The sequence below is a fragment of the Clytia hemisphaerica genome, unplaced genomic scaffold (assembly GCF_902728285.1).
Source record: "Clytia hemisphaerica strain Z4C2 unplaced genomic scaffold, Clytia hemisphaerica genome assembly, whole genome shotgun sequence".
In the NCBI taxonomy this organism is placed as follows: Eukaryota; Metazoa; Cnidaria; class Hydrozoa; order Leptothecata; family Clytiidae; genus Clytia; species Clytia hemisphaerica.
In genome coordinates this window covers 1,054,313-1,198,491 of record NW_027103473.1, presented here as the reverse complement: position 1 = coordinate 1,198,491, position 144,179 = coordinate 1,054,313, and the positions used below count along the sequence as shown (strand labels likewise).

Below are 144,179 nucleotides of genomic sequence, written 5' to 3'. Positions count from 1 at the left end.
TACAAAAAACGATAATTCATGTTAATTAGTCCAGCCTCCTTTGACGGAAGTATTTAAAAAGAAATTTTGATTTCCTGGGAACCCCAAATTCTGGTTTGCCAATTTCACAATGTCTTAGCTTTTTCTTCTTTTTAAGGGTTTTCATCATTAGCGATAATTAGTTGATGACGAACGAACAGTAACCATTTAGCGCCAATAATTCTGGTTTTAATAGCAATTAATTTCACTTAAAGTGTTTCTTGGTTAAATGAAATCAAATGCCTTTAAAGTTGTGATACGTTAAATTCGGATTTGTTAAAGTGACGGCAAAACCGTTTCCTAATTTAATTTCATCACCCCATCATTTGCTTCTTTTTTATAAAACCAGGTTAATTTCCTACCCATGTTCGAACTTTGTTGATTATTACATATCATCAAATCGTTTGGTTTTGCTGGTTTCTTTTAAATTTCCTGATCTTCTCGCAATTAATTGTATTGTATTTTTTCATTACCATTTCATGACCTAAAAAAAGAAATCTAGAATTCTTTAAATTCATTTAAATTTTCACCTCTTTCCCAAAGTGATTTTCAACGTCACCAAGTCAAAATTCATCGATACCATGATAATTGACTTTACATTTTTTTGAACAACTGTCTTTTCATTTACTTTGACCAAACGATTAATTAAGCTTGTCTGATTATCATCAACGATAACGGTTAGAGAATGCTCCTCTGCCTTTTATACTCATACAACGAATCTCTTATGAATGTTACTAAGACGTCTTTTAGACCTGTATACTGCAATCCATGAGTACATTTTCGCATACTATTTAATATTCATTAATTAAGGATGAGTCGGATTCTAAGTCAGATTCTAACCAATTAGGATGGCTTTTCTTTGCCTGCTTCTGAAGAAAAAAACGACCGTTTCAAATTTTGAGGATTTCATTTCAAAAAGCTCATGTTTGATGGAGAGGACTTTAGAAGCAGCCAGAATTTTTGGATTGAAAAATCGGTACAAACTATCCAGGATGCATGATTTTAGTGAAGGGTTAAACTTTGAAGGTATGACGGTTCATAACGTGGTAATGATTAACAATACTTTTTCGGATTTGAGTAATTTTTTTAATGAAGGCGCTTGGTAAATTTGCTTTTCTGTCATTCTGGTTACCTAGCTGTATAATTTTGTTGAACCAAAGTTTCCCCTTATGATTCACTTTTCCTTAGTTTTGAGTGACCCTCAAATAGGTGATCCAGTTGTACACGTGCTAAGAGAGGCTTTCAAACTCACTCAAGATGGCCTCCGTTAATCTCAAACTTTAACTTTAAACTTATTAAGGTTGCCTAAAGATATATCACCATACATTAACTTTTAGTTTATCACGGGTTTTTTCAAAATTGGATTGGATCAGCCAAAATCAGGCCAAAATTCGGCTTTGGAATCGAAGTAATCAACAGGTGCAAGATTTGTGTTTGTTTATCGAAAATTGTTTGTTTTGTCGTACGATGAACAATGAGTCAGAATTTCTTGCCAAAGGAACTGAACTGTATTATTTTTGCATCAAATTTAAAAGTTTCGTTTCGTTGAAACAAACATACAAACCGCTATTTGTAATCCGTTCAACAACTTCCCTGTGGGAAACCACAAAACTTGAAGGAGGTTTCCATGTTGATGTGATTAGAAACACCTGAATCTGTCATATCTCGTATGGGGGTGGATTGTTTTATTAACTGCATTCATCAAAATTCGCTCTATTTACCAATCTGCAACACAACAGTCTTGGCGGTCTTAATTTAACTTGTTTGTCGGAAGTGACATTACTACATTTTGATCCCGTTCGTGATAAAAAAGTTCAGATGTTAAGACGGGAGGCAAGCCTTTGAACCGTAATTTTTCAGCTAGATTTAGTGTAGAATGTAGCTTTAAAATGCTATAGCGGAACTATAGAGGACATTAATAATGCTCAAATTGCTTTCTAGTCTTAATAATTTGGCACTTATTGGGGTAGGATTACTTCGAGATTGTTTCCGTAACTTGTGAATATTCAAATCCTCGTTCCCACAAAAAGTAACAGTATGGTATTGTTTGGCATGTTGATAACTTCCATGTTTATTCAAGGTATGACGTACTATCTCTGTGGCTTTTAGAGGAAAAAACTCTACCACGGAGAGCTAAACTCCTACAAATGTTTCCTTTGCAAGTTAACTAAAGTTCTCCCTCGTTGCGCCTTTATCTTTTATCCGTGAGGTTAGTTTACATAAACATGAAAACTGTCAACGGTTTACAGTTGTTACTTTTTCCACTTTTCAAGAAAGTACGATAAAATTCAAGATGTGACGTCAATTATTATTTTTAACGTCCGGCTCACAAAAAATGATGAAGTACGTGCTCTTCTATGTAAATATATCTTACGCTTTTTCCGTAGATAGAGTCTTTCTCAAATATCACGTAGAAACACGTCTTAAATCTTTCCTCAATATATAGATAAACTTTTCCGTTGGAGCTAAGAATACTCACGATTGTTTAGACAAGGGAGCTGTCCAAATTTAATCCAAGTATTTTAGGTCGTTTACCTATACTATTCTATCTGTAGTTACCTTTTTTTGAACGCAAGAGCTGTGCAGCTTTGAAAGTACCTTTTTCAGAGAGAGCTTTTCGGTTACCCTCGCAGTAGCGAAGCTAAAAAGTGCTCAAAATTTGTGTAGGAGAGCAGAGTTTCACGCCATTATAATTATCTTTTAATACCATAGATAGATAGTCATGAAAATCTGCTCTCCTACACAAATCTTGCGCCCCTCTTGGCTACGCTACTGCTTCGCCAAGCAACCATTTTCCGGTCGCCCGCGCGCACGTTCGCGGAATAAAACAAAGGCACACTAAGATCCTTATTTCCAGGATATTAGAAGTCAAATGACGGATGAACAGATTTCATTGGATCGTCTCGTATGAAGAAATCGGGCTTTTATTTTAAGGTAAACCGGTTACTCCGGTCCAGCTTAGCTCATCCGTAAGGTTGCTTAAAAAACGTCGAAATGCGTAAAAGTGCTTTTGAAATTCTAATTTTCTTTTTCTAAGTTAAACTCTTATGTTACATTAGATTTTCCTTCCGGGATTATATTAGGTAATACGCCATATGGGTTTTGTTTTCAAGTTGACGTGAATACTTATTCAACTTGATTATAATTTAATTAGTTCCAATTACCGCTAATTATTGAAAGATCAAAACTTCTTTATTGAAAAGTAAAATCCTTAACGATGTGGTTCTTTATTTGTACCTCTCGGAGCTCATAAAATTATACAATGAAATAGTAAAACTTTTCGATTTTGTCCTAACTACCTCCCTTTTGGCCCTTTTTACGGCAATAGAGTCAGCAGTAAAGTGGAAGCTTATATGGTCGAGACAGCTAACTTCAAATATAGATACAAGGTGCGCCGAATGCAGACCTTACAGTAGCCCGTGCCGATCGATAGAGAAAAAAATGTTGATGTGACATTAGACTCGTTTACTTAGGATTGTCGCCAATGCACGACGCTGCAGAATGAGAAATTATATGACATGGGTGACAGTTAAGCATACACTGTAAGAGCTTGGACAAATAAAAATATGTCTGACCTTTCTGTAATGTAAATTGTAACATAGTATTTTACCTAGTGTCTTGTATCAAAACAATTTTTTTCTCAGGGTCACTACCCCGATTATATTTTGCTTCCTTAGCCAAGAAAAACGTGTTGTTTTGAAAATTTCTTTCTACTTTTGCTCAATCTTCAACATATGGTTCTGCTTAGAGCTAACAGTGTGCGTTCAAAATGAAGAAGTTTCTAGGTGTCTATAATCATAAAGACAAACGCAAAACAGTTAAAATAGGTAAGACCGTTCATCATTGAGTTTGTTTTTTAATATACCATCCATCTTGGATTTTTTTGGCTTGTATAGGAGGGCTATCAATGTACAACTGAAGAGAAGTTTAGAATATATGCTATTAGAATAAGCATCCTAGTTGCTACGTGCGCAGTAACAAATACTGATCTATAACCATCGCCAGTTTCTGCTGAGAAAACTCGCATTAATTGGTCAAGATTGACAAGATTGTTAGATAGTACTTGCTAATTCTTCAAAAGAAGTGGTCTCTTCACCTGTTTTGACGCTTTCACGAAGAAATGCTAATCTTTGGAAAGCATCAGGTGGTATTTGACTTGAAGTTGAAAAACTTTTCAAACGCAAAACTGTAGTTTTGAGATTCCATTGTGGTTTATAGTGCAGTACATGATTTTGTTTTTTTGAAATTCAAAATATCTTATTTGTAGTGACTATTTAAATACCGTTATTTTCGGATGTCTAATTAAAAGTATTTTCCAGACTGTCCGTGACTGGAGACAGAAGGCTTTGAGTTTCGATCCTGACAAAGGTTGGGAGAGACAAAGGGAAGATTATACTTTACAATAAAAGATCTTCCATCATCTTCATGTTAAACTTCCCCATCACTGATATTTAACAAAGTTGAATGAATCTGTTTTTTTCGCATGAGGATGTTGTAAAAAGAATCTGAAGAAATCTGTCCATTCTTTTTGTTGTAGATAAGGATGTTTACGGTTTGTCGGGAATCGTTGCCGTTGACGTTTGTCGGTCTTGCAAAAAACCTTTCGCTGACTTATTGTATTAAAAGTAGTATCAGCATAATTTGTCTACATTTGTCTCGTGTATCAATATCCTAACAACGAGCTCATCCAATCAAATCTAACACGTTTCTACCCAAAATAGCATAATTCTACTGACTGCATTTTGCTGTGTCAACAATTCTGGGTTCTAGCTTTTCCCATACCCATAGCCTTATACAGAAGACAGTTTTGACAGCTAAGATGAAAAATACAGAACTAATAGCACAACTACAGACAAGCTATCACTGTGGTTTACAAGTTCACCGTTAAAGTTAACGAGTTCTAAAACACATTTATGGTGAGACCTTTCAAATTTGACAATGCAGCCGCAGTCTAAAAAAGCCATTACCTAAGACAACTTAAAATAGAAAATGACCTATAGCAAGTCTTGACACATTTACAGTTAAATTTAGTTAAAGTGTTTCACTGTCGCCAATGTAAGGTCGATTTTATCTAGATTCTTTGCGAAAATTAGTTTCCAATTATCCATTTTCTGACACAGTTTATCAATTAAAACTTTGTTTTAAAAACCACTTTAACGTCATCTGAAAGTGTCACGTACATTTTTAAGCGGCTCTTGCGGATTTTTTCCCTCTCTCATTCGCTTCACTTGTATTTCTTCTTTTTGTGAAACGTTTAGGATATGATATGTTTCTTCCCAATGACTAATCAGTTTGATGGACCAGATTAAGTTTTGATTTCCTTGATATGTGTCCGTTTAAGCTTCGATCAAATCATTCTTGGCATTTACGCACGGGTTTTTTAGTTATAGTGTCTGTAGTAAGAAAATCCTCTCGCTTTAGCCTTCTTCTGGGCTGATGTAGATGCCCTTTCCTCGATATTTTATTGTTGAATGGCCTGAAGAAATTATATACTTTATTTTGTAACCTAACTTAGTTGGATGAAAGGTGTCAGACAATGGAATTAGTTTCAACTCTCATCTGAAAGAGAAACATATACTTCGTCCCCGTGTATCCCAGAATTTATTTACGTTAGTGATGGACGTCAGAATAAGCATCAAAAAACCGAAATGCTTCGAACGAGGTTTAGGTTTTGCATTATTGGTTTCAAAAAAATATTCTTTCTAACAACGCATGAAGTAAAGGAAATAGCGTATCCTGAAAACGCGCGTCCAAGTTTTCTGATATTTTTAGTTTCATGATTTGTTGTTTAAAGGAGGTAATATATTGTGATCATAGCATCATTCAATTACATGAGAAAGAGAAATATTTTTTTCATATGAAACGGAATCATACTATTTTTCCGGCTCTTTTATCCGGCCATTGGTTGGCAAACCAGAAATCATCATAACTTTAATGACTTACCAACATATACGGTATGTGAAGAAAGGTAGGAGAAGGATTGTTGGGTTTCTAAATTATAAGAACTTTCTTGTTTTAAAAAACTATGAGAATCAAAAAATATTATTTTTGTCCTATCACAATTATGACTTTAGTTTGGTAAACTCTTTTTAAAATTTATCTACCGTCCAATGATTCAAAATAATCAGTTGGTCCGAAATTGTACTGTAAAAGAACGTTTTTAGTCATAGCATTACATAGAGGACCCTAATTCCAAGATCATAGTTTTGCTACGAATAAATAACCACTCATTGCCTTAAAAATGTTTTACTTTGGTGTTTGCCAGGTAAAATTTTATATAAGAAATGTACTTTTTTTAAAAAGAAATCCATAAGTTTCTTATAACGAATGTTTGCAAAACGCGAACAAAAGAACCGGTAACGGCGATAATGAAACGAGAAGTTCACAAACAAAAGTCAGTTATTGTTTTCATTGTTCGACGAATGCCAAATATGGTATTTGTTTATATTGACGTCAACAAAAAAGTCTTTTTTAATTGGCTGACGAGTCTTTGTGTTGTTTTTTCGTTTCATTCGGTCATTTGATATACTTTGTACCTGAGTTGAGTGATTCTTAATCAGCGCTAGTTTGTGGGTTAATTTTGTTTTTCCAGCAAAGACAAAAGAACTCACTTATACTTTGTAAAAGCAGCAAACACTTATTTGAAACTCATGTAATAAAAGTTCAAACCAGTTGAATTTGGATGAACTGAAAAATTAGAGAAACTATTCGTAATTTGAAATTTAAAGACAAGTTGAAAAATGAAGATGCGAAATTTAGTTTTTCTTTGCACCCATGGAACGGGTGGTGGCGGTGGCGGAAATGGTCTGGATGATAAAAATTCAAGCTTAGGTAAATATGGTTGGTCAGTTTTTTCAAACCTGTCATTAGAATTAATGAAAATTTGTTACCGGGGATAATAGTGGCAGTCTAGGGTCCAAGTATTTTCGTTCTTTATGGGCAAAAGCAATGATAGTTTTGGAATAATGCTTTATAATATTATTCATAATATTAAAATTTACACTATATTTTTGTGCCGTTGCGGAGGTGTCGAAGCCTATAAATAGGGGTGACATTAACCACTTGTACCTTTTTATTTTGCTTCAAGTACTGTCTTTCTTACGTCTTCAACGATTATGTATATGCTTGTAGCAAAATATCAATGTCATAATTTCTACCTTCTCATAAACAACTTGCGGTCAAAAGTGTGGCGTCCCATTCGCAGAGGAGGGTCACCTTTCGTTTGTAGAACAATAATAAAACTGCAAAAAAAAAACGAAATCACAAAAAGCGCTAAGATAAACATGAGACTACCTTATGTAAAAACAGTCCTCGTTACATTCTGACAAAAAATTTGATTTTGTGTGTTTTTGTTTTGTTGTTAGTATTAGCGTCGAGACCAGTAAAGGGCTTCCCTGGTAGAAAATCTTGATAAGATCTTACCAAGATCTTTTAAAGAAACTTGGCAAGAACTTTGTAGGTTTCTTCTCAAGATCTGTGCAAAGAACTTTAAAGATCTTGACAAGATCTTGACACAATCGTTTAGGATCTTTAAAGATCTTTAAGGATTCTTGAAGGTTTAAGATCTTTCAAGAATCGTATTCAAAAATATACACACCCAAAAGATAAATCTGCTAAATTTTCTCCTTTCAACTAATAAAGAAATCATAAGATTCTTAGACCTGAATATTAATGGTTCCTAAATTTTAGAACATTTGCCTCGACTTTGACGATTACAAGATCTCAAAACAGATACACATGAGATTTTTTAACTTCAAATCAGTCTAACTGACGAGTTAGGCTCACTGTCTAGATCGCTATTTATCCGGGCATACAGGAAAACTGGGAGCCGGGAGGCGGGAGGCTGAACCGGGAGCCGGGAGTCGGGAGGCTGAAATCGAAAGTGGGAGGCGGGAGGCGGGAGGCTGAAAACGAAAGTGGGAGGCGGGAGGCTAAAATCGAAAGTGGGAGGCGGGAGGCTGAAAATGAAAGTGGGAGGCGGGAGGCTAAAATCGAAAGGGGGAAACGGGAGGCTGAAAACGAAAGTGGGAGGCGGGATGCTAAAATTGAAAGTGGGAGGCGGGAGGCTGAAAACAAAAGTGGGAGGCGGGAGGCTGAAAACAAAAGTGAGAGGCTCATTTATGAGGCCACGCACAAACGTTTTTGGTAACGTAACTATTATATACTATTGTAACTATTCAAGGGATAGGTAACAAAGAGCTAAGAAAAATCAGATCATTTATTTTTTATAAACACACACAATCCATCAAAAAAACTATTTCAAATAGTATGTTAATTGAAACCAATTGTTTTCCTAGGAAGCGTTTCTCTTTATAAAAATAATTTTACATAAAAATATAGCAAGCTTTGTTTCGAAACTGCTGATGCAAGATTTAATTACAAAAAAATATAACATGACAGTTTTCGAGTGTTATATATATTTAGTGCAATCGGCTCTTGCATGTTGGAAATAATCTAAAATCATTTCTTTAAAAAGTCAATAATTATACAAGTCATGGTGAAATAAAGGTTGAATTATAATCATTGTTCACTTCAATTGATATCACCTGAGTGGCCGAGTGGATAAGTCGATGAAACGGCAACTCATCTTTGGTGGTTTTAGAGAGTTCGAATCCTATACGGTGTGACGAAAATTGTGTTATTTTGTCTGTTTTGTCAACATTGATCAAACATTTCCTGGTTTTATGAGCTCTTGTTGATATTTTTGAAACTTTTTGTTAAAATTTTAAGAAACAAATTGGGGGGAGGGGGCAGTCAGGCAAATTGACCGACGCCGCGACGGGTTACCTGCGACGGTTAAGGGTATGTTTTCCAATTTATCAGAAATGCACTGTAAGGGTGGAAATTTCAGCAAATCTATGGGAATAATTATTGCTCAAAAAATCTTGATTGCTCGAAAATCTTGATTTTTTTTGCTCTAAAAGATTTGAAAAAATGCATTGAAAGGGTATGAATTTTTTTCTGCACTATAAGGGTGCGATTCTAAATGCCAATTTTTTTGCCGCACATACTGTCAATTGGTAAACCCCCACCCCCGGGAGTGTCACCTCAGCTTAATGCAGTTTGATTCAAGTATAGTATTTCAAAATGGATCAGGTTGGTTGGCGGGTGGAGAGTCAAGAGTCAAGAGTTATGACTTTCCCTTCTCTTGAAAATCCAATGTTCCAAAACTTTCAACTAAAAAAAATGCAAAAAAATCGGCTTTTATCTTTTTTTATTATCTTATAAACACTTTTTTCAGAACCACAAGTGAAAAGAAAAGCCAAACTGACTGAATATGCTGCCAAAAAAGTGATTGACAGGTCTAGAAAATGATTGACAGGCCCGGGTTAGATATTTCCGTGAGCAATCTCGTTATATTTATAAATAAACCAGCTGTGCTGGAAGGTCAGCCCGAAATTATAAGAAAGATTAGAAGATAAGAAGATTAAGATATTTAATTCAAGGAAAACTAGTTGAAAAAAAATTAGTTATCGCGTATTTTCCAAGGAAAATTAGTTATCGCGTATTATCCAAGGAAAATTAGTTATTGCGTATTATCCAAGGAAAATTAGTTATTGCGTATTATCCAAGGAAAATTAGTTGTTGCGTATTATCCAAGGAAAATTAGTTATCGCGTATTATCCAAGGAAAATTAGTTATTGCGTATTCTCCAAGGAAGATCACTAGACCGTATTTTCCAAGGAAAATCACTATGGTCCTTATTTTCTGAGGAAAATTAGTTCTTGCGTATTTTCCAAGGAAAATCCTTTGTTCCGTTCTTTCCAAGGAAAATCAATTTTCACGTATTTTTCAAGAAAAATTAATCATTACATACTTTCCAAGGAAAGTCAATTGCTATAGCTAATTTCCAAAGGAAATCATTTGTGTCGTATTGTCCAAGGAAAATCACAGCACTTCATTGATTTTCTTTTGAAAGAAAAGGTATTTCCCTTGCAAAAAATACAAAGTAACTGAAATTCCTTGAGCAATCATTAGTTGAATTTTTCTTTTTGAAAAAGAAGATTATTATTCCCTTGAGAAACACACAGAAATCAATTTCCTATGCAAAATTCATACCCTGTCTTATTTAATTGAAAATACAGATTTTATTTATTTTTCTCTTGGAAGACTGGTCAGAATGATGATTTCACAAACACGGGGGGGGGGGAGTCTTCAAAAAGTCATGCATCCGACATGTTCTAGTCCAACAGCTAAAAAGTCCGATAGGCAATAGAAGCTTGCTCCAGTTTTTCCGAAACCGATTTTGTCCGACAAAAAGTGTCAAAAGAATATTTGTTTCAGAAAAAACGTTATTAGCCTGTCTGACTAGCCAACCAATTTTTAACACTTCAAAGTAGGCGGAGGACCGTGTCCGTCTAGTACAGACTTTTAAACTAAATTTAGGAAAAAGTCTCTCAAAGGGTCCCAAAATCATCAAAATTTTATCTCTCAAAGGGGCGATTTTCGATTTTTGCTTTGGACATACCTGTCACCTCGCAAACCTAGTACTGTTTGACACTCTGTTTTTATCTTTTTGAAGGCGTTTTCAAGCTCAGAAAATTATGGTCGGTACCTCAAGACTTGAGGACCGTTATAAAGCCAGGGAGTGCTTGAAAAATCAATTTTTTTGATTAGGTCTGAAATATTTTTGATCCCTGTGGATAGATGCGTTTAGAAAAGAAAAAAAATACACATGGGGGAATGGAACCCTGGACTATCTGGCTTTGAAACTGTTGCTCTACCTACTGAGTTAATTGGACGAATGTGCAACGTTTTTGAACGGAAACGGATGATGGAAAGAGCCGATTTGAAAGCTCAGCGGGCTGACCAAAAAGTAATATACTTGTGGAAAGCCCAATTATTCTACTTTTTCGAATGCTGTGTCATGGAATTTTTTTAAACAATTAAATAGAACGGGGTCTCCTCTGATGTAAACAAACCTCGAGTCCTATCCTGAAAATTGACATTGAGCGTAGAAAAAAAGACAAATGAAAGTATTTTCCTTTTTAATTCATATTTCCAATAATTAAAGACTAACTTGAAAACACCAAGAGTGAAATGTAGCTAAATAATTGGAACGCCTTGCGACTTAGAATTTTTTTGCAAAACTGAAAATTTGACCCCGGCTCGAACTACTACCAAAGTCTCTTGACTCTGATTCTGAGTCCGACACGCTAGCAATGTACTATCGAGCCGATATAAAATTACGCAATTTAAAATTCCTTATAAAAAACACTACTGCATATACGGGTGAACTGACCTCATGGGCTAGGCTAACTGTTTAGATCAATTACATACTCCAGGCTCCGTAAGGTTCCTTATTATAATTGAAAAAGCGTATACTACCAAACGATACGGAACTCGTGAGAGTGCTTTTTAAACCGTTGTCTTTGTTTATCTTCACAAGATTTTCTTTATCTTTGCAACTTAGTTCTCGCTTTCGGGCTTTCGGCCTTTCGTCTATTCGTTTTCCGCCTCCCACTTTCAATTTCAGCCTCCCGCCTCCCACTTTCGTTTTCAGCCTCCCGCCTCCCACTTTCGTTTTCAGCCTCCCGCCTCCCACTTTTAATTTCAGCCTCCCGCCTCCCACTTTCAATTTCACCCTCCCGCCTCCCACTTTCGTTTTCAGCCTCCCGCCTCCCGCCTCCCGCCTCCCACTTTCGATTTCAGCCTCCCGACTCCCGGCTCCCGGTTCAGCCTCCCGCCTCCCGCCTCCCACTTTCGATTTCAGCCTCCCGACTCCCGGCTCCCGGTTCAGCCTCCCGCCTCCCGGCTCCCAGTTTTCCTGTATGCCTTTATCCGGTATTATACTCCACCCCATTGTATTCTTCGCCCTTACTTGTCAGCGCTAAATTACTCATTGTGGTGTATACAATATAGGCTCTGTTGTGTAGCAATCTACTAATTTGCCGTAATTCTACAGATGTCTGTAGAAATATGAAATCTACATATTTTGTAGAATAATAATTCGACCCTATATACCCTATTTGTATGGTTGTATGTAAATTTGATATTTAAATTCTTTAAAAAAAGTCAAAATCGAAGATTTTATCATAACCACAAATTTACGTGTTATTGTGTTTATTCAACAAGATTCTTAACCCGAACTTTATAAGAAACACTAAGAATCTTAAAGTTTCTTTGCATATTTGTCTATTAAGATTTGGAAAGTCTCTTTATAAGAACTTGATAAGAAACGCTAAGAATCTTAAAATATTTTATGGTTGCAAGATTTCATAAGATTTCATAAGATTCTTCTAAAGAACTTAATAAGAAACCTAAATTTTCTTACTATGAATGTGTGCGAAGAATCTTGACAATTCTTAACAATTTCTTGACACGATCTTTAAAGATCTTTTTGTAATAAGAAATTTTCAAGATTGCATAAGAATCTTTGTAAGATCTTACAAAGATCTCTTAAGATTCTTACTTGTTAAAGATCTTTAAAGATCTTTAACGATCTTTTCAGATCTTATCAAGAATTTTTACCAGGGTTTGAGGGTGAATTCTTTGTTCGTACGAGTTTTAACTTGGTAATTGTCCCTTGTCCGATTTTGCTGGCTTTAGTGTGTCTATGCTTGCTTTTTTTATTTTTGGACAATTTCAAAATTTCTCTTCAACAATTTATTCATTTTGCATTAAGCTTGTTAACATGCAATTTTCAAAATGCTGTTACTTTTATTGTTGATTAGCAGTGTTAAGAGAATTGACAGCAATTTATCATTGCCAAAGTTAATTAACTGAATGTACAACAACGAAAAATTAATGAAATGAGTTTGTTAGTATTGCGGTATTAAACCAATAGGTGGTTGATTTAATTAATTCCACTTTGATTTGATTGCGTTATCTTTATTCATTTGAATTGAGTCAATCTTGTATTTTCATTTTCTGATCTATATCGCAATTTGTTGAAATCTAATATATGCGGTCTGTTTAGCCGAGTATTTGATTTGTGTCTGCTTGGGATGTCGTAGATTTATTCATGCAGCATTTTTGTAACTTTATAAATTTACTTTTCTTTGTCAGGCCACGAACAATACTCCGAGTACACGACCACACATACTACGACAAAAAAGAAGAACAGTTTCAAGCTATCCATGCCAAATATACAATGCCCGCAGGATACAAGTGAAGCCATCCGACAAAGACCAGCATTAAATCGAACGAAATCGGAAGATAGTCAAACGAGTGGTATTGATATGCGAATCTCAGAACAAGATCTCGGCTCGGATGCCGAAAGTTTACCGTCTTGCGAAGAAAGCTTAACGAATTCCGAAAATAGTCCACCGAACAGCCCCGAACTTTTTAAACAGAAACAAGAAGTTAGCCGACGTGAATCTGCTCCTGCGAGTTTCAATATCAAGATTTTAGACGACATACAAGGTTTGAATGAAATTAATGAGGAAAGATCGAGAGAATTTCATCGACGATATAGTTCAGTCGAGGAACGAACAAGTCGTGTTCGATTTAATCTCGAGGAATCTTTTAAAGAAGAAGAAGACCATTATAGTAAACAATTTGATGAAAATGAAGAGCAGCCAAAATTTTCGGACATTGAAGGGTATAAGGTTGCTCCTTTAACTCAATATCCACGCAAAGTTTCAAGTCCTCCTTGTTTGTCATGTGATATCGAGGAAGTGCGACAAGAATATCAACAGAACCAGCAAGTACCGACAGCACAACGAAAAGACTCGTCGGACCGTTCTCGTAAATGTTCGGTATACTCTGATAATTCAGGATCTATTCAGATTCTTCCAGGACAATCTGTACGAAAAGTTTCGTCGCAAGAAAATTTAATTCGCGAAGAAGAAGAGTCGACGCCTATTGCACCTTTACGAAATAAATATGATCGTAAAATAAGTTTACAGGAACCTAAATTACGGAAAGACTCACGTGTTGATAATCGTAAGTTGAGTCTCCAAGAGAACTCTAGCCGACGAAAATCGGTATGTATTGACGAGAAATCTACAAACGAAAACTCACGAAAATTTAGTTTACAAATACCTCGAAGACGCCCCAGTTTTTCAGATCGTAAATTAAGCTTACAAGAACGTAAAAACTCAACACACGAGCGTAAAATGTCATCGCACGATCGTAAATATTCGGCTCACGAGCGTAAGATTTCGTCATCCGAACGAAAATACTCGGCACATGAACGAAAATTGAGTCAACAGGAAACTCGTAAAACGAGTCTTACCGATACTTTCCGATCAGTAGTCGGTACTAAGAAAAAATCTGAACGAAAAGCGAGCCAAGAAGTTTTGGCTGACGAAAACAATAATGTAGACCGAAAATCAGCTTGGGGTCTTATCAAAAACAAAATAAAAAAAGACCGTAAATCATCGGCTGAAGCCATACAGCAAGGAAGTCCTCGTATGTTACGACTCTTATCTCGCAACGATAGTTCAAGTTCTATTGACAGTGGTACACCAAGGCGTCATCGGCGCTCGGGATCAGCTGGCAAACGAGCGTCAACGAGATCTGAAGATTACGATCAAAAGTCAATCTCCTCATTCAACAGTGTGGATCTTGAAGATGAACCTGATATGTAAGTACTTTTGTCTTGTCTCTTAAGCTTTTGGTTTGTTTTTGTGGAATTTAATCTGTATTGATGGGGTATTAAGATTTTTGTAAGGGCCCAGTCATAGTTTTCGGATATTCCATGTTCTCTCCTCTTGGAAAATTCATGTTAAAATATTAGGTAAAATGGTAAAGAAAACGATGAAAACTTAACTTTTAAAGAAATACTGTTCAACTTCCTACCCCACGCAACTAAGCTACAAGAAGCAATTATTATGCATTCAAAATACTGACGTATTATAGAATCATTGTATATAAAAAAAACATTGATGGTTTTCGGAAAGTCAAAATAACTAGTTTCCTGCCTAATCTTTTTTTCTGTGCATTGGACATTTTTCTATTACCATTTAATGGGGGAAATGAGTCAGATATTCTTCTAATTGGAAATGATTGGCTGGCTGTTGTTTTGTTCATAGAAACTCGTGAGTACTTCTTGAAAAAGGAAAATGAAGATTTTAGAATTTCTTCTTCTGATGTTTTTTTTCTGACAATTTATTTCTAGTGAGTAAAATATCCTAAAAAGGTTTTACAAATCAATTTTCCATTCCAAAAAGATGGAAATGTTCAAGAACCTGGTCTTTGAACCTGAAGATTTGATTTGTAATTCGAAATTAATTATTCTTTTCTTTCTTTAGTGTTCCACCGAACGCTTTCGATTTATGGTCAGAAGGTAAAGTCGATATTGAAACTGAAAGTTCGACTCTCCCTTTACTACACGTTGCTGCCGGAGAAGGAAACGCCGAACTTTTAAAAACACTCCTCGATGTGGGTGTGGATATGAACGAATTAGATCAATGTGGGTGGCCAGCTTTACATTATGCTGTATGCGCAGGACATTTTGAATGTGCTCAACTCTTGCTGTCAAGAGGAGCTACATTGAAAAATTATTCAAATAGAGTCATGAACACTTATTGTACGGCTGTACGTGATTGCATACGTACGGGAAGTCCGTATTCATCTACGTAATGTTGACGTAATTTGACGTAATGTTTGATTGGCTTTGTAATCATTTAAAGTCACACTGAATTTCTTTTAATCGCATATTAAAACTTGTCAGATTTTATAAAAAGTCTTTCTTAATTTTGAATTTTTTTTTCTTCAAAATATCATTAATATATTTTAATTGAGTCAATTGACTAATTCTAATTTTATTTGTTTAATTTTTCACATCATCGTTTAATTAAAATGTTAATTTTTTTATGTAAAAAGTTTTGTTAATATTCTTGTTTTTTTTGACAGACAAAAGTATTTATTTTTAAGAAAATACACAAGAGTTTTTTTTTTTCAAAAAAATTTAAAAAATTTTGAATTCGGAATTTGAAATTTTTCTTCACTTTTAACAGTCCTGACTAAGCATTGGCTGGTTCAAGTTTGGTCTATTATTCTGTTAATTCGAATTTCTAAATTTATTTGAAAAAATTGAATTTAAATTTTATGAGGTAAATAGTTCCTCTGGAAATTTTATAATTATACTCATCACATTTTTAGGAGCGTCTGCAACGCCTAAAATTACAAAAATCATATCCTTTTCCATGTAAATACGGCATTATTTTTTATAAGATTTTTTTTCCAAGTTTATGTATAATTTCTAACATGTTATTTTTGACTCATATAAGATAAAAAGGATTTTTATAAACAAAATATCAATTTGAAAACTTCAACTTTTCTAATCGCTTTCGATTCATCCATAAGCCCCTATTCTCTCCAAATGTTGGTACAATCATGGTCGTAATATTTTAGAAAAAAGGGAAATTCCCACGAATTTTCAAAAGCATATAAACGATTTGGAAGTACTCTAAATTAGGTGGGAAGGGTAGAGTATTAAGACTTAGGAGCTTAAGATTTGAGGGTCCAAAAGTTCAAAAATAGTCCAATAAGGCTCAGAAAATAGCCTGGAAGTCTATAAACCCGTGCCAAATTGAAATATCCGATTAAATTTAAGAGATAGCCCAAAATCGACTTTCTCGCCCGAATTCCAAATTTCGAAAAACGAGGAAATAAGCTAAATTCTCATAATAGATTTTGACCAATGTTGGTAGAAAGAATCGTTGATATCGATTGTGTTCTTTACCTGAAATTTAAAAAAATGAATTGACTCTGAAACTTTCTTTAATTTTACAGTTAGTATTTATTATAGTCTGAGTCTTCGATTGCTCCTAATTTGTTTAACATGTCTTTGGCAAATTTCATCCTAGTATTCTTACGAAAAAAGCTTCTGTATTTTTTAGCCCACCCGGCCTTTATTTCGACTCAAACTGAGGATATCGACCTTCTATGCCCTTCAGCTTGTCAGTGCAATTGAAAACGAAAGCTTTTACACGAAATATGTTAACAAAGGTATGATTAAAGTAATAAAATTAAAAGAAGCACTTGTGATCCTGCCTAAAGTAAATAAAAATTTAAGTGGTTCCATCAAGGGCAAACGCTCATAAATTCATTCAACCTCGTCCCCGTGTATCCCAGGCTTTATTTACGTTACTGATTGACGCCAGAGAATACCCTGGTGTTGGCTGCACTGACCTTTATATAACCCTGGACCAAACAATATCTGCCATCTTTGATTGGAGTTTTTTTAGAATTGGTACCCAAGGAGAAGCCATTGCAATGTTAAAAATTAACGTCTAACGCCGCTACATCATCAAAAGAATTTGAGGAAAAGTAGACCTAGCGCTCTCGATGCATTTACACCGCTATCGAGTAGTAATTTTCAAAAAACTCCGATCAAAGATTTTGCTTGGCTGGGATTGAGAAGCTTTGTCCAGGGTATATAAAGGTCAGTGGTTGGCTGACGTGAGTTCCCCCTCTCAAAGGGGGAATTTCTCAAAACAATACGTCATAAAAAAATCTGACGTTACAAAGTTACACTGTAATGCAATGGTTTCAAACCCAGGAACAAATGAAATCTGACGTTTTATTGTCTTTGAATTACGTAATCTTACGCGTTCGAAAAGCAGACAATGCCAGGGTATTATCAGTAAGCATAAAAAAGCTGATAATACGCAGAGAACGAGGTTGAAATTCATTTATTTTATTCGAATTTCACTGTTATTCAAATAAATAATATTCCCCTTTCAAGTTCTAATTAGCGAGAGTAGTCAACTGTAATACAGTGGAATCTCCATAACTCGAACCTCTTTTATTCGAATGGCTCCTTAACTTGAACAAGAGCCACAAAGATGTGGTTAAATATTTCCTCCAATAGCTCAGAGCATAGATTGTAGTCGCAGTCGAACCCCACAGATTATCCTAAAGCCCCAACTTAGTAACTTAAATTTATTAAAGCCTTTATATTAAGCAATATCCGATGCAAAACAAAATTTAACCATATTCCTGCTAAAAATTGTCTTTATTTCATAGACATGTTCACAGATGATATAAGTCTAAAAACTTGTTAAAAAATTGCATGCATTTACACCATCTACGTATTCTTTAGAATTATGTGTGATAATGTGTTGGCAAATGATAACCATTTTGACACAAAGAAAAATGTATTTTATTCAACTAATATTGTTTTTTACCTTCATTAAGGAAATAAAATCTTAGACAAAATCTTTTGCAAGTTGATATTATTCTAAGACTCATCTGAGTAAGAAAGTGCCAAAATATCTTGAGACTGTCTACTAAGGGACTAATATGGAAATATGGCATGGAACAAATGATTGGGAGATATCGAAATATGTTGTACACATTAGTTTCATATGAAAAACTTCCTTGTCATCAATATTTTAAACCACCATATTATACCATCCACAAGTAAAAAGTTACTTAAAAATGGATCTCCTTCTTTACAAATTTTAGATTTCCAGTGCATAACATCTGTTACATTAGTATTTATGTGATAATATACCAAATTGTCAACCTTGAAATTGTCACATTTAGTTACAGTATTGCTGAATATTTACAACACTTTCCAGCAAACTTTTTTGTGAAATTTGTGTCTTGATAAACTAAACTCCATGACATTTTATCATTGACCATTAAATCACATCTTGGAACAATAGAGTTCCTTGGTTTAATTATTGCAAGAATTTGTTCATATTCTCATTGTGTGCAACATTATCATTACATCATTGCCAGCAAGTTACATTGTATTGTCAGCTTTAGAGGTCGTCAAACTTTGTTGAATTTGTAATCCTGGCACCTGAATGTGAAAGGAAAGAAAAATTCAAAATTTCATAATGGGAAATAATCTCTTTACAGTAATCAATGCCAAATGTGTGGTCATTCGCTGAAATCTCCCAAAAAAAAGGCTTTAAAAGGGTGGGACTCTGCTTGATGGTTTGACTTTGAGCTATGTTTGCCATGCATATAAACTGAGCCATTAAAGAAGTTTACGGGAACGTACAAAAAGGACCACAGGGTACGTACAATAAGGTACACTGGGAACATACGATAAGGTTCACGGGGAACATACAATAAGGTTCACGGGGAACATACAATAAGGTTCACGGGGAACATACAATAAGGTTCACGGGGAACATACAATAAGGTTCACGGGGAACATACAATAAGGTTCACAGGGAACGTACAATAAGGTACAAGGGGAACGTACAATAAGGTACAAGGGGAACGTACAATAAGGTACAAGGGGAACGTACAATAAGGTACAAGGGGAACGTACAATAAGGTACACGAGGAACGTACAATAAGGTACACGAGGAACGTACAATAAGGTACACTGGGAACGTACAATAAGTTCACGGGGAACATACAATAAGGTATACTGGGAACGTACAGTAAGGTTCACAGGGAACATACAATAAGCTTACTACTTACTTACTGCACGGTTTAACGTCCGTTGTTCCCAGCAGCTGGGGTTGGACGCAATAAGGTTCACGGGAAACATACAATAAGGTATACTGGGAACGTACAATAAGGTACGCTGGTAACATACAATAAGGTAGACGGGAACATAAAATAAGGTTCACGGGGAACGCACAATAAGGTACACAGGGAACCTACAGGGAACCTACAATAAGGTATATACACAGGGAACATACAATAAGGTACTGGGGAACGTACAATAAGGTACATGGGGTACGTACAATAATGTATACGGGGAACGGCACAATAAGGTACCCAGAAACACACAAAAAGGACAAACGGAGAGCGTACAAAAGGTACCTTGAAAGCATTCAAAAAGGACCATGGGAAGTGTACAAAAAGGGCCACACAAAACGTACCAGGACCATGCCGACGCACCGGACTTAACGAACACCGGACTTATTTTGTCCGGTGTAGCGAAAGGATACTTTTTGCCACCGGACAAATACACCAGTCAGTACGGTGCGTCGGCAGGGTCCTAACGTACAAAGATCCCAGAGAGCGCACACAAAAGATACAAGGGAGGGGAGCATACAAAAAGGTAAACAGGGAGTAAAAGCATCTATTATGATGATCTAGTTTTCTTTTTAGCATCTGGCATCAAGGCTAAAAATGGGGCACTGAGAAGAGTGCAAGCTTTTCCAAGTTTTGACCATTAATATCTAGACAATATATACATGATGGAAATCAGAAAGAAATTTATGCTCACCTTCTTCTCAAGTCAAGATAGGAATGGATTGGATTTCCATGTGTTTCAGCTTCTTTCTCCACCCTTCTTCTTCTCCTTATGGGAAAATAAATTCAGCACACACGAGAGAAACTCAGGCAGTCCTCTGAGCTTTACACACAATCATTTGTTTTATGAAAAGCCCAAAAAGCTGGTAAAAACCCCTGCCATATTTTGATAGAAGGATACTATTTTCTTCCCCGCTAAATCTTCGCGACTATTTTTAGGGGGAGGTGTTAGAAACTAAAAATCGACCTATCTTTATGAAACCCTGGGAAAAGTTGCCGTTCTGGGTGTTATTAACAATGAAAAAAAATTTTTTTTGCTGGGACCATTTTAAAGGCTTCCAAATTAGCCCTTTTTGACCCCGAAAGGCCCAAAACCGCCCTACAGGCAAAAAGATTTTTTTTTCCCTCAAAACATGTAAGTGTGGGTACTTGTTAGAATGAAAATTTGATGCTGATCACTTTTTTTATAACAAACATACCCTAAAAATAAACTGAGAAAGAGTTTTTCCATAAAAACGCTATTAACGACTTGTTAAGCACGCAATTTTCTTTGTTTTTGTTTAAAATGAAGTTTATTAACTGTTTACGAGCAATATTCCTAATTTCATTTGAAAGTTCTTCAGCAAGTGCTTTTTCAATAGAGCAACGAATTCTGACTGCTGATTGGGTGTATTTCACTTCAAACCCAGATGCCATTATTTGCTCAAAGAAAGTTTGTTGCACTTCAACCTCCTCTGGGAATACCCAATGAACACCAACTTTATCAGTTTGCTTTAAATATGATACGTTTGCGTGATCACCATAAACATCTTGGTAAGGCTGAGCACAATTTCGTTATTACCTTGTAGAGATCCCAATACATTGTTCAAAGTTATGGTCAAGGATGCCATGTTCTTTGAGTCATCAAGGTACTCCATCAAATTAGATGCATACTCTTCAGTCTCAAGTTTCTTGCCTCCTCTTTTCAATCGAAAAACCTTTGCTGTTTCCTTGAGTGACAAACTTGTGCATCTTGCGTACCTAACTTCAACATACAACCTTGAGTTTTTTTCTTTGTTGGAGAAATTTGTGTTCTTCAAGTAATCTGCAACATCTTCTTTCTTAGTGAACGATCCTCCCAAGGTCTTCAGAAAGTCGAAATCTTTGATCTTTGCTGAATCTTTCTTCGCATTTAAAACCTCTTTAGCATCGTATCCCTTTTTCTCAAGATCTTGCATCTTTTTGTTCCAGTTTAGTTTTAATTCATTGATGGCAATTGATTGTTTTCTATAGGAATTCAACTTTTTAGGGCCAGCAGCTTGCAAGAGGTCCTTCGCTCTAAATGTAAAGGAATGTTGAGTGTGGATTGTATTCTAAATTGGAATATTTAGCACATTTTGAACATTCATTCGAGTTTTCTAAAGATTACTTTCATGTAGGAATCAAAAAGGTAAATATATAATGAATTATATTGATCAATCGATGATGATAGATCTTACCTTTTGATGACAATCTTCCTTGAAGCAGACCCCAGATTTTGTTTCCCACGTATGTCCAATTCATAGTTGATCATGCCAACATTCCTCTCTTCACCAAGATTATGAACTGGTACATATTATTAGTCCATCTTTTCTAAGGTTTCCTCATCTGCATTGGCTATCTTCATGATACTTTTGGTTTCTTTATCAGCGGTGGGATCAAAATTAAAGATTGCTCCTTTTTGATAATCCAGTCCTTCAGCAAACATTTTCAGGGATAGAGTATATATTTGGAGGGATAGATATTATTTCGTTTTAAAGTCAAAGGTAAGACAAAACTTCTTTCCCTCTTGGTAAAATGCCATTTGGAAAACTCACATAAGCTTTACTGTAATTGACACATTTGGCACAGCCTGTATTGATAGATCTGTCCAACTTTTACTCTTTCCAGTATAATGTTCCTTGCATTTAAAGAAAGCACTATTCCTCGGAGAAGATTTCTCTTTAGTAGAAGTTGGTGTTGAACAAGAGGGAGTATCTTCTAAGGGGCATTCTTTGAAATATCTGCCAGCTCTAGTCACTAAAATTTGCATTTCTTCATTGTCTAAATCCTGATCTCCAGCGGCGGATCTGAGGGGGTTCAAATGGTTCAGCTGAACCACCCCAACCCTTTTAGTAAATAAAAAAAACAAAGACCCTTTCTTCAAGTGAAATCTAGTTTTCTGATCGGAACTGATTTTTCTTTTTGGTCATATCTCGATATTATTTTACCAGGGGTTGTATGCATGTGGCGTGCGTTTCCGTGGTGCGCGAGACAAACTTAGCTTTTTCCGCGCTAAAAAATCTTTAGGTTATGTGTGTACGGCGTAGCTAGCTTTCCCGCGCTGTAAAAAATCTTTGTTATGACTTTTTTTTTGCGGGATTAATATCTAACTGTGTTCTGTGCTAGGAAAATCTTTGATTTTGAACCTGGTTCAGAAAATGCATCCAGTGAAATGGCAAATTTGAGGTGGTTCAAGAAAATTTCTCGAAAATACGAGACCGACCGTTTTGAGCGTAAAAGATTTTCCTACAAAAATAACTTTCAGTCGCAAGTCGTCGCCGGCAAAATATTGACATGATTTGAAGGGTAGCCATTCGTACGGCAAACGACCTCACTTCTTTGCAAGCGTTCAATGCAGTGTTTTTAAAGAAAGGAATTGAAGTCCTGAAAAGTGGTAATAATCAGGCAATTACTTATCTTTTTGAGGACATTTTTGGTTCAATTTAATCAGTAAATTTTGAGAATCACACAACAATATCAATCAATGTATGATGATTTTGACAAAGACTCTGTGTGATGGAATTTTCATCTGCTTTTGTTTGATATGGTGAAGAGTGATAAAAGAAAAAGACTTTCATTCTGAGGAAACATTTTTGTTTTGGTTTATCTTTAGAGGAAAAGCATTCATACCAACAAAAAAAAAACTTAAATCAATTTTGCTTGATAAATGAAGTTTGGAATTTATTTATGGGAAAGGACTTATTTGTGAATATTTGGTGGAAGTTTATTGTGTCTTGAATATAATCCCATCATCGGGCATCGGGAATATCACGGGGAAAAATATACCTAGTTACATATGGAGCACAAGATTTGCGATTGGCTATGTTTAGAGTGGGGGGCGTACGATCTGGCGGTACTCGGGATAAGGCCTAAAATAGGGCCGGGAAGCGGTAAAAACGATAAAAATTATTCGGGAAACGGTATTTTGAAAGAGCCACGGTGACGGTAAAACACCTGATTTTTCGTCCGGGATGAGGTAATTCTTATAAAAAATAACGGTATTTCGGTAAAAGTCATACGTAGACAGTACATAAAATTTTCAGACTATAAAAAAAGCTTGTCACAGGAGTCAGCAAAAAGGTTAAAAAAAACGTGAAAAACTTCAAAAAAAAAAGAGGATCTTACACCAGGAATGGGTTTATTTTGAGGTATTTTGAGGCTTTTTAATACAGGGAGGAGAACGTTAGGTTTGTAAAGTTGAGCTAGAATGTCTGTCTGTCACCTCGAAACTTTGGGGCAGGCTGGAGTCTTCAAAAATGGTCGAATTCGGCTGAAACTTTGCACGCTTGTTCTAGTTCCTTGGGTGAATCCCTTGGGTGTTTTTTTTTCAATGATTTATCATTGCCGGAAGGGCTAGATTGCAGCTTTAACCTTTATCCAGCAAAAAAAATTAGGTTTGGTAGAGCAATCAAGATAAACTCGAAACTCCTTTCGTGAAACTTTGCTATTTTTTTGAACATTTTTTAACATTTTCAAAAGCGTGCTTTAACTTTAAAATGATATAACTCAATGAATAATGATTCAAATTGAAAAAAGGACCCACCAAAATTTTAGTACCACATTAATATAAAAAAGTCTTTCTATTCTAAACATTTCCACCTTGACATAATCAAACGTCCGGACTTTTTTCTGGGACACCCGGTACATTTTTTTCTTTAGAAGGGTAGTTTATCTCTGTAAATTTTTGCAATCGAAACAAAATACGAAAATAATGATCTACCTCATACACATTCTATTCCATTTTGCCGAATTTTTGACTTCGAGTCTTTAGAATTTTATGGGAAAAACAGCGGGACCGGTATTTTCGTAAATTTTGGACGGGATAACGGTAATTTTCAAAAAAATGGCCGGGATGGCGGTAATTCAAAACCTCGTACGCCCCCCACTTTAGAGAGGTTCTTCTCCCATCATTGGACATTGATGAATTTCACATTGCTACGTTTCGAGAGATTCTTCTCCCATCATTGGACATTGATGAATTTCACATGGAAAAAAAGCTAGCTAGCTTTATTCTTGAAAACTATTATAGAAAAACAAAACAAAATTTGTTTTATAACAGAGACTGGAAGAAAGGTTAGGGAACAACATTTTAATAGCAATTTGAGTGAATTTGGTTGAAGAATGAAATTTCTGGAAAGGTGAACCTTCATGCATGCTTCAAGATAATGTGATGCGAGGAAATATTTTTGGTTTCGTCATGTCATGAGAAGAGAGTTCATACCACTTTATACTTGCAAAACAAAACTAAGATTACTTTTACGTGATCATATGAAAATGTGGTGTACTTTTATACAAAAAGAGACATTGGTGACCTCTGAAAAAATTACCCTCTTGTGCTTAATTGTAGGTGGACATTTTGCAATTTTTTGGAAAAAATCACCCAATTAGCATTTTGTAATGACCTCCAATTTATGAAATTTTCCTGATAAAGTGCCAAACCTTCATTTTCCTTGGGTTTTTTGGGAAAATCACCCCAAAATCAGTTAATAATGACCCCCCATTTTATGAATTTTCTCTGAGAGTACTGCCCCTGCATCTTCCACCCCCTACAAGTAAGCATAAAAGAGTACGGTTGGATGCAGAATTTATGAAATGATATACAACAACAATCTCTACCAAAAGAATTATAAACAACACTCCATACAATTGTGAAAGTTGAAAAAGTGCTTTCCTACAGATTGTTGATGATTACTGTTAGTACCTTTAATAATGCTTAAAAACTTTGAATGTAAAAAGTACTTTTTTATGAGATTATTCATCTAATTTGAGAGCTAGAATTTCTTGAGTCTATTTGCACATAAAACACATTATATCAGTAGTGTCAGTACTCATGGTGTACTCCACTTTTTGGCAATTTTTTATTTTTCCATCTTAAGAATATTGTATTCCCTTGTATGTATTATATAAATAATCTCCTTTATTTTTTAACTTGATCACTGTTTTCAAAATATTATCCATTTCTGGTTTTATAATGTAAACATACTCAACATGAAAAGTTTTTGCTTGATTGTCAGCCAATTAATTCGCTACAAAGAAATTCCATAAAAAATGGTTATAAGAATAAATTATCGAACTTTTTACTATGTTTTAAATATTCACGAAATGAAACTTAAGTATGAGCATGCTCTGGGTGTCTGTTTTATCAAAATAAAAGGTCAAACCAAAGAAATATAAGAAATATAATACTAACTATATTTCCGTTTTATGAACGTTTTGTGTGATAAGATTGAAAAGAAGAAACTAGAGGTGCGCAATTGCAGTTAGGGAATTTCCAAATGTATATATGAATATCACCACAAACGATTATTACACGTTCAGCATCTGGCTGTTCAAGCCGGGACAAAAAGAATTGGCCTACCGCCCTCCTTTCAACGCATGGGACCATTCAAAAAGTACGTACGCTCGAGAGGGGGGGGTACTCCCAAAAGCGTACGAGGGGGAGGGGGTCCTTGAGGAGAAGTACGTACGCTCGTAATTTTTCCTAAACTGTCTTTCTTGAGAGAAAAACGCAATATTTTCACATCAAAGAATGGTTTTTGCGATTGTTATTTTCATATCTCCTTTGGTATTTTTGTTCATCTTAGATTCTTTTAATTTCTTGAGACTTTGTTATAAATACGATTGGATACCTACATATTCTACTGTTACAAGAGTTACAAGTTTCGACTTTGGTTAGGGGGGTGTACTAAAAAGCGTACGTAAGCTGAAGGGGGGGGGTACACATAAAGCGTACAAAAGCGTACAAGGGGGGAGGGGGAGTCAAAAATTTGCCTTTTTCGAGCGTACGTACTTTTTGAATGGTCCCCTGCTGAGGCCTATGTTTGGAGTTCATACGTAATGGGAACTGCAGACGCGCAGGCGCTCATCAACATCCCCCATGTTGAATGGAAAAAAGGTGACACCGCCCTAACAGGACGGGTGCAAAATTTACGCCCAAAACGTTTTTTCCGAAAAATTTTTTTTGAAAAGAGATTTTTGAACCCCCTCAGAAAAATCCCAGATCCGCCTCTGATCTCTTTCACAATCTATTTTAAAATATACTCATCGAAATTAAAAACAACATCAAAATGACCAATATTTTTCTCCACTACAACTTATAATCTAGTTTTTCCTTTAGTTTTTAACTTGCTTGTCTAAATGATAAACAATTCTAGTGAAAACTGCCCTAACAGTTCACTTTATGCATGAAAACTTATCTTAAAATGCTATTCAATGCTGAAGGATATCAAGTGTCATTTATTTAGCTTCTTTCTTTATCACATTAGAACTGGGATGAAAAAAGACAAAAAAGTGAGTCATAAGGTGGGGGTTAGAGTTTTGATCATATCTTTTATACAGTTCATTTTTAGGATATGGTTGTGATAGAAAAAGTGATCAGCATTAAATTATCTTTCCAACAAGTACCCACACTTATATGTTTTGAACAAAAAATTTTCTGTCTTGCCTAAAGGGCAATTTTGGGCCTTTCGGGGTCAAAAAAGGCTAATTTGGAAGCCTTTAAAATGTTTCCAACAAAAAAAAAATTTTTTCATTGTTAATAACACCCAGAATGGCAACTTTTCCCAGGGTTTCATGAAAATCTGTGTCTAACACCTCCCCCTACTATTTTTAGTCACGTGTATGGTGGCCCATAAGTGCCAAGTAATTTTTTATTGAAAAACTCAAAAAGGATTTTTTTTATAAATGAAAATAACTTTCATTTTATAATTTAAATTGACTTTCATTTCAAAATCAATTTAAAAGTAATTTCGTTTTCAAAATGACTTTAAAAACAACTTAAAATACGACCCAGCAAGGCCACACAAATGATTTACATTTTGTTTTAATTCTCATTTACTTTTCGATATCATTTTAAAAAGCATTTCGTTTTTTTATTTTTAAAATCACTTTTCTCACGTAGCCCATCAGTGCCAAAGACAGCTTTGTCTCCAGACCCCTACAGGGTTAAAAGATTGAAGTTACTATGGTTACTTATTGGATTGTTTACAGTTCACGGCCCATCAAGGCCAAAACAACTTAGTGCTTAAGCCCCAAACATTTTTTACAAATGTGTAGGAGAGTATAAAATGATATCCTTTACTCCAGTGTTCTATGGTACCATAAATGAGAGATTTTTTGTCCGTCACAGTGCTTTTCCTTTCTATTGTTCATTGTTTGGCTGGTGGGTTGTATTTTGTCTTAAAAAATTTACTTCTTTTTGCAGACAAAATTATTCATCAAACAATGGGCAACATGAAGGGCCTTTGTTTTGATGTATATATGTGTAAATAAAGAGTCGAATTTTTTCTTAATATGCAGCATGCGAGCATGAAAGGAAAAAGTTAAGAGAGAGGAAATACACTTATTTTTATAAGAACAATTTTTAAGAACAATGAGGCTAAAAAATGCCAAAAAATAAGAACAATTTAAGAACAGTGGAGAGGCTGAAGCTAGAAGTTAGAGGGTTATAGCAAAAATAATCACTGGTTTCTAAAATCCTTTAAATAGTAAAGTAAATGTTTTTTACTTTAGAAAAAATAAGAACAAAATAAGAACAATTCAAGGCTTAAAGTGCCAAAAAATTAAGAACAGCCGAGCCTCAGCAAAAAATTATTGGTTCTTATAAAAAAAAGTGTAATAGGAGGGAAGTTTTATTTACTTCCAACCCCTTTCTTGTTGCCGCCATATGCTTTAATATTTATGGCTCCGAGGAAACCCCAATGTGACCCCCCAAAAAACAAACAACTTGTTCGTTCTATTATCAAAAGAGACTTTATCCGAAAGCATCCAGCGAGGACCTTTTTTTAAACATCTGTTCCCCAGGCATAGCCTTCCTGGAAAATTTGATCTGTTGGCCAAAAGTTTCAAAAATCTTATTCCTAGAAATGAAGTTCTGTTTCTCCTCCAAACCTAAATTTTTAATCTCAAATTATCTTCCCTAGAAAATTTGATCTGTTTCCACAATTTTCAGAATTAAAATTTTGATCTGTTCTCCCAAGCTTATAAAGAATAGGATATCTGTTTTCCTCTCCTAGAAATTTTCATCTGTTTCCCTTTCTTTTTGTGATTGATATCTGTTTTCCCCAGAAAGTTCGATCTGTTTCCAATGCACTATCTTCATTTTGGAAACAGATATCTGTTTCCCAATTTATTATGTCATCTCCTAGAAATATTGATCTGTTTCTCTCTGATGACGTCATCAGCTGGAGCAGGGAAACAGATAATTTTAAGGAAAAGGTCTTTCCTAGAAAATCGGATCTGTTTCCCCTTTTTTCAAAAAAAGCTCTCTCCTAGAAATGGGAAACAGATATTTCGGGAAAATGGGCTCGTTGGCTGCTTCTGTTTATCTGTTGAAATTTACTCATTTCTATGAATGGCCTCAATGGGCTGTCAGATCAATTCATTTAAAAAAATTTAAATTTGATTTTAAAATGACATGGCCTCGATGGGCTGAGTTGGAAATCGTTTTTGAAAACAAACCTGTTTTAAATTTGAAACGAAAATAGAAAGTAAATCAATTTTGAATCAAAATTTAGTTCAAAACTTAAATTAAAAGCTATTGCAAAAATGAATGTGAAAAGTAAATTATTTTGAATTTTTTTTATAGAAATGTCAAAAAAAATTTAACTTGGCACTCATGGGCCACCATACACGTGACTGAAGAGCCTAGTCATAATGTGCAGCACGAATAAAGAAAACATTAACATCGAAAATGGAAGAAAAGACGGAAAAAGGCCGTTTTAACAAATATTCCCCTATAGTAGGGAAATATTTAATAATAGTAGAATTTGAAGCAAATTGTTTTCTACATAAGTTGCGCGGCCCGCATGGTTTTCGTACAAACGCCAGATTAAAGATGGTCCGAAGACAACGGGAATTACTAAGCTTTTCCTCATCAACTCACGATTAAGGTTAAGGTTAAAATTCAAGGTTAAAATGCATGACGATTAGTCTAAAAATCTAAATCTAGGCGAGAAAAAAATTCTCCTTTGTCCTTTTGACAAAAGGTGAAAATAATTGTCCTTTTGACAAAAGGTGAAGTGAAAAAAATTCTCCTTTTGACAAAAGGTGAAGATAATTCTCCTTTTAAAATTCACTTCTCCTTTTGTTAAACAATAGAACCTATTGTTTGTTTTGAAAGGAAAAGAGAATTTGAAATGGAGAGGAAATTCTCCCTCAGAGCCATCGTAAAATGTGAAGATTTTCTTTTTTTCTAAAAATAATAATGTAAAGAATCTATCTAAATAAATAAAAATGATGGGTTAGTTTTAAAAATGACAATATATATAAACCATCCATCCAAATAAAAATGATGGGCTCAGCGGTTTTTCTATATATGCAATAATGCAATAAATCCGAACCAAATCGAACATTCATCATAGAACCAAGAAATTCCGGTAAGGTTTGATTGGATTTGATTGGTTCGATTAGTTCGATTGATGTTTGATGTGTTTGATTTATGGCTTTCGTTTACAAATCAATCTCGGAGCACATGAACAACTCTTTTCTGCTAATCCAATGATTGTAAGGGAACTATCTGAGCTACAACTAGTCATAGCTTTCACTAAATGCCCCCACATAAAGATCATGTCATGCACTTATAAAGCTTTAATGCTTTAAAGATTAAACATTAAAAAATAATCAGGAATAATTGATTGCTTTAATTATTGATTGGTTGATTGATTGATTGATTGAGGCGTTTGCTTGAAAAAAAAAATTATATTCCATTATAAAAAAATACATACTTGAAGAATTCATGCAGCTTGATAACTTAATAAAATTTAAGGAAAAGCTGGAAAAGCCTCTCAAAAATATGTTTAAAAAGTTATGGTATCATTATCTTACTGATTTTCACATTTCCTGTTTGTTTGTTTTTTCTCCTAGTTTCTTTCTTATAACGATATATGTCATGATTATTATTCACTAAATAGACCTTTTCTAATAATGTCGCAGAAATCTTAGATTGTAGACAAAATATATGGACATACGCAGTGAATAAATCCACAAGGTAACAAAAATAGCTTCTTTTTTTTTCATTGGCTGCTATATTTCAACATTTCTCTATTGCTACTTTGCCTAATAAACAAAAGTCAAGAGGATACTGCGTATAAAATTTATCAAAAAGTTCTGCGTCATCTTAAGTTGGGTGAAATAGAAACTCACTTATCCTAGTTAAGGCCCGGGCTCCACTAGCGTACGCTGTGATTGCACTTCTCAAGTAAAATCTTCTATGTTGTTGGTCAAAAGAAAAGTAAAGGAATGCCATTGTGGTTCATTCAGACGTACATTCGGGAAAAGTTAAAATGCGCCCAAATTTCTTTTCAAGTGCATAGTCCTTTTTCATGATGCAATCTTTTCTCCAAGCTGATCGCAGCGCAGACAATGAAGAGACGTGCCTTCAGGAAGCTAGACTTTTTGAGTTTATAGCTAGCGATATACTTTCCCTTTATGGTGTTTCTGTATGACTGTCTGTGTACCTAGTCTAACCATCGTTAAATGCCTTCGGGAAGTAGTAGTAGTAGTAGTAGTATTTTATTTTTCATGATTGTAGTAGTAAATATGATACAAAGTTTTATGTTAAATTATATAATAAAACTAAACAATGCTAGAATGGAGACCTCATATTAGCAAGCTATTCGAGATGGGCCACCTTTTTGTAATTCCAAGGAATACTAGTATAATTAGGAAGAATTTCTTAAACTACTGAACACGTAAAAGTCTTAAAACAGACAAAATAAAAATGAAGGAGGAGAACAAAAAGTAGAAAACTAAACTTAAAATTATCAAAAAATAGAAAAGATACACAAATGAAATAGACAAAAAAGAAAAAAGAAAAAAAAAATATGTATGTAATATATCAATAATGAGATCATTATGAATAAATTAAATAAGTATTTAGGTATATCAAAATGGAAACATGATTTTGAAAGGTGAATTTTGAAAGTAATTCAAAGAAAAAAAAAAAATAAATAAATAAATAAATAAATAAAAAAAAAAAAAAAAAAAAAAAATTAACAAAAGTTTTATAGCTTTACTGTCACTGTTCAATCAAAGCAATTAGTAATCAGATACAAGATAATTGTGTAAGTTTATCCTAAGTTCACAACCAGTTAAGTCAGTCAAGGGATAAGCAGGAAAATTCTGTTGTAAATCATTCCACTGGACAATGGTACTATAGGTGATAGATTCTGTACCATACATAAAAGTTCTGAAAGAGGGCCTGAAAAGAAGACGCACTGATTTCCCTCTGGTTCTTTGTTTATGTTGATAAAAGTTTAGAGAGAAGAGATTCTTGAGTCTAATTGGAGAAAAACCACATAAGATCCTGTGAGCAAGAGTTATATTTAGTAGATTAATGTGATCAGAAATTTAAGAAGATTAAGTTCATAAAGATTTTACTAGAGTGAGCATTGAAATCAGAAAAGTCATGATTCGTAAGCATCGTTTTTGAAGTTTAAAGACTCTTTCCACATTATAGTTATGTTTTGACCCCAGATTTGGCAAGCATAATTAAGATGCGAAAAAAATAGAGCATAATAAATCTGAAGTAGTGTAGATAGAGGAACAAAATGTCTGAGTTTAGAAATTATTCCATTGGCACTACTTAATTTAGAGCATAGATTGTTTGTGTTTATTCTCCAATTTAAAAGTGATCAAGAGTTACTCCAGGTATTTGACTGATTCGCTTAAGTTTAGGGGAATATTATTAATCGAAAGCTGAAGATTATGTTTGATCTGTTTGTGTACATTCCTGAAAAGTAAAATTTTAGTTTTAGCTACATTCAAAGAGATTTTGTTTGCACAAAGCCATATTTTGGAGATCTGCATTGATACTTTCTTCAATGTTAATAAGAGATTTATCTGAGTAGATTAGACTCGTGTCATCTGCAAAAAGGGAGGTTAGGGAATGTTCAATTGCATTACATAGATCATTAATGTAAATTAAAAATAAAAGAGGGCCTAAAACAGAACCTTGAGGAACACCTGTTGAGATTTTACGTGCGTTTGAATTTGCACCTGAATATGAAACATATTGAATTCTATTAGAAAGATATGATTGAAACCAATTATTGAGAATACCTCTGATACCATAGAGTTCTAATTTCTTGAGTAGGATTTTGTGGTCAACTGTGTCAAAAGCTTTTTTCAGATCAATGAAAACACCACAGGAAACTTGCTATCATCTAGTGACCTACGAATCTCTTCAGTAAGAGAGATTAGAGCAAGATTTGTAGAATGATTTTTTCTAAAGCCAAATTGTCTTTCTGAGAGAATACCATGGAAATCTAGGAAAGACATTATCTTGAGAAACAAGTTTTTCAAATATTTTATCAATGTTCGATAATAGTGAAATTGGACGGTAGTTATCAACATCCTGATTAGATCCCTATTTTTGAAAACTGGGATTACTTTAATATTTTAAGGGAGTTTGGAAAAATTCCAGTTTGAAAAGTGAGATTTAGGATTTTTTCTAAAATAGTTGCAAGGGAGTCTGGAACTGTGTCAAAAATTTTACCAGGAATACTAAAATCACCTGAGCTTTTACTGTGATTTAGGGATTTGAAAATGTTTAATAATTCATCCTTGTTAACTGGGGTAAAGAAAAATGAGTTGCCTGATGTTGGTCTTTTTATGTATTCTTTAAAATCTCCAATGTTTGGTATCTCAGCTTGAATTTTAGTTGCTATGGTAGTGAAAAATTTATTAAACTCATTAGAAACTTCGATGAGTTTAGAACCTGATCGAACAGTAATTGAACTTTACCGGAAAATCTTCAGTTTGATTACTTTTATCGCAGTTCGATCAAGTTCAATCAATGTTTTTGCCCCCGCAGGAGCGTAGCGACGAGGAGGCTCTCATAGTTTCACGCATAGATATTGGACTGGAATCTCAAAATTTTGCGAATTGTTTTGTTGTTGTTGTTGTTGTTGTCGCGCAAGCATATCCGTAGTTAGTCTCTTCCGTAAATATTCGGTTTTTTTCCGGGACGGTAGTATACATATTTTCATATTACGTTATATGGTATTATCATTATTACATTATTACAATTTTAGTTTTGATGTAGCTTTGAAAAGCTGAAGCGAGTGTTATAAATGCAAATCAAAACAGTGTATGATATAACACGAATTACAATATTACTTGTGCAAATCAAAACAAACAAAATGGCAGACTGGTTATGATGATGATGAGCTGATTCATTGACTAGAAAAAGTGTTTTGTATGTCAAATTTTGTTTCTTGTCTTTGAAACTGAATACTAACTACTGTAATTTAGTCAGAAGTTCACTTCAGCAATGATTTCAATTCTTTTTCCAGAATATTTAAAGAAATTTGCTTAAGTTTTCAAATGTACATTTGATGTTTTTGTTCAAACTCTAATTTATTTTTGTCTGTCATTTTATTGATAACTACCTTTATTGTTTATAGGGCTTCTTGAGCTCTAAATACATATATGGTCGTAACTCGAGAAAGTCCTTCTTAACTTAGTAAAACAACCGGCCAAGTACTAAAAAGATGAATGTACGCATATGTAAAGTTGAATCCAAACGTGGTTGACTTTTTCTTTTGGTCTTCAAAATAATTTACCTCACTTAGAGTGTTTTTACGTGTGGTAAATCTTTTTCAAAAACCTGAAAAAAGTTTGTTTACTCGTTAAACTTTACATGCGTACGTCAAACTTTTTCATGCAGTTGTGATAGCCTAAATAACTTACGCTCCAGTGGTTTGGTGCTCCAAATTCTGGCTTTGTAAGTTAGGAGAGACCTTCAGTTTATAATCAAAACAATCAAAAAATTTTCTTACCAAATCAGGCACGGTAATCGAACAGCTATCGTTTGATTGGATAGTTCGACAGTTCCGATTAGAAAAAATGATTATTAACAATGATTTCTAGGAAACGTGGAAATACTCTTGCTAAAACTGACTGTTTGTCACAACTGGTTAACATTTAACTAAACACCATATCTGGTGAAAAAAGGAAGAAAAAAAGATCATACCTGTGCTGTTTGTAGTTTTAGTGAAGAAGAGGGCTGTGTATTGCTGCTAGCGTTGTAGGACCCTCCCGGCGCTCCGGAAATCTCCGGTGTTTTCGGGTGCAGCTAAAAAATTAAATCATTTTTCACACCGGAAAATTCCGGTGCTCTTCCGGTGCTTCCGGTGCAAGAGATTTTCGCACGCTCTAAAAAGCCGTTTAGACAGGGTCACAAAAAAAATGTGATTACCCAGTACCAACCGAACTTTTTATTTGATCACTGCGCAATAAAAGGTATGATCGTCAGATACAGGGCTATCCAGTGATAGAGTTAATCGGGAATAATACGATATGGCGGACTTTGCTCAATTATAAAAAATGATCACGTGCATCACACATGGGAACATCGTCGATAAATAAAGAACAAAGAAGTACGCATCTGATCTTTATATGATCTTATTGCCCCCGCAACGAGCGTAGCGAGTGAGGAGGCCTTCATAGCTTCACGCAAGGATATTGGACAGGAATCTCGAATCTTTGCGCGCGCGTTTGTTCGTATTGTATGTTCCGGCCAATTAAGTGTTCCGCAAAAATATGGCGGTAAATTATACAGCGGTAGATGTTATACACATTTTCATATTACGTTATATGCTATTACCATTATTATATATTGCATTTCATTAGTTTTGATTTAGGATTGAAAAGCTGAAGCGAGTGTTATAAATGCAAATTATAGAAAAAGTATATAATTACACCATAACAAGGATTACAATATTACTTTTGCAAATCAAAACAAACAAAATGGCAGACTGGTTATGATGATGAGCTGATTCGATTCATTGAATGGAAAAATTGTTTTGTATGTCTAATTTTGTTTCTTGTCTTTAAAACTGAATAAATACTGTAATTTAGTCAGAAGTTCATTTCAGCAATGATTTCAATTCTTTTTCGGGAATCTTTAAAGAAATTTGCTCAAGTTTTCAAATGTACATTTTGTTGATATTTTTGTTCAAACTTATCAAACTGTAATTTATATTGTCTGTTATTTTATTAATAACTACCTTTATTGTTTATAGAGCTTCTTAAGCTTTAAAGACCATTATATGGTCGTAACTCGGGAATATCTTTCTTAACTCGGTAAAACAAGATACCGGCAAAGTACAAAAAAGTAGAATGTAGCATATGAATCCAAAATTGAATGTGAATCGATGTAAACAAACTTTTTTTTTTGGTCTTCAAAATAGATTTACCTCACTTAGAGTGTTTTCACTGTTTGTTCAGTGTGGTAAATCTATTTGGAAAACCTGAAAAAAGTTTGTATAGGCGCATACATTCAACTTTTTCAGTTGTGATAGCCTACGTATAAGTAATAACTTGCGCTCCAGTAGTTTGGTGAAATAGCTCCAATTCTGGCTTTCCAAGGTAGGAGGGACCTTCCCGAAGGCATTTAACGGTGGTTAGACTAGGCACACAGACAGTCATACAGAAACACCATAAAATGAAAGTATATAGCTATAAACTCAAAAAGTCTAGCTTCCTGAAGGCACGTCTCTTCATTGTCTGCGCTGCGGTCATCTTAATGGATTCAATCAGCTTTTAGTTTGGAGAAAAGATTGCATCATGAAAAAGTACTAAGCACTTTAAAAAAAATTAGGCGCATTTCAACTTTTCTCGACTGTACGTCTGAATGGACCACAATGGCATATCTTTATTTTTCTTTTGACCAACAACATAAAGATTTTGCTGAGAAGTACAATCAAAGCGTAGGCGAGTGGAGTCCGGGCCTTAGCTAGGATTGGTTTCTATTTCGCCCTATTTAAGATGGCGCAGAACTTTTTGATAAATTTTATCCGCAGTATCCTCTTGACTATTGTTTATTAGGCAAAGTAGCAATAGAGAATCAATCAATCAATCAATCAGTAATTAAATCAATCAATAATCAAATCAATTAATTATTCCTGATTATTTTTTTGTTTCAATCTTTAAAGCATTAAAAGCTTATCTCGTCAACCTGTTCCGACAAGCTCGTTTCTTGAACCCGTCTTACATTTAAAATCTATTCCATGTAAATTGGAAGTTTGTTTTGCTACCATGTACAAACCACTCTCAAGGAAGATACTCTCGGGTATCTAATAAACGTACATGTACGTTTATTAATTTTAACAAAAATTTTCCTCAATTTCAAGTGCCTACTTTTGTTTCTAATGATAAATATCCATCTTTGACTTTTGAGTTTGTTCTACTCGTCAAAAGAAAGCAAATTACCCAATATTTACCCCCTAACCTCATTAAAAAGATCCTTCAATTAGGTTTGCATGCCTCCATTTTCGACCCTGTACGTTTATTCGCTACTGTACGTTTATTAGGTACTCGAGTAGTCTAATTACTCTGATATGGTTTCCACATGATAGCAAAAATGAATGCCAATTTAAGTGGAATAAACTTTAGCTTGCAAAACATAGAGTCATTTCTTTTTAATTAGATTTTTTCATGTCTTCGTCGAAACCTTAATTATAACTAGGCCATCGTTTTTATTTATTTAGATGGAGTGTTATTGTTATTATTTTCAGGAAAAAAGAAAATCTTTTATTTCTTCGTTTAACCAAACGTGTAGTTACTTACTATTTTTTTGTCCCCATGCATTTCTTATAATCTTGCAATTGACATTGTTATGATTATACAATTTATTATAGAATTCTTTAAATATTATATTGCTGCGGTGGCATGTTAGTGTAAGCTATGTACTAGTATTTAAATTAGTATACCTTTAAAGTAAATAATAAGTTCAAGTTCAAATAATGTTTTTACTTTCTTTTTATTCAGGAAAAATGGATCAACCGAAGCCGAGACGATTCGTCAATATCACAATCATTACGGACTGCTTTCACTAAACTCAAGAAGTGCCTGAGAGCCTTAGACAGCGTAAGTTACATTGTTGTATGTATGAAACAATTATCTCATCTAGATCTATGTTGAAATCTAGATCATTTTTTGTGCTTCCAATCAATTAGTGTGCGTTACTTGTTACCGTAACTTCGGCAGTTTATCCACAGACTTGAGCGAACGGTCACATTGTCTAGTTTCAAGCCTAACAAAATCTACCGTACCACGGATCTTCCACAGTCATAACTTTAATTTTCATTCTTTATTTAGAGTGTCGCCACCAATGTTACCGATTGTTACCATTATGAGCTGTTCAGGGAGAGCGTGTTGCTCGAGAGTCGTGAAGAAGAAAATAAGAACGCACCTTTTTTATTTTAAAATTAACAATTTATAAAATAATATACGTTACGAAATACATACAACATTAAAAAAAGTGGCCGAAAATAAAAATGAGGCCATTGATCATTACAATCAAATTAATAGAATATAGACTGTAACTTCGTTGGGTCTTTATTTTCCTTCTGGGCGTTGTTTTCATTCTCTCACGCACATACACCACTGTCTCAGTGCCGCCCCGGTGGAGCTTTTTCCTTCAGTGTGGATGAAAATTTTTATCTAATCGTAGTGTCCCGATTGGGATAGAAAATATATATTCCAGCTCTAAGTTTACAGAGAGAATGGTTGCAGTGCAATCTTTCCACCACACTAAAGTCCACACTTTTAAAGTGGTTTAAAATTTCGGGTTATTTTTTCCACCGGACAGACGATTTTTGGCTAAGTTTTCCAGTGGGGCGAAGGGGCTCCACCGGATCTCTGACACGAGGGTATTCTCCAGAGGGTTTCCAGCATATTCTCGCCCTCGCCAATGGATGTGTGTCATTATGATATTACGACGGTGGAAAATGTGGAAAATACACGTCTCGCTCACCTGGATATGATGATCGCAATTGTGTTCCCATAAAAATGAAAACTGAAATGAAAAAGAAAAAGAAGAAACAGCGAGAGAAGAAGTAATTCATCCAAACTTGGCCGCTGGAGAATTAAAAATAAGTATGGAGTGGCAGGATCGAGATTATTAAACACCGTTATCTCACAATGAATGCCCGTATTCTAAGTTTCGTATGTTCCACATTTGAAAATCGAAAGTATGACCGCGCGGACAAACTCCTTCGCCACAGCCTTACGCCAACATAAGAAGGAACAATTCTTCTTTTCCAAATCAAAATATAAAGACAATAAAGAAGGATTACCTGGTATATCTTATTGAATTTGATTCATCTTCTTAATATTGATTCTAAACAAAAAGAATGATGTTAATTGATTGTAAAACCATTGCAAAATCTTAAATATTCTAATTTTCCACCCTGTGCAAATGCACAGAGTTCCAAAAACCCAGTGTATTTGCATGTGAAATCATGCACCGGAAGCACCGGAACGTTCCGGTGCAGCTCGATTCGGAAAAATCTTGCACCGGAAGCACCGGAAGTGCACCGGAACGTTCCGGTGTTCCGGTGCACGAAAAAACGGCATTTTTTGCACCGGAGGTTTCCGGAGCGCCGGGAGGGTCCTAGTGTTGTTGTTGTGGAAAATTAACTCTTTTTGTACTACTTACTGAGCATTATCAATTTATTGGTGCATTCACTACCTACACAAACATAAAATACTTAGTAGTAAACGAATAATAAACCTCTTTAAATACTCTACAAAAGACCAGAAAACATGATAAAAATTTATAAGTTTCAAAAGCATGTGCAGCCATTAAAAAGTTCTCACGATGAATGTTTACAAAGGCTTGGTTACACTTCTTACACTAGCGTATTTTAATTATTAAGAAAAGCGCTGTTTTTTATCTTTGTGAGTGAGGCCACCTTTAGAATATTGGCCGTAGTACGCCCACAGCCAAACACCCACGCCATTATTTGCGCCCCAAAAGTATTGCCCGAATAAACTACGGAATGCCAAACATACGGAAAAAAAAGGTGACAAAAAAAAACAAACAAAATTTTCACTAACCTCTCACTCATCGCGAAACTATTACGCCACCTATGCTCCGCTGCGCTCCGCTCGGTGGCAAAAAACCTTGCTTTTTGTGGTTATATTGAAACTCTCGTTACGAAGTCTGTGTTTTGTTTGTCTCTGTTTTTTCGTTAATTTTGGTTCGAGGAGATGTTTAATTAATTCGATGTTGAAAATCTCTGCTTTCTACAATCAGTGAAAAAATACTTGGCACAAAAGGGAAATTCACCGGGTGTTTTGAAACAACAATCGATTTTTAAGTAGGAACAAAGGGTAGCGTTTTAACTCTGAGTTTTAACGCTAGACTTAAGACTGAGGATCCAACAAAGGCCCAGTAGGGGTTGAAATATAGCCTAGAAACCAATAAATCCCTCCCAGATCAAAATAATCGATGAAATCGAGTTGAAGGCCTGAAATTGACATTCTCGCTCGAACTTCAATTTTCGAAAAATGGTAAATTAGCCAAAAGTGCCAATAAGTTTTGGCACTGAATGTAGAAAATGTTACATATCATGGAGACACGAGGTTTATTGACAGACCTGTAAACGGGATAGTATAAGGACACTTTTAAAATTTCTAAAATTTGTCTTTGCAAAGTCAATGAAATCAGAGATATTTCATCCTCTGATCGTCTGCGTAATCACAACTTTTCCAAAACTATTTGTGTCTAAAGTGTTTATTATTATCAGATATTTGATAACCTCAGGAGGGTTCTAATCACAAGACCCTGACTAATTTGAAAATTATTACTGTCATTAGCCTCATGATTTTCATCCTCATTAAAACTAATGATATGAGATCCTTTGATCAAATCCGACAAGCTGGCTGGCCTCCATCAACCTCTCTATTTATCATCTCTAGAGTAAACCTTTACTATTGTTACTCCTCCTGGTTGGGTATATCAAAACAAACCCAGGTCCTAGACCAGTTAGAATAGCCTGCGAGGGCTGTTTAAAAACTATTGCTATATCAATCACAGATGGTCTCTTGTATTGAGTGTAACTCATTCTACCATATAGCACATGCAAATGTAACCCCAAAGCATTAACAACCACATGCAGGTTGACAGTATCATCACCTTTACATTTACATGTCAATCATGCATCTACAAATATCTCTGGAGATTGAGGAGTTTGATGATCATGACTGATGTCTGATCCCCTTTGTCTCAAAGATTTTGTCTATGATGATTGTAGACCGTGATAAAACGGTGTGCTGTTTCTGTTTTTACTCAATATAGTTGCTGTGGTTTTTACTAATTCAGTTATCTGATATTCTCTTGGTGGATTGGTGACCGCCAACGCTAAAGCTCTAAAGGACCGGGCCAATTTCCCACTGGAGAGGTTTAGTAGTCCCCGATTGATAAGCCACATCCCCGGGTTCAACTACCCTTATCCGCTTAAGAAAATTGTCGCTCAACCCGACAATCCCCTAAAACGAGGGGAATTCGACTAGTAAACCACGCCATTGTATTTCGCTGCAGCTTATTCTTGCAGCAATCGAGTGATTTTTGCCGATTCCTCGTATATAAGCCTTGTGCACAGTAATAATTGTTTACCCATCCCATCATTAAATGATTTTTCATACAGTAAGTAGAAAAAAAGCTCAATTTTTGCAATCGCAAATTTAACCGCTAAAAATCGCAAATTTTTCAGCCAAGAATACATTCAAATATAACACTTTTGATTCTCTAAAACAAGCAAAAAAAAATTATATTTGACTATCAAAAGTTACAGGCATTCTTGTTTCCACTGCCAATTATATCTGGATAGACTTTACTATGGTAATATTTGCTCTTCATCTTTGATTCTTTCTAATGTGCGCGATAAAATTTCTATTCGTATTAGTCGTCAGAGGTTGATACATTCTTTGAAAACTCAACCTCTGATACTCAGGATAGACCTTCAGAGCTTTAGCGTGTCGGATGAAAATTTCTGCATCTGCCAGATTTGACTTTTGCTTCAATAACGATCATAATTACAATTCCTTACAATTGCCTTTGGGATTAAAAAGAAAAAGAAGTAGCTAAACGAAACAAAGTGTGGAAAACCAACGGGATTATTATATAAACTGTTACATGCAGTTGAATCATGGGGGAGTTGAAGAAACATAAATATAATCACCTCACGACCATTTAAACACGACCATTAGATATTTGAGTATTAAACTATATATAGCGTTAAACCATCGAACAACAAAAGGTAGACGAAAGCAATATTTACGACATACCAAAACAAATACCGAGCCAGTTTAAACCAGTATCGTGTAATCAAAATTTACAAATCAAATCTTTCACATTTGTGCCTTCGCTTCGTATTTCTGTTTTGTTGATTCGAAATGATTGATGTCAAAAACTGGTAAGTCGATAAATAACCAAAATGAAATTCAAAAAAATTCATGATGTTTTAAATCTGTTTGAGTGGAAATGATTTATCTACAGACTATCACATATTTTAAATGGCATGAAATGAAGAGCCTTCTCCCAAAAAAAGGGTCGCTACACAGGGGCGTTTAGTTAGACCGTTAGGACTAGAGTTGAAGCTTTAAACTTTCCAAAGCAAAAAAAAGTCAAACCTTAATGTTTTTGTGTCGCATTTAGAAATTACACTTTCTTTGTTTACATGTGGCATATTTTAATTGGAAAAATAATTTTCTTTTCATTTTTCCTTTTTCTTAGGTCTAAAAATGCATAGGGTTGATGCGGTTGCTGTTTTTTCCATGATTTTTATGATTGGAGTGGGTTGCTCAAAACCGACAGGTTAGTAGCCGGTACCTGTCTGATCACATTAGTTATTGTCTGCCAGCTTACACTACAGAAATTATCATTAATAACTTCACCATTAACCATTAACAATGTTTTTCAGTACAGAAAAGAGCTTGGTACAATTTAACACTCCTACTTTGTCAAAGGAAGTGAGGGTGCACTTAGCCAAAAATTGGATACGGGGACGTGCCGCTGGTCAGGGTCACTTTTTTAAGCTCTGAAGATATTTGACAGGGTCTCAAATTTACTAATTTTCACATGTATATCTGACAGGGTCGAGTTTTACTTATTTTAGTCAATTTTCAAGATAGAAAGAAGAAAACTTTTCAAAATTTTCGTTTAATTTTAGTCATTTTTACCATTTTTTGAAATTTTTCGATTTTTTTGCTCTGACAGGGTCCAATTACCAAATATCCATATCTGACAGGGTATACTTTTTAAACTTCAGAGACACGTCCCCGTCGCTCGAAAAGGTCAGTGCCCCCCGGACATGTTTCATGCTTCTTTCAATATTTTGGGGAAATTACCTCTAGAAATTTACCCCTTAATACCGGAATGAAAAATGTTCGTTTGGCTCAAGTTATTGTTGGTATAATTTATTTTTTAGTAATATATCGACTGTACAGCCTTCAACGTTATGTGGTGTATACAGATAAAGTTGATTGGTTCAAAGCTGAAAGAAACTGCAAAAGGATTGGTGGAGAATTGTTGACGATTAACGATAAGAAGGAACATGACTTTATTTTCAAAGTTTTAAAAAAGTAAGTTTTTCTTTACTCTGTGGGCGGCAGACAAAGTTCCGCTCAAAATTATAACCTTTGCATCTTGGTGATTTGTGTCTAGAGTCTAACACTGATCACGATATCACGCAATTTTTTTTGTTTTTAATCACGACCACGCAAATCAGTAAAAAACTTAATCACGCATCTCTTTGAAAAAGTCCAAATCACACACCACGGCTCCAAAAAAATTCAAATCACGATCAAGTTTTGACGTCTGATCATGCAGTTACGAAAAAGAAATTTCCGAATCACCTTCTCACTCTAGAAAAGTCCTATCACGCCCAGCAGGCACACAACGTTGTTTTAACGTCCATCTAACGTTATATGGACGTTGTGGGCGTTAGATAAACGTTGAAACAACGTTGTGTGCCAGCTGGGCGACATCACGCAAATAGCTTAGGGCATCTGTACAATAATAGAATAGCTCAGATATATCTTACCCTATCAAAATAAAGCCAATTTTGTGACAAAAACTTTGCCGAAAAAGTAAGAAACTCCTTGACGTTCTCAAAAAGCTAAAAAATCGCATTTTTAAGATTTTTCAATGCTTAAACTTTGAATCGAATTATCTAAGCTTTTTTAAGCGTGCCAGATTCTTGAATTAGGTCCTTAATCAAAACTACCGGCAGCCGAAAGTATCTCCTTGTTTAACAAAATTTTGCTGAGGGGCGTCAAAAAATGACGTAAAAAGGGTAAAATAGTTTTCCATAAGCAAAAATTAGCTTTTAAAATTGTTTCCTATTAAAAATAAAAAGTTGCCGATTTTATCTGTTGAGCCCATACCCACATACCCACATACTATAAAAAAGTTTTTCTTCTTTAGGAAATTTGCTCTGGATGAATATTGGATCGGCTTAAACGATATAGCCAAAGATTTTGAGTTTGTTTGGTCTGGACAGCCCAAGAAATTCGTAGGATACGTACTTTTGTGTGGAAGTGGACGACATGATACCAGTGATCCCCATTGTTTTGCAGCTCATATATGGAATGGAATGTGTTTGTGTCATAAACTATGTTCGTACCGTAAAGCGTACATTTGTGAAAACCGAAAGCCTTTAAAACTGAAAGCAAGAACTTGAAACCAAAATGAATTTATTATTGTTCTTTTGGCGCTTCATAGTCACGTGATGTTAGACCTTAAAAAGGGCGGCTGTCCGAAGTTATTCACAGGTTGTTAGATTACTTACGAAGTGCAAGATGAACAGGAAAGAGCTCAAAGAGTACTTTGACGTGAAATTTAGGTCCTTGCATAAGGATCTTAAGGTTGGTGAGAAGAGAAAGAGACGTGAATCAGAATTCAAATTCAAGTCGAATCAAAAACAAGTTGAGTTTAATAACAACATTAAAGAGGACGTCGAGGATTTATTGGGGCTGATTGAGGCTGGCTCAGAGAAGAGATCTTCCACTTTAGCCAAACAGATTATAAAGGATATTGACTATCGGAATAAGCTGATTAAAATTGCTGATAAGTCTCCAGCTGGCTGGGCCACTGTTAGGGAATATGAGTCAGATAGCGTGGCAGACGACAGCTCAGATGACAAGAAGATTAAAGACGCTGAGAAACGGGCAATGCAGAAGCAAAACCAAAACAAGAAAAAGAAGCCCAACCCCTCATCCTCTACCATCACAAGACCTCCCTCACAGGGTGTTCGGAGCGTTATCCAGTTCCCAAAGTATCAACCCACCAAGCAACCCCGATACCCTCAACGTGATCTCAGACTTTCAATCAAGAAGGATACAAGAATCGACCCCAACGACGTCTGCCTCAACTGTTCGGGAACAGGACACTGGAAGAGAGACTGCCCTTCAGCCGAAAAATAGTACCCAAATTACAGACATCTGCTCAAAAGATAAGTGTTTTTCTTTTAACTTCAAACTAAAATTTTTAAGAAATGCATTTGATGCATTTGATAGCACTGAATTAGATTCAGGGGCAGTTAAAGGAAGGCTTAAGAAATATTATCTGTTCTGGGAACAGATAGGAGCTAATAAATTTATTCTGAGCGTTATAAAAGAAGGTTACAAATTGCCTTTTCTATCCTCTCCGACCGAAAGTTTTCGTTCAAATAATCATTCTGCTTTCGACAACACTGCTTTTGTGACGTCATCGATAAATGAACTTCTTCAATCTGGATCAGTTATTGAGGTACCGTTTAGACCGACAGTAGTCAATCCGTTAGGTGTAGATACTCGTCCTTCTGGCAAGCAACGTCTTATTCTCGACCTTCGACATGTCAATAGATTTTTGATCAAGGAGCATATTAAGTTTGACGACTGGCGCGAATTCCAACATTTCGTACGTCCTGACGGTTTTCTTTTCAAGTTTGATTTACGGAAGGGCTATCATCATGTCGATATATTTCCTGAACACCAAATTTTCTTGGGATTTTCTTGGGAACTGGAAAAGAAGCAAAGATTTTTTGTATTTACAGTGTTACCATTTGGGTTATCTACGGCCCCAGCCCTTTTTACGAAACTTTTAAGACCACTCGTTTCTACATGGCATTCACAAGGCGTAAAAATATCTGTTTACCTGGATGACGGAGCTTGTATAGACTACTCGTACGAATCTGCCGTTCAATCTTCGAAGTTAGTGAAAAGCCTCTTAGATAATACTGGTCTACTAGCAAATGAAGAAAAATCGGAATGGGAGCCCACTCAAAGAATGACCTGGCTAGGAATAGAGCTAGACACTTTTGAAAATACTTACAAAGTTACAGAGGAACGTGTGTCCTCTCTCCTCTCTTCGATTGCTAAGTTATTGAATAATCCTCTTACAACTGCTCGAATTCTTTCTCGTGTTGCTGGAAAAGTAGTTTCAATGAAATTTGTTTTGTCAAACCTAATTAGATTGCGAACTAGAAGCATTTACAGATGTATTGCGTTACAGCTCTCTTGGGATGGTAAACTGAACATTTTGAATTTCCCAGAGGCACACAAAGAGATTATATTTTGGAGAGATAATATTTCTATGTTAAACAAAAGGAGCACAATTAGCATTTGTCAAAGCAAAACTGTTATAAAGTCTGATGCAAGCGATCATGGTATAGGTGCTATTTTATTTGAAGCAAGTGGAAGAAAAGAATGTTTTCGTATGTTTGACGAAGGAGAAGTATCTAAAAACTCGACTTGGCGTGAACTTGAAGCTATTCGATTTAGTCTTCAATCTTTTGCACCTAAAATATCAGGGAAGTCTATTTCTTGGCAAACCGATAATATGGCAGCAAAATATATTTGCTCGAGTGGTAGTAACAAATCCGACTTACAGTCTCTAGCTATAAATATTAACGATCTATCAAGGCTTTTCAGTATAGACTTAGAAGTAAGCTGGATATCTAGACGTTTCAATGCCTCTGCTGACTACATTTCTAAGTTAGTAGACACCGATGATTGGGAGATCACAGACGAATTCTTTGAACTTATAGATGGTTTATGGGGTCCCCTGAATATTGATAGATTTGCTAGTTATAATAACACTAAATGTGAGCGATTCAACTCGAAATTCTACGTTCCTGGGACGGAAGCGGTGGATGCATTTACGCAGGATTGGCGTTTTGAAAACAACCTTTGGGTTCCTCCGGCTAATTTAATCACCCGGGTGCTGAGAACTATCATATCTACGCATGGTATTAGAGGGGTTTTGATAATTCCGTATTGGCGTTCCGCTCCATTTTGGTCACTGCTTCAAAACGGACCGATATTTTCAAGTTTTGTAGTCGATCATATGGTTTTCAAAGATACTGCTGGTATTCTGAAGTTGGGCAACTACAAGTATTCCCTTCTCGGTTCTCCTCATTATCGTGGGAGTATTGTGGCATTTTTAATAAAGAGTTGAGTTTTGGGTTCTGGGCCTTATTGGATAAGCTGTCCCACCTTCCCAAGTACTTTCGCCCAGGTGGGCAGGGTTAGCCTTAGAGGTAACCCATTATTCATTAGATTTTTGGACCTAGATGGGGTCCTCCTATACTCAACCGGGTTGAGAGAAAAAGAAAGTGTAACTGGGTTACACTGTGTAACTGGGTTACACCGTGGCTGGGCCACTTGCTCAGAAGGTTTTGTAAGAAAAATTGGCCTAATCAGGTTATTTAACCCAGGCTGATTAATTCTGCACTTTTAGGATCCAGCTCGCTTCAAATCGTTAACCAGGTACAGGACGACCACCTGAAGGAACTAGCGCACGGTTTACAAGACGTGTTGTCGAAATCAAGAGCGAATAACACAATAAAGAAATATGCTACCTACTTCAAGCGTTGGTCAAACTGGAGTGCAAAGTTCGATGAAGTTGTTGAATTCCCTGCCAAAGACGTACACGTGGTGCTGTTTTTCGTCAGCCTCATACAGTCAGGAATGTCATTCTCTGTGATCGAAAGCTGTTTTTACGCAATCAAACACACTCATAATGTCAATAACCAACCTGACCCAACAGATTCAGTATTGGCCAGTTATGCCTTAGAGGCAGCAAAACGTACTTGTTCCAAGCCAGTGACCAAGAAGCTTCCAATCACGCCTGAACACATCAAACGAGTGTACGAATCTATTATTGAGGAGGGTAAGATGTCTTTGCTATCCTTGAGGGATTTTACATTGATATTGTTATGTTTTTGTGGATTTCTGAGGTTCGAGGAAGCGGCTAACATCACCCTTGGGGACGTAGTATTCAACCAAATGTACATGAAAATATTCATTGAAGAGTCAAAAACTGATCAATATAGGATTGGAGCCTGGGTGTTCATTGCCAAGCTAGACTCTCAATTTTGCCCTATCGACTTTATCAGAAATTATATAAATAGGGCTGAGATCGTTAACGATGATGAGTTTTTGTTCAGGGGAATGTCTTTCTTTAAAACTTTGAATGACCACAAGCTGAAACGTCGAAATAAGCCTATTTCTTATTCTACTGCAAGATCAGCAGTCCTGAGTCTTGTGAAACGAATTGGGGTCAATGAAAAGCTATTTGGGACCCACAGCATGCGTCGTGGAGGAGCCACATGTGCCGCCAACAACGGGGTAAAGGATCGTCTTTTCCAGAAACACGGTAGATGGAAATCTGTCAGTGCTAAAGATGGCTATGTGGATGATAATCTGGAACAACTGATTTCTGTTTCTTTGGGGCTAGGCCTCTAAAAGTGGTTTTATAATATATGATAATTATTTAGAGTGCATTTGATGTCTAATTCTATGAGGCTAGGCCTCTGATGTTATAAAGATGGCTATGTGGATGATAATCTGAAACAGCTTATGTCTGTTTTTTTTTTTTTTTTTGGGGCTAGGCCTCTAAAAGTTTTACAGTATATGATGATTATTTAGAGCATTTGATGTCTAATTCTGCGAGGCTAGGCTCTGGTGTTATTTCTTATATTTTTCAATCGCGTTCTTCTGTTACAACTATTTACAGGGCTTTCTAGACGACCCACTAACGTAATAAGAAGAGATGAAAGTAAAATGATAAATAAAGTTATTTTCGTTTGAGTTTACGAATTAGAAAATAAATGAATTTATTATTGTTCTTTTGGCGCTTCATAGTCACGTGATGTTAGACCTTAAAAAGGGCGGCTGTCCGAAGTTATTCACAGGTTGTTAGATTACTTACGAACCCGCCCACCCGCCCACTTGGAGCTATTGCGTTTTTACAGTCCCTCTAATTTCAAAGAGTCTTGTCTTTGACCGCTTTAGTGCCATAGTATTGATATATTACTACATATATTGGATTATATGATATTGATTTATAAAGAAGTGTTATTGTCAATAGCATTTTTATAAATATACATTTATATTTACTTTATTTTCTTGCACATTGTAGGCTTTCTAGACGACCCACTAACGTAATAAGAAGAGATGAAAGTAAAATGATAAATAAAGTTATTTTCGTTTGAGTTTACGAATTAGAAAATAATATCTAATATCTTTAGTTATCTCTACGACTGATCTATATTTTTTCATTTAAAAAGTCGAATCATAATTTTATGAATGAAAATTGTTTAAAATTAGTCGATGATTTTTAACCCTTTTCCATTTACCTTCAAACGACATCGGGGATATCAATCCGATAAATCATATGTGTTTCTAATAGAAATCTTTTAACCGATGACAGGAAAGTTGCCCCTCGGAATTGCAACTCCTGTATATTTTCTCCGAGGAAATTTGTTATCCTGAAAATTGCTCCCAATTAATTTTTGCTGGCATTAAAATTCAGCATACAAAATGCCAACCATAGAAGTTCATGTTTTGATTGACCCTGAACATTGAATATTTAAAGTAGTGTCTCATTACTGAGTATAAGCTGTATGTCTTATTACAATCCATATTTATGCTCAAATGCCAGTCTTGCGATGCTTACAAGCTTTGTGCCTACTGTCAAAATTGTTTAAGCTTTGGGATAAAACCACACAGTAGTCTGTATGAAAAGCCCTGGCCGGAACCTTATTGTTGTAACGTTTTTTTAAGCTTTTTCATGTTTTAATACAATAAAATTCTATTTTCTCAGTTTTTGATCACGTTACCAAGTACTCTACTTGGGATTGGTTTAAGATTCAATCGCATGATAAAAAAGCGAGCAAAACAAACTAATGTTCAAGTAAGAAACATTGGAAAGAAACAAAAGTCTTCCAGACGCTTAAAATTTCATATTAATTAGGCACATATATGTTGGTAAACTTTAATTCCCTAGGGGGGGGGAGGGATTTATGGGAATGAAACTCCGGGGGAACTCTTTCCTGCTGGGAAAGCCAGTTTACCGGAGTAAATAACCGGGGGATTCCCAGGGACGAATCATTGAATCTATTTGACCGCAGTGGGAATAAAAAATGGGACAAAATGCAACAAATTGGTAAAAAATTCAGAAAATCTCAACACCGACATTTTAATAAAATATGGATCCTTCACCCCAAGTAAATGCTTTATAAATGAAATAATACGGGGTAACGATGTCTTGCAGTGTAGGGAGTGTCAAAATTTTTTTCAATATGCCTGTTCGGAGCTTCCAGCATACCAAATATAGGTTTGCCTTCAGTACAAGGCAAGGAGATTAGAATGTGCAAAATACATCACAGTCACGCCCATACTATATTAGAGTAGATCAAAACAAGTAAACAAGGGAAAACAAACAACTAGACAACAGATACTGAAGGTAAAGAGAAAAACCAAAACGTATGTGACGTCGCTAGTGGATCAACACAACAACAGACATACGCTACGCATCGCTAAAGATGAGCTAAATAAAGAAGACCAAGATATAGACCAAGAACAACAGCAGACATGCGCTAGCATTACTAAAGATGAGCTAAAGAAACAAGAGGTAACGTAACGATCAAGGACTTCATTAAAGAAGATAAAGTAGAAGAAGGATGATTTAATTCAACCAAGTGAAATATCATTGCTCACGACCTTGGTGAAAACAAACATGAAGACCTAGAAGAACAACGGGTAAGTGATAAAGATTATGTTGAAGAAGTTGTATGAGAAACTAAATGGGATTATAAAAGACAATAGAAGGGTGCGATTTCTACTCAGTAGCATTTCCAGTCTTTGGCTCTTGGCATCAAGAGAACATAGAGATGACTGACGTCACTCAAGCTAAATTGGAACTAGTAAATTTTTTAAAAAACAATAAAAAGGGCGAAAACGAGAATGAAGACACAGCCGAGGAGAACTTTGTCCCGTTATTTGACAGATATTTAAATCTAAATTACACAACAAAGCAAAACTCAGCGAAAAGTCATTTAGCAGAATACGATTCTCCCGACGGCATTGGAAGTGATGCTTTAGAAGCGGTGAAAAAACTGGCTAAAGAAACAATTATTATTCTCAAAAATAACAAAAAGCTCCATGCTAAAATTATTTTAGCTATAGAAAATCTTTTAAATTAAGCAATAGATAAAAAAGAACCCATTTGGATTGATATCACGAAAGATACAGTCGAAATACTCGAACAGGAAGGATAGAATGAAAGACTTAATTGGAAATATCTTACTTGAACAATTAAGTCAAAAAGAAGAATTTTACATGATAAGAAAGCGTCGTATTTTTTTCAATAATTTAATTGTAAACTTACTCTTGTCTCCCGAATAAACGAGGGGGTCCGAACAAGCAGGGGGGGGGGTAGGGAAATTTTCCAAATTCTAGGGGGGGGGGGGGGGGGGGGTAATTCGAAGACAGAATTTTGTTAACTGATATCAATTTCAACAACAAAAAAAGAAACTTTAACCAATGAACACGTAAAAAATAAGAAACAATATTAACAAAAAGGAAAATTTTAACAAGTTTAAGGTATATCTACACTGTAATGAAATATTGAATTATTCGAGTTTAATTAGCGGGGGTCTTAATAAGAGCGGGGGGTTGGATTTTTTTTCTCTTAACAATTAGCGGGGGGGGGACGTCTATTCGGGAGAAATGAGTAGAAATCGATAAAAAGGAAAAAATTGAAAAAAGGAAGAAAAAAGTAGCATTAGAAATCATTGGGGACTACTTCAATATTGGAAGAATTTACGCAACGATAGCGCTATCAATAGAAATTGCAAAGTACTTTTCTAAAAAAAATGTCAATCAAACTGAAGAATTATCGAAATGGGTAAGTGAAATTATCACCTAAAATACGGAATTGCATAACTTCTTCAAAAAAAATCAAGAACGCATAGGGAAAAAAACTGCAAATCGCAGTTCAACCTTGAAAAACACTATAGAGAAATTTTATTATTATCGGAGGGGTAGGCGTAGGGAGTGTAGCTTTGTACGAATTCTTTAAATAACGTAACTTTAAAATACCTAAAACACACGTGGAAAATTCATTAGTTCTTATTAATTTTTTTCATCACGCTTAAAAAGCGTGAATTATACTAAATTTTGACCAAATTTATATAAAACACGTGTACAAAAAACTACCAGTTAACTATTGGTAATATGTACAGTCTGAAATTTACGTAGTTAAATAGGGCGAAAATATTACCAGTAGTTAAATTATGGTATCAAAAACGCAGATTAATCAATTAACTTGATCAATTTCACGGTAAAGAACTCGCGTACAATAAAAAAAGCACTTTAAAAACGTAGATAACTAATTTATTTCATAATCTAAAAAACTACCAGTATTAGGTGTAGATAGCTGATCCATTTTACGGATTCACCAAACTATGCGACAAATAAGTGATCAATTTCACAATAGAGGATCACCTGTACTATTGATAGATTTCATAAACTAAGTAATTTCAAAATATAGCTAAAATGTTACAATAAGCTGCCTACAGAAAAACCAGACTATTTATAATTCTTTAAAAGAGACTGCAATGATGCCACTAAAGATTTTTCAATACCCTGTGCTAAGTATGAAACAAATTTCCAGCATTCATGTTTCTATCTCGTAACAAGTAATAGAAATAAGTTATAGGAAAGCACAAAGATTCTTACACACAAGTCAAAGTTTTTCTTATAAACAATAAAAGGTTATCATAAATTCTTTATAAGAAAAAAATGAAAGTTTTTAAATTAGAACTTTTCTTGAAAAATAAAAATTAAAAGTCTAACTTTGAAAAGTATCTACCCTTTCCCCTATCATCATCAAGGTAAACATCGTCAGCGCATAGAAAATAGGAGCTGGGAAGGACAAGATGGCGACCCTTGAAAGTCGGGCTAAGGAACGAAGAAGAGAAACGTCAGATTCTTACCCTGAGTATCAGAGGTTAAGTTTTCAAAGAAAATAGTAACCTCTGAAGACAAATAATAGAAATTTTATCGCGCATGTGTCAATCTAATCACTGTAGAAAAAATCAAAGATGAAGAGCAAATATTACCACATTAATGTCTAGCAGACTGTATCAGTATGCAGTTTTCTATTTACGAATTCCCCAGAAACCTCCAAGTGTAGTTGAAATGAGTTTATTTCGAAAGAAATCTTTTACATCATATCCCCAAATGTATAACAGTAATTACTAAACTTTTAGTTATGGAAATGTCACTTTAATTGAATCGAAATAAACCAGCCGAGGCTGGAAGGTCAGCCAATAGAGCTTAGCTAGATAGCTTTAATAAGTGGGTTAACAGATGTAAGAGATGTACTGAAACAGAGTAGACTAAAAATGTTGAATAATGTGCAAAATGTGAAACATTTGATAACTTGATTAAAAATTATTTAAAACAAGCCTGAGAGCTCCACCAACAACCCCCCCCCCCCACGAGAAGATCAAAGTATACTTCTCTTTAGCATTGTAGCACTGTTTCTACGACATCGAACAATTAAGCTATAGTTCATTACTATAAAATAAACAGGGTTCAGACAGACCTTCGAAAATAAAATTCCCTGAGTTTCCCTGAATTTTAATCAATTTTCAAAGGTTTTTTCCCTGAGAAATTCCTCATTTTAGCTATTTTTTTCCCTAATTTTTTCCCCGAGTATCAAGCAAACCATAAAAACTAAGCAGAGTCAAAAGAGATGTATCTTTAAACAAAAGGCACACAAATCAAATGGCAAACCTAAGGTAAAAATTAAAGCTACAAATACTGCATCCTACTGGCGTTCTAATCATAGGTGCTTTGTATAGTGGGTTCGAATCCCATCAGCGGCAAAAGTTTCGAAATTTTGGGAAATGCATCAAAAACTTAGCAATACAAAGAAAATGTCAATATAATGTATATAATAATATAATAAAATAAATGTTATATATGAATAAACACTTTAAAACTAAAAAAACTTTTAAATCTGTTTTTTCCATTCATTCTTCAAAAAATAAAATTCCCTGAGTTTCCCTGAGCAGACTGGGAAAAAAAAAATTTTTCCCTGGGTTTCCCTGAGTTTCCCTGATTTTTCTGAAAATTTATCATATTTCCAGGTTTTCCAGGTTTTCCAGGGTCTGTCTGAACCCTGATAAAAGAGAAACATAGTGTAATTAAAACTTTTTGTTAATTTCATTCCAGTCAGTTATGATACATTTTTTCTGTTGGATGTAGACAATATCCATATCTAACCAAAGTGTTATACTAGAAATAAATAAGAAAATTTCCAAAACGTCAGAACCAAAATAAATCCATCAAGTATACATAGAAACTGTACTTTTTGTTTTACTTGATAAAACTCCAATAACACTTTAAACTAACAAGCTACAAACTTTAAGTCACAAAGCGCAAACTCCAGAAAAACACAATTTGCATCAAAATCTTTGCAAAACATAGTTCATATTTATAACATTTCAACAGGAACTGTATTTTGGTAGACTTGGTCAAATTACAGAAACCATTTGTCAATTGTCTGCAAGGCCAATGAGGTACGTAAAAACTGACTGCTATTCAGTCAAAGCCAAAATTTGGCAAGGTCAGAAAAACATAATTTACATCCAGTCTTCGTAAATAAATTTTGTAGTTTAGTACCGTCAAGTTACACAACATGCACACAACCATCTTGAAGACTTTGCTGGTCGCAAATGATAATCGAAAGCAAAACTTAAAATTTATAACTATGCAGGGAAGCTCATTTTTCCCCCATTTTGCTTTAAACTCCCTTTTGATTGGTCTATGAATTTGGGCGATCGCTTTACCGCCTTGGCGGAATAAACACACGACCATAATAAATAAATTCAACAGGGCAGCGGAGTAGCAATTAATTTCAACTGGGAGTCCTCTCTTCTGTGCCAAGCACTAGCAGTGTTTTTTAAAATTTAAAACAATGTTAAATCAAGACCAGATGGATCTCTTTGTTATGACTGTGCAAGTTGTGACGAGAGTGTGCATGTTGTGTAACTTGACGGTATAATTCATTAAATTCTAGAAACCATTTTTCATAACTTTCTGCAGTCCGCTTTCTGTAAGTCTGATAAGAGATATGTATAAACTGTTATCGCCATTCATTCCATTCCATCATTCAGTCAAAAAGTGCGCCACTAGGTTAGAAAAGGTTAGAAAAACACAATCTGCGTCCGGAACTGCGTGAAAAATAGTTAGATCAATTTCAACAAGAACTGTATACATTAATATTAATATAATTGATCAAATTTCAAAGACCATTTGTCATAATTTTGCAAGTCCAATAATAGGAGATGTGATGTCATCATTTGGTCAGTTTGGTTCCCGTCATCTGAACGACCCTGATTTACGGTCAGCAGGTAGAGTTGGAGAGTCGACTGTCGACCTCTGCACGCTCTGTGTTTACAAGTTTTCAAATCGAAGTAGCGAGCCGCATGCTAATGGAGAGTAAACCGAAAACCAGTTTATCCACGGTTTCTTAATTTCTTAATTCGGATCAGTCCACCACGGATTCCCTTTCAACAAGATGTAACTGCTTCTTAAAAGAAAAATATTTTCGACCGACCGACCAACCGAATGACCCCCACTTTTTAAAGTAGAAATGACGGGAACCAAACAATTTTTTGCGATTCACCTTATCAGTCTGGGAAATCCTCTCAATTGCACGCTTATGTTCCGAGGGCGTAAGCGCGTAATTGCATGGTTATAATTTACGCCCGCTCCCGCCCCGGTTGAAATTGCTTAGGGATTTCAATCAAGGGGTTCAGAATTCTCTAATTTGGGCGAAGGCATGGTTTAACGGGCAATCCATTTTTACGGAATCTTCTTCTACGATAAATTTTGAGTAAAACTGCCCTAGGCTTTTGAAATTCAACAGAGCTTTCGGAAGGAATTACGTGTCAAAAATATATGAAATTTTAAAGCGTGCAATTACACGCTTACCACAAAAGCGGTCACCCGTCAATCTTGCTTAACGCTTACCGCCCGTTTCAGAACAATTTCGATAAGCGCGTAATTACACTCTTAAAAATTCTGCCATTTTGATAACCGTGCAATTGCGCACTTACGGCCTCGGAACATAAGCGTGCAATTGAGAAGATTTCCCAGACTGTTTATCAAACACGTCCAAACCAAGTCCAAAAAAGCACGATTGCATCCAGGCTTTATCAAATTTAGACAGTAGCTGTACTTTTGTAAACTTTATCAAATTCCAATAACATTATAACACCATCAATCCCACCTAGAGGCAAAGAAGAAAAATATGTTTTTATTGCAAAAACTAATAAAAAGCAGCAATAAAAAGTATCAGAAAATTCAACATAAACAAAAACTTGAGCAAACGGCTTTAAACCTTCAAAAGATGTAGAAAAAGAATCCCCTTGATGAAAATCATGTGCTCGATTTGCCGAGTTAAAAAAATAAATGACAGAAATTGAAGCTTGCAACAGATTTAACACTGGAAATACTTTGGTACAACACTGACTTATCACATCTGACCTATGCTTGAGCCGCCATCTTGAAACACCACATTATGATCTGTAAAAACAACGCACGCTAAAAGTACCCAAAAAGTTAACCCGATCGGAAGAAAGTTTAGAAATCAAAGTGAGATCGATCGGGAAATCGGATTTTTTTTTTGCCGTCTTATGATGCTGATGATGGAAGAAAATTTTACCTATTTGAATGCTCAGCTTAGGCTGACCAATAATAGACAGACTTTATGTTATGATTCTCTATCACTGACTCTTTTTACAAAGCATTGATGACTTTTTGTAAGTTGTGTTTTCAACTACGGGAATAAAAATATCGACTATGACGCTCATCAAAGATCTTGGATGGTCGTCATGGTTACTTTTGTCTTCACTGATTGCGCGATGAATAGAATCTCGATTCGTCGGCACAGCGTAAATATATGATTTTGAGCTGTGCTTTTCACGGTATCAGATTCTGGCATCAGTCCACAAGCTAGAGAAAGGAGGATTTAGGCGATTTCTCGAAGAAAGAACATGAAACCATCAAAGAAAGGCATAGGAAGGCAAAGGAAAAACAGAATTATAAAATGATGATATATAAAGGTTATAGAAGACGACCAGTTTAGAGGCCCACCATGCGCTTAAAACTGTAAAATCTTCTACAATGAATAATATTTAGCCAATGACTCCATGAGACAGAGTGATAAAACTGTTCTAAGGATGTATGAGAATTAGGAAGAATACTATTCTATAACAATTTTCAGGGATTTCATAATCTAGAGCAGATCGTACAACTTTTAAAGAATTGAGAAGAGCCTTTGAAAGTTTGAGCTCTCAGACAATGAGTAACAACTCGTGAACTTCTAGATATCTATATAATCTATATAACAATAGCTGTACTTGTCTGAAGCCTTCTGACAGAAGGGTATGATCGTTTGAAATTCAATCAAGTGATTGGGGTGGACTTATTAACTTACTAAGGTAAGCAACTCAAATAAACTTTGAATAATGGTAAGAAATGTGCTTCTAATAAAGTCAACTATGATATTTCTTTTAGAAAAAAGAGACCGTCCCCTTCACCGCCAGTCTTAAAACTTAACGCTATTTCCGAAAATTAACAAGAACCGTATTTTCTTGAGACTTCACATCTGTTTATGGAATCAGTTTCAATTTCAAAAGAAATTTGAGAATTTCCTTAAAATTTTATACGATCTTGTCTAATTTTCATACTATCCTAGGGTAAAAATATTTTTTGAAATATACTGTCGCAGTATATAAAGGAGTTGGTTATGGATCCAGACACATGACGAAATATTTTGAAGCATATGAGAAGTTCGATTTTTCTTTCTTAGTCTCGAAGGTAAGTCTTTATGGAATGAATTGTAATTTCTGTAATTCTTTAGGTTTGGTACCTCATAAAAACAGTGCTATGGTCATTTCTCTAAATATGAAATCTCTACGAACCTGTCGATTAATTTTCTAATGCACTGTTCAAAAAATCAAGACGGTAAAAACAAGATGGTACAGCACCTGACCCCGAGAATGTAGTAAACCCCGAGAATGTAGGTTTCTCATTTTTTAGCATTGTAGCCCTAACGATAAATCAACATCATAAAAAGTTGTTTCAGAGTATACTGTTACATCTTACTGATTATTTCTGGACATAAAATTTTAACTTGAATTAATTGTTTCCAACGAAAATTTGAAAGGAAGTTGATTGGATACTACCCGAATTGATACATTTTTTAAATAAATCCTCTCTAAATCGAAATCTATTGGAATTAAGTTATGATGATAGGGTATTTTCTTAGTCCTAATGAACTAAGGAAATGGGGAAAATAGTTCATTTCAATATTTATTGTTCTAAGTTAGATATTTTGACGAAAATGTTTGACATAACTTTTGGGGTTAGTTGACCTACAATTTGGGGGCCTTTATAACCCGACATAAAAAGTCTGTCAAATTATATAAAACTTGTTTGTTGTACTTTCATAGCATGAAAGTACTACCTACCTGAGAGATGATTAATGTTGACATTTGAGCTTTTACGACGTGTCCCAGACCCACTGGGACCCCAGCCCAATCAGAAAATTTGCCTAAGTTTGGAACAATAGAATTTCTATCCCAATTTGGACTTAGTTAGAAATTTTTGGACCCGCATTGGAAAAAAGTTCCACCGGGGCTGTGAGGCAGGGGTGCTGTTACATTATTCACATCATTTCAGCACAAAATTTTCAACCTACAAAATAAAAACAACTTTCTTGTCTCTTGATTTCGTCCTTTCTTTTACTTTTCCTCATTTGTAGCACGATAAAATTAATATGTTTGTTAATTTTTTGTCAGAGTATATTTCTAAAATAGGAATTTCACTTAGTATAGAGAACAATAATTTCCGATGAATACCGAGATTCCATTCTCAACAACCGAATCTTTTCACCTACATTCTGGGGGTTAAAAAGGGAAAAATCCAATTTTCAGAATAACACAATGCTCTTTAGAATATTGTTTTGGCATAAAATATTTCTAAAATTTACTGTAAGAGTTAATCCAATTGAAAAAATATCAACATTTTACTATTACTAGATATAAAGCCATAAAACCAAACCTACATTCTGGGGGCTATAACGAAAATGGGAGTCAACTTCAAAGACCAAATAAATTGGGCTAACTATCAAAAATAATGAAACTAACCTCTGGGAAAGGATTTTAGGAGTTCAAAATTTCGTTGAAAACATTCAAGATCTTTTAAAATGCAAATTTACGTCTTTCAGGTCTGATTCAAATTTCACCTACATTCTCGGGGTCAGGTGCTGTACCAACACAACTACTCTCGGGTATCTAATAGTCGTCTCTCCCCGTTAATTAATTTTTCGAAAATTCTCCAGCAAGGACATTGTTATTCCAACCCCCCTGCTTATTAATTTTTGGGAAAATATTTTTGAAAGTTCCTTCTTTTGTCCTAATTCTACTGTATTAGCCTCCTTTTCAAAGATTTTTCCCCCCAGGACATTTGTTATTCCACTCCTCCCCCGCCTTATTAAGTTTCCATTGGTTACTCCCCTCTACCCACTGGCTATTTAGCCAAAATTTAGTCCCCGGTGAGAAAACTACTTTCTAATTTCAGCCCACTGGAAAATTGACTTCGTTTTCATTCCCATTTGGAATTTATCGGAAAAAATACACTTCAAAACCATATCCCCACTGGATCTTTTAATCTAGGAACAATATAATTTCCATCACTGTTTGGATTTCGGTGGAAACTCTCATCCCAATTTGGAAAGAATTTCCACCGGGGTTGTGAGACAGGGGTGTATCTTTTCAACCATCCCTTCTCATCTTGTTAATCGAAACAAATTTGATTAATATCACTTCTTTATTTCACAGCTATCTTTACAGATATCAAAAATGGATCTCACACCCAAAACAGGAGAAAGCTTACGCCAACAAGTCACTGAAAAGCAAATTCAATTGGTTCGGCTTGAAACAGAAGATATCAACAGCGTTTCAAGAGGAATATTGCTTGATGTTGATTATTTCATGGAAAATATCAAAGAAGGGTTCAGCTTTCCACTCGGTGCTATCGGCTGTATTGATTTTGATGGCCAACCTGTTCACAACTATCCTCTAGATGAAAGTACTAACTACTCTAACGGAGCCTTGTATCCTGATGTATCAACATTCCAAAATCTTCCTTGGAAAAGTGGTACAGCGTCTGTTCTTTGTCATCTGAGTACAACTCCTGGTAATTTGAATGCGTCCAGCTATCACACACGATCAATCTGCAAACAACAGTTCGAGAAATTGAATCGATTAGGGTTCGACTTGAAATCTGCATTCGAATATGAATTTTACGTTGTGGATAAAGAAACGTTGAAACCGGTAGATACTAAAGATAATTATGCAGCAACATTATTCAATGAAAAAGGATCTAAAATATCCAGTCGGATCATGGAATCATTGAAAAAGATTGGAGTTTGTCCTGAGAAGTTCCATATGGAATGCGCACCTTCAATGTTTGAGATCACTGTGAAACCAAGTTTCGGAATCAAAGGCGCCGATGATGCTATTCGATACCGGTCTACTGTCAAAGAGATATGCAGAGACGAGAGAGTCGAAGCACTTTTTATGACCACACCCTTCAAATACGAATATCGCTCTAATGGCCAACTCAATCACTCACTCTGGAATCTCACAGAGAAAACAAACGTGTTTTATGATGCAGCAAACCCAACCCAGCTTTCTGAGAAAGGTCAAAATTGGTTAGCCGGATTAAAAGCGCATTCAAAAGCGTTGACATGCTTAGCGTTGCCGACTTATAATTGTTATCAATGCTTCCTTAATCAAGAAGAGGGTTTTGATACTGGCCCGATGCTGTCCATGAACAATGCATGGGGATACGATAACCGTACCGTGGCTCACCGTGTCAAAATCCTCAATGAAAGTTCCTCCTATATTGAATATCGTGTCCCAGGATCAGCAGTTAATCCTTACTTGATCACAGCAGGTTTGCTAATCGCTGGTATGGATGGATTGAAAAGGAATCTTCAGCTCACAGACCCTCCTTATGTTGGTGGAATCTATCGTAACGAGCCCGATTGTAGCCCATATTTTGATATCCCGAAAACTCTGGATGAAGCATTGCGTTGTTTACAAGAAGACGAGTTGTTTGTCAAGGAGCTTGGGGAAGAGTTTATTGAAGTATTCGTCACTTTGAAGAAAAATGAAATTCAAAGAATTGAAGAAATGAAGAAAATCAGTGCTAGCGATGATGAAATTTTGTGGAAACTCTATAGAAATTATTATCAAATTTTGTAGAGTTTATAAGTTCCTCGTAAGGAAAATATTCATGAGTTATTGTCTTTGTTCATAGTACTTTAAAACTTAAGGGCTCTGGTCATAGTGAAAAATCAATTTCAGAATTTGAAGATAAAACCTTATGGTTTCGCTTCTTTGACATGTTTAAGAACAAACTGCTTTTGAAAAAATGAATTTAAGTAATTACATGAGTAATTAAGGAATAAGTGTGGCATGGACCTTAATAAAACGCCACAACGACGCTATTCATATACTTTTCACAAAAAATGCCTAATCTCCCAGGGGAAATCGTTTTATTGTTTCAAACTTTTTCTAAGTTAATGAAAAATAATTTCTTTATTGCCACCGGAGGAAGCCTAAAGCTTCTAAGGATGGCATTCATAGCTTCACGCATAATAGTCTAGCATGCTAGACGACTTAACTCGGTAAAAAATAGGAAGTAGAAAACTTGACAGGAGCAATATAGTCGTCTAGAATATTTTGTGCACAACAAACTTTTCATAAAAATTCTCTTTTTTCATGTTTTTGGATAACAATTTCAGGGGGTCTTGTTGGTTTGATTTGGTTTGTTTTTTTTTCTTTCACTTAGAAATTCTTATTGGCTGAAATTTTTATTTGTTTATATATTTTGTTGTATATGATTGTTTTCTCACCCCGCAGAAATCTGCGGGCCCTGCTGGAACTCCCGTAAGCTACGGAAACCACCTTAGCCCAGTCGTTTATTTTAACCATATCCCGACATAAAAATTTCCCGCTTTCAACAAAAACGTTATAAACGACTGGATTCCCAGTCTACACGCATAAGGAAGTTGGGCAAGCATCTCATAATTTTGCGCGTTTTTCAGTATTTTAGCCCCGCTTAACGGTAGCATTCTCATCTTACGGTCTCTCTTTTGTTTTATCATCATCAAAAAGACTTTTCCACAGTTATTTTGATCTGATTACTCATTTTGAAATGTCAGTTTGTCTTTTTCTTATCCCTGGAGAGTTAAATGAATGTAAGGAAATTCCTGAAATTTCTGGGAAATTCCCTTTTTATACCACAAGTAGTTATTAAGCGCTCTTCATAGGTTAAAAATATTACTCTACTCAAAGTATTCGAACAGTTATGTTGCTAGACGTGTACATTAGTAGAATAACATATGAAGAGCAGTATTTTCAGATATATACGCTTTTTATAGGAAAAACCAGTAAGTCATATGATTCTGGCTGGGCTGCCCTTAAATTTATATGAGTTTTTCAGCCTTGAATGTCAATATTAATTAAAATGGAAACATGTACTTCTCAGTAATTTCTGAAATCAGAGGTTCAGATTCTTCTTAATTTGTTCTTAGGTTTTGGCCAAATTTCAGCCTCGTATTCATATGAAATTGTTCTTATAAAAAACGTGTAAGACAAGGCACGGATGTCACTCTAAGTAGACTGTAAATCACTCCCTTGACACATTTGTTAGCATTTGAAAGAATTTTGTCTCAGATGAGAGGTCACTTTTAACAAAAATTACTGTTGGGCTAAGATCATTCCTTTTGAACGCAAATTCAACTCTATGTGTTTGTTTAGCTGCAGTGGCACCTTTATGAAAGTTATGGCTAGTTTAGATTTTTTCGAAAAAAATTTCTTTTTGGCTACATCCCAAGTTATAGCTGTTTTCGTATGGAAATTTAGTGGAGAAATTTGTCAAAAATGAGGTTTTTTGGAGATTTTAAAGGAAAGATTTCCACAAAAATTTTCCGAAACTGTATTTCTAGATACTAAATAGATACATCACTTGAACCAAAAAAATTCCAAAATGTTTGATTTTTACCGAGATTAGGGCTTTGAAAGGTGAAAGACTCTTTTTCGAAAAACTCTTCGTTTTCTTCTTCATTAAATTTTTCATTTCAATTTTTCGATTTTTAAATCCTAAAAAGGTAGGTTTAACCAGGGATATGTTATAGCGGAGCTGGATGAAGGACGAGAGTTCCTTAGCGGATTGCTTCTTTGTCTTTTCTATTGTAAACTGTTGATAATAGAAATCCATCTCTGTCCCCTTGAGTGTTCTGTTTTTATAAGAAAAATGAAGCAGACAAATTATTCATGCAGTACGTTTGCACATATTTTGCTACGATGTTCCCGCTTTTCATCAAAATAATATCTGTAGAAGATACCCCAAAAGCTTCCTTGTAAATGAAATCTATTTTTATCAGCGTGTGTTATGAATTTGAGAAGCTTTGTAAATATTTTGACAAATATTGTTTCAATTGACTTAATTTTTTTTTCCATAATCAGACATACCGACTTGCTATCTGAAAATATCAGTTAGAAAGTGAGGCACCTCGCGGTGTAGCGCGGTATTTCAAATGAAAAAGAGCTATTTATAATCTTAGAGAAGAATGTTCTTATAACTTTACAATGAAAACAATGTTTTTAATTTTTTTAAATTGTCATTCACCAATGTTTTACAGACCTTCTTGATAATTAAAAGTTTTTAATCGTGAACGATAAATGCAGCAGCAGAATCATTGGCTAAGAAGAAATCCAAATTTCAGGAGTTTGTAATTAAAAAAGTTAAATTTCATATCAAATTTTAATGTCAGGGACAGAGATAGAACAAGGCTTTTTAAATGTGCGTTATCCAGCTCCGCTATAACATTACCCTGGTTTAACAGGACATATAAACAAAGTTATACATTAATCTTTTTATAATGCAGAAATTGCCATTTAAGGGGAGGGGGTTTCAGGGGGTACCCGATTCCGCAATTCCGCCATTTTTTTCTCCAATTTCCGTCAAACCGTCTTAAATTGAACCAAAATTCCGTCACCGAAAATTCCTTTGAAATTCAATATTTTTGTCTAAAATTCCGCAAATTTTGAATATCTTTTATCAATTCCGAAATTCCGCAAATTTTTTTGCTAAATTCCGTTTTTCCGCACTAAAATTGTCTGATTTTCCGTCTCCGTCAGAGAACCCAATTTCCGTAATTCCGTCTAAATTTTCGCCAAATTCCGCCACTCCGTCCGAAAAAAGGGCCGATTCCACTCCTCCGCCAACCATGAAACCCCCCCATTTAAGTTGGTGAAAAATCAAAAAATTGGGTATGTCCAGAGCCCTTAATAACAGTCGATTCATCTATCAAAAGATCCCTGTTAAATAAGAATTTGAATGTTAAATTTTCAACCTCTCATAGCAATTTTGTTCAATCAAGAGAATGTTATTTTGCTAATTTAGGCAAGCCGTAGAAACCATTTCACCAGCCCAAATCCATTGGCTTTCGGATTAGAGCTTTATCTTGAAAATGAAAATTGAAATTCAAAAGTTCTGTGTTACAAGCTACTAAAATAAAAGATTTGTCTATCGGTGGCACTTTCGATCGTTATCTCAAACTTCCAATCCTAATATCACACTTTTTCTTCAATTCTTTAAATTATGATCATATTCGAAATTTCGAACATTCATTATATTTTTCAAAAGAGGAACAACTCATGTCAATACAAATTGTCAAATTGGTTGACTCTCACTAAATCGAACTCGAACGAGGAATTTTAATTGTTTGAATTACAGAGAGATTCGAATTATAGAAAGTATTTTAAGAAGTTTGAACAAGCGAGAGTTTAACTCGAGCACATTTTATCTCAAGAAGAAATCTACCATGATCATAGCAATATTTATCTTCAGACCAACCATAACAAATTTTTATTATTAGGGCTCGTTTACTCGTTTGCTCCGCAGACCACGAGTAATATACTCGTAAGAAGGGTCAAATTCATTTGAATCATGAAAGCTCGTCACTTGTTCTCCCCTTGATCTGCCTGGACAAATTCCGCACACCGCTGTCGGAGGAATCTACATTCTTCTCAATCCAGAATCATACAAAGCCATTGCTGCTTTGCTAATATTGATGAAATAATTACGAACATAATCATGATTTGCATGATCATAGTTATCATAATTAATTTCCCCTGAATTCCCACCCTTACAGTGCATATTTTTGCTATCGTGAAAAACATACCGTGAAAAACGTATTACCCGTCGGTCAATTTGCCTGACTGCAGGGGGGGGGCATAATTAAAATTTCATTGATCGTAGTGAAGTGTGAGAGGTGGCGCTAGGGGGCCATACCAATGTACAAGGGACTGACAAAGGATCCATGAGATGGACTCTTAAAATATACTAGTCATAGCTTTCACTAAATGCCCCCACATAAAGATCATGTCATGCACTTATAAAGCTTTAATGCTTTAAAGATTAAAACATTAAAAAATAATCAGGAATAAGTGATTGATTTAATTATTGATTGGTTGATTGATTGATTGATTGATTGAGGCATTTGCTTGAAAAAAATTATATTCCATTAAAAAAATACTTGAAGAATTCGCAGCTTGATAATTTAAAAAAATTTAAGGAAAAGTAAGCTGGAAAAGTAAGCTAGTAAAGCTTCTCAATAATATATTTTAAAAATTATGGTATCATTAGCTCACAGGTTTTCACATCTCCTGTTTGTTTTTTCTCCTTAGTTTCTTTCTTACAACAATATATATCGTGATTATTATTCACTAAATAGACCTTTTCTGATAATGCCGCGGACATCTTAGATTGTAGGCAAATATATAGTGGTGAATAAATCAACAAGGTAACCAATCAGAAATAGCTTGTTTTTTTCATTGGCTGCTATATTTCAACAATTCTCTATTGCAACTTTGCCTAATAAACAATAGTCAAGAGGATACTGCGTATTAAATTTATCAAAAAGTTCTGCGCCATCTTAAATGGGTGAAATAGAAACCATAATCCTAGTTAAGGCCCGGCCTCCACTTGGGTACGCTGTGATTGCACTTCTCAAACAAAATCTTCTATTTTATTGGTCAAATGAAAAATAAAGGAATACCATTGTGGTCCATTCAGACGTACAGTCGAGAAAAGTTTAAATGCACCTAAATTTTTTTCAAGTGCATAGAACTTTTTCATGATGCAATCTTTTCTCCAAGCAGCGCAGACAATGAAGAGACGTGCCTTCAGGAATCTAGACTTTTTGAGTTTATAGCTATATATACTTTCGCTTTATGGTGTTTCTGTATGACTGTCTGTGTACCTAGTCTAACCAGCGTTAAATGCCTTCGGGAAGGTCCATCCTAACTTGGAAAGCCAGAATTGGAGCTATTTCACGAAACCACTGGAGCGTAAGTTATTTAGGCTATCACAACTGCATGAAAAAGTTGAATGTGCCCATGTAAAGTTAAACGAATGTAAACAAACTTTTTGCAGGTTTTTGAAATAGATTTACCACACTGTAAAAACAGTGAAAAAACTCTAAGTGAGGTAAATCTATTTTGAAGACCAAAAGAAAAAGTTTGTTTACATTGATTGACATTCAACATTCATTCAACCACTTTTGGATTCAACTTTACATATGCATACATTCAACTTTTTTGTACTTTGCCGGTATTTATTAATAAAATAAAAGACAAAGATAAATTAGAGTTTGAACAAAAATATCAAATGTACATTTAAAAACTTGAGCAAATTTCTTTAAAGATACCATAAAAAGAATTGAAATCATTGCTGAAGTGAACTTCTGACTAAATTACAGTAGTTAGTATTCAGTTTCAAAGACAAGAAACAAAATTTGACATACAAAACACTTTTTCCAATCAATGAATCAGCTCATCATCATCATAACCAGTCTGCCATTTTGTTTGTTTTGATTTGCACAAGTAGAAGTAATATTGTAATTCGTGTTATATCATACACTGTTATGATTTGTATTTATAACACTCGCTTCAGCTTTTCAAAGCTAAATCAAAACTAAAATTGTAATATGTAATAATGGTAATAGCATATAACGTAATATGAAAATATGTATACTACCGTCCCGGAAAAAAACCGAGCATTTACGGAAGAGACTAACTACGGGGATGCTTGGGCGACAAAACAAAAACAAATGCAACAAAATTTCGAGATTCCAGTCCAATATCTATGCGTGAAACTATGAGTGCCTCCTCGTCGCTACGCTCTTGCTAGACTAGTAAACCACGTCGTTGTATTTCGCTGCAGATTGAACTTGCAATAGGATCTATTTTTCTATATGTTCACTGAATACAACGACTAGTTCCAAAAGGCGCTATTTACTAAATAAACGGTGGAGTGCTTTTTCTACCGCGGCGGAGTGCTCACTCAAAACAGCGCACTCACTCTCACGGATTAGAATAAAAAAGTAAACAAAACTCGGTACTTTTTTACACTTTATTATTATGTTTTTTTTAATGAGACTCTTGAAAAACTAATTGCTGAACTAAATTAACAGCGTTTTTGAAAACTTGTTTTTTATTTTGTTAAATAGAGGTGTTTTTAATTTATCATCTTATGTGCAACATTTTGATATACAATTCAATTCACTCAAATCAAAACAAACTCACATCCTGATTATTTTTTGATTTTAAATGTATTATATAAAAGAAGGTGAGTACAATGGAATATCAGTCAATTTAGAAGCTTTTTTATTTTGAAAAAATTGAAAGTACTTGAAAGTACTTGAAACAAGATACCAACAACAAGACAAGGAGTTAAATAAAACTATTCACAAAAAGTATGATTTGTGAAATGAAGGAAAAAGAATATAAACTGACCTGTACCTACCAGCTAGGTACTCCAAAACAAAAATATTCATGTAAGGGGAAAAATCTCTTTCAAAAGAAAAATATGAACATTTTGTTAGAAAAACGACATCAAGAATATAAAAGATCAGGGGATCAAGGGCCACTGCAGGCATAAGAAAACTTTTTTTTTTTATAAAAGCCAAAAAGAAAAAAAGCAACAGCTTTTACGAAACATAAAATTATATGTATTTGTTCATATAGACCTCCAATTTTGCTATAAAAATTATATATAGTATCTACATAAAATTATTTCCAAATCCAAGTGGTTGTTTTTAATTTGGCAAAAGTCCAATCAAAATTTTCATAAATTTTATAAGTATATAAGCATAGTATAAGTTTTGAAAGACTTTCACAGTAGGTATAAATTTCAGTCTGAACGTGTTCAACAACACCAGGGGACAACAAAAAATTACAAGGTAGAAGTATGCTCCGGGGGAGGGGGGGGCACCAACCTTGACGACCGACAGGGATGTGCCGCGCTGGAGTTTGAAAAGTGGACCCTGTGAGATATGAATGTTTGGTAAATTTGGGACCATTTCAGAACGATAAATGATTCAATCGAAAAAAATCTGTAAAGTGGCAAAAATGACTTAAAGTAGACAAAAAATTCAAATATTTTCTAATATTTCTAATATTCTCACTGTAAAAATTGTCTAAAATGACCAAAAATCGACCCAGTCAGGGTTACTATCTTGAAAATTAGTACAAATTTGGCACCCCATCATATATCTCTAGAGTCTGAAAGAGGGACCCTGATCAGTGGCATGTCCCCATACTTAATTTTGCCTAAGTGCCCCCTGGAAGTCTGCCAGTAGTGAAAACCCAAAATATCCTCGTACATCTAACAATTTCAAGGTAGTGAAATCCAGCTAAACAACGGCCGGGCATCCGAAAACCCAGAAAACCAGTCATCTCAATGTAAAATGTTGTTATTTTCATTCACAAATAGAACCAAGATGTGTCTCACTGGTCAGCTTGTCAGAATATTGCTTTCGTATAAAAAGCATTCAATTTTTAAATTCCAAATTACCACTTTCACTTTTCATCATTTCCACACCATGTATCGCACCACCAAAAATGTTATATAAATACCATACTTTCCATCTTAATTTTTGAGGATTTCTGTAGCCATTTCAGAGTTACATTCTCTGGGATAAGGTTATCAAGTTTAACTTGTACTATAGAAAAAGCAGTGATCTGTTACCCAATGAATGTGAGCATAAACATATTGAACATTCCCTGCAAAAAGTATCCTGCATGCAGTCATGGAATCTGTGTTCAGCTGTGTCATATTGTCATAAATACTGCACTTGTACTATAGATTTACCAACGTACCAAGCCAACAAAATTTCAAAGATGGCAGTGTTAAAACATGTCATGAATGTTTATAACCATACATAATCAAAAAATCTTTCAATCACAACAATCACATGAAAAAGTGAAAGTATAATCCATATAAAAGTTTGTTTGTTTTTTGAATATATCAACGTCCCAACCAAGCCAAAAACAATGTATGAATAAAGTATCTCAGATAGAGAATGCCAAGACAGTTTAAATCTGTGTTTATAAACATTTAAAAGCATTAAAAATCTTCTCTTCTCAGTTTTGCAAAGAAGTTGGAGAAGTCCTCGCCACGTTTTTCTGTTTGTGTTTATATTTTTTTTCTCATCCATAACTCTGAGAAACTCAAATATTGCGATGAGAATAGAAGAAAAAATAAGCCGTGTCCATTCATTTTATCTTCCCTCTTTTTCGAGGGAACGTTGCCTGAGATTAGATTGAAGCAAAATCCCGTATTGCACCGTTTGGAACTAGTCTGTCTTTCCAATCCACTCTCCCGCGGCAATTTCTATTTTTTATAAGAACTCTTTATTATAAGCACTATTCCCGCGTTCCTGTGTCCAAGGAAAGACAGACGCTTGCTAGTCTACGCTCTTGCGGGGGCAATCACATTGTTTCGACAGTACGGCACTTTGCTTAATGCACCTAGCACAATGCACAAGTGACGAAAGGTGGAAAAACCTATCGATTTGATCGCGCGACGTAGTCTATTAATATGAAGTTCCATACTGATAAGTACACTTTCGCTTTGGATGAAAAAGGACATCATGGAGAAATAAAGATTGGAATTGGAAGCAAAATTATAGCTGTATCTTACTAGGGGTATGACCACTTTATCTCTACCTCTTGCCTACTAAGTATGTATGATCGGTATGTGTGTTTGCAGTCTGTTCAAATGTCTGTATGTCTGTCCAGTATAGACCTTTTTTCAAAGAGGCCAACCTGTTGAATAATTATGTAGTCTAGTAGAAAAACAATGATAAAACCATGCATAATTATTACAATATGCATGATACAGTAATTATGCATGGCTCTATCATTGTTTTTATGGCTGGACTACATAATTATTCAACAGGACGTCCTCTTTGAAAAAAGGTCTATTATGTATGACCTTCTTTACTTATGGTTTCAGCCCCCCCTTAAAATAAGGGGTGATTTAAAATTTAGAGAAAAACGCAAGGGGCAAAAATGTTAAAAACTGAGAAATAAAGGGTGAATTTTCCGTGGTCGCTAAAATCAAAACAATGGAAAATTGGATTGACGCGTGCGCAGTCGAGACTCCTAAACATTGGTAATAGAGACAGAGGTAGTAAATTATGGCAGAAGAGTTGTGTAGCAAATCAGGTGTGGAGATTGGTTAAAGAAACAGGGGCGATGAGATGGCGAGATGGTGGTGATAAGTTGTGGCAGAAGAGTTATGTAACAAAACAGAGTGTGGAGATTGGTAATGAGAAATACAGTCTGGGAAATCCTCTCAATCAGTTAGTCACACTAGCGTCCCGCTAAAATGAGTATCAAAGATTAATGCTGCGAAAACACTATATCGTTTAATTGACTCTCAAGCAAAAAAATGCGCCGCAAAACTTCTAAAGGGATTCATGAAAAAATAACCCGGCGCTTTTTAATGAAATTAACATTTTCAAAAACTTTGAGAAATTGCCTAAAATTTGAGCCATAGATGAAAAAATTAGAGCCAAGCCAACCTTGAAAACTAATTTGAAGATCAACTTCCCAAGAAAAAGATCTACGGGGGAGGCGGAATCCACCTAGATCCGCGCACCGCCGGATAGGCCATCTCCCGGAAATTTTGCCGGACCTCAAACAATGACCCATTTACATGTGCGGAATTGTTTTTACTTTAGCGTATAAACAAGGCCTTAAAAATCGAAGCGCTGTCTTGGGAATTGAATGACAAATTTTGGTTGGTTGATTTTGGCTACTGCACGTTTCCAACTTTCAAGTTTTAATTGATATTGTCTTGGGAACTTGATTCAGGTAACTCTCATCCTTGTTGTTGAAATGTATCCTGTAGATGACTGATGTTGTTTTTTCTGAAAGCTTAATTTCCTAGTGTGACTAACTGTCAATTGCACGCTTATGACCCCCAAGCAATTTTAAGTACCTAGACAGTTTTTTAAGTGCTGGTAAGTGATTTTGCAGTATTAATTCTACTTTTGACAATCATTGAAATCATCAATGGAATCATTCCAAATTTATCTCTCTCTACCTCTCTCTTTTGTATCTTGAGAGTCAAAATCAAAAATAAGAAGCTTTTTCCATTATGTTTTGTCTTATTATTGTATTATACTTTTTTGTTTTAGTGTTGAAAAGACAATTAAAAATTAAAAATAAAAAAAGTTTACAATTGGATTTGGGGATGTTTCAATACCTGAAAAAAGCTGTTTCTGGATCTTATCTGCAAGGTTAGAAACTTTTTACAAGTTTTTCTTTTGATCTTTATCACATGTTGTTCTTGTTGTTAGCTTTAGAACAATAATAATAATGTCAGCCATATGTAAAAGTTCCAATAAAATTGGTTTGTTGGTTCTCTCTTTTTTGCATAAAATTCTCATTTCTTGACAGAATGTTTGGTTGGTTTGATTACTAATGCTTAGAAAGATTAAAAAAAAACGAAAAAAAAACGTATAATTATAAAAATACTAGTCCCTTTTGATGTTTAATTTTTATTTTATTTAGTATTTTCAACACTTGCTCTCCTTGAGGTCAGATCTCTGATCTTCACCATATATATTAGAAGTTTAGCTTCACAGAAAAAACACACACACGTGTACAATATTTCGACGTTTGTCTTTGTCAAGTTATGAAGTCTGTACAAACTGAGGTGGTATTTACATGATTTCTGGCTAACAATATAATCGTCAAGGGAATAAAAAAAAAAATTATTAAAAGAATAAAAGGGTTTGTTTGATAAAAGAAATACTTAGGGAATAGAAATTAAATTTGTAAAGGAAAAATTAATTGATAAAAAACTTTATGTACAGGTATTTAAAAGTGTTAAAAAACAGAAATGATGAAAAATTCTCATGAGAACAAGCTAAAATTAGCAATGGAGGCATGATGTGCAAGCAGATACTCCTCGACAAAAATTTAAAAACACTATTCTATTGTCTCCAACTAAAATCAAGACAATAGAAAAAATAAAAACACATTAAAGTAAGCACTATTACATTTATAAGAATAATCTAGGTATAAAACTCTGATAAAACTAGCTAAATGTCTACCGGGTGCGCCACAAAAAAGTTTCTCTCTTTGAAACTCATTTTCTCGAAATCGAAAAATTTTAAAAGAATCATTCCTATTCCATTGGAAAGAAGAAAGATAAACTTAAATTTTGATGGGTCATTTAATAAATTCGGTTCATTAGATCAAAAGTTATGCTCAATTGAATAAAAAAGTTACTTTCAGAAAGTGCCCGAAACCGTTAAAAATCGACATATCAAAATTTTATTTTAAAACTAACAATCGCAATAGGCTTTACATGATTAAGAACATTTTTCAGTAATTAAACACATAAATTTTGAAATTGATGGGTCAAAAGGGTTGAGAATCTTCATCAAAATCATTTTAATTTACTTTTACCGAGATTTCCTTCAGATTTTTTGTTGTAGACTGGATAAAGTCTTTGTAAGGCTGGATGTATCTCGAAACCCATATTTTATCAATTTTTCTGAATTTTACAAGATTTTTTGGCTTTTTTCAACAAATTTTCTTCCTTTTAATGTAATTCAACCTTCCTTTGTATAACAAAAGGTCATTTAGACAACCAATTATCATTTTTGATGACTAAAACGAAAATACTGATGTATCATGTAATTATGCTTCTGTTTAATTTGATAGGTCAATTTTTAACGTTTTTGAGCACTTTCAGAAAGTAACTTTGTTATTCGATTGAGCATAACTTTCGATCTGATGAACCAAATTCAATAAATGACCCATCAAAATTTAAGTTTATTTTTCTTCTTTCCAATGGGATAGGAATGGTTCTTTAAAAAATTTTAGATTTCGAGAAAATTAGTTTCAAAGAGAGAAACTTTTTTGTGGCGCACCCGGTAGTATATAATGGGCCCTTACTCGCTAGGCTTTTGTGACCCACCAAATATAATTACATATTTGCAGAGAAAACTCAATTATAAATGTCCAAAAGGCAAAAATAGTACCGACCAAAAATAAAGAAAAAAGGAATTATGTAATTAAAAAACTAAAAAATCGGAGTGCGGATTAAATCTAGCCAAAGTCCTCTAACGGCACATCTCGATCATTAAGACCATAGGGAGCAAATGAGTTTAGTTTATATTGCCAAAATGACTCCCTACGGCGTACTGATGGAAGATCTGGAGCCTCATCGATTAGAGTAAGTTCCCAATCATCCATACTGTGATGGTCTGCCTGTTCGAAATGTGCATGAAAGGAGGCTTGGGTAACGATAGAACCTGATTTGTGTTTCCTATGGCAGCACTTGTAATTGTTAAACCTAGATCGAAAAGGAGTGCTAGCGCTACCAACATATTGTATACGGCAAGTTTTGCAGGTAAATAAGTATACAACACATTTGGAGTTACAATTCAAGTTCTTCGCCCTGATCTTATATTCTTTGCCGTCCTTACCTGAGAATGAACCTGTCTCTTTTATAAAGGGACAGACGCCGCAGCGTTTTCCTCCACATCGACCACTACCCTCGTTGCCCTCTGATTTAACAGGCAACTTAGCACGAACCAAAAGATCTTTAAGACTTTTCCCCCGCTTAAAACCAACAACCGGGACGTTTCGGAAAAGATTGCAGTGTTCATTGTCAGGTGTTAGCAAGATATGGATCTTAGATAATATCGACTTTAGCCTAGAATAAGAAGGATGGTAAGTAATATTTAACACTATCCCTGGGTTGGTCTTTTTCCCCCGTTCTCGAAAAAGGAGATCGTCGCGTTTATGTTCACGCGCTCTAAGGATCTGATCACGTACCATCTTCTCTTTATAACCTCTCTCCAAAAGCCACTGTTGAAGCTGATAGCACCGTTGGTCGAAAAAACTAGGCTCTGAACAGATGCGATTGAGTCGAAGAGCCTGACTGTATGGTATCGAGCGTTTCGAGTGATACACATGACAGGAAGACGCATGGAGATATTGGTGCGTATCAGTGGGCTTTATGTAGAGATCGGTTACTAGACTATCCCCATGACGAATAACTTTAACATCCAGGAATTCAACTGAATCTTGAGAAAAATTAGCAGTAAACTTAATGCTAGACTCAGCTTGGTTAAGATGATCTAAAAATAACCGAAGTTTTTCTTCCCCGTGTTCCCAAATGAAAAAAACATCATCAATATACCGCCACCATACTAGAGGCTTGTCAATGGCACTCTCGAGAAGCCTTTGCTCGAGTTCGTCCATGAAAAGAATCGCGTATGATGGCGCCATCTTGGTACCTATGGCAGTCCCCCTCTTTTGTTTAAAAAACCTACCATCGTGCTCAAAGATGTTATTCTTAAGCACGAGCTCAGTGAGTTCTAAAAGAGTGTCAGATGAAATAGACTTATCCTCTCGACGCTCAAGAGCCTTACGGACCGCAGCTAGACCCTCGTCATGGGGAATATTTGGATATAATCCTACAACATCTGCTGTGCATAAAATGGCATCTTTAGGCAAGTTCTTAATGCCCTGAAGTTTACAGAGAAAATCATTGGTGTCCTTGATAAATGATTTAACCTGTTTAGCTAGGGGCTGGAGATGATGATCAACAAATGCTGAGATATTTTCTGTGAAATAACCAGAATTTGAAATAACTGGTCTCCTGGGGACACTATGCAGCCTCTTGTGTATTTTAGGAAGCAAGTAGAATCGACCCAGGCGGGGGTTATCAACAAGAAAATAATCCATGGCTTGTTTAGGAACATCATCTCTAGAACTTATCTTCAAAAGACAATCCTGTATAGTAGCTATAAGAGGACTGATACAATCGCCAAAAATCTCCTCATAAGTAACTTTATCTCCAAGTTGATTAGATGCTTCTTGGAGATAATCATCCCGATCCCAGACTACAACCGCATAACCCTTATCAGCCTCTTTAATTACTATACTAGAATCCTCTTTCAAAGATTTAATAGCCTCTCGTTCCTCCCTTGTTAAATTTGAATAATTAAGTTTTGTGTCTATAGCTAAAATTTCTTCTTCCAGACGACTAAGGTAAATTTCGATCGCAGCATCTTTTCCTCTAGGATTAAATTTTGATTTGGGACGGAAAAGATTGTAGTCTGTCCTCTCTTCATTTCGATAAAACCACTTCAATCTTAAAAATCGACCAAATTTCTCAAGTTCCTCCTTCAAAAGCGCACGGTTTACAAAGTTAGGAGTGGGAACGAACTTGAGTCCTTTAGAGAGCAAAGAAATTTCAGCTTTAGACAGTTGCTTTTTGGAGAGATTAAAAACATTAGAATTAACAAAAACACCCGTGAGTCTCTGATTAGTATTAGTATCATTAATATCTTCATTAGATTTTTTCAAAACATGACTTTCCGAAATTTCAAAATCTATAGAAGTGTCACTCATATTAGTTTCATCACAAACAGCATTGTTAGAAGTATTACCATCATCATTATCATTTTTCGTCTTTACTTTAGATTTACCCCCAATAAGAACCAAATTAAGCAAATTTTCAAAGTCTTCATAAATACTTTTGCAATATACCAAAAGATCTGATTTAAACAACAAGCAAGATTTGTGTTCCTCCATTCTTTCCAAGGCCATTTTTCTCTCAACTGGATGTGAAATCAACTTACAAAGTTTTTTGCGTTTCCTCTTCAAGATGTTTCTCTCCTCCTTTTCCAAAAAACAAAGTAGCTCCACGAACCAATTCTCAAGTGTTTCGCTCTCAATCTCCTCTGCATACTTTGCGACATTTGTCCAGAACTCCACTTCAAAACAGATAAGTTTGTCGTGGATACCATACCACAATGTTTCAAGTAGCTGACGTTGAGTAGAATTGATTGTATCCTGCCATGATGCAAGAATTCCGCTTGAAACAAACGAAATGAACGGTTTCTTTTCCAATCTTAGACCAGCAGGAAAAACATTAAATTGCTTACATGTTTCCAAAAACGAGATATGATAATGATAAGTGATACATTTAACAGCACATCGAAAGGTAGAAGTAATGCCAGCCAGAGAATCAGTGTCTGTACAGTTAACTTTATGCTGGATTGACATGATGAAAAAAACGTAATAGTCAATGTTCCATAGTGTTGCGATATATAGCTTCACAGAAAAAACACACACACGTGTACAATATTTCGACGTTTGTCTTTGTCAAGTAATGAAGTCTGTACAAACTGAGGTGGTATTTACATGATTTCTGGCTAACAATATAATCGTCAAGGGAATAAAAAAATAAAAACATTATTAAAAGAATAAAAGGGTTTGTTTGATGAAAGAAATACTTAGGGAATAGAAATTAAATTTGTAAAGGAAAGATTAATTGATAAAAAACTTTATGTACAGGTATTTAAAAGTGTTAAAAAACAGAAATGATGAAAAATTCTCATGAGAACAAGCTAAAATTAGCAAGGGAGGCATGATGTGCAAGCAGATACTCCTCGACAAAAATTTAAAAACACTATTCTATTGTCTCCAACTAAAATCAAGACAATAGAAAAAATAAAAACACATTAAAGTAAGCACTATTACATTTATAAGAATGATCTAGGTATAAAACTAGCTAAATGTCTAGTATATAATGGGCCCTTACTCGCTAGGCTTTTGATACCCACCAAATATAATTACATATTTGCAGAGAAAACTCAATTATAAATGTCCAAAAGGCAAAAATAGTACCGACCAAAAATAAAGAAAAAAGGAATATTAGAAGTTTATATAGTGACCTTTAATCAAAAGATTTAAAAAGACTATTCTCTCATACTTATAATGTAGATCCAAGAAACAGCTTGGTTCAAGATGAGCATCGAAAGAAGATATTGAAAGATAATCTCACTCACAGCATCAAAAAAGTATTTTAAATTTCGTTCCTCTTTTGATATGTACAAATTTAATTTCTTGGCTTCTCATGCTGAAGCGAAATTTTGGTTGAAAAGTCTAGTTGTTTTTTGGTAGTGACCCAGAAAAAATTAAAACCCATTGTGCAGTTTTTACTAAATCTTCAGAGCCATAATTAAAAAGAATTTGTGTTTTTCAGCTCCAAAAGACTCACGTGAATAGATCAACATCTGTCATTGAGAGGTGAGTTAGTCACTAACAATATAGAGTAGATTCCATCACATCTTTAAACAGAAATTTCTTGAAAATTATATCATTTTTGTTCATTTAAAACATATTACAATTTCATTATTTCGTTTTACTTGGGTGGACATTTTCCAACTCGCTGAAATTTTCAGTTCATCAGTTTACCCTAGGTTTTCCACAGCATGAAAATACTAAAACACCACCCACCCAGAGCCATATTTTTAAACATTTTAATTTTTTTTTCCATTTCAGAAATGATGAAGATGGCTTGAAAGTTTGTATTGCGTTGGAAGCAATATTTTTGCACGAATACCTCTATAAAAGTCAGGCCGTAAGTTGGAATATCATTATCTTCAACTTCAAAATTAATGTTAAATTTCAGGACAAGTTAGTTGTAAAAATGAACATCTAGAGGGACTGAACACTGTGAAAAGTCTCTAAACCTGTCGAGAGTTTCTAAACATCGACAAGAAATGGCGACCACGACCAGCGACCACGACCGGCGACCAGATAAGTTTGGGTTATCGAGTTTATCTGCTCTCTCCACCGTAGAGAACATCCAAATCGAGTCCTGATGTGACTTTCAAATGAACCACTGAGCACGTGGCTGAGAATTACTCTAGCTGAGAATACTAAAAGTGATCTTTGACGTTACCAGTCATTTTCTAGACAAAGTTACACTTTTTGACAAAAATATTGACAGGGCAATTAAGTGTGATGCCTGTAAACTTTATTACACCAAATATTTTAATTGTACCGAATGAGATGCCTTTAGTATAAATAGATAGAAATTGTCAGTAGGCAAAAGCTGGGAAGGCCAGTTTTAGAGATATGAATCTCATCAATTATTCTATTGTCCTTACATTGTCAAAATGACTTATTTTGACAAAATAATGATCTGATGATCAAATATAAAGCTTCCTAAATAAATTCCAGCACAAATTTTGCCACTAATTAATTTGATGCCAAAAATACAAAAGGATAGAAATTGACAATCTACTGTATTCAAGCTCCAAGAGCGTTGAAATGGCTGCTCTACACGTTTTGCACGTGGCTTTATAAGTAATCACTGTAGGTGAGACAGGGGTGAGCTTTACTCTTCAATTCGATAAATAGATTATCATAAAGAGAAAGACTCTACGGGGAGAAAGAGAAAAAACTCATAACCCAAATTTATCTGGTCGTGGTCGTCATTTCTGGTCGACGTTTAGAACTCCCAAACCTGTCTTTATCTCGTTTTTTGAAGGAGGCATAAATGAAATTAATCTTTTATATTGACATTCTATAGCAAAGTTTCAAAATTTTTCTCTTCTTCCTTTCTTCTAGATGGACTTGAAGAATATGTTTGTTGATGGTATTCGAACTGCAGATGATGATGTTCTGCATGTGGTATGTTAGACTTCATTACAACCAGGTGTCATTCCTGTTAAACACCTGTTGCATTGCATCTATACATTCAGCCAATTCAATTGACATTTTTAAAAACACCGCTTTTGTCTTCTTTGTCTTACTGTTTTACTTAAAGGAAATACAAAAAGATTGCCAATATAGGGAATAGACTAAACATAAACGCTAAATAAATTATAAGCAGCCCTTTTTGATTGAGAAACTTATAACAAAATTCGAAATTTCAATGTTAAAATATTACAAACTTATGGCGAAATTATACATCGCTACGCTGCCATTTTGATTTCAGATAGTGTTATTTTGTTTTGATATTTCAAGGGTGTGCAGTTTCCAATCAAATTGTTGATTGGGAATTGTTGTATTGACATTCAAAGACAAGACATATTTTCGAAAGGTTTGGCAAAATCAGCATCAAAAGCTCAGAAGAACATATAGGTCTCGTGTCTTTGTGTTTGAAATAATCCTTTTTTTTATTTTTTAGTCGTTTTGGGATTTAGTGAAAGAAGTTACACATAAAGATGTGGTGACTCAGTTGAAGCATCTGGTTGTGACCACAGATGTCGGCTTGTGTCGGGTGAGTATCTAATAACATCTTGAAAATGTTTCTATCAGTGATTGTGGAATTGATGTTTAGGTTAATAAGGAATTTTCAGTGCGAATCACCACACTACAAAGTCATTCTGTTTTTTCGTGCTAAGAAGAATCTTGTTTTATCAAAGTACTATACATATCTTAATGTCTTGTTTCTTGCTTCTAGTCATGGATTAGGTTGGCTTTGAATGATTGTCTGATCGTGAGTTACTTGGATGCTATCTTGGCCGACAAAACCCATCTCAGGTAAGACGTGATTTTACTTTGTAGTGATTTTTGGGCTACCATTAACAAAAAAAAATCGAGCGGGAACCCCTACTAATTAAAGCTAATTATGCAAGACTCGGTTTTGGCAAGCGGTCTGTCGTGTATTCAAGAAAGACTTTAAACTTTGTTATAGAATTATAAATAGTGAATATTTACTCAAAACTCTATCCATCTTTCCTTTAAGCCGATATTATGCCCCGAATGCATTTCTAATGGATTCTGAGCTTCCATTCATATTGAAAGACTTTTTGCAAGGTATGTCTCTTATTATGTGTCTTAAAGAAAAGATATCAAAAATGATTGTTTTTTACTTCAAAAGAAATTTACTTACAATGGCTTATAAATTTAAATGATACAAAAGATGGCGATAATTTTTTATCTTAAGAAACATTTACATCGCTGTGCTCTCTGAAATTATAAGTTTAACAAAGTTTCATAACAAGTGCGTAAATAAATGGCTCTTCTACAATGAATAATATTAGGACTTGATATCAGGAAAAGACTATCTTGCGTTCAAGTGATTCCTTTCCCATTTGTTGGTCTATCCGGGTCAATGTGTCATCAGTGGATTCAATAGGTAGAAACAGAGAAAATCTTTGTCGAGAAAATCATCTAGAAGTCGTGGTCTAGTAATTTCGAACAAAACGTTGTTACAGAATACTCAATGATGAATATTGATTTGCTATGTACATCACAAGAAAACAAAGTAGTGGAATAACTATTTACATATATTAACAAACTGTTCAATTTGCGGAAGAATTTGTCTGCTGGGAAACTGCCTGCCTTTTTTGTTTCTCCGAGAAGAACTTTTAAGCTCCAGGCTTATAGGTGTCTCGAGCCAGTCAGGCCGCACTTCACTTCAATTAAATGCATCGGTTAACCAAAAATGAACAAAGTTTGATTTCACTTCATTTTTTCCGTCTCATCAACATTTTTGTCTCTTTCAACGATTCTTTATAACCCCTCCACTCATTCCAAACGATACCTACGGCTGATTGCGTAACAGTCCCCGGTGAAGCCCTATATAGGCCGTTTAAATTGATCGCAAAACAATTGCGCATCCACCAACCAGATGGGAATATAGCCGCACAATTTGTTGATTGATAATCATTGTCGCTATCCAAGGTACTGAATGGAACACCATCCATACCTGACCAACTTTTACCGAGATTCCTGGATGCCAGATTCGTTGGATAACCACTTTTTCATTTTATATTCCGATGCTTCGTCACCGACAGCGAATCCTTCGAAATGTGCGCATCTTTCTTCACCATTGAACCGCTTACCACATATCAATAATTCAGTCGTAGCCCGACTTTTGGTGAATCGGTGGATTTGTTCGAGACCTAGCCAATGGTTTTTCCCAACTTCACCAAAACCATTTTTGTATTTTTCCCATCCTTGAGAGAAGGGTGTTTGCGCATCGGTCCGGCGCTGAAAGACCGTCCAGCCGCCCCCATAACCCGCTTGGTCTTCCATGATACAATAGGCCTGTGTAGCTTTCCCAGCTATCATATGGCTGTAGACATCGTTTCCGTGGTGGCCCTTCTCATACCAATCTAAGCATTCTGATTGATTGGATGTTGTGGTTGATAGATGGTGGTCCATAGGTTTTTGAACTTGCTGGCTCAAGTCAGGCTCGTTGAAAACCATGAACAATTGACTTCCCTTTCGCTCAGATAACTTCGAGATGACATCATCGACATCGTTAAAAAGGTAGCATCTGAAGAGAGATTTGTATTGAATTGAGAATTGTGCGAAAACCATTTTGTGTCTTTGGCAGAGAAGGGAACATTGAAGCTTGCTTGTTACTCTTCCTTCGTAAAACGGTTCAATGTCTTGAATTTCAACATTTTCACCGATTCTGTTGAACAATAGGTGGGTTGCGTTAATATATCGAATAATATGAATGAAAATGAATAAAGTCTTTAACATGGCGACCCCTCAGTTGTCATTTAAAAACTGCTTCCCTCTTTCTTAGATGAAATGGTTACACCACCTTATAAGACTAGGTAGAGAAACATGTATTCCTTAGCTTCCCCTTCAGGCTCTTGTTGTGTGAATTTTATTTCGAATGCTATCTTTCTTATTGGCAGTTAATAAATCGATCTGATTGGGACACCTTTTGCACTTTCAATACATCTATTGATATCATGTGTAAAACATTTGACACTTCCCTCATAAAAATATATTGTATGGTATTTCGCCCTTTACTGTCGACTCATCAATTGGATTTTATTAAAATTCTTCTATTTATGTTTTCTTGACTTTGATCTCTCAAAGAAATCTCCATACATCAAAAAGATAAAAATTTTATCTCTATAATAATTACACCGTAAGAATTTCCAATGAATGTAACATCACCAGTGGAGATGTCGTTCATATTATCCTCCATCTAAAAATTCAGAAACATACCAAAATCCAGGTCACTGCACATTTCATGTTGTTGACATGAATCTTCTTGCGTTTTCCTTTCTCACAAAGAGCTCACCATTTTCGGGTTTTTCAGAGTTTTCTTGATAACTTGCGAGTTCTAACAAATACAATGAATTTAACTTCCCCTTCTTTTTTTAATCTCATGACATATCACTTTCTCTGCGTACAGCGCGGCCTGCTTTTCTCTAAAGAGATGTATGACCTGCTTCTTAAGCGACTGGCCGTATACTCGATGAAAAATATCAAAGCAGTCCTCCAACTTAAGTAGATTCTTTTAAGAGTCATGGTCTTTAGAATACGCGTCTTGCGCAGAGTCCCTAGAATCTGCTTAAAGATCACCTTCTTTGTAAACTTTTTCGGATGTGTCAAATTCGCACTAAAACCTCTAGAAAAACATAATTTTAGCTACCTATTTTTCTCTGACTGCGTTTAAAAAGGTTCTTTTATTCGACTTTTCCCTTTTTTCCGTCACCCCCCCCCCTTTTATAAATTTGTTTCCAGAGGACCCTACAGCTTCGGAGATCCAACATCTTATCTAGACATTATCATCTTTAGCCATAATCTTTTTTCTTCTCAGGTTTAGGGGTCTAACATTTACTAAGAAGTAATGCTAAAATGCAAAAAGGGTTTGATTTTAATCTCACTTACTTTTTTGTAGGTCTGATGCATTTCGAATTTCGTTTAAACTACAATTCATCCAAACTGAACACGTGGGAAATGGAACCGCTTGGACTTGCAGGACTCGTCAAAACTGATAAAAACCAGACTCTCAAAGGTGAGGGAGTGACAACTGATAGCAAATCAGCACAGACAGCCAAACTGAAAGACGTTACCAAGCAAACAAACAGTCCAACAACGGATAAAAAGATAAAACACAAGAGAGGTCCGGCACAATCGAGCGCAAGAAAATCTTTAGGATCACTGCCAAAAACTTCATCGTTAGGTAATATTGGAGGAATGTTTGCGTATTTTTTCGATAAAAATGGTCTTTAAGAGTGGTCTAGAGACACACGCTCTTATAATCCAAGTATTCATGATATGCAACATTGCAATGTCTTCCACGGACCCAACAGCTAATTGGTTGAAAGTGACGTATTGATCGATTTTACGTCACTTACAACCAATCAGCTATTGGGTCCGTGGTGTAATGCCAGAAGACATTGCAATGGTGCATATCATGAATAGCTTCCTCGATCTTGAAGCGAGAAAGATTTATTTTCGAAATCTAGAATATTTCTTCACAAAGTACACTATTTTTAGTCGATTGGGCTAATATTTTAGTTCGAATAATAGAAAGATTCGAGTAAAACAGATCCGAATTAAAATAATGACGAGACGCTATAATGACTTTTTATCGTGATGTTTTTCAGTAAAAGAAGATTCAACGAGCAGCATGAAATCCATCGATGACGAACCAAAATTGAAATCTAGAATTACAGCAGTTGAAGATTTGCCTATCGCGAAATCGAGTTTTCTCGAGCGGAATAAAGAAAAGGTTAGCAGGATATGTATCACCTTTTCAAAATGTTAGGATTTGGACGTTTGAGGTTATGGCTAAAAAAATTGGATTATTTTTGCTCATTTGCTGTTTGAAAATATTTCGAATAATTTAAGAATGGTTGACTATAAAACCTTTTTGATTTTTGGACCTACCTCCGGGTGCCCCGGTGGAGGTCCTATGAATTAACCTCTGTCTGTTCGTCCGTTCGTTCGTTCGTTCGTTCGTTCGTTCGTCTGTTACCAGCTTTTCTCGAGATTGGCTCATTAGTTTTTTCTGATTTTTTGTACAAAGATGCAAAATGGCAATGGCCAAAATGTGACGGAGCCCGATTTTCGAAAAAAAATCATTTCCGGCCGAAAATGCCGGAAATATGCCGGAAAAACCGGTTTTTTGGCATTTTCTCAAGATTTCATCATTAGTTTTTTCTGATTTTTTGCACAAAGATGCGTATTAGCAATGCCCAAAACTTGGCCGAGTCCGATTTTTGAGAAAAAATTTTTTCCGGCCGGAAATGCCGGAAATATGCCGGAAATCGCCGTTTTTCTGGATTTTCATTGGACTTTTTCCATATAATTGGTTGTTTTTTCATTCAAAAACATTATCAATAGCAATGCCCACCATCAAGCATGTTTCAATTTTCAATAAAATTGAGTTTTGAAGCCGGAACTATTTTAAAAGTCGCCGGAACAACCTATTTTCGCCGGAAAGACGGTATTTCTTGAATTTCTCGAGCTGTACTTTATATATTTCTATGAAATTTTGCACACTGATGCAATATGACATTACCTAAAATGTGAAGGAGCCCGATTTTCGAAAAATATTTTTTTCCGGCCGAAAATGCCGGAAATATGCCGGAAAAACCGGTTTTTTGACTTTTTCTCGAACTTTCATTTTTAGTTTTTTCAGATTTTTTGCAGAAAGATGCGTATTCGCAATGCTCAAAAAATGGCCGAGTTTGATTTTTGAGAAACAAATTTTTCCGGTTGCCGGAAATCGCCGTTTTTGCAGATTTTCATTGGATTTTTTCCTTGTATTTCTATGTTTTTCACACAAAAACATTATTGATAACAATGCTCACCATCAAGCATGATTCAATTGTCAATAAAACTGATTTTGCGACCAGAACTTCCTATTTATTTTTTTCCTACAACCCTTCCCTCTCCCCCCATCAACAATCAATGATGAATTTATTGTGTTGTGTATTTTCGCTAAATGCTATATTTTCTGACTGATTTTTTTCATTTTTCTTTTTGCATTGCTATCAATGGTAACTAACTTTCATCATCAGGTAGGTCCATTCAGCATGTTGCTTGTTATCACTTGGAACGGGTCGAGAAAAAAGCCGTGTCTGTCTAATTCAGGCAACGTAAACCTCCAATATTTTCTCAAATTTCAGACTGATTCAGCTACTGAAAAGACTGGTGACAATTATCAAATAGAAAACAAAATTAAAATCACTCTTGAAAATCCAAACAATGAAAATCAGTCACGAAGCTCAACACCAAAGGATAAAGAAATAACTGAAAATGCTGAAAACTTTCAAGAAGACCCAGAATCTATAGCGACCGTAATTCAAGAAACACCTCCGAGGGTATTGGGCAATAGATTGGGTGGTTTGGGATGGTCTGGTTGGTCTTCTCAATTCGAAGAAGACGAAAACGATGGCCAGATCTCCAGAGATGTAGAATCACCAAAAACACCATTACTTCACAAAGAAGAATTCAAAACATTCGACTCCTTGTTGAAATCGTATGGTAACAATACTGAAACGTTGAGCAGTAGTTTGGAACTTTCAAGTGATGCACATCAAATAGAAGATGATGTTGTCGAAAATGTGAATGAAGATGGTGATTCGAAATTGAAAGGAGACAGTGAAGCTATTAGCGATAAGGTATACTTTCAAAGATTGTGCTCACAATTTTCATATTCAGAAGAAAAATTTGCTATTTTACATTTTTAAATGTTATAAATTCAAAGCGTGTTTGTGCTATCACTACCGTCGGCAGGGGCGGATCTAAAAGAGGGTTCAAATTTTTGATAGAGAGTGTTTCGTTCAGCCAAACTCCTCATAAGGGAATAAACACTCTCCGTCTTATTTTTCATAAATTTTTACTCTTCTCCGATCCGCCACCATGATTTCACGAAGTATAATGTAGTGCTGAAGAGAGATTACCAAAAGACAGATTTTTAACCCTTCTTATGGAATCTAATATTCGAAACTACTAAACGCCGATCCGAGTCTGATAGATCGGCTGAGGCTACACAGTATTCACAGGTTCTGCTATGTTGATTGATTCATAACTCTCACCACAGTATCTTTCAGGTTCTGAATAATTCATAACGTTGACCAAATCCTCTGTTATTTCAGGACAAATCTCCAGCCACATCTCCTACTGCAGGTAATGAATCCTCTTTCCAATCACTTTCGTTGTGCCTGTGCCATCTTTTTAATAATCGAAATGACTGATGTAGAAAATATTATTACTAGCCATGAATATCATTTCACTGAATTTAATTGATGAAGATTACTTTTTTCTTTTTTCTCAGACCCAGCTGTGAACCAAACGTTTGAGGTATATGTTTGTTTGTTTGTTTTATTGTACGAGAGAAACAAGACATCTTTTATAAAGGTTTTGTTCTGGTATCATTTGCTTAATTATCAAGCTCTTTCATATTGAATTGACACGGATGCATCAAACAAGTTTTTGTTTATTTAGCACAAAATCAAACACAATATAACAATAGGAGACTACGGCCTGATATAAAACGGGGACACTTAATATAACACTAAACCTGTAATTGCTCGTTTTTTTTTCAAATTTTCCTCTTCTCCAAAAATAGTCTGTATTAATAAAAACTGCAAGTAACACACACCCCCTTCTATCATTGTTAATTTTTTTTACTCATAGATTGTTCCCATGGACACGCAACTACAAGGAGAAAATGTTGATAAGGTAATTTCTTTTCTGGTTTCTAGACAGATACTTGTCTACGGTGCGAAAGTTATGAGTAACTTCCTATGCAGGATATTACTTGCTACACGCTCTCCTTTCCTCGTACTGGTTAGCGCACCATATTAGGCTCTCTCTTATTCTCATGTAAGACAGTTATCGGAAGGATAGCTTTCGGTTTGATATCAGCTCTGGTCAGCACTCGTTGAATTACTAAACCTAAGTTTGATTATCTCACATGTTTAAAATTTCTGTTACCAGAGAACTCAATCATCACTCAGCCAGCTGACAGAACTTGGTTTGGAATGGGGTCTGGACAAACAAAACTTCCAATGTAGACACTGCAATAAAGCCATCGGATTAAGTATGTACACCTTTTTGACAAAAAAAGGATTTGAAAGGTTTTTTAGCCAATTTATCCTTAGATATTCCTGACCTTAATTTCAGGGGAAGCCAACGTAAAAGTGGATGGATAAAAAAACACGAGACTTTTGAATGACAAACGCTACAAGTGAAAGAATTTCTTTTTGGCTAATTTCTCTTTTCTTTCATTATTTAGTATACGGCCCGTATCGTGTTTGTCATTTCGACGGAGGATATTATTGTTTGGATTGCCATGACGACGAGCAATATTACGTTCCTGCTAACGTCATCTCCCAATGGGAATTCAAAAAGTTTAAAGGTATCAAGCATCTACTTAACCATTCTTTGCGACACCCCAAAAGTTCTATTCCACTGGCTATCAGTTTCTGAACATCCCACCTTACGCAGCTTTATCTGGCTCTGCTGTTGATGGTCTTTATATCCTATTTATTGCAACTTTTACCTTTCTATCGCAACCTATTCTCTTATTTCTTAATGAAGAAGTTTGAACCTTAGACTTTTTCAGCTTTTCCGAGCTTTGCCTTTCAAGGTTTGACATACAAAAAAGTTCAGTTAAAAACAAAGCTATAGTTTGCAATTACTTCTTCCAACAGAAGTGATCCGAAGTTTTGCTCAGAAACCAAGATATGTGAAAAAGAGTAGCCATGATAGACATACCCTTTCTCTTTAGTATCGCGATACAACAAATTGTTTCTAATGAAGATCGAAGAGGAGCCACTTTTTCATATGGATGAACTGAACCCGAAACTTTATGAACATATCGCTTCACTACAAGAAGTCAAGGTAATATTTATTCAGAGCTGAAATCTTATAAGGGCATGATATAAAAAGTGGTAAAGCAGGAATGAGTGCTGAAATCGGAGAACACATCTTAGCGGCACTCGTCTTTCGAGCCAATGAAAAAATTGGCTATTCCAGAAATTGTTTGTAAAAAGTCCTGACTCCCCTTGGGTAAAATACCGGAAATCGGTGTTTATTTTCGGGTTTGTTTGGCATTGTATTACCACACTTTTTTGTTTTATCCAAAAATGTCCTAAATTGTGATGACTTGTGAGTCTTTACATCTTCGTTTCAACTAATTTATGAGGCTGGGAATTTATAAAAGTCACTGAATAGTCTTTTGTACACACTTCTCGGCAGAAGCATGAACAATGATCAGAATGTGTTACAATTTGTTTATGGATTTTATAATACTACCGAAAGGAGTTCCTTTATCTTCCGTCGTTTTGGCAAGGGGCTGAACATCGAGAGAGATGATGCGATGATTCTTTCGATCAAGGGTAAAGTATTTAAACCAACTCAAAAAGCTTTCATTAATCGTTAATTGCATTCTGTAGAGAGCAATTAATCGTTAATCAAACTCTTCAATACTGCGCCAATGTTTACAAAATTGATTTCGATGTATATCTTACATTTTTTTTTCATCGAGCGTTTTAATTGCATTAGAAATCCATTTAGTGAGAAAGAAAATCTGTAAACAACAATAAAAGAAAAATAGAGAGAAAAATTTAATTCTTTCAGTGTAATTTACTTTCCTTTTCCTAATGGTAAAAACGTATTGAAACCCATTATGCGATCAGCTCGTAATCACACAATAAATTGTACAATTCGAAAATTGCACTCGTATCATGTGATTACATATATTAATCGCCGCCAGTCTACATTTTGATATAATAACTGTTTTAATAACCCACTCAGCATTTTATTTTGGATCAGTGGAATGAGAAAAGCGTTCAGCGATCAAAGCGCCTGAGCCTTGTTCGCCGGCCATAAAATGCTGAGTGGTAGCGGCCTTTAGAAGCCAATTTTACAATTCGACAATAAATTAGATTTGCTTGCCTTTTGTTTTCTAGAGTGACATCAATATACCAATTTATCTCATTTTTTTTATGAGTGAGGAATTTGTAGAGATATTGATGCTTTTTGAACTGCATGGAATTTTTATGTGACATTGATGGTGTTCAGTAGCTTTTTACTGGTTTCTTTCGTGTGATTTTCTTTAATGCAGTTACTTTAATTTATATCAAAAGTCGAACGTCTGTTTAAGGACGTTTAAAATACACATCGGGTTTTTTCAACCTTTCTCAAGTAAGAGGAAATGCCGCCATAAGTTCTACGCCGCATTTCGGAAAACATATTTAGTCTAGTGTGTTTTTTTTTGCCTTGAATATCTTTTGAAATCTTGCGGTAAGTTTTACTTTTAAACATATCTAAATACAACACAGTCCGGGCTACTTTAAGGTAGGGAATGGATGGCTTCAAATCCTACGTAGAGAATTATTTCTAGCCTTCTAGCCTCAATGTAGGAAATTTATTCGTTTATTACTATACTTCACCCCTTTTTTAAGGTATTCATTCCAGAAGGCTGGAAAGCTTATTATGAAATAAATAATAAAGCAGGCCTCTACCATGAAGGTAATAGGGACAAATCCTCTGACTACTTAACTGGATCAGGCTTTTAATATAAAAGGAAGCGTACGTTAAGTTTTAAAGCCTACTAGTCTGACATTTTGTTTCAACTCTGGTCGTCAACAGCGCAATTCGAATGTTTTGAAATACTGAGAACGTTCGAAAACCTAAGGTAGAATTAATGAGAAATTAAAAATAGAAAACATATGGAGGACTAATCGATTTCAAAACTGGTTGCACTCCCATGGAAAACTCTTACGTAGTTTGCCTATCTAATGTGTAATGGAATATAATATCTGTGATGCGATCGTAATTTGATATTTATCCAAATAATGATCCAACCTCAGTTCTTGAAAACACTTGAAAACTTTCAAATCTTTTTTGTTTTCTTTGCAGTGAGTGGTTAAGATTTTCTCACCATAAACAGCGTTTGTTATGTCGTACCAAGTTAGAATAATGGGTACATAATATGTAGATATGGGTTATATTATTTGAGATTTAGTACTTCCTGTACTAACGCACTTTGTAATAACGCCAGACAGGATTTGATTCTTTTCATATACTTTTCTCATGTGAATACTTAGATTTAATTGGGTAATTACTGGACGTTTCAAAATTACAAGGCGACTTCAAAAACATGTTTCGACGTTCTCTCCAAGACGAAGGCGGTAATAAAAGAGTACAATAATAATTAATCATTTAAATCACTCGGGAGATAAAAGATTATTTTTCACCAAAGTTTGCTTTTGTTAAAGTCCATTCACGTGCTATTAAACCATAGTAAAATCGAATAAAATTTACCATTGGATTTTAATATTTTCTCCACGTACTCCCTCAAGTCGCCGTCCTAGTTGCTTAAGGTCCCTAATAAAGATAGATGGAGGGTCGATGCCTTTTGTTCTATTCTGATTTATCATCGGAAGCAAACAGCTGTTTGGTTGCTTTGGGAATAAAATGATTAATTTTGGGTTTACTCGTGGGAATATTTAAGATGAATGAAAAGACATTACATTTTTAACAAGTATATTGAAATATAATAACCTTGTCATGAAAAATTGAAAAAAACTTCACATAATAAGCACAATACTCTAAACTTCTAGGGGAAGCTGCCCATAAAGCCATCGATAGATTTAAAAAAGAATTACGTGTTACGATTAGGAACCTTGTATCGAACATTTTGTCAGAGTATGAAAATCGCTGCCCACTTAGACGTGAAGATTTCAAGATAAGAAACTTTCAATGATAATGTGATGCGACTCTCAATGTTCACAAAATGCCAGCCCAAAAATATATCCTTATGAAATTAATATATTCTTTTATCCTTAAATCAGTTGAAACTATTTCGAATCGCATTTTAACTAAGATTTCTCGCAATATTAAGCTTTTCAAAATCAACGGACCAGCCTCTTTCTGTTCTTATAAAGTGATAGATTGATGTTTTTTTGCTTCCAATGATGGTACATCAAAGAAAAGCCGCTTTGAGTATATTTATAAAAGATTTCAACGACCATTTAGGTCATTACCGAGACGTTTTCTCTCCATCTGTATCTTTATTACCTTCATGCGTCTACCAGGCCGCTACCAACTCAGCATTCTATGGTCGGCGAACAAGTAGCCCGCTTTTTGGACCTACCCCGGTGGGCTGTAGGTCCTATAAATTAACCTCTGTTCGTTCGTTCGTTCGTTCGTCCGTTCGTTACTAGCTTTTCTCGGGATTGGCTCATTAGTTTTTCCTAATTTTTGGCACAAAGATGCAAAATGGTAATGCCCAAAATGTGACGGAGCCCGATTTTCGAAAAAAATTCATTTCCGGCCGAAAATGCCGGAAATATGCCGGAAAAACCGTTTTTTTGGCATTTTCTCGAGATTTCATCATTAGTTTTTTCTGATTTTTTGCACAAAGATGCGTATTAGCAATGCCTAAAACATGGATTAGTCCGATTTTTGAGAAAAATTCTATTCCGGCTGAAAATGCCGGAAATATCCCGGAAATCGCCGTTTTTGCAGATTTTCATTGGACTTTTTCCTTATATTTCGTTGTTTTTTCACACAAAAACATTATTTGTAGCAATGCCCACCATCAAGCATGGTTTAATTGTCAATAAAAGTGATTTTTGAAGCCGGAACTTTCTAAAATCGCCGGAACAGCCTATTTTCGCCGGAAAAACGGTATTTCTTGAATTTCTCGAGCTGTACTTTATATTTTTTCATGAAATTTTGCACACTGATGCAAAATGGCAATACCTAAAATATGACAGAGCCTGATTTTCAATTAACGTACTTTTCCGGCCGAAAATGCCGGAAATATGCCGGAAAAACCGGTTTTTTGGCATTTTCTCTAGATTTCATCATTAGTTTTTTCTGATTTTTTGCACAAAGATGCGTATTAACAATGTCTAAAACATGGCCTAGTCCGATTTTGAGAGAAAATTCTATTCCGGCTGAAAATGCCGGAAATATCCCGGAAATCGCCGTTTTTGCAGATTTTCATCGGACTTTTTCCTTATATTTCGTTGTTTTTTCACACAAAAACATTATTGATAGCAATGCCCACCATCAAGCATGGTTTAATTGTCAATAAAAGTGATTTTTGAAGCCGGAACTTTCTAAAAATCGCCGGAACAGCCTATTTTCGCCGGAAAAACGGTATTTCTTGAATTTCTCGAGCTGTACTTTATATTTTTTCATGAAATTTTGCACACTGATGCAAAATGACAATACCTAAAATGTGACGGAGCCCGATTTTCGAAAAATATTTTTTCCCGGCCGAAAATGCCAGAAATATGCCGGAAAACCGTTTTTTTTTACATTTTCTCGAATTTTCATCTTTAGCTTTTTCTGATTTTTTGCAGAAAGATGCGTATTTGCAATGCTCAAAACATGGCCGAGTTCGATTTTTGAGAAAAAAATTTTTCCGGTTGAAAATGCCGGAAATCGCCGTCTTTGCAGATTTTCATTATATGTTTTCCTTGTATTTCTATGTTCTTCACACAAAAACATTATTGATAACAATGCTCACCATCAAGCATGATTCAATTGTCAATAAAACTGATTTTTGCGACCAGAACTTTCTATTAATTTTTCCCTACAACCCTTCCCTCTCCCCCCATCAACAATCAATGATGAATTTTTTGCGTTATGCATTTTCGCTAAACGATATATTTTCTGACTGATTTTTTTCTCCTCGCATTGCTATCTAACTTTCATCATCAGGTAGGTCCATTCAGCATCTAGCTTGTTTATCGCGATTTAACGTCTGTTACTTTTTGCCGTGGAATCGAATGTTTTTGGACGGGAAAGTCCGTCCAAGATTTTCTCTTCGGCGCGGCGCATTTAGAAGATCGAAATTTTATCATTGCATGATCAACTCAACAGCAGCAGAGTGGCTGGGTTATTTCCATAAAAGTTTAATCTCTCGGCTTCTACAATCCTGTTATGGTGAATGAAAATTATCAAACCATTTCTTTGTTTTGGGTTGGATCCTAGCCATAACAGTGCTGTATGTTTTGGGATGGCAACGAATATCTTTTGGATATGACTTGAAACCTAGAAGAATTTATCCCTCGCTTATTCCAGTGGAAAGAATAACTGTTTGTTTGTTATTGTTTTTATTGGCGGTTCGACGTGGTTTGTGATCGCTTGTTTGAAAATGTGACATAAATGCATAAATGTAGAATGTAAATTGAAATACGATTGAAAGTAAACTGAAATTTGATTGTATTCGATTCGAAAGAATTTAATGAATGTTGCTGGGTGTGGAAATGATTTTCTTCAGCTCTCAGCACCAGTGACCATTGTCATTGACAAATCTTGATATATCAAAACTTGACACTATTTTTTTGATTTTGATTTAAAACTTATGCGCTGAAGTTGATACAATGACAGATTTTTTATATTTTTATGTGAAAAGTTTTGTTCTGTATAATAAGAGTTTAAAGGTTTACTACCAATTAATTTTGAGTGAAGATTAAAAAAACTTTCAAATTCCTCAACTTTGGAAACTAGAACTGTGAACTTTGGGAGGAACCTAAATATTGTTATTTTTATCTGACTTTCCTTTTAAGATTTTACAGTCATGGTCATAATTTTATTACAACTTTTATAAAAACTTATTTTTTTAAAGTAAATAATGATGTAGCAAATATTTATTTTTATTTTGTACCTCCGTATCTTGGAATTGTACGAGATCGACTTATTCCATCAAATACTAGTCTTGGAATCCTCATTATTTTATATCCCTGTTTCAAAGACTGGCTATGGCTAGTGTTTTGACTAGAGTTTTTTGATTTTGGTTGTTTCTCTGCAAGGAAGAAAACCTTTTGAAGAAGGGAGGTTTCCTTTTTTATTAAATTAAGAGCCTGTTGAAAAACAAGCATTTTTAGCTCACCAAAACTTTACCCCGATCCCGAGGATTCTTTTGTTTTGATTTTATGCACGGAACTCTAAAATTAAGACTAGATTTGACATCGACGCGCAAGAAATTCTATTCGGTCGTCCATTCCAGTCTTTGCTTTCGAGTTCCGTGTTTTTCCCGCCTTTATGCACTCTGCACGGAATCGACGTCACTCTCCACCACAGTGCGATAACTTTCGACAAACGCTTCAAAGTGTAACTGACCATAAAACAAAGAAAAAAATTTGGTTTGTGGGAAGGTACTGGCTAGCGAACAAGGCGCGCGGCTTAATTATTGCATAAATTACATAAATCAAGCCTTCAAAGGCTGTGGCTTTGAGTGCAACTGAAACTTTTCAACTTTTTTCGCTGAGCTGTTCAGCTTCCCTTTTGTTCTTTTTTAATTAGCCAATCAGAAGAGACATTTAACTCTCTTGTACCGTGTGCAAAAGAATTTAAACAATAGAAAAAAGAAAAAAAGTGCAGCATATCTATTTTGGATGAGTGGAATGGGAAAAGCGTTCAGCAACCAAAGCGCCCAAGCCGTGCGTCTTGTTCGCCGACCATAAAATGCTGAGTGGGTAGCAGCCTTAAAAGGTAGTTATTTCTGGAACGGGATGATAATTTTACGGTCATTTCTCGTCTCTTGATTAAAAAGATTTGATTAGAGAATTTCTACCTCCATACATTTTGATAATATATTTTCAATTGGCACTCGATTTCGAAACGACGGTATGTGCCGCGCAAAATCTGTTTTTCGTAATCTTACCCTTACAGTGCAGTTCAATATGGCTGAAAAGGTACCCTTTCAGTGCATTTTCTCATGATTTATCCAACCCTTATAGTGCACTATATTTTTCAGCTGTAAATCTGCGTGATAAAAGTAGCTTGGGAAATTTTCTGTTTCAAAGAAAAACTGAGAAAATTATTCTTGTCAGCTGTAATTATCAGACAAGAGAAACTTTTTCATACAAACGAGAAGTAAAAACCTTTCTTTTTATCAATTATTTTGAATTTGTTTTAAAATTTGACCCTTGCAGTGCAATTTCACAGAAACACACACTTACAGTGCATTTTGGAATGTTGAAAAACCTCACCCTTAAGCGCGGCACATGACGTAGGCCAGATCATATGAGTGCCGAGTGCCCCCCCCCCCCCCCCCGAGAATCTCGCTGATTTACTAGCTAGGAAAATCAAATCTTGTTTACGCAGTTCGAAAACAAAATTGAAGGCTAGATTTAATTCATCGACACGAAATATTAAAGTTAATATTTTGACTTCACTTTATTTTGCTTTGAAAAATCTTAAGTTAAAATGAATCATTATAATGCTAATAATAGGTTTTTCACAGGCTACACTTTTTTTTTATAAGAACCAGTAAATTTTTGCTGAGGCTCGGCTGTTCAAATTTTTTTTGGCACTTTGAGCCTTGAATTATTCTTATTTTGTTCTTATTTTTTCTAAGGTAAAAAACAAGTTTTGGCTATTTACTATAGAGGATTTTAGAAACCAGTGATTCTTTTTGCTATAACTCTAACTTCAGCCTCTCCACTGTTCTTAATTTGTTATTATTTTTTGGCATTTTTAAGCCTCATTGTTCTTATAAAATGTTTCGTATAAAAAAAAATTCTACTCAAGATTGTCATTAGAACCGATTAAAACAATCATTTCATTAGTAAAACTATTTTGATTATGGAGTGCGTGACGTAAATTCCATTTTAAATGAGTACAATTTTTCTCTTTTAGTTTATCAGAATTTCTTTAATAGAGATGAAAGGGGTTAAGAATTAAAATGGCTAATTTGATACAAGAATTAATCAAGTTGGCACCTCGAGCAATCGACCCTTTAAGATGTACATCTTCGAAATCGTTACATCAACAAATTACTGGTTCATTCGTCAACCAACAGAAAGTCCTTGCAAACCAAGACCGACAATTTAATGTTGGCAACGGACAAACGTTTCAAGATCCGATCCTAGCTGCTGAATATCTTTTAGAGAGAGAGTACGGGGAATCTTTCGTTTTCGACTCAAATCACCATGAACCAATCTTTATATCATCAGAATTTGTATGCAGTCAGTATTTTAAAGAATCGTCAACTGCAGACCTTGAACCGGACATTGAAAATCAAATGAGACAAACTCTTGAGAATCTTAAGAAACAAGCTCCAAAATTTTGGCTTACCAAGGACTTAGACGTCTTTCTTCAAACCCAAAAACAAGGTAGTGAAATCGATCAAACAGAATACGAAAAGTGGATTCTAAAAGTGAAAGTGATGTACCTGTTAACTCAGGAACTGGACGTTAGTAAGCTGAATTTGCCAATGACAACATCACCTACATTCACTCAGGAGTGTACTAAAGAGCTGAACAGTATCGCACCGAGCTCTTCCATTTTGAACATCTTGACTGCGAACAAAATGAAAGTGAAAGTGGAAAAACAAATAGCCAAACTACCGCCACAGGATCCGATACTCAGCTGGTTTATCAATTTGAAGTTGGCTAGTCGTGGAGAGAAAAACGAACGTTCCTTCTTCGAGAAATTGTTTTCACTAAAGAATGATGAAATACTGCAGGACATTGTAGTTTTATCATCAGTCAATTTCATGACAGATGTCACTAGTCAGATGCACCAAGAATTTGATATGCTCATCTTCTCTTGGTCACGCAAGCTCATCATTGGTGTGGAAGTGAAAAGAACACTGACGAGTAAGACAACAGCATTCAAACAGCTTAACAAGTATCATTCAGCGCTGGAGAAGCAACTCGGTGATCAACTTGGACCAGGGTGGTCCTTCCATCCTGTGATATGCGTAGAAAAAAACACCATCAACTTTTCAAATCACCATTTCATCGACCTGAGTACTGATTTAAGGACATGGCTATCAAACGTTTTAAACAACCGTTCGGCGTGTCTGTACCAGCTTCCTCATCTACATCCTCTGGAACAACTCAAGAAGGTCCTCCAACTGATAGTGTTCTCAATCCACATGTCAACCAAAGACCAGCCAAGACCAATCACTACGACCCATCTGTTTGAATATGTTAGAAATGCAATCGATTCTCTCTCCAATACACACAATATAGTTTTCTACTCAAAACAGCAACTTCCAGTAATAAGCAGCAAAGATCCATGTTACAATAAAGTTATATTTATGGCTGGTTTCGGAACAGGAAAAACTTTCTTATTATTTGAAAAAGCCATCATATTAAGTAAAAATGATACATTTAGAGATCGAATACTGTATGTCATTTGTAATGGAGAAGGCTTATTGTACCACGACCGAAAAGCCCATCTTGAAGAGAAAGGAATCACTGTTATCACTGGCAAGTCTGCAATCGTAAGTCAATCATTTGTATTTTGTCGACCTGTGCATTTTCATTTTTGATGGTTGTGTCCAAAATTACGTGAATTTTTACTATATCCTTTTTTGATTGTCAAGACTTAAAATTTGGCATATAGCTTTTTAAAATTGGTACAGTGGTTTTCTTGTGCGCTATTCTATTCGGAAAACCACATTTTCACATTTTTAATGGCTTTTACGACACAATGATCTCAGCTGATTTTTATCAATTATCCTAACAAAAGTTATGGCGAAAAATAGGAAAATAGTAATTCTGAGCGATTTTTCAAAAAGTTTTTAGTAAAAAATAAATTTTTAAAAAATAATTTAATTTGATACCCCATTTTTGGCATGTTTTGGGCTTTTTCAAAAGCAAATTTTTGGCTTCAAAAGTTCATGACTTGAGAACCACTGAGCAAAATTCAAAAAGTTTACAATTATAAAAGAATTCATTAAAATGACAATATTTGCCGTTTTTGCTGATTTAGAAAATAATAATATTGTATGTATGCAAAGTTAATTTTTTGTCAAGTAAATAGCAAAATAATTCCACAGGTCTTATCTATTACCCATCTTTAGAATTTTTAGTTCTATTCCAGGGCCCAAGATGGGGGGGGGGGCACCTACAATTTTGGGGGGCCATATTCTGTAACTAGTGAAAGGAAACAACCAGAACTGCGACAAAAGACATGCCAAAAAGAATATTCTAAAATTATGCTGAGAACTTACCTTGTTTCTTTTGCAGGAAAGTTTGAAGATGCCATGGATAAGACAGCACTTCAAAGCGATCTTCTTCGACGAATGGAATGAAGATGTTCAACAAAAAATTGACGTTAAATGGTTGGATGATCTTCCCGTGTGTTGGATCGCACCTAACTCGGCTTACCGTGCGAAATCAAAAGAATTGAGTTTGCTTAAAATTCATTTCAAGGGTTTTGAAATCATTCACTTAACTTGCAATCTGAGAAATACAAAAGAGATTGTGAAGAAAACGAAAAGTATAGCTGAAACACAACTCTACGAATATGCACATGGTGTTTCAGAAACTCCCGTGAATTTCCTTATTGGAAGTCCAGCCGTGCATGTATCCTCTTTCGGCGAAGCCATATTTGAAGAGCGCTTACTGCCAAAACCAAAGGAAGGATTTCTTCTTGTTTCAGACAGTGTTAATTTCCCTGTTCCACCAAACGAACAAGTTAAATTCTTCCATTCCTCAAGAAACGATTTCAACAATGATGAAAACCCATGCGACTTCCTACGTCAAGGAAATGTTCTAGTTGTCTCTCGAAATTACGTATCGGGCTTCGAATCGCCGGTTGTGGTTTACGAAAACGCTGAAATGTTGGAGGAAGATCTGGAGCACCACGAATGTAACATTTCAATGCGATGCACCACAAAACTTTACGTTGTTGGACAAAATTCTGATTTAAATGGAACCACACCCTATGTTGAGATTGTTAGCCTGCTCCAATCATATCTTGAAGATAGCCAACTTCTTAGTCGATTCAAGATTTGTGCAAGTAATTACTTTTTAGACCATGTCAAACATTTTGAACGACGTGACATTTTCACGCATATTTTGCCGGTCCTTAAAGAAACAGTTGCAAATCTTTCAGACGTCGGTGACCAGCAGAATTTCTCAGCAGAACCTATCGTAAACGTATTAAGTCCATTTTTAAGCGTCGTAAGTTCATTGCTCATGACAGAACGATTATCAAACGAGCATATACGAGACCTTTTGAGAATGGATTGGTTCATTCAGAGAACCATCGAATTAGACCTCCATCACTGCACCACCGTTCAGCAATTCCAAGACACTTTTGAACGTACTTTAAAGTTTCAATCGTTGCTCAGGACCTTTGACGAATGTGCCTTTGGAAAGCTGAATAGATACACTCTGCTTAAACAACCTCTCTTAAAACTTTCTATTGATTTCGATATTTCCAAACTATCAAACATGTTGAAAGGGAAAACCCCACTTTTCGAAATTAATTTTTGGATTAAATTTGATTCCAATATATTATCAGAGCTATTTTTACCCCATCTCGGTAGATTGCATTTGTCGGAGGAAGACAACGCTTTTACAAAAATGTTTAAAGTATATTCAGGAATCTTTATTAGAGATCATTGTATGTATTACAACGAAAGCTCTGAATGGTTCAAAGAGGTTCAGCCGATCTTGGAAGGTACATTAAAACAAATTTCTTCCTCCAGTGTTACCACCTTATCAAAATTGGAAATAATACCGTCATTGCGTGGTTACTTGAAATTGATCATTTCAGATGTTATGAAACGAGAAGATGCAAGGAAAGTGACATCCAAAGAGTTTATCGATGAAATTATTGACGATAGTTCTATTACTGACAAACGATTCCTAGAATTTCATTGGATTCACAGATTCATCAAATATCCAAAGGAAGTAAGAGTCACTTGCGTGTAATCCGGTATCCTTATTGAGGGCGATCATTATTTGCATAAAAGCTTGAAAGACGTAGTAATTTTTTATTATTAAAATGTAAGATAGGTATTTCATAAAGAATAAGGGGAATTTTCGTATTGAATGAGGTGTCTCATTTTGCGTGGTGATAGTCTTATAGAGCATTTGAAAATCTTCCTAAAATATATTTTTTAACAATTTATACTTGGACTTGGAAGTTTTTTTTCATTTTATTACCGTTTGAAACGCTTTTTATAAATAATACATTAAATTTGGATTTTTAATTCAAAAAAACGGTTCGTCTGTTAATCAGATCTTCTGTTAATCACATCTTCTGTTAATCAGATCTTATGGTTCGTTTTGATCTTGGTCGAAATGTGACCGGGACCAATTTATTGAAAGTTAGTTTTCCATTCAAAAATTCAGTTTTTCGGCTTTTCTTCAAAACAATCTAAAGGTTGCGCAACGGTGAATTATTGCCTTATTTATGAAGTAATCTTTTTTTAATCGTTTTTGCGAGATTTTGCTTATCGAAAGTGTATAATCGTTTCTATCGAGGAAGCCGTGATACCTGCTCAAATCGCTTTTTAAAGGTCGGTGTACTCTCGGGTACCTAATAGATGAGAGGGTTGGGAAAAATCTCAAAACTTAATGAGTAGGGGGGTTAGAAAATTTCGTATCTCGTGTCTAGTAAATAAAAAATAGATTTTGGCAAGAAAAAAAACAAATATCCTGGCTGATAGAAATACTTTAATGGGATTAATTTTCACGGGAGTTAAATTACGCGCTTGAGCTCATCCGCCAAGTTTTAAGGTTTTACAGAGACTTATTTTCGCGGATGGAACTATTGGATGACAATATTTTCACGATTTTGTCCCTTTCACTGTCAACCATGCATGCTGGTTGTTGAAAAACGCCTTGTTGGCGCTTCTTTGATGCCAGTAAACATTCAAAAGTAGTTTATTTGATATATGTTAAGTTTTGTTTAGAAATTTTTCGCGGATAAGGCCTCCAAATTTCCATTGGGACGTAATTTCGCGGATGATGCCCGAATCCGCAAAATCCGTGAAATCCCCATGAAAATTAATCCCCGCAAAAATTAATCCCATTTAAAGTACCAAAAATTAATAAGCGGACGGGGGTTGGAATAAGAATGCCCCGGTTGGAAATTTTTCGAAAAATTAATTAGCGGGAGAGGCCAAGAGTAGGTAGTTATTTTTGGCCTTAAATAGATACTATCTAAAATGTAAAAGAAAATTTTATTAATTCTTGCACGAGTGTAAGAAACGGAATTTCTCGTAAGGGTATAGGCGATTACTCTGCCCACTGTTAGTAGGTAGGTCTAATTCATTCATTAAAAGCGGATATTTAACGTGGATAGCCCTGTAACCTATGACGTTAAGACAGTCTTTTAATTGTTTTAACGAGGTCTAGGGTCAGCTGGCTGGGCCATCTATGAGCTGAACAGAATTGGAAGGAATGGGAACTTTGAACTGATTTTGAACTTTTTTCTTGTAGACATTACGTCAGCAACTTCAGTACGTCAAGGAATACATTCAGACATGCAGAAATGAAATTGCTGAAGATTTCCGCATAAGGTACGCTAGATAAAACAATAAATTAAGATGCAACATAACACATACGTTGTCAACCTGATACCTTAAGTGGATAAATTTTGGCGGGAATAAATCTCGCCAAAATTTCCAAATTCGGCAATTCGCCAAATTAAATCCCCGCCAAATTTTTTCGAAATTTCCCTTTCGCTAAATTAAATCCCCGCCAAAATTAAAGGGAAAATCATGTTTTTTATCCAGAAATTTCAGAAAACTATTTTTGCCTTTCTTAAGCTGATCTTGTATTTTGCCTTTATAAACGATCTTATGTTACACGTACTCTCGGGTACCTAATGGCCAAATTAAATCCCCGCCAAATTTTACAAAATTGAGCGTTCGCCAAATTAAATCCCTGCCAAAAATTACATTTTGGTCATTCGCCAAATTACCATTTTTGAATTACTTGACATTAAATAAGATTTACTTGGTGATATATAATACCATGTGCAATACGCTGTCAAAAAGGTAACAACATCATACTGACCCTTAAAACTAGTGTTTTTCAGCCAGAAGCAGCTATTTTTTCCACTTTTTGAAGCTCAATATCTCCAGTTAGGTACAGAAATCACCTATACTCGCAATATATCTCTAATCTTAATTTTTAGAGAGCTTTCCAAATATATACAACAGGTCTTTCCTTTCTCAAGCTAAAATTTTCATTAAATTTTGACCCTATGATTTTTGCCTGAGACCGTCATATTTGTCCGAAAAACACACCAAAGTGTCCGAAAAAAAATTGGCACCTATTACTTTAATCGTACAAATTTTAGCGAGACTAATTTTAGCGTATATTAGCTGGTCAGAAAAATCTTAATTTTTTTTGGATTTATTTTAGCGAATCACGATTTCAAAATATTTCGCGTGGATAAATTTTAGCGAATACTCGTATTACATGATTGACTGAATTCGTCTTCTAGCATTTCTTTGCGTTGAAACCCTTCCTATTGATAAAAATGTATCAAGGCAATATAACCAGAAACTTCGCGTGGATAAATTTTAGCGATCTGTCGATTCGGCGTGTTTTAGCGAGATTTATTTTAGCGAAAATAGGAAAAACTCGCTAAAACGCTAAAATTTCTACCGGGTGTCCCAGAAAAAAGTTCCGCTCTTTGAAATGAATTTTCTCCAGTTCTATGAATTTCTAAACAATCAATCATTTTGCATTGGAAAGAGGAAGGATAAAATTAAATTTTGAGGGGTCATTTGTCAAATTTAGTCAACTGGATCAAAAGTTAAGCCAAAATGAATAAAAAATTCTTTTTTTTGTAATTGCTCAAAAACGTTTAAAAGCGACCTATCAAATTGTTATAGAAGCATAATTGCATGGATCATGATTTTCATTGTTGAAGCAATAAAAACCCTAATGGAAGTATCTTTTTATGAAAAACGAAGTAAGATTTTAAGTGAAACAAAGAAATCTATCTGAAAAACTTGACAATTCCAACCGATATTTGACTTCAATAGCTACACTGATAAAATCAGCCCTACTTTTGACTTTTGGGGTCCTTAAGCCAAAACTTGAAGCTGAATTCCATAGAAAATAATTTGAAATGACCCAAATGAAAATTTTTAGTCCTTTAGAGAATTATTTCAAGCATTTTTTGTTATCATGTCCACTTTAAATTCTTTATTCCTGCGAAAAAGTAATAATTAGGTTATAAAATTTGATAGGTCGCTTTTCAACGTTTTTGAGTCTTTTCAAAATGTGAAATTTTTATTAATTTCAGCATAATTTTTAATCTAGTTGACCAAATTTGATAAATGACCCCTCAAAATTTAAGTTTATCTTTCCTCTTTCCAATGCAAAAGGATTGATCTTTTAAAAATTCATAGAACTCGAAAAAACTCACTTCAAAGAGCAGAACTTTTTTCTGGGACACCCGGTACGATTAAACTACTTTGATTCCCCTTCCCCTTAACTTTCCAAAAATGTATAACAAGTGCTTTGACTAAAAAAAGTCGAGCGAGTTTACAAATTCCCCCCTACTAATAGCCCAGGCGGCAAATCAATATGTTTATCTTTCAGGTTATGGCCAAGAGAATATCTTTGTGATGATATCCATCAATACTCCTTGTTGGTAAGCCTTTTTATCTAGTTTTCAGGCTCAAAAAACTTAGTCTAGATGTATGTTCAGAAGCGACCAAAATTTGGGCAAACTTTCTTAACTAACTTTTTTAAGTTGCTATTTGGCAAGCATCAGCCCAGCTGACACACAAGGTTGTTTCAACGCTTATCTAATGTTCACAACGTCCATATCATGTTAGATGTTAGATGAACGTTGAAACAATATTGTTCGCCAGCTGGGAGTAGCACTGTTAGGCTGCTGACATCCACTAACGGATTCGTGCTCCTTATAGACCTGCGATTATACGCGCTCACTTTTATTCGCAAAAATTTCTTAAAGCTCTGAAACAAATTTCTTTTTCGATTTTCTCCACAAACACAGGATTTGATACAAGTTCACAGTGGGCAATTATCACACCATTTGAAAAAAGTGATCGCACAATTCACTAAACACATCTACAAATGCACTGTAAGTTCAATATCCTCTCTAGTACAACCGTCATCTTGCTATCAAGTGCACCGAGCCTTTCAAACGGGTTTGTAGCACACCCCAAGCTTTGACGGGATTGCATTCGAATCGTGGCCGGGGTGTAACCTCAATGAAGCCCTTGCAGGTGAATTCTATACAAATGTGACGACAGATTAAAATCAAATAAAAGGAATGCCGGGAAATAGTCCAATCGTAATTGACTGTTAACAAAAAAAAACCCTATGTTTGGTTCAAATTGCAACTATCTCAAGATTGCCAGGAAGAAATTTTTTGTGATTCGATAAATTTTGATTGTTGAAAATGTTTCTTTCTTTTGTTACAGCTTTGTTGTCAAAAAGGTTTCATCTGTGAATATTGTAACGACACTCAAATCATCTATCCCTTCCAAATCGACATCGCTGTTCAGGTATCGCTGTTGTCTTTTTCGGAAAATTTTCTTAATACATCCATCAACCCATTTTGCTAAGCCCTTCATGGAAAGATTTAAAACTCGAGTTTATCAATACTTGACGCCAGTCGATCTAGTAAATTGAAACAAGAACCCGATCCCTTGTGACAAAAGGATTTAGTTTATAAAGGTTCACATACCTACATTGGATATAACCCAGCTGGCACACAACGTTCATCTAGCGTTATATGGACGTTGTGAACGTTAAATAAACGTTGAAACAACGTTGTGTGCCAGCTGGGAATTCAGGCTTTGATTCAGTGTGAAAGTCATCTCCGGTAAAAAAACACTCTGAATTCCATCCATATTAGAAAACTTTGCCAATTACCAATGAAGAAAAAAATTTGAGAATTCCAAATAGATATTTAACGCTGTGAACAATGGAATTTGAAATTCCCGAAAGAAAGACATTTTACCAATCCACAGAACACTAATTCGAAGGTATTTTCAAACTTTCTGATGATTAATTTCAGATTTTCTTTCCTCTATCTCAGTGTCCTGGTTGTTTATCAACATTTCATCGAGTCTGCCGTCAAGATAAACGCTGTCCGAAATGTGTCCGAATTCATTTGCGGACACAAAGCAGTCAAAAAGATGAAATGGAAAGGAGGCTGACTGTAACCTCTAAAGAAAGTATTGGCATTGGTGTCTTTTGATTGGCCAGTCTCTATACTTTGGTGCGTTTTGATTGGCCAGTCTCTATACTTTGGTGCGTTTTGATTGGCCAGCCTGTATACTTTGGTGCATTTTCATTGGTTTATCCCTCCTGATTTGATGATTAGAATTGTTTGACGATGACTGGTCAGTTTGGATGTCACGTGATGTAATCTAATTGGTGGATGTCTTCCACGGACCTAAAAAATGTTTATTGGCTCGTTGGGCTTTTCCAAAAATAGTTGTGTAGGGGTGTTGAGGATATCAATTTATGGTCAGTTTTAGATTGTAAAATTTGACAGTTTTGAATCTTCGATGTTTCAAGAATGAATCCTCCAGAATGGTGGGATTTAATATCTCCTCATTTTTGCGTTTACTTTTTAAACTATTCGAGCCCATTGATTCACGAAATTTGGACTATAGATCTATAGAAATGAGTTTATTGTTGCATTAATCAAATGGTTTCTTTCATATGCAGACATCCCAAGAATGTCGAGTATCATAAAACACACCCCTAAAATATTTTTGTGGAATTGCCCATTAAGCAAGAATCTTCTAATTCCAGGATATTACCCAACAAATAGGTTACTGGGTGCGAATGCTGTTGAAAGTTTTTATATCTTTTAGCTTGAATTTTCTATTACATTTTAGAAACAGCTGCAATTTTTTATAAATTTCCTTTCTTGTACATATTGGCAATTTCTTAATAATTTATGATGTATATTTGAAAGTAATTTAGATCTTTATTTTAACATTCTAGAATTGTCTTATATTCTGATAACATTGAAATTATTCTAATTAAGTTGACTTTTTCAAATTAATCGTAAACAAAGGAATTGCTAGATTCAATCTGTCGTCAAAAATACGGCGCATTTTTTAAGGCTTGACTTTTTCTTGCCTGAGAAAGGTTAGAGATTGTACTCTAGCCCTTCGGGCTTTAAACTCAATGGTGGCAACTACCAACCTCCCCCTTCTAAACTACGCTAAATAAAATGAAAATTACCAAAACCATCTCCTGTGAATTACACGCTTTTTTTTATAAGAATATCTTCTATAAGAATATCATGGTGAAAATTGGCCAAATCGTAAGAATACCCTAAGAATACCATCTAGGGTGAATTTCACAGAGTTTGATAAGAATACAGTCATTTTGTATTCGGTTAACAGGAAAAACTGCTTCCTTTGTTAGAGATAAATAGAAGCTTTGAGGAAGAAATGTAATTTTAACCCAAATGTCCACTAAAAAATCCAAAACTCTCAAATTGATAATTTGTCATGTTTTTAAAAAAGTCAAGTTTAAAAAAGTAAGAATATGTTAAGAATATTTCACCCACCCTCAATTTTGGCACTTTCTTAAGAATACTTGACCCTCATCCAAAGTACACTATTCTTATAAAAACCAACAAACTGTAAACAAACTTATTAACTCTTTAAGTGCCACGGCTATTATTCAAAGACTCTTTCTATTTGCCACGACCAAAAAAAAGTGTTTTCAATTATCCCAATGACTTAAAAATATGTCATTTGTTTGTAAGATGGCATAATTGTAAGGTTATGTTTTCACTTTTGATTTTTAACTCTATTGCCAAATGACGATTTAGAATGAAGAACACTTTTGAGCTATTTTGCCAGATGACAAGTTATTATGAAAAATATTTTCTCTATTGCCATATGAGGTAATTTGTAAAAGAAACTTTCTTGACCAAATGGAGCTACGAGGGGGTTCATGAAATAAAGACACAGACAGCTGCATTTGCATTTGCATATGCATTTATACAAACTCAACACACAAACTGAATGATTTTCTAATAAGTTGAAAGCATCAACCATAAATAATGAGTTAAAAGGCTCTTATAAAAAGTTGCTTTGCTTTAATGAATATGTCAAGAGAAAAGAGAATAAAAAAGACAATTTAATTCCCAAATGGGCTTTAGTTTTTGGGCCTACCCCGGTGGAGGTCCTATAAATTAACCGTTGTATGTTCGTTCGTTCGTTCGTTCGTTCGTTCGTTCGTTCGTTCGTTCGTTCGTTCGTTCGTTCGTTCGTTCGTTCGTTCGTTCGTTCGTTCGTTCGTTCGTTCGTTCGTTCGTTCGTTCGTTCGTTCGTTCGTTCGTTCGTTCGTTCGTTCTTCGTTCGTTTGTTCGTTCGTTCGTTCGTTCGTTCGTTCGTTCGTTCGTTCGTTACCAGCTTTTCTCGAGATTGGCTCATTAGTTTTTTTCTGATTTTTTGCACAAACATGCATAACTATAAACCCTCGAATGTGACGGAGCCCAATTTTCGATAAGAATTTTTTTAGGCAAATTTGGGCCAAAAAACGGGTGAAAAATTGGATCATTAATTTTTTTCAATTTTTTTGCAGCAAAGTAGGGTACCATTATAGGTAAAAGATGGCTCAAGCAGATTTTTGCAAAAAGATTTTGTTGCCTCAAAAAATACATCTTTATCTATAAGAATCATTATTAATAAGCATACATCAATGTTTAGCCAAATTACTCAATATTTTGATGAGATCGATGTTTTTTTTTTGCCCACGAAGTCTTGAATATGAAAGAATATTTCAACAGCATGAAATTTTGGTTTTTAAACGTTTTTTTTTTATAAGAAACAAACGGCTAATTTTAATAGATCGTCACTATTTGTGTTCTGAATGATTGTTTAATGGTCACGCTCACGTAGATATCAATTATATATGTGTTAAATGCATAACCAGGTAGGTCCATAAAAGTATCTCTTGTTCCTTTGTAAATTGTAAAAGATGGACTTTCTAATTTTCCCAAAGGGGCTTGAGTTTTTGGACCTACCTCCGGGTACCCCGGTGTGATTTTGGCACAAAGATATCCTTATAATTGGTTGTTTTTTCGTTCAAAAACATTATTGATAGCAATGCCCACCATCAAGCATGTTTCAATTTTCAATAAAATTGATTTTTGAAGCCGGAACTATTTAAAAATCGCATGAACAACTTATTTTTGCCGGAAAGACAGTATTTCTTTAATTTCTCGAGCTGTACTTTGTTTTTTTTATGAAATTTTTCACAGTGATGCAAAATGACAATACCTAATATGTGACCGAGCCCGATTTTCAAAAAACATTTTTTTCCGGCCGGAAAAACTGGTTTGAATTTTTATCTTTAGTTTTTTCTGATTTTTTCCAGAAAGATGCGTATTCGCAATGCTCAAAACATGGTAAGTTACTGGGAGCTGAGAGTAGGTGTGGCGCTCCACCTCAGCATTCGATCTCCCAGGTCTAGCGCAAATAGAAAAGGGGATAGACTCCCTCACTCCCGGCTCCGCCGACAGCCACCAGATGAACATTCTTACTTACAAAAACATGGCCGAGTAAGAGTAAAAGAAGGGGTGTAGAATTTTGATTGATAGAAATATTGAAGTGTGCAGATATAGACAATAGAATAAGACTACGCTTGGATTTGAACTCTCGTATCTCAATCTTAGATTGCTCTAACCGATTGAGCTATCTATCCATGTCATGAATGGGGCTTAATAAAAGCCGATGATAATAAAGTGCGCAGATAATAGACAATAGGATAAGACCATGGAATTATTATTGACACTGGATAAACAACTGACTGATTTTTACCGATTTCTCATGTTCAAAGCCTTGTCCGCAGTAATGACATTATTATTCACCCTCCTTCCACCAGTAAAATGATTCTGCATAGCATTCTTATTGCATTTCTCATCAAAATACACTTACCCAATTCCCAAATGAGACTTTAAGTTCTCCTCTGAGATTCAAACTCATCTAGTTAGTTACTAATTTATGTCGTCGTTATGACGGTTTAAAATTGCGAGAAAGATGCAAAAACATGCTTTGTATAACCATGGAGGTAATAAAAATATAGATGGAGGTACCACTCCTACTATTCTATTGTATTGTATCGTTGATAGCAAACTGTTGCTTTGTTGCTTTAGGAAAAAGCCATTAATTTTGCTTTCGCTCATGGGAATACTTGAGTCGAAGAGAATTTGAATAAAATCACGCTACATTTTTAATTTGTTCATTGTGTGATGACAGTTTTGTTTATAAAACATAAGAAGACCTTGCAAGAATAAGCACAGAACATCGAATTTAAAATGTTCGCTGCTCAGGGAATCCTTGGCAATTTTTGTAAATTTTTACATATTTATTAATGCCAATCTTTCAACTATATTCTATCAAAATTTTGAAGCAGCTGCTATTTTAGATCTAAAGATATTTTTAGCCAAGAACCTTCCACAAACAACAAAGAATTCGCAAAATTTGAAGAAGTTTACCTCTCGAAAGTTTCCCGATAAAATAAAAACTTCTTTTAAAACTATAAAGAAATTAACTCGAAAAAAATTCGCATTTTACCTAAAAATACGAGGTTTCGTTGGACAGAATAACTTTATTTTAGTTCTTATAATCTATATCTTGACTGATTTTTGCTATCAAGGATTGGTAATCAAAGGAGGCCGATTTGAAAGAAATTTCTAAAGAGTTTTATGACTTCTCTGGCTATTACAGAAAAGTTGTTACTCCATCTATTTTTCATTACCTCTATGGTATAACAAATTGAATATTGAAATTGACACCAGAAAATTTTAAAGTTAAACTTCAACCTCAAAAAATCCACTGTATCACCACGTACCACCAAAAAATTTTCATACCACAGTGGAGCTATGAGGCTCACGTCTAATTTATGTCAATCTCAGCTCTTCTCGGAGAAATATTGGAAAGATATTCCCAATTCAAAATTTCGTGTCATTATACTCCAGGGGATTAAGGCGGGGTCAAAATGCTTGCAACGTTACAAATCATTTTCAGAAGCTCATTTTGGGCTCAAACGAAGCGTATAACTAAGTAAAATAAGATTCAGTCTTGGCAGATGTTTTTTTATCTAGAAATTTTGCGTAATTCGCAAACATCCTCAATTTTGCGCCATTTTGATGACGTCATCAAGATTTTAAAAAAATTTTTAAATATTTTGAAAATTTGTATTGAAATGCATCTATAGTGAAAATTTGAAATTATTTTGATGATTCTATCAAAAGTTATTGGAATTTCAATTTTAATGACGTCATCAAAATAGCGCAAAATTGGGGATTTTTTAGAATAACGCAATATTTCTAAATAAAAAAACATCTGCCTGGACTGAATATTATTCTACTTAGTTATAAGCTTCGTTTGAGCCCAAAATGAGCTTATGAAAATGATTTGTAACGTTGCAAGAATTTTGACCTCCACGAACACGCCTTATTCCCCTGGAGTAAGCATTTTGTTTGATTTTACTCGTCTGATGATGTTTTTCTCACACCACATTTCATAAATGTATTCGCTTGGTATTCTAGCATTTATTTTCAACATTTTGGCCAGCAAAAGTACGAATAGAAAGAGTTAGAGAGCTTTTTAGAAATAGAGCATTAATCCTTTTTATTCTAGTCCTTTGAACCACCATGGCGGTTGTCCTTTGCGGACAAAGCCTGTACATTTATTGTTTTCTGAAACAATAGAAAGACAATACTTTGCTCTTCACTGTTTCATTCGATGTTTATCCAGAGTCTCTATAATAAATCCATGATAAGACTAAGATTGGATTCGAGCTTCTTATTCATGCAACAAAATAGAGCTTTTTAAGAACTTTAGGAATTTAGATAGAGGTATTAAGTTCCACAGTTCCTAGACAAACGGATAAGACTACATGGGTTCGAACAACCATCATGTCTCAATGTACGATGCTCTAATCTAACCGTAGGCCCAGAATCTTCGAGTTAGGAATTTTCGAGTAAGGGATTTTCGAGCTAGCTAAATTATGACGTCACAAAAGTGCAAATTGTGACGTCATTCGACTCTACTAAGTCTAACTCGATTTTTCATTTTCATTTCAAAAAATGTTTTTCCGAGTTAGGATCAACTAGGATTTTTTCTCACACAACCCTTTTTTAAGTTAGCTAACTTGGATTTTTTCCTCTTTTTCCTACCATAAAAACATGACTCAGATCGAAGACCGGAGTGCCCATGCGTAGCTGAGATATGAAAACCGTATCGTGAAAGTAAAGTCAGAAATATTGAAATGCACACCACAGATCTGTAAAGCCCGAAATGCTAGATTTGCGGCTTTTATCGAAAAGTGAAGCTTGGGCCCAAGCCTAGGTTTGGAAGGATTTCCTACCAAAGTCACGTGACTAAAATATGCAATTTCACCAGTTTGAGAGATGTGAGAAAAGGCGTTTGCCGCCTACTTTTTTTGATCTTGCGCTTGCGCTCCGAAGACAATTAAAATGCTAGATCCTATATCCATCGGCGCGGCACGAAATTTAAAAAGTCAAATTTTTGCTTCACTTTTTTTTGCTGGTGAAAGCTTAAAGTTGCCGGTATCTAATCCTTCGGGCTTTACAGATATCGGGCATCACCACTGACCTTTATATACCCTGGACAAAGCTTCTCAATCCCAGCCAAGCAAAATCTTTGATCGGAGTTTTTTGAAAATTGGTACCCTAATGTCGGCACTACTCGATAGCGGTGTAAATGCATCGAGAGCGCTAGGTCTACTTTTCCTCAAATTCTTTTGATGATGTAGCGGCGTTAGACGTTAATTTTTAACATTGCAATGGCTTCTCCTTGGGTACCAATTCTAAAAAAACTCCAATCAAAGATGGCAGATATTGTTTGGTCCAGGGTTATATAAAGGTCAGTGGGCATCACAGACAAAGAGACAATAATCTTTCGGTTCCGTAAAACTATTCTAATGCGGGAAAGCTAATGTGCTTCATTGGTTTAAAATCGGAAATTCTCAAGCTATGAAAATATAGCCCAGTATAGTCGCCTGACAGCCTAACCTGACCTTAATTTTAAATGCAATTTTCAATGTGAAAGGTTTGTTGCTGATGCAGGATTGGGAGCTTGCAGGTATATAATATGGTAAGTTTATTTATCAATAAAAGAATTGCTAAATCAAGATGCCCTAATCTAAACCCCATTTTTCAGAATAAATGGCAGAAACCGTTGAGATCTCCAGGGCAGACAAGACTCTTTTTTGAGGGGCAGGGCAGATTTCGATCAAATTTCAATCTCAGCTCAGGGGACAGGGGCAAAAAAGCTCAAAATTTCCCTAATTTTACAAGGTTTTCAAAATTTTTGAGCAAGTTTGGCAATTTCAGGGGCAGGGTTTTCAATTTTTCACTTGTGGGGGCAGCCATATGTTCTGAAAACTGGTGCTAAACCAGCCAATCATTTTAACATGGGGTGGATTGATTAGATGATTGATGATTGTTGCTCAAATCCATCAGTTATAGGGGGATGTTAATCAAAAATTCGATTGTCGAACCAATTGAATACTGTGAGTGGTCCTAAATCTGACAGCCCTGCCTAAATCTGACGTGGTCTTTCAAAGATACAAGCTAAAATAAAAACAAATCTTTTGCTGTGACGCAACGAAAATACCAAAGAATCAACTTAACTGAGAAATTTGATACAGTTAACCAGTCGAACCAAATAATTAGCAATAATTGCTTCTTATACGAAACATGATTTTTTATTGCAATATACAGTAGTATGTCCAACGTCATAAATGACAACAAAAGTAACTACTTTTCTTTTACAACTCACACATTTTAATTACATTATTGACATCTTAACATTATAGCCATCTATTGTTAGATGTTTTGAATTTGTTTTGAGATTAACTTGGAGAGGGAGTGTTTGTAAACATAGAATTCTTTTCATAACTGTTATTTGGGGGGTCGAAAGAAGGCAGTGCTGTCGGATTTAGGACCACTCACGGTATAATCAAGATCAATCAAAGTGATTGGCCGAGTTGATCACTGAAGTCATTCGAAGTGATCAAGAGCGATCAATCAAACTCAATCGGAGTGATACATCAAGGTCCATATAGACCTTTTTTCAAAGAGGCCACCCTGTTGAATAATTATGTAGTCCAGCAGAAAAACAATGATAAAACCATTCATAATTATTACAATATGCATGATACAGTAATTATGCATGGCTCTATCATTGTTTTTATGGCTGGACTACCATAATTAATTATTATATTATATTATATATTCAACAGGACGTCCTCTTTGAAAAAAGGTCTATTACAGATTTCTCTGTTGACAAAGATATTTTTTACTGACTGACTGTTGGATATCTGGCCTGTATTTTCACTTACTGTTTAATCTCTTTGACAACAAATTTGTTATGATAACTCAACCAAGTTTATCAATCATACTTTCTGTCGTAACATGCCACGGTAACTTTCACTTATAGCGCCCCCTTTTTAACTTTTTTGTTTTTCATTCAAAATGGCCGGATGCCAATTGTAGAATAGAGAACCGTTCTCTAGAGAACGCCCACTGCCTAACCGCCTATCACCCAATGGGATTAACATATAACGAGTGTGTAACTTACCGTGCGAGTGACGTCAAACGCTCCATTATTTTGCCACTAATTTGGTCTTCTTTGTTCCAGACATTTGTGTGTGTTCCACTACAAATTTTTTTCATGTTTCGATTTAAAAGCCTACTCGGTGCGAAAGAGAAATTGTATATTTTTTAATATGCAATTCATTATGGTGAAGATAATACTTTTTTTCAGCAAGACTGGTCTCGTTTCAACCGAGAAGAATTTATTCTGGATTTTCTTGAAGTTGATTGGGACACCCTTTTTTTGAGATTTGGTCATAATCCAGACTCCTGTTTCAATATTTTTAATGACAGAATGAAAGTACTTGTAGAAAGACATCTACCCACAGTCAAACTTACCAAACGTCAAGTTAGATCAAAAACAAAACCATGGATAACGCCAGGAATTTTGAAGTCAATCAAAAAACGTGACCACTACCAAACAAAACACGCTAAGGCTAAAACTAAGGAGTCCAAAGATCGACTCTATGAATTATATCGTAGGTATCGAAATATGATAGTCACTTTGACTAGACGTAGTAAAAAAAACCACTACATCAGATATTTTGATTTCCATTCTAAAAACTCTAGAAAAGTCTGGTCTGGTGTTCGCGATATAATCTCAACAAGGGCTAACTCAGAATCACCCATTTCAATCATCACAGGTGACTCTTTGACATCAGATCCTGAGAAAGTAGCCAATTCCTTCAATGATTTTTTCACTACTATAGCTGATTCTATTCGTGAAAAAATGACGCCTTCTTACAATCACTTCAGCAGTTTCATGAAAGATCCAAATCTGCATTCCATCCTCTTAGCACCAACCACTAATCAAGAAATTGCGAAGGTGATTGGCTCTTTCTCAATAAATAAAGCAAGTGGTCCTCATAGTATTCCTATAAAAATCCTTAAACTTTTAAGACTTGATATTCTGTGCCAATATCGGCGCTGATAAACTACTCCTTTCTCAGTGGTATTTTTCCCTCTACTCTCAAAATATCCAAAGTTGTGCCTGTCTTCAAACACAAAGGTTCTCCCCTTGAAGTCTCTAATTATAGGCCAATTTCACTTTTATCTAACATTGAAAAAATTTTTGAGAAAGTGATGTACTCACGTCTCTCTGATTTTCTTGAAAACCATAATCAAATCTACTCTCGACAATTTGGTTTTCGTAAGGCTCACTCTACTGAGCATACACTCATTAATATTGTCGAACGTATCCGAAACTATCTTGACAATGGTGGGTTTGCCTGTGGTGTATTTGTCGATCTACAAAAGGCTTTCGACACAGTTGATCACAAAATCTTACTTGAAAAACTCGATCACTACGGAGTCAGAGGCATTGTTAATGACTGGTTCCGATCTTACCTCACTAACCGTTCCCAGTATGTTTCTCTTTCAGGCTCAAATTCCCTTTTAAAATCTATTAATCATGGAGTTCCTCAGGGTTCAGTCTTGGGTCCTCTGCTGTTCTTGTTGTATATAAACGATCTTCACCGCTGTATAAGAACCTCTGAAACATATCATTTTGCTGATGATACTCATTTACTAAATTTTTCAAAAACTGTATGGAGTCTTTGTGGGAGGGTTAATGCTGATCTCAGAGTTTTAGTCAGCTGGCTTAATGCCAACAAAATTTCTTTGAATGCTAGCAAAACTGAGTTTGTTATTTTTCGTTCCCCTTGGAGACAGATGGACTGTATTCCAAGAATTAAGCTTTGCGGGAAAATTCTATCACCAAGTAAGAGTGTGAAGTATTTGGGTGTTCACCTTGATAATCATCTAAACTGGAAGGTTCATACTTCTTTCGTTGCTGCTACATTGAGAAGGGCAAATGGGGCAATATCCAAACTTCGTCACTATGTTCCAATTCACATCCTTCTAAACATTTATCATGCAATTTTTGCTTCTCATGTTCGCTATGCTAGTCAACTCTGGGGACTGTGTGACAATACTGTCACACATAGAATTCTTACTCTTCAAAACACTGCACTAAGACTCATGACCTTTAGTGAACCAAGAACTTCTGCCACTCCCCTGTTTGCTGAACTTAAATTACTCAAAATCTTTGATCAGGTGAAAGTAATGAATATCTTATTTATTCAAAAATACCTCCAGGGTAATCTTCCATCTGATGTCCTATCAACACTTAATTTTGATGAAATTGATCACAAAACTGGCACCAGGGGCAAAGCTATTAAACTACTAAAACTTTCAACGGTCAAAACCTCAAATTTTGGACTTAACTCTTTCTCTCGTCTTTCGTCAAAACAATGGAATGAGTTACTAATAAATCATCCTGACACTGATTTTCACAACCTTGATACTGATGAACTAAAATCTTTAGCTACAAAATTCTATTTAGACAAATACAAAGCTGAAAACGAATAATCTTTGTGTGTGTGTGTGTGTGTGTGTGTGTGTGTGTGTGTGTGTGTGTGTGTGTGTGTGCGTAATTGTGTGTGCATGAGCTTAGTGTGTTTTCCCAGGGTGGGAGGGGGTGGGTCGTGTAACAGGAAGAACTTCATAGATAAAACTACTCAAAGAAATTTTCATAAAATAAAATAAAAGTAAAAATATTTCTTATATTCATTATTTTGTGTCACTATTAATATTATGATAATCGTTTATTCATTTTTTCTTTAGTTCTGTAATAATTTTTCAGTTTCTTCTAGGTTCCCCATTGTATTAGAGAAATCTATTTTTTTTTGTAAGGGGTTATCCTGCTGTGTTGCAGCGAAAATATATTCAATTCAATTCAATTCAATTAACTCAAATCAAATAGCTTTTGAGGTTCAGTGAAATGGTGGCAGAATGGGCGTCCCATGTTTTGTCAGATTTTCCCAAGTTAGAGCAGTTGACGGTAAAAATATAATATAGATCTCTAAATGGAATGGATCAAATACACATTGTTTTTAATAAGGAACCTTCACTTTGCTCTGAGCCTGGAGCTCCTTATTTTTACAGAGAATTTCAGCCTCAAAGATCCTTATCGAGTTCCTTATTTAGGGGGGGTTTGAACTTTTACGGTGTGACGGGATTGGCCCTTTTTTAGTACGGTATTACGGGATTTGACGTAAAAAGAGACAGGAAAACGGTATTTTAAAATCAGACGGTGACAGTATTTAGGTACATTTTTGCCCTGTACAAGCCGGTGTGACGGTGTTATTATTTTTTCAATTTTCTGGATTCCGGGATTCAGCAAAAATTTTGACGGGAAAACGGTATTTCGAACCCCTACAAACCCCCAGAGTTGACCGTAGCGCAAGGTGCGAACGGCATTTCACAATTATAAGAATATTTTATGTGCTTAATTCTATTTGACTTTGAGAGCTTAAGAAATAGAAAGATAAAAAATGCGCTGGTTAATTTTGTTTAAATACCTTATTGGAACTAATTTTCGCGGGTTTTAATTTTAGCGTTTTTCGCGGTTTTTCATCAAAATCGCGCAAAATTTGATCCCGCGAAAAATGTTGAGAGTTGAAAACCGCGAAAATTAATTCCCGCGAAATACAATTTTTTCCAATTTTATTGAAAAATTTGAAAAATCCCTAGGAAAATGAAAGAAATTTGTCCAAAAAAGGGCAAAACCGCGAAAAATTAAAACCCGCGAAATGCTATTTTTCGGATTTTTTTTTTCGACCGCGAAAATTAGTTCCCGCGAAAATTAGTTCCAATAAGGTAGGTGTGTTCTATCATTGTTGAAAATTGGAGAAATTTCTAACCGACGCAGAATTTTTTTACAGCCCATTAAAAGCACAGTCTGCTTATACTTATAAGTTTGCTATATCATCTAGGCAAAAAACGGTAAAAAAAGACGCAAACGTAATTTTTTTATGAAGGTGGTTATGATTTTTTGATTGCGCCAGAGTACAGGAACTTGACAAGTGTTCCTAACTGTCATTCTTTGAAAATGCTAAAATAGGTCTTTGCTTAAAAAATTTTGAGAACGTGTGACAATTGAGATGTATATTTGGGGCATGGAATCAAATTTTTGCCACGTGTTGGTATCGTGTATTTTAGGGTCTTCGACACGACAAAAAACTTTCAAATTTTTTTATTGGCATTGGGCCGATAAGTTTCAGACCCCCTCTCCCTTGCACTTATCTGCCAAAATTTTTCAAAACCAACTTAACTACATCTTCAAAAACACAATTTTCTCCAATCATGTCCGTCATCGGGTTCGTCTTGCCTTCTCACCTGTCATCGTTGAATTTTTGTCTATTTGCGCCAACATTGATTTTTTTCATACCTGCATTGATATTGTTAATCAAAACAAAAGTTAAGAATACACTATGAAGTTGCAACATTTTGAAGTAAACGGCAGCACGTTGGCCAATGAAAAAAGAGTTTTTTCATCATAGCTAATTCAAAACTGTACTTTTAAAGTTGCAAATTTGTGCGCGAAGGTGAAAGTAAGTGAAATTGTATATGCTTTCAGTGGAGTTTGTGGACGAAATCAAAAAGAAATTGGCTGAAAAGTTTTTCTTCCCAATACTTGTTTTTTTATCGGTATGTAGTTGTTTCAAAAATATGAAAAATTTTCAGGAAACATTGGAAAATTGGGAAAACTCTCAAGGTCATAGGACTTCTTGAGATTTTAAGGGGACCTCGACCACCACCTAATTTGTTTCCCCTAAGATACTTCCTCTAGAAATGGAAGATGCTCAAAGGGTTAAGATACCTCTGTACCGAAAAATTAAGATTTTAGCACTAAAAGGTTTTTCTCTATTTTTTATCAAAAATTACAATATACAGTCTTCAGTTTTTGACGTAATTACGTCAGTTGCCAGTGTCAGCGGTCGTAAGATTAAATAACATATTCGTAAATATTTTTATATTTCAGTAAGATGTCTAGTGAAACATCAGAGGAAACATTGAAGTCCCCTCCAAAGGGTGATTTGAAAATAACCAAAGTATATCTCATTCTGTACAATGTTTCTCTTATCATTGGCTGGGGTCTGATCTTTCTAAAAGCAATGATCTACATATCTGAAAAGAACTCTTTCTCTGGATTATACAATGAAGTTGAGTTCTGGCTCAAAGTATCTCAAACAGCAGCCTTGTTAGAGTTATTACACTCTATATTTGGTTTGGTCAGATCATCTATATTTACAACTTTACCACAAGTGGCTTCAAGAATCTTTGTCCTTTGGTTTATTGTGGATCCTCTCTTAATGCAAGACGAGGTTGCTAAAGAGAGCATTGGATTCCCTATGTTGCTGTTTGCTTGGAGCATCACCGAGATAGTACGCTATTCATTCTACGCCAATGCATTAATGGATAATGTCCCTTATTCTTTGCAATGGTGTCGTTATACGTTTTTCTTAGTGTTATACCCAATGGGTGTCACAGGTGAATTGATTTCCATTTATCATTCCATTCCATATGCTACCAAGACAGGAAAGTTCTCTATCAGATTACCAAACAAATTGAATTTTGGTTTCGATTTTGTTTGGCTTTGCTACGTCTTATATCCTGTCTATATTCCTGGATTCTATCATTTGTTTACATACATGCTGCGCCAACGCAAGAAAGTTCTTGGAAAACCGAAAGCTGAATAGATATCCTGTTATGAACTTTTGATATGATTTCATGTGATGAAAATAATGTTAGAACTTAGAGACTTTTTTTCTTGGAATATTCGCTGATTTTAATATTCGAAATTCAAATTCCATTGCTTGAATCATTCCTTCCATCGTCGGTAGTCATAGCAACAATTGACAAATAAAATAAACAGGAAAAAATATATTCCTTAGGTATATGTCTTCCTATTTTTATGAAACTTGATGCTAGGTCTTCCCAGCTTTTTTAATATTCTTTTTTCGAAATTAACTAGTTAATAAATAAAAGATTTAGAACCATTTGTATTATTTAGATAGATTATTATGAATTACGATTTTTATTTTCTTGACTACAGTACTTATGTTATATGAAACGTGTAACTTATAATTTTCTTGGAGGTGTCAATAGATTTTTTAATTCTTATGTTTCACACACACAATTGTGTTTTTATCTAAAAAGTTTAAGGTGCTAATAATACTATTGAAAATGAAAATAAAATTAGGTTTGAAAAGATTGCAAATATTTTAAAATGTTCTTTAGAAATGTTTCATTCGTCGTCTTTCGTGATGTGGACGTTCCTTAAATCTATAAATTATTAGATTTTTTTTTCTAACAATACCAATCCAAACATCAGAAATCTATGTATGGCATTTCAAGTTATTTTCTAGACCTTAATGGATTAAATGGATAGAAACATAATTAATATAATTTGATTAGTTATAGGTGAATAAACAATGACCTACTTCATCTCCACGAGAACGCCCAACTCATTTATATTCAACTTCTTTTATTTTATTTTTTAGAGGTATGAATTACTATAAAACAAAATGGAATAAGACTTTATGATAAGGTGTCTGTTCTGTGACACTGTTATAATATTGGCTATTTACAAGGATGTCGAAAAGAAAGACACTTCTATCATGGCTTCAATCCTTTGCTCCTGGTTTCCTTGCCGCTCTTTTCTATGGCCTGGTTTCTGGTTCCATGTCCTTTCTTAACAAGGTAAGAGTTTGTGCGTTATAATATTTTTTCCCTTTATGATTCTAAAGCATTGGAGATACTTAACATTAACTCGGCACATTACAAGTAGTTTGAGCTACTTTGGTAGGGTATTTATCTATTTTATGTCTTGATTACCTATGCTGGGGTCTCTTGTAAATTGTCTCTTTACAATTAGAGTACTCGATACTAAGAGGTAATGATAAACCTTTCATGACAAAATCACTACGAAAGGCCATGATGTGCATCGACCTCGACTTAATAACATTAAACGAAAAGACCCCTCTAACATCAACAAATATAATTACAACCAACAGCGAAACCGATGCTTATATCTCCTGAGAAACACTAAAAGAAGATTTTATGAATCTCTGGATGAAAAGCAAATCACTGACAATAAAAGATTTTGGAAAACTGAGCGCCCTTTTTTCTCTAATAAAGGACCAATAAGTGAGAAAATAACCTTAGTCGAAAATGATGAACTGATTAAAGATGATAAAGAAATTGCAAAAATGTTTAATGAATTCTTCATAAATATCACTGAAAAATTAGATCTCAATCAACCACCAACAGAACCAGTGCCTCTCAATGAACTTTCTGATAATATTCTTCAAAATGAAATAATGCTTTTTAGAAACCACCCTAGTATACTCAAGATAAAAGAAAAGGTATCAAACAATGAAAACTCCTTCAAGTTCAGAAACACCACCGAAGACGAAGTAGAGAAGATAATTAGTAACCTTAAGACAAATAAGTCTCAAGCGGAAAATGATATACCAGCGAAAATAATTAAAAAATACTCTCACTTATTTGCAAGCTGCCTCTCTATAAGCATAAATGACTCCTTCAGCTCAGGCTTTTTTCCCAACATTTCCAAGTTCGCGACTGTCACCCCAGTCTACAAGAAAAATTCTAAAAACGATAAAAGTAACTATATACCAATAAGTATACTGCCGGTAATATCCAAAATTTACGAAAGAGTATATCACAATCAAATATCAGAATACTTTGAGCACTACTTTGATGAACAACAATGTGGTTTCAGGAAAGGATATTCCACTCAAACCTCTCTTCTCCCAATGGAAGAGCTCTGGAAGCTAGCCAATGACAAAAAAGATGTTTTTGGGGCACTGCTCATCGACCTTTCTAAGGCCTTTGACTGCATGTGCCACAAATTACGTGTAGCAAAGATCAATGCATACGGGTTCGATTACCTTTCCACTGGGTAAGTCAAGAGTTATCTAGAAAATAGGCAACGAACTGAGTAACTGGATCAAGATCAAGGATGGTGTCCCCCAGGGATCTATCCTTGGCCCTCTGTTTTTCAATATTTATATCTGTGACCTCTTTTTCATCATTGAGGATACTAAGGTTGCGAATTATGCGGACGATACGACACCCTATGTTAGTGCTCCTACCTGGATTGAAGTAAGTGGTAAACTAAGCTCTGTAGCAGAAAAAATCTTCACATGGCTTTCGATTAATCAAATGGTTGGTAATGCTGACAAATGTCAGCTAATAGTTAACATCATTGACGACTCGCTCTATCTAAATATTAGAGAAGAAACTGTTTTCAATACCAAAACGTCAAAGATTTATGGAGTAACCTTCGATAATCTTTTGACGTTTGAATCGCATATAGAAAATCTTTGCAAGAAAGCTAGTTTGAAAATAACCGCCTTAGCCAGAATGAGCACATATCTCACTTTAGAAAAAAAGAAACGCTTGATGAATGCTTTCATTAAATGCCACTTCCATTACTGTCCTCTCATATGGATGTTTCATAGCAGGGCTCTAGAGGATAAAATCAACAATCTACATAAAAGATGCTTGAGAATCGTTTACGCAGACTACAACTCATCATTCGAAGATCTGTTGAAACTTGACAATGGTTCCACCTTCCATCGACGAGCAATTCAATCCTTATCCACAGAGCTATTTAAATCAAAACTCAATGAATCAGAAAATAAAATATTTCTCAAAAACCAATGTAAGATCAAAACGAGAAAAAGGAATTCCTTTCGTAGTAGTGTAGTTGAAAGTGAAATGAATGGAAAATCGTCTTTAGCTTTCCTGGGACCTAAAATCTGGGCTACCCTTCCCGATGACTTTAAAAAACTTAAAAACCTAGATGAATTTAAAAAAGAAATCAAGCAATGGAGGCCCACTACTTGTCCTTGCCGAAACTGTCGCACTTTTATTCATGGCGTTGGTTTCATTGATTGAATTAAAATTAATTTGTAAATAATAGTTGATCTTGAGTATCAACCTTCTAGATAGATTTGTAATTAATAGTTGATATTGATTAGCCTCGAGCTAAGTACACATTGTACTACTTTGCATCAACTTTAAAGAAAAGAAACATAAACATAAACATACTAATGCAGCGGCGCGATTTACTTCATTTAAAAGAGGTAAGATTAGCCTAGTTTCTAATCCTGATATAGAAGTTAAGTCTAGACTGAATGGGAAAAATTAGTCTGATCCTTTTGAGCTTTAGCGTGCGCGGTTGCTAATCCACCATTTCAGAACGGTGTCAATCAAATAAGTTCGAACAAAAATCGCAATCGAACCAATCGAATGTAATCGAGGGCGATCGGATAACTGCTATTCGGTTGTCGAACGCAATCGAATCTCAAACAAACATAATGGAATACAATTGAACATAATCAAAGCTTTCGAATGACACACCGTCTGGACCATCGCAATGTCAGATAAAAAAAAAACCCCTCTGGTTATTCGAAGTAAATTCTTATCCCCCTTGGAGCTTCGAATAACTGGGATTCTACGGTACTTTCAATCTGACGTTTGTGTGAAAGCTACGCGGGTCACACGTTTTGGATTCATTTTTTATAAGAACAAACTATGGCTGGGGTAGCCGGGGAATAAAAAAGTGGCTTCATTACGCATCCAAGAGTTTCAAATCTCTAACCCCTTGAAATCAATTCATTCCTTATGTTCTCATATAGTTTGTTCTTATAAAAAACGAGAATATGTGATGAGCAAATCGTGTTTGGATTCTTCACCATAGGTTGTGTTGACAACATTCAAATTCCATTATCCGGATATCGTGATGCTTGCCCAAGTTGTGATGACCTCAATTGTGGTGGAATTGTGCAGGGTGACCAAGATGTGCGACATTCCACAATGGACTTGGCAGAGGTATAATAAACGGCACACAATTACATAGTGTGCACCCCCCCCAGAATAGTGGGGGGGTTTGATGTTTCGGATCGGAAATTTCATAGAATGCAACCCCCTGGCTCTTAGTGGGGGGGGGGCTAGAACCTAAAGTTCTGGTTGGGGGCTCTTTTTCCCTAAGATCAGGGGGGGCTACTTACTCAGGGGGCGATTTGTTTAGGTCTGTTGACTGGGGGCTAACTTAACAACTTTTTCCAAGAACTAAGAAATTTTTCTTTGTACATTTTGGTATTTTGTTTGTGTAATAATGAAGTCGTACTATTGACGTTTGTTGATTAGAATTTCAAAAGAAGACATTATACATTTGGTATCTCTTTCTCTTGTGTGGACATGTAAGATTAAGACCTTGCATTATTTGAAATTTTTTTCCATTCTAACATTTTTGTTTTTTTTTGTATTGTGGTGTGTGCGTGCGGGTGTGTGATATGACATCCTATTAAGATGGCTGTAATCGAACCTGCTACCTCCTTAGCTAGTTCAAGACTTTTATCTCATTAAATTATTTTCTTGTTGTTCTTTAATAAGTTCTGATAGGTTAGTTCTATTATTCTGTAACTTTAATTTTTTTAGTTTATTTTGCTAGCTTTTTAATAAGCTTTTTGATAGTTCTAGTTTTTAAATTCTGAAGAGTTCAGAATTTTAAGCATAAATTAGAATTTTTTTTTGTATTTTGGTAGGGGGGCTGTCTATTTCGAATTTTGGTGGGGGCTAAATCTCAGGGTGGTCTGAACCTTCAGGGGGGCTTCAACCCCTCTGCACTCTATGAATTTCCAGGTGGGATTTGGAAATTTTCAGGTTTTAGGTAGGAGAAACAAGGTAAGGTGGGGATTAATTTCTTTAGGTAGGATTTTTGGTGTTTTGATAAAAGTTAATGTTAGTTTTTTCTTATTTCCAATTCAATTATAATTTTTTCTAAATTTCACACTATGAATTATAAGAGGTAGAAAATGATATCTCGCAATGGGCTACGATAAAATACTTTAAAGATTTCAGGTCAGAAGATCTTCAAAAAATTTACATCGTAAACGCTATGGAAAATATTTCCTGGACTTGGACTGAATTTTATTTAGGCTTTAGATTAAAATATCGTTTTCGTTTTAGGGGTAAAGAGTTCTTGATACCAAGTCTGTGTTTTGCATTACACACGACACTGGCATTGGCTGCTTTAGCAGAACTTTCCATCCCAATGTAAGTAGGCCTTTAATCCTCTTTCTTAAAGGATCCTTTTTTTGTTTGATCATATTCCGCAAGAACCTTCCTTTGCATTAGCATGAAATTGCCATTTTCTTTATTTCTGGTTCCAACAATATCAAATCAGAATCAAAAATCAAAAATTGAACTTTATAATCCGTGAAAAGCAAAAGTTCCATTCAATGAAAACATTGACTGACTTTCTCTCTTCAATTCGCATTTCTCAGATATAATGTTCTGCGACGCATGTTGCCATTGGCAAGTCTTCTAATGGCAAGATATGTATTGAAAAAGACGCTCTCACGAAAAACTTATGTCGCAATCGCTTTCACTGTTGTTGGCACTCTTATGGCTGGTATGTGATTATGAACCTATGACTTGAATATTTCTTGAACTCGATTAGTTTTATGGTCCCTTGCTTCAGTTAAGGATGACTTATAAATCTTTTTTTAATAACTCGAAATTTCCTTAACTTTTGTTCCTCTATGAGTTTTCCATAAACTCCATTGTTGATGTAATTATAGTCCAGAGCAGCGAGTTCTCGGGTTCTTTAGAAGGGAACAAGATGTCATTATTTTAAACATGAATATTAAAATTTTTATTAAAAAAACTTTTTAATCACTTTAGGCTTTGGCGATTTGCAGTTCAAATTATACGGTTATGTGGACGCCATTTTGAGTGTGATGGCGCAATCTTTCTACTTGACTTACGTTCAAAAGACCGGTATCGAGAAAGGTGCATCGGCTCTTTCAGTTCTTCATTTGAACAGTATTAATTGTATCCTACCGCTCATGATGTATACTTTGTGGAATGGTTCTCTGCTTCAAGCCGCTCGCTTCGAAGGATTCAAAGACTCATCTTTCAACGTAAGTTGAAATGATCCATTCTCTCTTTTCAGGAATTCTTTATTTCATCTTTTCTTGAGAATAGTTTAGGTATAAACAAAAATCAAATGTCTAAAATACTCTGAGGCTTTTGTTATGTGATATATGTTCTGATTGTTTTTTTCTGAGCCAATGAGCTTTCGCATAGAGGTGGTGTACCTTTCGGCTCACTCAGCTTTTTGATGGTGGCAGAGAAATCTACCCTTATCCATGACGAGCCAACAAAAGCGAAATTTTCAATTTTTCCACACCTTTATTTTTCAGATGTCGTTCATGATCAATGTTTCCATGGGATGCGTGTTAAACTATTCGCTTTTCTTGTGTGCAACTATGAATTCTGCTCTTACGACCAGGTAAAATTATAGACGATTTTTGTTAGGACCACTGAAGTTTGGCCTGAGGCTTGTCTTTTCGAAAGTTTTCAGGCTAATTTAGCTTTATTACTCACCTGAAGAGTGTCAAAAAACTAGGAACCGTCATTCACTTTGTCATATTTGAGATCAGACTACTCTAGATTTTCTTTCTAAGGCGCTTTGGACAAACAAGACAAATTATGTTTACCTTGTATGGGTCAGTGCTTGTTTTTCTAGGAACAACACCTATCACTATAATGCACCCCCGCCCCACTTTTCTTCCCTTCAACTATTCTTCCCTTCAACTATTCGATCACATTCACATACTACGTACGCACTGAGGGGAAAGTAGACCATTTTTTTGCATGTAAAATTCTGTGAAAGAGATAAAGAGTGAATTGCTGTCCTCGCGAAATAATAAGCGACCTTAAACAAATACATTTTTGTGTTTTTGGCTGCTCATCCTCAATGCAAAAACATAAAAAGTTTCTAATGAAGTTTTCTTTTTGAAATATAGGCCCAATCCAGACGATTGCTTTTCAATTTTTTTCGTTAGGGAGTGGAAAAAAAGTACGTACCAACAAGGGGTATAGGTGCATACGCGTTACGTACACCTCCCTCCGTGTAGTAGAGTACACGATTTTTGAAATTTTGTGCGTACGTACTATGTTGACGGACCCTTAATGCAAATGATTAACCTGAAGTGATTAAAATACTCATCGTCAATGAATACAGTGAACACTTGATGGATTCTGAGAAGTCTTTTTAATTAATTCGATTTTATTTAATCTTTAATTGTTCTTTTCAGTGTTGTCGGTGTTGTGAAAGGCGTCATAACGTCCATCATTGGTTTCTTTACTTTTGGAGGAGTGCCACCCTCCGCCCTTACACTGGGTGGTGTTTCAATGAACGCCCTTGGAGGTGCGCTTTATACATTCGCAAAATATCGAGAAAAGCAGATATTGTTGCAGAAAGCTAAGACTGAATTGCCTCTATAATGAGGTTTTTCATTCTGATTTATAAAATTGATTTTAGCAAAATTTAGGTAGGCATACCATAAAAATTATGTATAGCAAAATCCTTATTGGAAATAAGAAATGTACTTGGAATGTACCATTACCTCTCAAGTATTGTAATGGCGCCTATTTCATGGGCTTGCTCTAGTTGAAGTTTTCGTTTTTGGGAGTAGCTAACCCTTTAAGTGCCAATGTCGATATTGGACATGGGCTATATAGGAGGACGAAGCCCTCCTGTAATGCGGAAATCGTCATTTTTGGTCTAACTCGTAGGAATTGGATTGGGCTTCATGGTCAAGCAAAAAAAAAATTCAAAAGTGAGTCTTTCCAGCGAGATTTTAAGCCTAAAGGTTAAAAGAATGCAAAAATTTAACAAAGATCCACTTTTTTGAGATTTTGACCGTTTTTTTCACCATTTCTGGTCAACGAGTGATCAAAGAATCTCCAAATTTGGCCCTGCGAATTGATTTGAAGTTTTACCACTGGGCACCTTTCCGTCATTTAGTCTGGTCCGCGCAGGTGCCCAGCTTTAATTCCCCTTAACTAGCTAACCTTAACCTAGCTGCCGCCCAAAAAAAGAGGAGACTCTAAGCTATCCAACGAGCTATGAACGAACTTCTAACTCCTTCTAGATCCGGAGATATAAGCCTTTAAAGTTTGAACCAGCGATTTTCTTAAAAAACTTAGAGAAAAAAAGACCGTAGCACTTAAAGGGTTAGGGTAGTTTTAGTATTCTGTAGCTGATTTGTATGGCACTTTAGTAGATCTATTTTTACTTATCAGATTTTGGAACTACCAGCAATAAATTCCTATCAAATTCTAAATTTTGAAATAGTTTTATATTATTTATAAAAGATTCTATTTATATTTATTGTACTTTTACAATGTTGTTATACCACACTTTTTATAACTAAAGATCTAAAAAAAATCTTTACACCTCAGACTAAATTTTTAAGCTGTTGTTGTATAACTGAAAAATGACAATCCATGCTAAGATTCTGTGTCTGGGCTCTTCCAGAGAATTTTCGTACATGGGGGGGGGGGTGGAGGATATATACTGTCCAGGGGGTCAACTAATGCTTGTCCGGGGGGTTAGACCTGCTGTCTGGGGGTAAATTACCAAAAAATGTTATATCCTCAACCCCCCCCCTATATTCAATTTTTTCTGGAAAAGCTCTTTATAGCAGTTCCGATATTTTACATTTTAGGTTTTAAATCTAGCTTAAATTGTCTTTCAACTTGATGTTAGTTTTTCGTTCACGACAAACATTAACTAGTTTTCCAGTTCAATTCCCCTTCATTCTCTTCCTTGGTCTCCCTCCACCACTATTGTGATCTTTCTTCGAATGGCGTTTCCTAAATTTACGTTTTGAATGTTGGAAATTAGCTTTAACATCACAGTAACGTTCTCTGATGTCTTCTAAAACGATTTCTAATATATTAACACGGTCTTTGAAATCCAACGAAGGTTTGAATTGAACTTTATATCGTCCATTTCTTGTTGTTGTTAATTCCCAACAATTCTCAGATAATAAAGTCGACAACGCTGAATTAAATCTAGTCTCTGCTTGCTCATTTTCGCTGATTTCTTCGCTCTTTTCAATTTCTAATGACGTATTTTCTTCGATTGGCATTCGGTTTGCTTTTCGTTGTTTCGCTCGATAACAATCAATCCTTGTTTTGATCTCTTCCTCCATTTTCTTTCATTCCTCCATTTTTTTATAGCTTGAAGACTACTTTTTCTTTGAGCTTGTTTATATTCGAGCAACCTTGAATATGTATTTCAGCCTTAGTTGTTCATGTGTAGTGTAGTTCAGCCCTTCTGCACATTTTCGGCATTCTGATTGTCTAATCTTCGGAAACAACAGAAACAAAACACTAATTAAACCGATTAATGAGCACGTTGGTTGATCACTGCATGGTGAAAAAAGCAAAATATCTGTGGTTGAGACGATTTCTCTTAAAATCCAAAATATCAGTCTTTAATCTTTATGCGGGATAAATTTTCGCAGTTGAGCTCACTCAACACTCACTGTGCTAACAACACTTAAAACCCGAAAATCCTGCGTCAAGAATAGGTCCAAGACTTTTCGTTATAGCTCCTGTCCACTTCCAAGGGACAAACGCTTTTTCAAAGAGTGTAAAAAATACCCTTCTAATAATGTTACACGTTATTTTTATTATAAGAAAAAGCTATATAAATTGTGAAAAACAAGTTAAGAACATTTTAAGGCTTTATTGACTCAAAACACCTTATTTCTTAGGAAAATGGTCAAAAGTATTCACAAAAAGGTCAAAATAAAGACATATGTCTAACTCTCAAACTGCAAGCCTTTACACTCGATCATATACTAGTTCAAAAGGATGTTGAACTTTTTCAACCCGCGGCGCATTCAGTACTCACCTTTTTAAATGAATTTGAGGATAAAGTTTAATGTTCAATCGGTTAAATTCTGAACTGAAGGGGGTACACGCTTTTTTATAAAAATGGTGTTTTTCCATATCCAATCCATGAATATTCTTAACCTTTTGGGAAATATAAACCTAGAATTCTTAGGTTAGCACCTAAACCAACCTCGTTCCCTGCGCATCATCAGCTTTTTTATGCTTTAATTTAACTATATGGCGCTAGATAATTCTCTGGCGTCCATCAGTAGTGTAAATAAAGCCTAGGATACACGAGCACGAGGTTGCACCTAAACGTGATCTAAATTAGGCGTTAAATCCAAACAAATCCATGGGGCCAGATGAACTTCACCCAAGGATGCTTAATAAGGAGCTCGCTGAATATATTGCAGAACCGCTTTTCCTTATAATGACAAAATCTCTCAACGAAAGTTGTCTCCCAAACGACTGGAAGCATGCTAATGTTTCACCTGTTTACAAAAAAGGAAACAAAAATATAGCTGAAAACTACCGTCCGATTAGCCTGACATCCATTGTGTGTCGAATGATGGAAAAGATTCTTAAAATACATATTATATGTCACATCTAGAGCAAGAGAAACTACTTTCTAACAAGCAACATGGTTTTATCAATCGCCGATCAACAGTAACACAACTGCTAAACTATCTAGATGTGTGTACCGAAGACATTGCTAACGGTAAAGCTGTTGACGCAGTATACTTTGACTTTGCAAAGGCATTCGACTCAGTTCCCCACCAAAGGCTCTTAATCAAATTAGAAGCCTACGGAATAAGAAATAAGTTGCTTGAATGGATCAGATACTTCCTGAAGGATCGATTTCAGATAGTTAAAGTAAATGGAGCTGAATCCGAAAAACAATTAAAGTCTGTCTCGAAATAATTTGCAGCTGGAGAAAAACATGGCTGTAACTTTTGATAGAATTCGAATCAAGTTGCGATTTTGTGCTCGTTAAAAAGATATTCGTGAGTGGAATATTATCAAGTAAAAAATTTTGAAAAAAAAATGAAAATGAAAATGAAAATGAAAAATGAAAAAGAAAAAAGTCAACTTTTTGTAGAAATGTGGTATAATAATTACCATTTTCACAGGACTGACTCTTCAATCTTTGATCATCATCACTGTCAAAAAAATTTTCAAAAATATTCATTCAATCAAAAGATATCAAACAAAGTTTATTGCTGGTTGATCGACAAAAGGCTGTTTTTTTGTCGTTTTTTAACGTTTTTTACTACTTTATATAGTCAACCAGCAATAAACTTTGTTTTATATCTTTTGATTGAATGAATATTTTTGAAAAAAATTTTCACAGTGATGATGATCTAAGATTGAAGAGTCAGTCCTGTAAAATTGGTAATTATACCACATTTCTACAAAAAGTTGATTTTTTTCTTCTTCATTTTTCATTTTCATTTTCCTTTTTTTTTCAAAATTTTTTACTTGATAATATTCCACTCACGAATATCTTTTTAACGAGCACAAAATCGCAACTTGATTCGAATTCTATCAAAAGTTACAGCCCGTTTTTTCTACAGCTGCAAATTATTTCGAGACAGACTTTAGTTCTTAGTGGAGTACCCCAAGGTAGTGTCCAAGGGCCTACCCTTTTCGTTCTATACGTCAACGATTTACCGGATTCAATTAAATCACAACTCTTTCTATTTGCTGACGACACTAAACTTGTCAATAAAGTAGAATCAATTGAAGATGCACTTATAATCCAGGAGGACATCGATCGACTACAGCAATGGTCAGATACGTGGCTTTTAAAATTTCATCCCGACAAATGCCATGTACTAACGTTAGGTAAGCCGAATATAATTAAACATGTACATCAATACACACTCGGAGGAAATTTACTGAAACATGTACAATTCGAAAAGGATCTCGGAGTTATCTTTGACCAAAATCTCTCATTCGACCAACATATATCAAACCAAGTAAAAAAGGCAAACTCAATGGCTGGTCTAATTAGAAGAACCTTCACGTATCTCACTCCTGAATTATTCCGTAAACTTAACATAACATTTGTCAGGCCCCACCTAGAATATGCACAAGTCATTTGGTCACCAAAACTGAAAAAACACAAAAAACTTATAGAAGGTGTTCAGCGGCGCGCTACAAAAACGGTTTGAAACATGTGGACGACTATGTTATGAAAGCAGACTACAAAGAATTGGAATCCCAAGTCTAAAATATAGGCGTGCGGGTAAGTGATATGGTTGAGATCTTTAAACATTTAAATCACTATGAAAAATTGTGTGTTCCTAAGAAATTTAACCAACGAATAAGACCAATGAGAACACATAATTCTGAACTGGTAAGAATTTTCGGGAACGATGGTGTCCGTGGACCCCAGAGCAACTCCCTTTACTATCGGGGCATTCAACAGTGGAATAGCCTACCTGAAAAAGTAGTTAAATCATCTACAATACAAGAGTTTAAAGAAAACCTCGGTCTAGCTTGGAAAGAGAAAATGTTTGAGTATGATTGAAATTGTCACTATTGTTGCATATCTGTTTGAAGTTAACCTTTGTAATAAACCAAACCAATGTATGAGCGATTTATAGAGGCCCATGTGCTTGCACAGTGGCCTGGAAATCTGTAAAACATTATTATCATTATTGCCCCGCAGGGGCTTTTGTTGCTTCACGTAGCGGACCTGCTCGCCAGAAAAATATTCATATTCATATTCATGTTTCTTCCGATTCTGAGCGGGCCGCGCGCGGTTAAAAAATGTTCGCGCGCGATATCTCTTTTGCTGCTACTTGTATTGATTTCCTAGCTATGCACGGACAGAGAAGGTAGCTTCCCGTCTGCACTGCCAGTCCACACAGCTAAAAGCTTTCACAAACAACAAACAGCACACAAGATTTTATTTTTGCTTGGTTAATATCTTTTTAACGTAGTTGCTCAACTGGATTTACTTGAGGGACATTGTTTGCTACTGAATGAATAACTATCAAACTACTGATATTAGATCAAACCTTATACAATTGTCAGAATGGACGATGGACATCTTCAATGACAGTTTGTTACACCCACACACAGACAGAGTGTTATGCGCTGCTCTAACGAAACTCTGCTGATATTATAAAGGCATAGACAAAAGGGAAATTGACCGTTAATTTATATTGTTTACCTATATAGTGATTTCATTTTGAAGGAAATTAAATTGAAATTTTTGGTGGAAAGACAAAACCCAGAGTACCCTATAATTATATGGATATTGCATGCGCCAAAAGTAATTTTTCAAAGAGTAAGCCTTGCGCCAAAACGTGCCAAAAACTGGTACCAACATCGAGTTTCTTACAAAAGGTTTAGTGAGTGAGACATGCCAATGAAAATATACTATGACTAACATGAACTGATTCATTCTCGTGGACATTTGAAGCACAGTGTTACAGCAAAAAAAATGGTTGTGCATGGGAAGCAGCGAGCAGAAAAAGGTAAACAGAAGCGGAAAAAAAGCGGAAAACGATGGATTATGAAGTATTTGATGCTATTTTGTGAAAAATTCTTTACGCCAATATTGAAGCTTAAAAAGCAAACTTTGAAAATGCTGTTTATGTCACTGTGTCAGAACGGTACTTCGATATGTAATGTATGCCAAAGATTTTCAGCCTCATATTATGAACAGACTCGAACACTCTCTCTACTAATACCCCCACGGCACATTGTACCGTATTGATGTTGAACGCAGGAGTATACTTTGCTCAAATCAAATCTGAACAAACTTTTTGACTTTTTAGAACCAGACGTCCAATAAAATACAAACACAATGTTGTACCTACATGTGAAGTGAAAAGTTTTTAACCATGTTGACGGTGGTTGCAACAGGACACGGTATCTGAAATTTCCCCTGGCAATTTTGAGAGCAACTATCAAATTCATATCTTTAGTAACCATGAAGAAATTTTATTCTAACTGAAAACTTTTTGCAGAAACACGTATAAAGATTGTTAAAGTTTTTCAGATAATTTTCAGTAACCTTTGATACAAATAAATTATATCTACAGTATGCCACCAGTCCAAAGTTACTTACTTTTTAAATTTCAAATCAAATGACTATATTCAATTTCATTTTCAAATTCACCTTTTAATCTGCATATTATGTATATTCTTTATGAAAAATGAAAGGGAAGCACTTTCAGTTTCACAGTACACATTCTTATGTTTGGGTTTTCAAAAGGGATTTTTATTAGATTTTTATCTTGTGATTGAAGAAAATCAACTTTGATATCATTCTAGTTCTTAATATGTTGCGAAACCTGTAATGGTTTTAATTTAAGTCACTTTGCATCAGAAAGGGTAGATTAAACATGTTTTTTTTGGATTGACACTTTCGTTATGTATGGATCTTACTGAGAAAATTTTAACCGCATCGGCTCGTGCTTCTTAACTTTAAACAGCTCTAGTAACATTGAGCACTTTTTATGAAGACTCATTTCACCAATTTATAGTCTGATTATGATTCCCATGCTCTCTTCATGAGTAAGTTCCTCTGGGCTAATATCTGCTATCGGCGGGGCATTCATAGCGACAGCTAATTGCTAGTTATTATTAAATCTACACGCTCTTTTTTGCCCCGCAGGGGCTTTTGTTGCTTCACGTAGCGGACCTGCTCGCCAGAAAAATATTCATGTTCATGATTCAGATTCATGTTCATGTTGTTTCTTCCGATTCTGAGCGGGCCGCGCGCGGTTAAAAAATGTTCGCGCGCGATATCTCTTTTGCTGCTACTTGTATTGATCTCCTAGCTATGCACGGACAGAGAAGGTAGCTTCCCGTCTGCACTGCCAGTCCACACAGCTAAAAGCTTTCACAAACAACAAACAGCACACAAGATTTTATTTTTGCTTGACTAATATCTTTTTAACGTAGTTGCTCAACTGGATTTACTTGAGGGACATTGTTTGCTACTGAATGAATAACTATCAAACTACTGATATTAGATCAAACCTTATACAATTGTCAGAATGGACGATGGACATCTTCAATGACAGTTTGTTACACACACACACGACAGACAGAGTGTTATGCGCTGCTCTAACGAAACCCTGCTGATATTATAAAGGCATAGACAAAAGGGAAATTGACCGTTAATTCATATTGTTTACCTATATAGTGATTTCATTTTGAAGGAAATTAAATTGAAATTTTTGGTGGAAAGACAAAACCCAGAGTACCCTATAATAATTATATGGATATTGCATGCGCGGAAAGTAATTTTTCAAAGAGTAAGCCTTGCGCCAAAACGTGCCAAAAACTGCTACCAACATCGAGTTTCTTACAAAAGGTTTAGTGAGTGAGACATGCCAATGAAAATATACTATGACTAACATGAACTGATTCATTCTCGTGGACATTTGAAGCACAGTGTTACAACAAAAAAAATGGTTGTGCATGGGAAGCAGCGAGCAGAAAAATGTAAACAGAAGCGGAAAAAAAGCCGAAAACGATGGATTATGAAGTATTTGATGCTATTTTGTGAATAATTCTTTACGCCAATATTGAAGCTTAAAAAGCAAACTTTGAAAATGCTGTTTATGTCACTGTGTCAGAACGGTACTTCGATATGTAATGTACGCCGAAGATTTTCAGCCTCATATTATGAACAGACTCGAACACTCTCTCTACTAATACCCCCACGGCACATTGTACCGTATTGATGTTCAACGCAGGAGTATACTTTGCTCAAATCAAATCTGAACAAACTTTTTGACTTTTTAGAACCAGACGTCCAATAAAATTAATACAAACACAATGTTGTACCTACCTGTGAAGTGAAAAGTTTTTAACCATGTTGACGGTGGTTACAACAGGACACGGTATCTGAAAATTCCCCTGGCAATTTTGAGAGCAACTATCAAATTCATATCTTTAGTAACCATGAAGAAATTTTATTCTAACTGAAAACTTTTTGCAGAAACACGTATAAAGATTGTTAAAGTTTTTCAGATAATTTTCAGTAACCTTTGATACAAATAAATTATATCTACAGTATGCCACCAGTCCAAAGTTACTTACTTTTTAAATTTCAAATCAAATGACTGAAATTATATTCAATTTCATTTTCAAATTCACCTTTTAATCTGCATTATGTATATTCTTTATGAAAGGGAAGCACTTTCAGTTTCACAGTACACATTCTTATGTTTGGGTTTTCAAAAGGGATTTTTATTAGATTTTTATCTTGTGATTGAAGAAAATCAACTTTGATATCATTCTAGTTCTTAATATGTTGCGAAACCTGTAATGGTTTTAATTTAAGTCACTTTGCATCAGAAAGGGTAGATTAAACATGTTTTTTTGGATTGACACTTTCGTTATGTATGGATCTTACTGAGAAAATTTTAACCGCATCGGCTCGTGCTTCTTAACTTTAAACAGCTCTAGTAACATTGAGCACTTTCTATGAAGACTCATTTCACCAATTTATAGTCTGATTTTGATTCCCTTGCTCTCTTCATGACTAAGTTCCTCTGGGCCAATATCTGCTATTGGCGGGGCATTTATAGCTTCAGCTAACTGCTAGTATAGACTATACTTTATATCTATGATGAAATTGCCCAAAGAAATAAGAATATGGTAAGAATACCACCCCATACTAGCCATATCATCGTGGAATTTGGCGAATGAACCTAACAATTCCATTTTTAAAGCATTCTACCATTTTTAATTGTCAATTCTTCCCAGCGATGTTAAAAGGTTCCACAAAAATGCCGAATTTTTACTTGAGATTCTAGAGGCCAAGTTTTCATCAGAGAAAATATTGAATCGATATTTATTTCAGAAGCAGCCGGCGGAGAGATTTTTTAGAAATATGTGGTCTTATCTTCTAGGAGACCACCCCGAGACCACATGTTACAGATGTTATGACCTTCAGTTTTCTTATACAAATGATGTGTTCTGATTTCTAGGAAACCTTTATCGCACTATATTTATTGTCTCCCCAAACTTATTACTACTTTATTGTTAGATGTGTTCTAAAATCTAGGAAAAACATTTTGCAAAGATAAACTTGATAAACTTGTAAGATATTTATTTTGTCCTGTTCTGAAACTTTTTGATTATACCTACACCTGTCTCATCAGAACACAGCTGATTAATTTTCGAAGATCTTATCAGAACAGATCAAAATTCCTAGCTGAAACCAAAGACTTTGCTGAAACATACTCTCAGAACACATCGGAAAAGGTCGCCTCGCCGGCGCAAAATTTTTTTCCGTAAGCGACCCAAGCCCTCATTTAGCGGTCCAAGCCCTCTTTTTAGAATTCTCTGATTGCGCCAGCGGCCCAAGCCCTACTTTAGCGGTCGTAGCCCTCCGAAAAGTATTCTGCGGCTCAAAATAGCGGTCCAAGCCCTCAAACAACGGTCCAAGCCCTCGGAAACTTAGTCACTTTTTAATTCTGGGTGATAATCAGCGGTCCAAGACCTGAATATTTCTGACAACGAATTTCCTAAACCAAATTGGCCGGAAAACAAGAAATGTGATTTTTTTGTGCGCGAAATTATTATGACTTTAACGGCCCAAGGCCTTAAAGCATTATATTTAGACTTATCATTTCATGCTACTTTTCACGGTGAAAGTGAGAGGTGTGATTTTAGACAAAATGCATATAAAGCGAGTGAGTGAGCAAAAATTACGAGTGTTTGGAGATTTTAACTTGGAGTTTTTTTTGTTGAATGAGTAATATTTGTAATGTTGATTTCTTTCTTTCTTCTCAAGATTTAAAAAGTCTTTTTAAATTCAAAATGCAGAAGCAGCCAACGAGCCCATTTCCCCGAAATATCTGTTTCCCTTTTCCAGGAGAGAGCTTTTTTTGAAAAATGGGGAAACAGATCCGATTTTCTAGGAGAGACCTTTTCCTTAAAACTATCTGTTTCCCCGCTCCAGCTGATGACGTCATCAGAGAGAAACAGATCAATATTTCTAGGAGATGACATAATAAATTGGGAAACAGATATCTGTTTCCAAAAAAGATGATATTGCATTGGAAACAGATTGAACTTTATGGGGGAAACAGATATCAATAACAAAAAGAAAGGGAAACAGATGAAAATTTCCAGGAGAGGGGAACAGATATCCTATTTTCGGGAAAACAGATCAAAATTTTAATTCTGAAAATTGTGGAAACAGATCAATTTTCTAGGAAAGATACTTTGAGATTAAAAAATTTAGGTTTGCGGAGAACAAGATCTCATTTCTAGGAATAAGATTTTTGAAATATTCGGCCAACAGATCAAAATTTTCCAGAAGGTTATGTCTGGGAAACAGATATTTAAAAAAGTCCTCGTTGGATGCTTTCGAAAATGGACGAACGAGCCTAGTCATAATGTGCAGCACGAATAAAGAAAACATTAACATCGAAAATGGAAGAAAAGACGGAAAAAGGCCGTTTTAACAAATATTCCCCTATAGTAGGGAAATATTTAACAAGTTTGCCGGTCCCTTGAGTTAACAATGTCGCTTATCGCTTATAAACTAGTTCCCATAGCTCGAAATTGCCTTAAATAACTCGAACAAATTTGTGCTCCCCGTGGGCTTTTCAGTTATGGAAACTTTCATCATTAATTTTGAGCATCTTCTATATACATATCGTATATAGCTACCCCGGGGGGGTACTAGGTTTGCGAGGTGACGGGTATGTCCGAGCCGAAAATCGAAAATCGACCCTTTGAGAGACAAAATTTTGGTGATTTTGGGACCCTTTGAGAGACTTTTTCCAAAATTTTGGTCCATTTTTTCCAAATTTTGGTTTGATTGTCACCAAATTTTGGTCAAAATTTTTGGAATTCGTGACCCTTTGAGAGAGAAATTTCTGATTTTCGTGATTTTGGGACCCTTTCAGAGACTAACTTTTGAATTTGTACCCCTTTGAGAGACTTTTGAGGAATGAAAAAAGGTACCCTTATTGCTCGCACATACCCGGCACCCATTTTGCCTAAGTACCCCCCCCCCCCGGGATAGCTACCGTTAAAAAGGCGAGGGTGAAGCCTTTGTGGAAGAGACTGTTCATCTAACGTTTCCATCTAAAAAAGAACAACATCAACAAATAACTATTAAAAAGCGACAAAAGGAACGACAAACCCTAACCCTAACCCCTAACCCTAACTATCAAAGAACGACATAATTCAACCCACCCTCAACAGCTAATGATTTTTGGCTCCGACGACTTGGACATAAAATAAAAAGAAGAGCATGGTGTTGTTGGACACATCTTTTATGTTTGCACCGCACCACATCATCGCGCCCTCTTGAGAACCGCCCTATTTTCCCGCAAAAAAATGTTTGGCGAGTTATGGAAGTGAAAGGCGAGTGAATTTTGAAACAAGAGGAGGATTTCGAGTAAACATGCATTATTGCGAGAAACCAACATGGCTGCCTCGCTTGACATCTTCACACTTGAAATGGTTCCTTTTGGTCATTCAGTTGTTAAATTGTGGACGTTTTTGAAGTGTGAATTTTCTCTTATTGTGTTTCTTAGATAATTTATTTTCTATAGGTTGAATTTAAATCAGTTATTGTATCTGGGGTTTAATTTTCAAGTCTGGTCTGGACCCAAGAAAAAGCCAAGGGTAAGAAATAGTCTACAGTCTGGTAGTGGCTGATGGCTTTTCTATCTCTCCCATTAGCTACTTGGCTATGCACACACTGTTTGTTGATGATGTTTGTCATCTGCAATGAAACCCTAGTTACAGTCAGTAAATCTAATTTGAGTTTTTACTGAATGTGACAATCGAGATTATCCGGTGGGATTCGAACCCCCACTAAAAATGTAAAGTTCCATTGGATTGGGACATTCCAGAATTTGTCTGTAACAGGGGGGGCGGATTACACAGGATTTCCGAGGGCAAAAGTTTTCACCAAAATTCAAAATTTCCAAGGCGAGAGAAGAAAATGTATGAATTTCCAAGGCAATTGAATAGCGCACCGCGCTGAATCTAAAAATAGATTTTATTTTTGACATAATCATTACTCTCGATGTGTTTGTACGAGTTCCAATCCCATCAACCTTTGCGTTAATCTCTTTTGCACGTTAATTGCATCATTTGACAAAAGATATATAACAACTTGCACGTATCTTTAATTCAGCCGCATTGAATTGTGGGATTGCAACTCGTACAAATGTCAAAAAAAGTGAAAAATAAATTATTATAATTATGACGTATGTGTTGCGGGGCGCTATTAAGGGGTCACTCACATATCGATTCTTCCCATGACTAACGTTAAATTGACGCGAAGGGGTGGGTGGGTTAGAGTCTTTGACGCTAAGAAATTTCACCAGAAATATTGATTTTCAATACGTTTATTCCGTGACAAATGTTACTTTTCATAATTCTTTTCCTCCTTTTACATACCTAAATATTCGTTCATTTCGCTATTTTACAGAAATTTTAACCAAAACAAACGGCCCGATGTTTACGTCTCGAGTTCCTTTTGTTCAGACGGTCCGCCCGGCCCTTGAATTTCGCCGACGGTCGGTCTTTTTTTGTGAAATGCGGCTTTTCTGTTTATTATGATTATGGAGATAATTAATTCCGGCAACTTTCTGAAAAAAGTTTAGAAATTATCTCCATTATTTTTTAAATGTAAACTGCCTGAGCAAGCCGTAGCGAAATTAAAGATGGCTGACGAAACAACGATGAAAGTGAAGGAGAAAATTTTCATCGATTTTTGATAATTTTTGAACTTTGACGTTAAGAGGTGGGGGTGGGGGGGTTTTCAAATTAGCGTCAATTTGACGTTAGTCGTGGGAAGAATCGATATGTGAGTGACCCCTAAAAAAGGCAAAAAAGAGTGGAATTTCCGATGCATTTTGCAAAAGTACATGGATTTTTATCAGAACTTCCGACCACCACTGTAAAAGAAAAATTATTTCTGAGGCTAGAAAAAAATTAAAAAATGCACATCATCCGATCGAGAGGGGGTAACAAAAATTTTCTGGAATGGCCCAATGCAATGTTTAGAAACCCAATGCCCTAACCACTGCGCCACAGACTCATGTCAGGAGAGTGTTTATAGACCATTTCTCACTCAGTTTGGTTTGGTAATTGTGATCTCGAAATTCTCATTCTCACTTTTGTTTTAGATTTTCAGTTTAAAAAGAAAGGTAAAAGGGACAAAAATTGGGGGTCAAGATTGGGGGAATTTGTCTCCATTATTCTATTTTTCAATGCAACTTTGCTAGACTACCGTCAACTGCTCTAACTTGGGACTATCTGACAAAACATAGGACGGCAATTCGGCCACCATTTCACCGAACCTCCAAAGTCATTTGATTTGAGTTATGAGCAGCTTATTAAAAAATACACGATTTCTCTTTCGCACCAAGACTTTCAAAATATGAAAAAAATCCGTAGTGGAACACACGCGAATGTCTGGAACGAAAAAGACCAAATTAGTGGCAAAACGATGGAGCGTTTGACGTCACTCGCGCGGCAAGTTACACATTCGTTATTTGTTAATCCCATTGTGCGATAGGCGGTTAGGCAGTGGGTGTTCTCTAATTCTCCAACAGTATAGACCTAACTCTTCATACTAAAATTACGGTAAATGCATATTTGAACTTTGTACCCTATGCTGCACGCAAGCACTTAAGCCAAAGTCCTGCAAAGGTGGGACAAAAATCAGTTTTTTGAAGTTTGCAAAAAACGCCACATAGAAGATCTTTCAAATTCAGTATGTGAATAGAGCAGTGAGAAATACAACTTTTCTATTTTTCCTTTTTTTTGCAAAAGTTCTAGGAATGAAAATAAAGGGATAATGATAATTGAATACTATCCATTGATGATCCGCGGCACTATCGTAAAGCTAGAATCTCTTCGCGTACTCTTCGCTTGAGAAAATGATTGACAGATTGAAGTTTTTCACCCGCGCGATGACAGTGCGGTTATTAATTTTGTTAGATCTGACAAATTGATGTTTGTAAGTGCACTTTATAGTTTTGATTCCCATTGAAGAATCATATTCTGGTTTTCATGTTATTAGATGCTGTTTTAAAGCTTTAGAGCTAGCCTGTAAGAGAAAATCACAAAAGAGTGCTTGTTTCAAGCTCCAACTCTAACCCTAACTGATAATAACCCAATTCCTAGCCAATCTGATACAGAACCACACCCAAACCACACCCATTCCCAACCCTACCAGGTCGTCTGCAGGTCCTGACACTATTCCCTCATGTCGGATCCGAAAAATAGATTTATGTCTTTCGCTTAAGATAAGAAGAAGCCTACACCTATACCAACGTTGTTTGAAAGGATTGGCAGTTAAACCAACCAATGTAATGTTTGCCTGCCTGGGTGTTGACTTTTTTGACATTACATTTGTAAATGACATAGTTTTTTTTAGACCTTAGTAGCCTGGGAATGTAATTTGTGTTCTAGCTTTTCTAATGTTTTTGTCACTTGTTTAACATTTGGTACAGATAACTGACAATCTACGGTATGGCCTGAATCTTTTCCAGCCACTTTGTGATTTTGAACTTGAAAATTGAGCTGGCTATCACATGTTTGGGGCCTGTTTGGTCCAGGTTTCTGAGATGAAATCCAAAATTTGTGCAAACATCAATGTTCAGGTCAAAAGAATGTTTTGCTATTTTGGCCCAAATATGAACCAAAACTATGAGGAGTATGTCAGGGTTCGAATAGTTGCTTTGTGCTTTGCAAAATGCGAAGTGAATTATAGATTTAGCAACCAAAAAGATTTTCTAACTCAAAAATGCGAAGTTAAAAAATTATAAGACAACACCTATTTTGCTACCCACACATTTGTTTATCTTTTGCTCTATCAAATTACTGCTTCATAACTTTCTTCATTCATTTTATCTATTGATTTATCTACTCACTACTTCGCAACTTTCTTTATTCATTATATCTTGCTTTACTACTCGTTACCCAGGGGGGTCAGGGTCCAGGATACCAACCCAGGGCCCAAAAACCTGACTTTTTGAGATTTGAAAGTAGTAGACACCACCACCCCCTAAATTGGTATCAATACCAACTTGAAAATCCCAATTTTCTAAAAAAGGGGGGACCATTTCCCTTAAATTGGTATCGATACCAACATGAAAATCCTGATTTTCTGAAAAAGAGGGGACCCACCCCCCCCCCTAAATTGGTATCGATACGAACTTGAAAATCCCAATTTTTCTGAAAAAGGGGGACCTACCCCCCCCCCCTAAATTAGCCATTAGTAAAAATACAAGAAGTTATATGCATAGGATACTGCATACAAAGGACGCTAAACAAAATCTGTGGATGTTTTTTTTCAAAGAACATTCCTCTTATTAATTGGTATCGATACCAACTTGACTTTTTGAAATTTGAAAAAAAAAATTGACACCAAGCATCGGACTCAACGAGTTGGATGAGCTGTTCAGGCAAAAGCCAAAAAGAGGTACAAAGAGGTAGGTAGGTACCACCCCCGGCCCTGGGCTTGGTATCTGGATTCGGACCCCCCCCCCTGCGTTACCTCGCAATTTTCTTCATTCGTTTATCTACAACCACTTATTTCAAGTCTTACTTCGCTTTTCTTGAGAAATGCATCAAAGATACTTTTGCATTTTCTTCCAAACAACATTGCAAAATACTAAAAATGCTTCGCAAACAGTGAAAAAATTTACCTCTAGCGAAGCTCCTTAAATTTATGATTCAAACTCTGTATGTTCAGGCTATATCAAAGGTTCGTTGCCTGCAGGACACTGTCATTTAAATGGTACAAATCATGCACCATGCCAAAAATGGCTTAAAATAAGGTTTTTGTAATAACTTGCCCAAATTACATCAAAAATTAGGGAAAATCTCAGAATACCTCTATATTAACATTAGAAAGGGTAAAAGATGGTTAAAATCACTCCAGGGGGTTAAATGGCCCAAATATGGCTAATTTGTTGTCCAGAAAAAAAGATTGTCCTAAAAAGGGCCATTTAAGCTTAGTCTATAACAAACCTAGTTTAAACTAAAGCTGAATGGTTGTTTTAACTCCTGATAGCAAAAAGGGCAACTTTTTACGTTCTTGGGTCCCAAAATAGGACAATAAAGTTGTCCTTAATTTTACATTAGTTTTAGTATCTAAATTATGAAAGTGGTCAAAACTGAAACTATCAAGTGATCTTTAACACAAAAACAAATTGTTGTCTTTTAGCTCTTCAAAAGAGGAATTTTTGGACCTACCCCGGTGGGCTGTAGGTCCTATAAATTAACCTCTGTTCGTTCGTTCGTCTGTTCGTCCGTTCGTCCGTTCGTCCGTTCGTTACTAGCTTTTCTCGGGATTGGCTCATTAGTTTTTCCTAATTTTTGGCACAAAGATGCAAAATGGTAATGCCCAAAATGTGACGGAGCCCGATTTTCGAAAAAAATTCATTTCCGGCCGAAAATGCCGGAAATATGCCGGAAAAACCGGTTTTTTGGCATTTTCTCGAGATTTCATCATTAGTTTTTTCTGATTTTTTGCACAAAGATGCGTATTAGCAATGCCTAAAACATGGATTAGTCCGATTTTTGAGAAAAATTCTATTCCGGCTGAAAATACCGGAAATATCCCGGAAATCGCCGTTTTTGCAGATTTTCATTGGACTTTTTCCTTATATTTCGTTGTTTTTTCACACAAAAACATTATTTGTAGCAATGCCCACCATCAAGCATGGTTTAATTGTCAATAAAAGTGATTTTTGAAGCCGGAACTTTCTAAAAATCGCCGGAACAGCCTATTTTCGCCGGAAAAACGGTATTTCTTGAATTTCTCGAGCTGTACTTTATATTTTTTCATGAAATTTTGCACACTGATGCAAAATGGCAATACCTAAAATATGACAGAGCCTGATTTTCAATTAACGTACTTTTCCGGCCGAAAATGCCGGAAATATGCCGGAAAAACCGGTTTTTTGGCATTTTCTCGAGATTTCATCATTAGTTTTTTCTGATTTTTTGCACAAAGATGCGTATTAACAATGTCTAAAACATGGCCTAGTCCGATCTTTGAGAAAAATTCTATCCCGGCTGAAAATGCCGGAAATATCCCGGAAATCGCCGTTTTTGCAGATTTTCATCGGACTTTTTCCTTATATTTCGTTGTTTTTTCACACAAAAACATTATTGATAGCAATGCCCACCATCAAGCATGGTTTAATTGTCAATAAAAGTGATTTTTGAAGCCGGAACTTTCTAAAAATCGCCGGAACAGCCTATTTTCGCCGGAAAAACGGTATATCTTGAATTTCTCGAGCTGTACTTTATATTTTTTCATGAAATTTTGCACACTGATGCAAAATGACAATACCTAAAATGTGACGGAGCCCGATTTTCGAAAAATATTTTTTCCCGGCCGAAAATGCCAGAAATATGCCGGAAAACCGTTTTTTTTACATTTTCTCGAATTTTCATCTTTAGCTTTTTCTGATTTTTTGCAGAAAGATGCGTATTTGCAATGCTCAAAACATGGCCGAGTTCGATTTTTGAGAAAAAATTTTTACCGGTTGAAAATGCCGGAAATCGTCTTTGCAGATTTTCATTATATATTTTCCTTGTATTTCTATATTCTTCACACAAAAACATTATTGATAACAATGCTCACCATCAACAATCAGTGATGAATTTATTGCGTTATGCATTTTCGCTAAACGATATATTTTCTGACTGATTTTTTTCTCCTCGCATTGCTATCTAACTTTCATCATCAGGTAGGTCCATTCAGCATCTAGCTTGTTTCTTTTATCTTTAGAAAAAGGT

At 35.3% G+C, this 144,179-nt stretch overlaps 6 protein-coding genes, 3 long non-coding RNA genes and 1 pseudogene across 9 annotated transcripts in view; 8 read left to right on the top strand and 2 right to left on the bottom strand.

Moving 5' to 3' along the window:
- Positions 1-16,239, top strand: part of LOC136798480 (uncharacterized) — a 50,071-nt gene extending 33,832 nt beyond the window's left edge. The window contains exons 4-5 of the mRNA XM_067055095.1: positions 13,027-14,548; positions 15,216-16,239. Of these exons, the coding sequence (XP_066911196.1) occupies positions 13,027-14,548; positions 15,216-15,546 (1,853 nt within the window). The 3' untranslated portion in view covers positions 15,547-16,239. The remainder of the gene's footprint in view (positions 1-13,026; positions 14,549-15,215) is intronic.
- A 2,029-nt stretch (positions 16,240-18,268) lies between these two features.
- On the bottom strand, positions 18,269-20,200 carry LOC136798534 (uncharacterized). Its single transcript, XR_010845389.1, has 2 exons — positions 20,114-20,200; positions 18,269-18,721 (listed from the first exon to the last, which is right to left on the bottom strand). It is a non-coding gene; the product is annotated as an uncharacterized lncRNA (long non-coding RNA).
- Positions 20,201-37,131: 16,931 nt separating this feature from the next.
- Positions 37,132-37,748, top strand: LOC136798538 (uncharacterized). Its single transcript, XR_010845393.1, has 2 exons — positions 37,132-37,290; positions 37,522-37,748. It is a non-coding gene; the product is annotated as an uncharacterized lncRNA (long non-coding RNA).
- Positions 37,749-41,944: 4,196 nt separating this feature from the next.
- Positions 41,945-43,893, top strand: LOC136798533 (uncharacterized). The gene is made up of 3 exons (XR_010845388.1): positions 41,945-42,025; positions 42,639-42,792; positions 43,637-43,893. It is a non-coding gene; the product is annotated as an uncharacterized lncRNA (long non-coding RNA).
- A 12,840-nt stretch (positions 43,894-56,733) lies between these two features.
- LOC136798499 (lengsin-like) lies at positions 56,734-60,874 on the top strand. The gene is made up of 2 exons (XM_067055123.1): positions 56,734-57,372; positions 59,397-60,874. Exons 1-2 carry the CDS (start codon positions 57,316-57,318, stop codon positions 60,825-60,827), a joined length of 1,488 nt encoding a protein of 495 aa, XP_066911224.1. The 5' UTR covers positions 56,734-57,315; the 3' UTR covers positions 60,828-60,874.
- A 10,250-nt stretch (positions 60,875-71,124) lies between these two features.
- LOC136798493 (pleckstrin homology domain-containing family M member 1-like) lies at positions 71,125-105,238 on the top strand. Its single transcript, XM_067055114.1, has 22 exons — positions 71,125-71,224; positions 76,740-76,816; positions 77,002-77,045; positions 77,301-77,379; positions 78,375-78,437; positions 78,937-79,029; positions 79,213-79,292; positions 79,498-79,568; positions 82,408-82,692; positions 83,120-83,244; positions 84,647-85,141; positions 85,619-85,649; positions 85,798-85,823; positions 86,160-86,204; positions 86,463-86,565; positions 86,761-86,883; positions 87,256-87,368; positions 100,685-100,764; positions 102,806-102,857; positions 103,227-103,313; positions 103,657-103,740; positions 104,277-105,238. Exons 1-22 carry the CDS (start codon positions 71,179-71,181, stop codon positions 104,436-104,438), a joined length of 2,364 nt encoding a protein of 787 aa, XP_066911215.1. The 5' UTR covers positions 71,125-71,178; the 3' UTR covers positions 104,439-105,238.
- LOC136798393 (fibrinogen C domain-containing protein 1-like) lies at positions 80,154-81,080 on the bottom strand (annotated as a pseudogene).
- LOC136798392 (uncharacterized) lies at positions 95,025-99,169 on the top strand. Its single transcript, XM_067055000.1, has 2 exons — positions 95,025-96,726; positions 97,475-99,169. Exons 1-2 carry the CDS (start codon positions 95,179-95,181, stop codon positions 99,167-99,169), a joined length of 3,243 nt encoding a protein of 1,080 aa, XP_066911101.1. The 5' UTR covers positions 95,025-95,178.
- A 12,464-nt stretch (positions 105,239-117,702) lies between the features above and the next one.
- LOC136798524 (very-long-chain (3R)-3-hydroxyacyl-CoA dehydratase 1-like) lies at positions 117,703-118,812 on the top strand. The gene has a single exon (XM_067055155.1). The coding sequence runs from the start codon at positions 117,797-117,799 to the stop codon at positions 118,379-118,381; it is 585 nt and encodes a 194-aa protein (XP_066911256.1). The 5' UTR covers positions 117,703-117,796; the 3' UTR covers positions 118,382-118,812.
- A 377-nt stretch (positions 118,813-119,189) lies between these two features.
- LOC136798530 (uncharacterized) lies at positions 119,190-126,974 on the top strand. The gene is made up of 7 exons (XM_067055160.1): positions 119,190-119,384; positions 122,413-122,543; positions 123,684-123,770; positions 124,001-124,128; positions 124,401-124,639; positions 124,922-125,010; positions 125,819-126,974. Exons 1-7 carry the CDS (start codon positions 119,277-119,279, stop codon positions 126,006-126,008), a joined length of 972 nt encoding a protein of 323 aa, XP_066911261.1. The 5' UTR covers positions 119,190-119,276; the 3' UTR covers positions 126,009-126,974.
- Positions 126,975-144,179: the final 17,205 nt, after the last annotated feature.

What these genes read in the sequence shown, in the direction of transcription:
- LOC136798499 (XM_067055123.1), top strand. Translation starts at nt 57,316, where the DNA reads ATGACGAAATATTTTGAAGCATATGAGAAGTTCGATTTTTCTTTCTTA. An exon ending in TTTCTTTCTTAGTCTCGAAG is followed by an intron (nt 57,373 to 59,396) that starts GTAAGTCTTTAT and finishes TTTATTTCACAG; the next exon opens with CTATCTTTACAGATATCAAA.
- LOC136798493 (XM_067055114.1), top strand. Translation starts at nt 71,179, where the DNA reads ATGTTTCAATACCTGAAAAAAGCTGTTTCTGGATCTTATCTGCAAG. An exon ending in TCAACATCTGTCATTGAGAG is followed by an intron (nt 77,046 to 77,300) that starts GTGAGTTAGTCA and finishes TTTCCATTTCAG; the next exon opens with AAATGATGAAGATGGCTTGA. An exon ending in ACCTCTATAAAAGTCAGGCC is followed by an intron (nt 77,380 to 78,374) that starts GTAAGTTGGAAT and finishes CCTTTCTTCTAG; the next exon opens with ATGGACTTGAAGAATATGTT.
- LOC136798392 (XM_067055000.1), top strand. Translation starts at nt 95,179, where the DNA reads ATGGCTAATTTGATACAAGAATTAATCAAGTTGGCACCTCGAGCAATC. An exon ending in TCACTGGCAAGTCTGCAATC is followed by an intron (nt 96,727 to 97,474) that starts GTAAGTCAATCA and finishes TTTCTTTTGCAG; the next exon opens with GAAAGTTTGAAGATGCCATG.
- LOC136798524 (XM_067055155.1), top strand. Translation starts at nt 117,797, where the DNA reads ATGATCTACATATCTGAAAAGAACTCTTTCTCTGGATTATACAATGAA.
- LOC136798530 (XM_067055160.1), top strand. Translation starts at nt 119,277, where the DNA reads ATGTCGAAAAGAAAGACACTTCTATCATGGCTTCAATCCTTTGCTCCT. An exon ending in CCATGTCCTTTCTTAACAAG is followed by an intron (nt 119,385 to 122,412) that starts GTAAGAGTTTGT and finishes TCTTCACCATAG; the next exon opens with GTTGTGTTGACAACATTCAA. An exon ending in GCAGAACTTTCCATCCCAAT is followed by an intron (nt 123,771 to 124,000) that starts GTAAGTAGGCCT and finishes CGCATTTCTCAG; the next exon opens with ATATAATGTTCTGCGACGCA.